This window comes from Phalacrocorax aristotelis, chromosome 1, assembly GCF_949628215.1.
Source record: "Phalacrocorax aristotelis chromosome 1, bGulAri2.1, whole genome shotgun sequence".
NCBI lineage: Eukaryota > Metazoa > Chordata > Aves > Suliformes > Phalacrocoracidae > Phalacrocorax > Phalacrocorax aristotelis.
In genome coordinates, this window is record NC_134276.1 from 19,226,158 (window position 1) to 19,347,947 (window position 121,790).

At 44.1% G+C, this 121,790-nt stretch overlaps 1 protein-coding gene and 1 long non-coding RNA gene across 3 annotated transcripts; both read left to right on the forward strand.

The window, feature by feature from the left end:
- Positions 1-334: 334 nt before the first annotated feature.
- Positions 335-66,785, forward strand: LOC142052471 (E3 ubiquitin-protein ligase rnf213-alpha-like). Of its 2 annotated transcripts, XM_075082628.1 has the most exons (68): positions 335-451; positions 1,222-1,315; positions 1,525-1,702; positions 5,512-5,594; positions 5,980-6,076; positions 6,609-6,654; positions 6,984-7,052; positions 7,164-7,340; positions 7,962-8,176; positions 8,858-9,147; positions 11,848-12,053; positions 12,925-13,098; positions 13,734-13,932; positions 14,763-14,827; positions 15,220-15,415; positions 15,792-15,911; positions 16,009-16,107; positions 16,317-16,445; positions 16,649-16,853; positions 17,598-17,777; positions 19,327-19,458; positions 20,321-20,898; positions 21,917-22,082; positions 22,253-22,470; positions 23,070-23,207; positions 24,819-24,998; positions 25,951-27,421; positions 28,236-28,429; positions 30,691-30,846; positions 31,848-35,414; positions 36,397-36,530; positions 36,671-36,766; positions 38,083-38,198; positions 39,756-39,884; positions 40,561-40,625; positions 41,083-41,227; positions 42,456-42,597; positions 42,819-42,992; positions 43,637-43,770; positions 43,980-44,137; positions 44,412-44,615; positions 46,553-46,743; positions 47,620-47,740; positions 48,159-48,259; positions 48,824-48,997; positions 49,551-49,726; positions 49,805-49,901; positions 49,987-50,101; positions 50,733-50,916; positions 52,094-52,305; positions 52,873-52,974; positions 53,179-53,394; positions 54,203-54,284; positions 54,691-54,725; positions 54,825-54,919; positions 55,293-55,443; positions 55,583-55,748; positions 55,915-56,006; positions 56,426-56,680; positions 56,889-57,024; positions 58,005-58,088; positions 58,344-58,512; positions 58,622-58,817; positions 61,536-61,613; positions 62,150-62,350; positions 62,551-62,640; positions 63,030-63,190; positions 64,531-66,785. In XM_075082628.1, exons 3-68 carry the CDS (start codon positions 1,597-1,599, stop codon positions 64,706-64,708), a joined length of 14,811 nt encoding a protein of 4,936 aa, XP_074938729.1. In that variant the 5' UTR covers positions 335-451; positions 1,222-1,315; positions 1,525-1,596; the 3' UTR covers positions 64,709-66,785. The 2 variants fall into 2 exon arrangements, with proteins under 2 accessions (XP_074938729.1, XP_074938739.1); XM_075082638.1 differs by lacking the exons at positions 5,512-5,594; positions 5,980-6,076 and having other exon boundaries at positions 342-451.
- A 32,306-nt stretch (positions 66,786-99,091) lies between these two features.
- On the forward strand, positions 99,092-104,810 carry LOC142052065 (uncharacterized). The gene is made up of 3 exons (XR_012658696.1): positions 99,092-99,179; positions 100,704-100,763; positions 104,619-104,810. It is a non-coding gene; the product is annotated as an uncharacterized LOC142052065 (long non-coding RNA).
- Positions 104,811-121,790: the final 16,980 nt, after the last annotated feature.

Genomic DNA, 121,790 nt, shown 5'->3' on the forward strand with positions numbered 1-121,790 from the left:
ATCCCTAGGGCCACGGGAGGATCTGTGGGGCAAAGACACCAGTGGGATCACTGGGGGACCCAAGGGACTGTGGAAGGGGGTGGGATCCATGGGGCCAATGCACCCCAGGATCCCTGGGTCTGGGGGAGACCTGTGGGGCTGAGGCACCCACACACGACACCTGTGCCAGGGAAGCCCAGGGCTGCCCCACAGCATGGCAGGGCAGCCACACACCCTGGGAAGGGGTGAGGGGGGCGTCTCACATCCCTGATGGCCCTGGGTTTTGCTCTTTCTGAAGAGTTTCCTGCTCCACCCTGTGACGGGAAACAAGCGGCACTCCACCACCTCTTGATCATTTCTTTCACTTTCTACTGATTTCTGAGAAACAGCAGCTGGGAGCTTGGGGCGCTTATAAGAGGCAGTGACAGTGAAGCCCAGTGAGGAGATCTACCTGAGGCATCCACAGCACAAGGTAGAGGCTAGGGCAGGGGCAGGGGCAGGGGCAGGGGCAGGGGCAGGGGCAGGGGCAGGGGCAGGGGCAGGGGCAGGGGCAGGGGCAGGGTCCTGCCCCAGGATTTCACTCAGGCCTTTGCAGACTTTAAAACCAAGGGAAGCGGGAGGCGTTGGGGTAATGTTTCTCTGTGTGTTTCCCCCTTCAGGGTCTCCAGAAAGCCCTGCATCTGTCCTGTGGCTTCACCTCCTCTCTCCCCTCCAGCTTAGCCCTGGGGCTTGCCATATAGAGCCTTGGCCAGCTGCGCTGCCACCTCCAGCCTCTGGTCTGCCAAGGGAACCTCCCCATCTGGGTCAGGGCAAGGGGAGACCATCTCTGCCTCCGTTTCCCTTCTCCCGGTTCATAACCAGGCCAGAACAGGGCACCCGGTCTCCCCATGCACCTGAAGCAGGAGGGTTTTACAGGGCTGTTCAAAATGGTTTGCTCTCGCCCCTTCCTACACTGCAGGAAAAATACTTGGTGGGAAAGGGGAAAAATTAATTGTCTTTTGAACAGCCTTCTAGTTTCACAGTTTTGGAGGAAAAATCATAACTGCAAACATGGGAAAAGGATTAATCAGGGTTTAAGCTTTTACAGACCAAGTTGCAAAGGGAGATATATGAGCAATGCACAAAATGGCTGAGTGAAGTATCAGGGAGGAGGAAGGGGAGGACACTAGAAAAAGGGTGAAACAATGCACAGACAAAGATTCCAGGAAACAAACTTCAGCTCTTTTCGCTTCGTTTTCACAGCACAGAGATGGACTGACCTAAACTGGGTTCATCTGAAAGTCCCAGTCATAGAAGTTCCTGAAGTGTGCCCATGAGGTTGCGTTTCCAGGAGAGGGTATAAAAACCACCTGATTTTTCCATGTTCCTGAGCATTCTCAGAGGTGTTGGCAAGCCTCTACATGCTTGAAGAGGGGTTTGAAACCAGTGGGGTTGTAACCACTAAATGAAGTTCTCCTCCTCATTGCATGGGGCGGGGGGGTAGATAAAATGACTAGACCTGGGTTTCTCAGGCTGGTCTTTGTGATCTTTTAACCTTTCCTTTAGACCTTTAGCTTTGAAGCTGCAAGTCTCGTTGCTGAAGTTTTCTCCCTGGCTGCCCAGATTTGATCTGCTTCAATGGAGAGTGCAGAGAGCGACAAAGAGGGTGAAAGCAGAGAGAAGCCTCATCCTGTGCCTCCCCTTGTACAGGAAGGCAGCAGCAACCTGCTATGTGAGAAAACAGGTAACCTTAACTGGGGGTGGAGGTAATGTAAACAGCCACCAACCCACTTTCAGTGTCTCTAACTTAGCAATTTCCTCCTTTATATAGTAAGGGAAAGCCCAGTAAAAATAACTACAAAAGGGTATCTACCTATTGAAGAGTTCCAGCTCCTGTAATGGAGGGTGAACTTTATCCTGTGTTTAAAATAACTGAATATTATTTATCAGGAAATGTATATAAATATATGTAAACTGATCCCCCATCAGTCCTACCAGAAAAAAAAAGGCTGATTCACTTGGTAAAATGTCATGGTTTTAATTGGGATAGAGTTAATTTTCTTCACTGTAGCTGGCATAGTGCTGTGCTTTGGATTTAGTATGAAAATAATGTTGATAACACACTGATGCTTTAGTTTTTTCTAAGTAGTGCTTACACTAGTCAAGGACTTTTCGAGCCTCCCATGCTCTGCCAGGGGCACAAGAAGCTGGGAAGGGAGGGGGGACAGCCAAGACAGCTGATCCAAACTGGTGAAAGGGATTTTCTCTATCATATGACATCATGCCCAGTATATTAATTGGGGGGAGTTGGCCGGGAGGAAGCAGCGGTAGTGGCTCGAGGACTGGCAGTGTCGGTCGACGGGTAGTGAGCAGTTGCATCACTTGTTTGTTCGGTTCCTTCCCCCACAGTTTCACATCTCCCTCTCTCACATATTTTCATTATATTATTATTAATAATACTAATACTGTTTTATTTTAATTATTAAACTGTTCTTATCTCAACCCACGAGTTTTCTTACTTTTACTGTTCAGATTCTCTATCCCATCCCATTTGGGTGGGAGAAATGAGCAAGCAGCTGTGTGGTGCTCAGTTGATAACTGGGGCTAAACCATAACAGTCCTTTTTGGTGCTCAATGTGCAGCTCAAAGGGTTTGAGATAATAACAATTGCTGGTCACAGCATTGATTCGTCTGGAGACAATTAGCAATTATACCTCCTCCTCTGAGAGGTTTTTTATGGAGGAAATACAGAATAGTACCTTTGCTGCCTTCTTCTATGTTGTCTTCTTCATTACAGTAACTTTTCAGTATCTTGAACATCCTTGAGTAGTTAAGATATATTTATTGGTATTTCTTGGGAATATTGTTTTGGTTTTGTCTAAGGTTAATACGCAATTTAAGAATGTCATCCAGAGTTCTTCCCCAAGACTCAAGCGTTATGGGTGGCAGTATGTGGGGTAGTATGGGCAAATGCCTAAGGTGGTAGACACCTCCAATGTTGTGGGAGTTCACCCCTGAACAAGTGCAGAATCCTGAAAAACTAGTAGAATATTTGGAGAAAGTATGTTGTTACACTGGAAACTCCAGGAGACACGGATAACTGCAACGTGCTGGGGCCTGGCCCATGCGTACTGAGCCCTGCTCAACAGTATTCAGTGCTCCCAAGGGGAAGAGAAGGCCTCTGGATCTAAAAGGACAAAGAGAAAGAAAGCCACAGGAACTGTGGCCATTCAAACCCCCACGAGGGGCACAGCAGCTGAACCAGAGAATCTACCCATGCTGGTATCAGTCGCCCATATACACAAAAACAAATCTTAGAAGCAAGAGTCAACTCATTTAGAAAGAGATGATGGAAGAGCAGGGTCATCATGAGGAGAGGAGGAGGAAAAAGAAGAACTGATAAATGAGATGGAAACCACCTGATCCCTATCCTTGAGTGAGCTGTGAGATATGAGAAAAGATTTCAGCCATCATCTAGGTGAGCACATTGACACCTGGCAGCTCCAATGCTGCAGTAACAGGGCCAGTAGCCTGGAGTTAGAGGGGAAGGAAGCCAAACAACTGAGATCCCTTTCTAGGAAGGGGGCATTGACAAAGTGATTGGAAAAGGGCCACGAGCCCTCAGCCTCTGGAGGTGACTCCTGCCTGGTATGAAAGAAAGGTATCCCTTCAAGGAAGACGTTATATATCGCCCAGGAAAATAGGCCTGTGCCCTATGCCATCACCCAGAACACTATCCTGGGTTTTGAAAAACAAGCCTTACAGTGACATGGCACCCCAAAGAGGATTGAGTCAGATAGTGGAACTCATTTCTGAAACAACCTCAAGGACACCTGCGCCAAAAATCACAGCATTGAGTGAGTGTATCACAATCTCTATCATGTACCAGCCTCCAGGGAAATCGAAAGATACAATGGACTATTAAAAACTACCCTGAGAGCAATGGGTGGTGGGACATTTAAACACTGGGGTACACATTTAGCTAAAGTCACCTGGCTAGTCAACACTAGGGCGTCTGCCAAGCAAGCTGGCCCTGCCCAATCAGAACTCTTATACACTGTGGAAGGGGATAAAGTCCCTGTATTGCATGTAAAAAACGCGCTGGGGAAATCAGTCTGGGTTATTCCTGTCTCGGACAAAGGCAGGTGATGCGGGAGGATGGAGGAAACCGATGTCTACTTCAAGGGGATTTAATTTTGGGTGAAAATAGCCAGTGAACTGAATAGTATGATGTTGATTGCTATATAATATTGTATGCCATCTCTTCTGTGGTTGTTATATGCCATATCAATGGTATCATAGTGGGAATCTTCCAAATCAATGGAGAATGAACTTTGACTAAACCAAGCAAAGTGCAGTGGTGATGGAACAAGGATTGACTTCTGCAAGCAACAATCTGACACCACACACACTACCTCTCCTGCCCTACAAGATTGTTAGGATAGATGGAGCCCAAAGTCATGGACTGAATGAACTCAATGGACATTTTGTGGACAATTGTGGATATTTTACAGACATTTTACAGAAGTGGCCCATAGACTAAGGAAATTATAAATGATATCTGTGTATTTTATCAAAGGATGGGAAAGTACTAGTACTTTCTAGTAATAGTAATAGTAATAGTAATAGTAACAATAAAAGGATAATAATGAGGAGGGGAGAGAGGGAGAGAGGAAACCTGGGGAGGGAGGAAAAACCCCAAACAAACAAGTGATGCAACCACTCACCAAAAAGGAAAGAAGAACGATAAAAGAAAAAAAAAGAAAAAAGATGGCAAACTCTGTCCAGTCTCCCTAGGCCCAAAGAAAAACTGTCTGCAAGAAGCAGCACGTCACTGTTGTGTGACTGCCAGTCTCTTACCTTCTGTGCCAGGGATTTAATCATAGGCTCTACAGAACTAGAAGCAGAAGATGCCATAACTTGAGCTAAAGGCCCTTGGACACACCCCCTGCATTTACATTTGTACGCCAGTCCCAGACAATGGGGAGGAGCAGTTCTGATGTGCATGTTTTTATAGTCCTGTCAGCAGGCTGGCTGGACGGCTGGATAGCCATCATGTTGCAGGCACAATCTGCTCTTACCACACGATTTTGACACAGGCGACTTTGTTCCTGGGTGGTTTTTCTTGGAAGGGGCAGAACATGGCAGGATTTCAGCAGCAGGAATTAGAGCTTCCTGACTTGGTGCAAGCCCTGCCCCAGATCAGTCCTTCTCATCTTCTTTTCCATGTGCTTGTCTTTTATCCTTTTCAACGACATTTTCTTTCCCTGCACTACTGTTAACTTGTCTCTACTAAATCTAGATAACTGGCTTGGATTATATATGCCAGCTTTTAGCTGGCTCAGATGAATCCACCCACTAGGATGGAAATCTGGGCCTTTGTGACTGCTGGCCCAGCTCAGACCTTTCAGCAGATTCTAGCTGGAAAAGGGGAGCATTTTAAAAGCAACTGATGTTCCTTCATTATTAGGACCAAAGTGACAGGGCTTAACATCATTGTAGCAGATATGGTGAAGATAGACACTGCTCAATACATGCATTTTCTTGCACCAGGAATGACATCTGCAGCGCCAAAAAGCAGCAAGCAGCAACTTCTCTGCGCAGACCATTCAACAAATATCGTGCTTGCACTCCAGGTATAAGCTCTAGGACCAAATATTCCTAGGGTTCCTAGGTGGGAACCCTGTTTCTCTAGGTCCAAGGTGGTCAAGTTACATGATTTCTGAGCATCACTTAGCCAGGATTTGGATCTGCAGGGGAATCCAGGGACACACCCTGTAAAACCTCAGCTTTGTCCTATTTGGTGTCCCATAGAGAAGCAATAAGTGGATGTTTCCAGGTGTAGAATATCTTAACCACAGCTGGCTGGAAAGGGGCTATTGACAGGGGAAAGTTATTGGGAATGATACAATCATATTCATTAGATCCCCAGAGCTGGAATTCATAGCCCTTCCCTGTGAAACCTGCTCCCCCATGATCTTCTCTGAAGAGTGTATCCTGATTTCTGAAATATTCCCAAAGGGAGGTTGCGATACCAATTCATCCCTGGGATGGGTCAGAAGCAACCCCTCAACTGCATGTGAAAGCAACTCCAGGGAGATACTGTCCACCAATACAGGTACAGTGCAACTGAGGGATATCTTGACGAAGCAGAAATGGTTAGGAAAACCCAGGCAAAAAGAAGGTCAGTATTCAATCTTGATGAGTAGAAGGGCATTTCCACTCTTTCCTATTACCTTGCTGTTGCTCCTCTCATTGCCTGTGTTGCAGCATCATTAATTTGATTCCTCGCTCCCAAGAAGTAAGCCTGTGAGACAAAAGATGGGGCCAGCCCTGTGATTTGTCCTTTTGAAGGAGCAGCCCTAAAAAGTGGCCTGGTTGAGACTCCTCCTGGACAATCTTTGTTCTATGCAGTTCTCTGACAAGTTAGTCTGCAGCTCCCTGCAAGCAGTGTCATGCGCCCCAAGGCTTCCTGTGTGCCTTGCTGCTGGCAAGCTGGTGCCTTTGGATCACAGAGGAGAGGGCAGGCACCAGTGATGTGATCAGGTGGAAACCTTGATCTCACTTTATGCTCAGCTCAAAATACTCTCTTCTAGTTTTTCTTGGTGTGGTGCACCTTCTGCTGATGTTAACCTAAGCATTCTCCTCAGTTGCAGATGACCATGAAAGCAAAGAAGACCTAGGACCCGATAACAGGTTTGTTGATGTGGAGGTCCATGCTGTGCAATTTCCCATCAGACCTCAAGGAGCTTAAGATCTGGGAGCTTGCTGGGAAAAGAGCTGTCTTTGGGAGGAGGTGTAGCTTTAGTACTGTAAGGCTACTCCATCCTTAAACTCCTCCTTTCACCAGCAGATGGAGATGGAGACAGGTAGAGGCCCTCCGCAACATGAGTTGGTCTCTTTGCAGTGCCCCTTGGCCTACAGCATGCTGTCTGATTCTAATTATTCACACAGAAGCTTGATACTTGCATGTAGGTGGCTGGGACAACTGTAAATGCTTTATGGTAATCAGAATATTTGTACAGGTCTGGAAGAAATGGTGCAGAAGACACTCCTCTTCCAGAAGCTGCAGCCAGAGACTGGGAGAAATGCATGTGAGTGCCTGAATGCTGCCCTGAAGTCCTGAGGTGGATCAGGTGAAGATGGCGACAGTGGTGGAAAGGGGCTTGATGTTGACTTTACAGTATTTCTTTCCCTTCCCATAGCTGGCTGGAGAACCCATATCTGTCCAATGAAAGACTTCTAACAGAAGAAACAATGACCCTAGAATTTGTTGCTGTAATGTCAAAAAAATCCACATTTTCTAAAGAGTCATCCAAGATCTGTGTTGCTTTTTACAAACAACCTGGACAATACCAGGAATTTGCTGTTCTGAAAAAAAGGTAAAAATCATACCTAAATGTATGTTGATGTCACAATTTTGGAAAGCATACAGCTCAGACCAACTTTAGGGTCCCAGCCAGGGCTTCAGCTCCAGACAAAGACACCTAAATTCAGGTTTCTGTAGAATTGAGTTACGGTGGTGAGTCTAACTTCTGTAGGTCCTGCGTCAGATCTGTCAGATCTTCATGGAGGACTAAAACATGACGGACCTTCTCAGATGTCACCAGACACCTTGCATGAGAGAAGATGGAGTGAATAGACTTACCTTGGTTCTGGTACAGTTGCAACAGTCAGTGGGAATATCTCTAGATGCATTTCGCATTCTTTTTACAAGGCAGCTGCAACTTTGACTAGGACCAGGGTTGTTCACATCAAGACTTCTTACCAGTTATTTTTATTTATCTCCTGTCTGATAAACCTTCAAGCTAAGGTCGGATTATCAAGGTTTTGTCTGCCATTATAAAGGCCAGAGGCATTTTGTTGGTCTTTGAATTTTGAATGTGAACATTGGTTGCTCCTTGCTGCATGAGCTGATCTGTATAGCTGAAGTCCATCTAGGGTTGAACCTGATGGAAGTTCTAATTAGTAGCAACTAATTAGTCTTTTTTATTCTATTCTAGAAAAAAACTGATCATGGGCAGTGCAATGATCCCCATTTCTGACCTACAGAGAGGACCAATTTTTTATAAATATGCTATCCTTAACAATGTGCTCTCACCTGATCGTGAAATGAGATCATATGATTTAGAGCATATTGATGAAAACTACTCCAAGAATATAGGGAGTCAATTACATCGAGTCATAAACATTCCCAAGGAAGAGATCAAAGTAGATGGTAAGTGTTGTATTTTCTTCAAAGGTAGGACTGGGATGAAGTATGACCAACAAATCCTTGCATGCAACAGTCAAACATAAACTCTCCCTTGCTTTGCTTCACAGTGGGGCAACGCCTGCTTCCTACAATAGAAGCACGGTTATTGTGGGGATTTTTGACACACAGGCTTATGGGCTATTTACTTAACACAAGCAAATTCTTTATATAACACAAACTATTCTAGAAGGAGTGTCTAAGTTATTTTGCTTTTTCCCAGAATAAACTCAGATTTTTCATTATTGGGCAAGGGAGAGTATGTAATGAAGCCTTGAATACACCTTTGTATCTACCATCAGGCCTTCAGTTGCCATTCCAGAAGGGTGCAGACAAGCTGGAGGTCCAGTGTCGGATCTGCCACCCTGTTTTGAATATGCCATGATGACTGAAAACATAGTAGACACCTATTGTTAGGGCAGTTGAATCAGCCATGGGCTATGCACACCAAGCCCATCTAAAGTGCAGGTGAGATAACTAGGGCTGAATTTAAATATGCATGGTGAGTTTTGTGCATTAGTGGCTCAGTAATGGCTCAGCTGGGCTTGGCATTCATATCAAGCAATTGGTATTTTTAGCTCCGGGCCAGTTTAAGATTCATCCTTTATAGGTTTGAAGGTTCATTCACAAACCCTGATGCCTCCCCAGGAACATGGACCATTTTTGAAAACCAGAAGTGCTATTTTCATGGAAAAGAAAAAAAATCCATCATATCACATTCCTTTAAATTCTGCTCTTCAGCAACAATGCCCCCAAAGTCAGTTAACCGTGGTATCATAGAACACCTTGCAGATGAATTTCTCCAGCTCATCAAACTCCAGACGGACTTTAAGAAAATAGAAAGGAAACTGAAGATCTACATGGAGAGCTTCAAAATTTATCTTGGGGATGCTGCAAAAGGCGAACTCTGTTCTCCAAATAATCTTTCTGAGCAAGTGGTAAGTATACACCAAGCTAAAGTATCAAGCAGCTCCCAAGTAGACAGACCCCTGAAGAGAAATTTCTGAGATACCTCTAATTCCATGTAGGGCTCTGAACCACAGACAGAGAACATCAAAAGGCTGGACCTTATTTTCATTGCTTTTTCCAATTTCTGAGTTGGACCCAAAGCCTCCTGAGGTCAAAGGAGATCTTCTATTGGAATCAGACTCAAATGGTGTAATTTGTAGAAATAGCTTTGAGGCTGGGTCATAGAAAGACTAGCCTGTGTTTGAGAATCCTGCATGTAAAAAAAGAATTTCACAGGCAGTTGTGTTCTGGCTTCAATTCTTCACTTAAAAGTCTAAAATTATATTCCCGTTTGACTTATTTCTCAGTGTTATGAACCAAAGGTAGGATACAGTTTAAGACTACAGACAGTAAAATAAAATTGGCATACTGGAAAATAATTGAGTGCATGCATGCTGAATGTCTTAGCTCCTGTAGTAGGTGCTGAGAAGTAGACAACAGAGCCACTGAATGACTGGAGAGAGAGTCAACCATTCAGTAGGCACTGATGTTTAGTCGGAGGAATGGCTTGCCAGTCCTTATAGACTGCAATGATGAATCCTCTGTAGGCTGAAATTGCTTCTTTCAGCTGTTTACTTTTCTGAGTTGAGTACTACTTTTAGTGTGAATAGGTTCACCTGAGCAACGCCCCCCGCCCCAGCTCCCTTTATTACCAGCAGAGATCCATCTGCAAGGGACAAAGGGGAGGATGTTTGTCTTATCCTAAGGTGGACAGGTGGAATTTTGCCCTGGATACATCCATTTCTTGCCATGGACTGAGCAAGAATCCTGGAAGAAATTTTAAAGTCAATATTGTCATTGTTCATGGAAGTGAATCCCTAACCTGAAAATGCAATAAAAAGGCAAAATCTCCATGGCTAAAGGAGACCACTGATGTCCTATCTTATGGCTTCTATCTGAGTTGGCACTAGGTCTGGCTGGGATGGAGTTAACTTTCTTCAAAGCATATGGTGCTGTGTCTTGCATTTGTGGCTGAGACAGTGTTGATAACAAATGAATGTTGAGAAGGACCTGGGAGTGCTGGTGGACAGCAAGCTGACCCTGAGCCAGCACTGTGCCCTGGTGGCCAAGCATCCTGGGGTGCATAAAAAGGAGTGTGGCCAGCAGGTCAAGGGAGGTTCTCCTCCCCCTCCACTCTGCCCTAGTGTACTCCACTCCATCTGGAGTACTGTGTCCAGTTTTGGGTACCCCAGTACAAGAAGGACAGGGAACAACTGATCGAGCAAGTCCAGCAGAGAGCTACCAAGATGATCAGGGGAATGGAGTATCTCTCTTAAAAGGAAAGGCTGAGAGACTTGGATCTGTTCAGCCCGGAGAAGAGAAGACTGAGGGGGGATCTTGTCAATACATATAAATATCTGGAGGGTGAGTGTGAAGAGGTTGGGACCGGAATCTTTTCAGTGGTGCCCAACGACAGGACAAGGGGCAGTGAGTGCAAGTTGGAACACAGGCAGTTCCACCTAAACATGAGAAAAACTTCTTTACTGTGAGGGTGCCAGAGCAGTGGAACAGGGTATTCCATACCATATGATGTTGTCCTCAGCAATAACAGCTCACAGAAATGAGGAGGAAGGAGGAATGTTCATAGTTATGGCATTTGTCTTCCCAAGCAACTGTTATGCATACTGATGTCCTGCTACCCAAGTAGGGGCTGAACAGCTGCCCTGCAACAAGAACTAGTGTCTGAATTCTTATTTTTGCTTTGTTTATGTGCACAGCTTTTGTTTTTCCACTAAACTGTCATTATCTCGGTTCAAGAGTCTTCTCACCTTCATTCTATTTTCATCCTGGCTCACAGAAGAGATTAAGAAGCCTGGTAGGTGTTTGGCTGTTGGCAAGGACCAACCCACCAGTGCTGTTTAATGGAAGCCCCATTTGAGCTGAGGTGCCACATCGACCTGGCATGGTCTGGTGCTTGCCTCAGAGGGCATCAGCAGGGTATATTCAGAAAAGGACTGGGTACCTAGGTTACAAACAGCTAGGTGGGGATGTTGTCTTACTTTGTGGATGTACCTAAGAGGTCACACATAGTAGAAAGCCTGAAATATACTTGGGCTACACAGGATGCAATGCCTTACAAGTCATCTGTAGAGAAAACCCAGTGAGACGAGTTGAGTGAAAGGTGCTGCATCTCTGTTTAGGTGAAAGTTGTCTATCTGCCTTTTGGGTTTCTCAGTCATGGAGTCATACTCCTATACTATACTCCTATACCTCTGAGAGAATTTCTACTGTCCCTTTTGACTTGTTTTGACTTCCCAGCTCAGCTGGGAGACTGAAGATATGTTCACATATACTTCATCTGTGGTAGGGTTTGAGCATCCTAGAATAGGTGGCTATTAGGCTCCTAGTGCCGGTGTAGATTCAGCACATGAGAACTGTTTGGTAAACTTGTGACAACCAGGAAAACGTTCTCCCTGGAGTAGTGCCATGGCAGTGAGATACAATGGAATCTAAGAAATTTGTTAGCTGTGGCAAAGACAGGAACCTGTCTTTAAGTAAGTGGTCTAACCACAAGTCTTTTTCCTCCAAATGATTCTTAGCATCCTCCTTCCTTAATCCTTCTCAGCTCCTCAAGTAAAATCATCTTGCCTATCTTGGTGAAACTCCCTTTCCTTATTCTTATTGTCCAGTTGCGTGATAACATGATAAAGTTCATGGACAAGATCATTGAACACCTGAAGACAGAGGCGCATAAAGGTGATGGGCTGGTTTTTGCATTATGCACCTCACACTGTTATAACATCCCACTAAGCAAAGAGACAATCGACAAGGCTGTAAAACTCTTCAAGGACATCGGCCCATTTCAAGGCAAATTCAAGCATCTGAGAGAAAGAAGGTAATTAAACTTGCCATTCCACTTTCTTGAGTTAGAGATCCTTCTGTAGTCATTCACTTCATTGGACCATTTTCTCTATGGAGCAATTACGTGAAGATAGATGTAGAATGTGGTCCCCAACACTCTTTCCCCTTCACTTCAATGCTTCCTAGCTGTATTCCTGCCACTGGCTGCCGTAACCTGTGCAGCCTGCCCCTTCTGCCAGGTCGCTGATGGAAGGAGAGCCACAGGTCCTATTTTTGGCAGGGGTTGGTTTGTGATTCAGGCCTTTAATTTATGCATATCTGTAGGTGTCTGGGCTTGTGTTACAATCTTTGGAGATCCAGGACTCAGCGGGGCATCAGTGTAATTTTAAATGCCATGTGCTATCTTACCAAGCCTCCTGCTGACAATTTAAAAGGATTATTATCTCCCAGAAGTTCTGGTTCATATCTGAAAACCCTGCAGGTCTGTCTTGGATGACCCAGACATCTCAAAGAGAATTAGACACTTTTCCATAGACAGCTTAATTGAGCCCTACAAAAATGGATATATTAGACCACAAAGTCAGATTACTGTATTCTGTCATGCTGGTTTCATATAACCTATAGCATATGATTTGTTTTTCTTTTGATTTTCCTTTGATGCATAAAACTTATGGAGGTAGACTGTTTTGGGAAAGCTGGGGTGAGATTCATTTGTTGTACATAAATATCTGCTCATAAGGTCTCTGGAACCAAGCTTTCACTCTCTCTTACACACCTTTGTCCTTCTACATGTTGGCATGATGAATGCCACTGGGTTGAGGAGAAAGTACACCCACCCCGTTAGGAGGTGGCTATGGGAGCTCTGACCACTGATGGAGATTTTTGGTGGTTCTCTTTCTTTTCAGCAATTACATTTCAGCTGTGAAGGAAATTTGCTTAAGTAATAGAGGCAACACATTATGGATTTGGCTGATTCCATTGTTGTATGCAATCACAGAGGGGATGGAGGACCCCTTTTTTCCACAAATCATTCGCTCAAAACACTTGAATCAGCTGAGAGATGATGAAGAGAAGCAGAGGTAGGTTTGAAAGGGAGAGAGCATCAAGGCTGGATCAGGGAAATAAGCTGTTGTACTGTTAGAATAATTTTTCATTGCTTTTGCTTCTGGGCTTCCAACCACCAGAAACTTTGTGTATCTTCCCTGGAATGCAAGGCATTGCCTTTCTCATACAACTTACTCCTGCCCCGGGTTCTAACTAGTAGAAGAGGGTGGTGTTTGAGGGCGAAATAGAGAAAGGGGAAGACTGAGCACTGTGCAGTCTCATTTAGACAGCCTGTTGGGAGTGGCCTTAGGGACAGAACTACCCCTAGATCCTCATTTGGGCATTGTTTCACAGGGACAAAGGTGGATTCACTCCAAAATATCCTGTCTGCAGGCAAACAGGATAGGAAGCAAAGGCACATATGTGCTCTCACACACAATGCTGTCCCCTGGACTGAAAGTCTCAAACACAGAATTTCTTAACAGCCTCAAAAAAAAAGTCTTATTGTGTAAATTCCCTGGATATAAAATCCCAGCTACCCCATTCATTGTCCAGCCACCTCTTCTTTAAGTCCAGTGCCAAGTTTGCCAGCCACAGGAGCACATAAGACAGCACAAAGTGCCTCCTGATGCTCCAAAGTGCATCTGCTGCTGACGGTCCATTTTCATAGGGAAGTTCTGGTGATGATAAAGATTCACGAGTCATTCATTGAAAGCTGCTCTCCACTGGCAAAGACAGTCTTGGAGATGTTGGCACTGAAGAATTTCACTAAGGACTCCCTGCTCCGAATCAAGCTTCCACCTCAGCTCCTCCTGCAAGCTGTGTACCAACGCATCGTTGAAGTCGTCAGTAAACCATCCCAAGTGCACGTAAGGCAATCAGACAATACACCACTGTAATAGATCAACTTCTTGTTAGTGTTTCTTTCCTAGGTTATGGGAAGTTGTGCAATTTGGTACAGGAGAGCCAGAACCTCTCCCTGGCTCCTAAATAAATTTTCAACAAATCCAAAGGGGCTGAATCAGAGCAACCTGGAAAGAGAGCTCTATAGCCGTGTTTTGAGATAAGTGGCAAAAGAGAAAGGGCAAGGTGATTTCATTGGTTTTTGGCCTGGTGGCAAAATGACTAGCAAATGCTGTACAAAGTGAATTTTAGCCAGAATCTTTAATCAATTTTTATATCCTGTTCCCAAAAGCAGTACCAAAAGAAACACAGTGAGGATCAAGCAATTGGAACTTTGTTTAAACCTGGAAAAGATAAAAAAAGGAAGTTAAAGTTCTAACTTGCATTTTTGGGGGGAGTGATTATTTTTAATCACTGTTGTAATATCCTCTGAGGCCCTGGAGAGGAATTCCACTTAAAATCTACTTCTTAGTGCTTATTATAGGGTTTTCCCCCAACACACTCTGATTTGTACTTGAAAAAAATCTGAGCTAAGCCCTCCCACACCATCCTCTGAACTCAAAGATCTTGGAGACACCTGGCTTCTGTGGGATTTGAAGTGATTGTTTGAATAGGAACCAGGGCTGCATTTCCACCTGGAACCACTGGGGTGGATTTTTTTTTTTAATCAGTCATTGGCAGAAAAAAGTTCTCTGAAAGTTTCACACTTATCAGTTTTCATAGGAGACCGCCTCAGCTCTAGGAATGGATGTGTTTTCACAGTTGTTTTCAGTGTATGTTTTTACTCTCTATTCAGGAAAAGGATTTGAATGGAGTTTTGAAAAACATCGTTGAAAGGATGGCAGTCTGGTTCAAGAACTTGTAAGTGATAACCTTTTGAGAGGAGAAATACTAGGACAGCTTTGTGGAGGAGGTGGGAAGGAATGGCTAGACTTGTGGTTGAGCAGAACAAGGGAGGTTGTAGCAATTTTTGTTGTTATCAGTATGACATAATCTTTTAAACCCCTCTGGGGCTGAGGAGTATCATGTTGGAAGAAAATCCACAGGGGAATCTGTCCTGTCAGACAACCTACCTCCATCTCATGTGGGATTCAGCTCCAAATTCATACACATAAGTGGCTCTGGTTAGTTGAGATTGCATAGCGTTGTCCAGCAAATGAAGGACACTTAAGCTCAAGGTTGTGTTGACTGTTTTTAAAGTGCTATTGTTAGAATTAGCACAAGAGGGGTACAGTTCTTTTCTGTGTCCACAGGTGCCTACCAGGGTGTATGGAGCAGCTGACGAAGCCCACAGATAAGGAGGATGCCTTGCCATGTCTGAATTTAACATATGCTTTGCTTTCATTTTCCTTACATCATTGGCATGCAGTGCCATTTAGCTTGATAATGTCACTGCTACAGATACTTGACATGTTTGCTGCAAAATCAGATGCGTTGCAAGCAAATCAGGTAAAAATAACACCCATAGCTTTCATGAAGACATACACCCATGTCTTTTTACCTGAGAAGGGCCAGGAGTTCCAGTTTGTTTCATTCAAACATGGCCAACTATAGGAGTGACAGCAGAGCATGTGGCTACCTTCCTCAGTTACTTATTCTAACCTTGTCAGAATTTGTGCTGGGGTGGATCAGGAGGGTCTTCTTTGGCAGAGAGGTGCAAACAAATCTGGTAGCATCTCAGACCGTTCCAGCCATTTCTCTTCTTGGAGGTCCTTGATAGTTTTGTGAGGGACTTCATTTTCACTCTGTACACAGAAGTTAAAGATCAAAAGCCAGAGCAAAACTCTGCCTCTCCTTGCAAATTCTCTTTTTTTTATTTCCCAAGGAATTTCAGCAGTTTATCTCAGAAAGGTTCGATAAGTTTGCAGGTGACATCAAGGATTGGCTGGAAAAATCCTTGCTCAGGCCACCCATGGAAAACAGACAGTTCCTGGAAAGCATCAATGTGAGTAGCAAGAATCCACACAAGAGATAACCATCCACCCTGGAAGGTCTGTCTATACCTTGAGGCCCAGCTGATCAGCTTTGCTTTTCTGCCACAGGTGTGGCATGAGCTGTTCTTCTTTAAGATCCTCTGTGTGGAATGGACCCAGAAATGGCAAAGCCTGATATACAACATGGTTAAAAAGTGGCTGGAGAAAGTAAGTTATCGTTACTTAACTCCAAGCAGGGGGTGATGCTCAGACTTCTCCTGACCCCAGGATGCTCTGTTTTGTCCCAGTCAGTGTTTGGATGATGGGAGCTGAAGCAGCCAGCCCCTTGCTGGTGTAGAGGGGCATGACTCCTCCCCCACTGTGAGAACCCAATGATATTTGCAAGCAACTGCAGCTTAGGCATTTCATTCCTGCAGGTAGATGGCAGAAAACTTCTGGACTTCTACTTGGAATTCATGAAGAAGGACAAGTGTTGGAATACAAATCTGGAGGGCTGCTTTACAGATTGTGTCATTGAAAGGATTAAATACTTCAAGAAAAGTGAGGTACAAAGTTTCTGTCTAAATGCCACCATCCCTTCTTGCACAGCTGGGGGTTCCTACCTCCTGCCACTCGGAGCTGACCCACTTTGCTAGCTGTGCTTATTTGGCCTGTGGTGGGTGAAAGGGTGGAAGAGGAATTTTCTGTAAAGATACAGGTTCTGCAAAGCCTATTCATAGCTAAGAGGATAAATTTCTTGTCCTTACAGGAGCCCATGTTAGGAGAAATGGTTTTCAGACTCCTCAAGACAGACAGGTCAACTGTTGGGAAAGTGCTTTCTGCTGTTGTTGAGAAAATATTCTCAGACAAGATGAGCATGTTGGAAAATGTAGACAGATTTGTTGACAACACGGGCCCAGTTCTCGAAGAGGTGCTCAGCTCTTCTGTGATCTATGACCTCCTCTCCAGTGTCAGTGAGTTTCCCACAGAGTGGTACTTTTTAAATTCTTGTTTTGGAAGTGAGCTTTGATAGGCTTTGAAAGCCAAGCAACATCTGATGCACATATCACTACAATTCCACACCAAAAAGAAGTTCAGTCATGGAGCTGGGTGAAGTTTGCCATCAAGTCCTTTATTTTGCTTGAAGGGAATATGGGGTTTCACCAGCTCTGTTTATAGATCTGCTAAGTTTGTTGCCAACAGAAAATGGAAGAGGCAAAATGTTCACATATTGTGGAAAAATGACGTTTCATTTCAGAGACTAAGAAGCATCTCAGTTTCTTTTTCCAGTTGAACTGGTGTTTTGTTGCACATTCATGGGAGGTGCTTAATTTTTTAAATGAAGGATATTAAAAAAAAAATTACTGTCTGAAAATGAAGAAAAAAAAAATACAGAAATGCTAGTTGTGAAGCACCCCAGAGGTTTGTCTCCTGTGTGAAGGAGGATTATAACCAAAGCTAGGCCAGGGTCCTCTAAAGATACATTTTGTTTTTCATGTACATGAAACAATTGAAAAATGCGATTTTATATTGACTGGGAACAAAGCAACTTTTTCCCCATATGCTGGTGTTGGTCACGTAATTGGAAAACAACCAAATCTGTGCAGTCCACAAAGGTGGCTGTAACAGATACCCTTGCTATTCATGGCTTGGAGGAAGGGTGGGGAAACTTTCTTTTGAAAGTACTGCTCTATCACTAGATTTCATCTATTTTGCAGAAGAATCTGAGCACAAGCTTCAAAATCACATCAATGAGAAAGCAAAAATCACGCTTACCCAGTTTTCCAATTTCTTCTGCCTTTTGAGGGATGGAGTTTTCTCAGGAGACATCCCCTGCAACATAATGGCCATCATCTTGCAGCGTCAAGTGCTATTTCAGGAAATAATGTGCATCTGTGGTAAGCTCACTGTTTCCAAATTTATTTCCCAAAACAGTAGTTCCATGTGGTGTGTTTTGCTATGCAATGGGGCAAACAGAAAATATATCTCTTGGAAAGGTATCTAAAATAGAAAGAAAACAAAAAAATTCCTGTAAAAGAACAAGCACAAAGGCAAAAAATATAAAAGTTGAATACAGTCAATATTTTTAAGCCCCGTTAACACTATGAAGGACAGAAAACAACACTCTTCTTCTGTACAATGGATAGCAACTAAAATATTGTAGTGTTCTTATGATTTATTTATAGAACTGTATTTGTGTTGTTAGAATCATAGAATGGTTTAGGTTGGAAGGGACCTTTAGAGGTCATCTAGTCCAACCCCACTGCAGTGAGCAGGGGCATCCCCAACTAGATCAGGTTGCCCAAAGCCCTGTCCAACCTGACCTTGAATGTTTCCAGGGATGGGGCATCTACCACCTCTCTGGGCAACCTGTCCCAGTGTTTCACCACCCTCATTGTAAAACATTTCTTCCTTATATCTAGTCTGAATCTACCCTCTTTTAGTTTAAAACCATTACCCCTTGTCCTATAACATCAAGCCTTGCAAAAGAGGTTGCCCCCATCTTTCCTATAGTCCCCCTTTAGGTATTGAAAGGCCACAATAAGGTCTCCCTGGAGCCTCCTCTTCTGCAGGCTGAACAACCCCAACTCTCTCAGCCTGTCCTCATAGGAGAGGTGCTCCATCCCTCTTATCATTTTTGTGGCCCTCCTCTGGACCTGTTCCAATATGACCATGTCCTTTCTGTGTTGGGGGCTCCAGAGCTGGGCGCAGTACTCCAAGTGGGGTCTCACCAGAGTGAAAAGAGGGACAGAACCACATCCCTCAGCCTGCTGGCCACACTTCTTTTGATGCAGTCCAGGATATGTTTGGCCTTCTGGGCTGCAAGTGCACGTTACTGGCTCGTGTCCAGCTTTGCATCCACCAGTACCTCCAAGTCCTCTCTGCAGTGCTGCTGTCAATCTCTTCATTCCTCAGCCAGTATTGATACTGGGGTTTGCCAGAACCCAGGTGCAGGACTCTGCACTTGGTCTTGTTGAACTTTATGAAATTCACTTGGGCCCACTTCTCAAGCTTGTCCAGGTCCCTCTGAATGACATCCCATCCCTCCAGTGCGTCAGACGTACCACTCAGCTTAGTTTAGTGTTTCTAGTTCTTGGTCTCCTATTGCTATTTATGCTGGTTACAGAATAACCTTCAAGGTCAGAGGCCAGTTTCAAAATCTGCCCAAATTTTACAAAAACCTGGAAGAAATTTCTTCCAAATTCTTCTGCAATAATAAACTTCATCCATGTGACTCAGTATTTTACACTTTGGCGATGAACACATCAGAATGGCTCTGGGTTCATTGCTGCTTTTAGATCAAGTGACACAGCCTTTGTGCAAATTCGAACATGAGGTTTTTAATGGCAGTAATGATGTTTCCAGTAGCTCTTCTCTCTCTCCAAGTGAATTTGTTTGAGGTTATATCTGAGGTCTGGGTGTGGGTTTATTTGTTTCTTTCCCCAGGTTCCTCTGACTCCAGCTATATAGCAGAAGTGCTGAAAGTCAGAAGGGAGGAATATGAGCAATGGGAAGAGCAGAAGAAGCAGATATGCTCATTTCTGCAACTATGCAGAAGCATAGAGGATGTGATAAGAGGTATCATCCCATTCTATTTGAGAGGATGGGATTGCCTATGTGATTCTTGAATGGGGAGCTGTCTCCTAAAATAAAGAGCTGATAGCAAATCCTCCAGGAAATGGTGCTGCATGACTGTCTAATGGCAAGCAGTAACTGGGAGGAGAGAGTAATCAGGGAGCTCTTTAAGAAAAAAAAAGGGAATGGGGAAAATCTGGTAGGGGTTTATATACGGAAGGAGTTCAGAATAGTGGGAAAATCTTTCTCATGGGGGAAGATTAAACAGTGCCAAGTATTTCATTTTTATTAGAGACATGTAAGGTTGGATTACCTAGTCTGACAAATGTTTGTAGAGGGAAAGCACATTTCAGACAGAACAAATGACTTCAGACAAGATCTGGGACTTGAAAAGAGAATAAAAGACCTAGCAAAAGGGAGCAGAAATGTATATTGGTTGGGAAGACTCACCCAGTTAGCTCTTCTGGCTGGAAAGTGGAACGCACATGTTCCAGCATTGAGGTTCTCAGACTGGGTGCAAGAATAAATAGAAGTGATACTCCTGCTGGGGTGGGGTGAATGGTGGGGTAAGTCTTTTCAACCTCTACTTCAGGGCCAAGTTACTTTCCAACAGTACAGACCCTACCACAGTTTCAAGGCCACGGTTTGAATGCTCCCTTCCTCATCATGGAGCAACTGATTTTGCCCACCATTTGTTTTGGTGCTGATCTTGGATTCAGTTTTTCCCCAAGAACTTTGCCACAAACAAATACACACACCCCCATCTTTTGTGTTGCAGTCAGGTTCAGAATATTTCCATACTTAGAGGGGAAGCGTTCTTCTAGCTGGAGAAATGCACTAATTTTTTTTGTTTCCACTTGTTTAGTGGATATAAGTGCTATGAAGAAAAGTATCAGAAAAAGAGGAAGATTTAAGGATCAGACATCTGTAAGCAAATTTTCTGTGAAAGGCAAGAAGAAAATTCCTGAATTGTACCCCCTTGCTAAATACAGTGACATGCTGAAAAAAATTCATAACTTAGAGGAAAGCAATTATTTTTGGAGACTGTGGAAGCAAAAAGCAGAGCAAATAAAACCCACAATCCCTCAAGAGAAAATTCTCTTGATAGAAGATGTGCAAGAAAACATTTATAAGCCAGCCATTGCTGATTTTCAGAGTACCTATCTGGCTCTCAAAGATTTTTCCATCACCTTTGGGACTGTGCAGAACCATTTTGAGGAGCAGTTAGCAAATGAGAGTCAACTCACAAAGGAGTTTAAAATTATGGAGATGAGCGAAGGGAGAGGGAATGGAAAAGCCGCCTGGGTAGATGCTGCAGTGAAGATGATTAAAAACTACCTGACCCTTTCTACAGTGGTGAACACTGCCAAGATGATTGATGAACTGCGGAAGATGCTTCAGCTTAATGGAAATTTTCAGATTCTCAGCGACCTAACAAAATATGTATGTAGGATACACGTGGATATCTGGCTTATACTGAGTGCTCTTGTGGCTTCTGTGTTGGCAGGTTTGAATGGAAAACTGCTTTTGTGTCTTAATTTTAACCAAAACATACTGGACACAGTGGATGGAATTTTTCTTCTGGAATATAAATTTCACTGTTTTAGCAGTCTCTCTTTTAGCCTGGCAACTTTATAGTGGAGTAAGTGGAGTCAGGAACATGATTCGGCTCTCCCTTAATCAGATTCCTGGTTGTCCACAAACGAGCTCCCAGTGCCATTAGAGATACCCAAGGGCATCTGAGGCAACTGTGTGGGGCCAATGGATGCAGGTATTTGTGTGTGTTAGCAACCAAATTCTACATCAAAAGATTTGGAATAGACAGGGAACTATTATCTTCCCCAACCTCCATGGAAAGCTTCTGGCAGAACCAGCAGTTAAAAACTTCAAGAGTTAAATAAAACAGATCCCAACCTAATATTCTCTACCAATTCCAGCAACTCTTCATTTGGCTTCCACATGTTCTTTTTTGCAGATCTCCAAGCCTCATTGCTCCAATCCTGTAAAAGCTAAAATGCTTTGTTGTCATGATCTTTCTATTATGGTAGCAATGATGGAGCACTGCATCAGTAGCTCCCAAGGAGCAGATGGATATTCTGTAACATTTTGTATTTTGGATGGTTTTCCATGTTTTGCACAGGTTTCCCCAGAAGTTTAAAATTGGACTGGACCTTGTAAATTTTGTGGAAAGGTCCTTTTAATGATCAGGACTCCAATGCAGATGTCAGACAAGTTTTATATCATGACTCTGTGCCTCTGCTGCAGGGACTTGTACTGAAATAACCAGACTGCATTTATGAAACAGATTGGATAAGAGGAATAGAAGTCCTTGGGAGCTGGCCCTTTGGAAAAGATGCTGAGTGGCTGATGAAACTTTGATGTGCGGGGCAGAGGTAGAGCTTACCTTCCCTCTTCTCTTACCAAGAGACACACATCAATATGTCTTGGGGTTTTTTTGCAGGAACAGCCAGAATTCAGGAATAAGACACTTGATTATATGACCCAGGACTTAATGAAAGTGAAAACTAGTTTGAGCGACCTTCCAGAAGAGGTACTGGTCTTTTTGAGTGAACTTCTAGAATGCACAAGGAAAGGCTTTGTCTCCTGGATCAAAACCATAATAAAAGGTGAGTTGTACTGGGATGTAATAGAGTCATCAGATAAGAGAGGTGATAGAAAGGGTTCAGTTAGTCCATACCTGTCAAAACTGCCAGAGGCATTGTATGAATGAACTATGTGAACTCCTCAGCTATGTGTTTCATTTTTCAATTTTGTATTTGTTTTTTCCTTTTTCCAGACAAAACAGAAATCCCTGTATTTGTGGAGCTGGCATCAATTTCTGCAGGTGAAAATGACATGGATATTGACAAGGTGCGGTTCTTCCGTGATGCCATGGCTGCTTCAGCACCCATTATATATGACCTGAGACCCACATCTGGATTTGAACAGTTCTCTGCAGCCCTCTCATTCATCAGCGAAGCCACTGCAAAAGACCCTAATCTGCCCAACAAGTTGGTAAGTCTTCAAATCCCATGTTCCAAAATTACCTGGACTTGTACTAGAAGAATGAAATGCCAAAGTCTAGTGCTATGTCCTAGGGGACTCAAGACATCCAAGTGGGTGTAGAAGATATAACGTAAGATCTATGAGAAATCCATGCTATTTTGGACTGAAGTCCAGCTGGGACACCTTAAAAAAAAAAACAAACTCACATGCCTGTGTGAGGGCAAATGGAGGAGACCCATTAGGTATCCTTGCAGAAAAAAAAAAAGATAATCCAATGCTCTGTGTTTTAGGAGAGTCTAGTCTAGCACTGTCTTGCATAATTCTCCCCATAGAAATTATAACATCCTACCCAGGATATCATTTAACTGACACCCTTCCTCCAAATTTCTAAAGACTGGTGGAGAACAGCAGCTTCACAAAATACTTATTCACTGGCTTTGGCTTTCAGGAAGCTGATAAGATAGATGCAGATTTGGGTACAAGAGCTGTGTTTTGTCTCTTCAGGTGCAGTAGGAATAAGAAACCCCAGTCTTGCCAAAATCATCCTTACAGAGCTGCCAGCTGGTTATTAGGTTTCATTATGTTGTGTTGTGTTTCTTATTTAACAGAAAGATTCTTGTGATAACAGAGAGTGGATCCGGATGGTTCATGACTCTCATGGCTCCATAGAGCGTTCCTCAATCTGTCAAGCCAGGGACATCAACAGCAGAGGGATTTTTACCATCTCAGCACCTCAAAAATTCAGGGTAAATATTCTCCACACTTTGAAGAGTGCTTTCAAGGGGTTTGTTTCTGCCCAAATAAATTAACATTCTTGAAATCCATTTCCAGGGAGTATGTAAGATAGCCAATAGAACTCTAGTCAGGTTTGAAAGAAGCACAAACTCATGTCATATTTTCCATTAAGCCTTGGTTGTTTTCAAGGCAAAACAGGCTTTTTGTTTTGTCCTCAGGGAGACAAAGAAGAAATATTTTAATACAAGAAAAAAAAAAAAAAAAAAACAACCAAAGAATTCACCTGATCACTGAGAAACTTAAAAAAGAAAAGGGAAAGATTTAAAATAAAAACATCTATTCTATTGTTCAAAGAGACTGGTGCTTCTTGCAGCATACCCTGAAAGAGTGAGCCCTGCACAACAGAAGAGGGAAGGAATGAACCACATCTTAAGACATGGGAAAACTTGATGTTTGGCTATGATATGCAGGGATGCACTACTGCTATTCCTGAAGGCCTGTTGCACAAGGATGGGAATTACACAGAGAAGAGGCAGAGTGGGGCTGATCACAGAATCACAGAATCACAGAATTGTAGGGGTTGGAAGGGACCTCTGCAGATCATCTTGTCCAACCCCCCTGCTTGAGCAGCGACACCTAGAGCAGGGGGCACAGGAATGCATCCAGGCAGGTTTTGAATGTCTCTCCAGGGAAGGAGACTCCACGACCACCCTGGGCAGCCTGTTCCACTGCCCTGGCACCCTCACAGGAAAGTTGTTTTTTCTCATATTGAGGTGGAACTTCCTGTGTTCCAGCTTGTGCCCGTTGCCCCTTGTCCTGTCATTGGGCACCACTGAAAAGAGCCTAGTCCCATCCTCCTGACACCCTCCCTTTAGACATTTATAGGTATTGGTGAAATCCCCTCCTCATTCTTCTCTTCTCCAGGCTAAACAAATGCAAGTCTCTCAGCCTTTCCTCATAAGGGAGGTGCTCCAGTCACCTGATCATCTTCGTAGCCCTCCGCTGGACTTGTGCAAGGAGTTCCACATCCTTCTTAAACTGGGGGGCCCAAAACTGGACACGGTTCTTCAGATGAGGTCTCACTAGGGCAGAGTAGAGGGGGAGGATAACCCCTCTCGATCTACTGGCCACAATCTTTTAATGCACCCCAGCATACCATTGGCCTTCTTGGCCACAAGGGCACAGTGATGGCTCAGGGTCACCTTGCTGTCCACCAGCACTCCCAGATCCTTCTCAGCAGAGCCACTTTCCAGAAGGTCAGCTCCCAGCCTGTACTGGTGCATGGGGTTGTTCCTCCCCAGGTGCAGGACCTTGCACTTGCTCTTGTTGAATTTCATTAGGTTCCCCTTGGCCCAGCTCTCCAGCCTGTCCAGGTCTCATTGGATAGCAGCACAGCCTTCTGGTGTATCAGCCACTCCTCCCAATTCGGTTTCGTCATCGAACTTGCTGAGGTTACACTCTATCCCTTCGTCCAGGTTGTTGATGAATATATTGAATAGAACTGGACTCAGTACAGGCCCCTGGGGAACACTGCTAGTTACAGGCCCCCAACCAGGCTCTGTCCCATTGATCATGATCCTCTGAGCTCTGCTGTTAAGCAGATCCTTTTACCTGCTTTCCAGGCTTCCCTTGAGGACTGTGTTTCAGTGCTACTGCAGGAGGACACCACAGAGGAAACACCTCAGACAGATCAGAATGCTAAAGAATATAACCTGGCTCAGCTCACAGAGCTCCAGAACAAGCTTATGTTGATCACCACAAAAGTTGAGCAAGGCAGAGAGGAGGCAAACCGCTTCCTAGAGGTAAGCCACAGTACAACACCAATATGTGCTTGGAAAACAGTGTCCATAAAGCTTGTGGTTTTTGCTAGAATTCTTTCATGGAGACTCATGCTTGACCTTCAGCTCTGACTCTTCAGGTGTAGAGGTAGCAGACTCCCAGACCTCACATGTAAGGCAAATTAGAAATACAGACATTCCCTTGGATGGTGATGGTGCAATGTGTAGAAGACCAACCCTCTGAGGTCTTTGCCTCACCTGCACGTTAATGATGTGGATACCTCCACCCAAGCAAGCCATCTAAGCTCCTGCTGCAGTGAATAAAGAGAAACAGGACACTCCAGGGGTGTGATGGAGGTCACCCTAATGTGAGCACCCACCACAAGCCAGGTGCTTCACATACCAAAAATGCCTTTTCCTTATTTGCTATACAAGTTGTTTATTCAGAAGCTGTTTGAAATAAGATGTTCTCTTACATACCTGAGGAATCATCTCAACTGCTTGCTGTCTACTTCAGTCAGCACAGCACTTCATCAGCAGATGAAGAAACCTCACAAGGGCCAAGTATCTCAAAGGTGGTGATTCTGAGGGTAGGTTACAGCTTATAATAATCTTTAGTGGTGGGATTTGCTTGCTACCTGAGCTGATGGAGCTGTTCTTCCTCTATGGACCCCCTTCTCCCAGTAAACATGTGCTAGTTACCATGGAACTGGCATTTTTGAAGAGTAGTAGAAGTCTTCCAGGAAAACATGCACTTCTAGAGCATGTCCTTGGCCAAGGAATATATCGTGAGAAGGAGATGTACATAAAAATCGAGCCAAATCCTTTTTTTTTTTTTTTGTTTCGTTTTTTTTTGGTTTGTTTGTTTAACAGGTTTTAACAGATCTTTGGAAGAAAACATAACATGAGAAGTATTCAGCAGTTGTTGAAAACATATTATAATTCATTTCCCTGTTCTGTCTGTGGCATGTTACAGATCCTGGGAAAAGTTCAAATGGTTGGAAAGTTGTACCTGCAGCTTCTCAGTGTTGGCAATATCCTCTTCATAGACTGGAAGGCTGACATTTACTGTAATCCCCAACACAGAGTAAAAGTTTACACAGAATTTGGAATTGCTGGCATCCTTGTTCAGAGCACTAGACCTATCCTGGAAGAGCTGGACGGCCTTTGCAAAGCAATGGAGCACTGCCTGGTAGAGTGGAAGAAATATCTGGAGACTCAAAGGGACACCTACTATCATCTCAACCTGTTCACTGCACACCAGCTCTTCTGTTTATGTAGCCAACTGGCTAAAGCCAACAATAGTGAAATAGAGCCACAGATTCTTAATATGCTTTCTGTCATAAAGCATGACATTAAAGCAGAGGATATTAGAAAAGCCCTGGATCAAGCCCTCATGATTCCACTTGACTCTGTCAACACATCAGCAGGAGACAAGGAGTCTGTTACCTGGCACAATTATGTCATTCGTTTTCCCCAGCTCATCAAAAGCCTGGCTGAATCTGGCTATGATACGTCAGTGGCAAAGGCAGCCCTGCAGAGCTGCCTTCCGGATTCTGACATTACAGAGCAGAAGCTCATGAATTTTGCCTTTGAACATGGCGATGACAAGGAAGAGGTTGAAAATCTGAGCAAATTATATGATGAGCAATGTGAAGCCTTTCTGCAGAAATCAAGGAAGTTTAAAAACAAGAACAGAGATGTTAACCAAGCAGCTTTTAGCACCCTTGCAAAAGATGAAATGGCCACCTCCTTTGAGAGTTTGCCATCCATCTGTGACAAGGTGAATCTGCTCTGGGACGCTTACTGCAAGAAATTCACTGGCCTAGTGTCAGACAAATACATTGGCTTGGATGTCTTTGGTGAAACACTGAAGCAATTAGCAGCTCTTGAAACCACATGTATCAAGAGAAGTTTACCAGTTGGCCTTGAAGCCAGGAAACCTTCTCTCATCATGTGTAAAGAAGAGGAAATGTTACTATACATGCTCTCCATTTATGGACACACCAAGACAGCACCTCTCCCAACGTATGATGAGGTCCTGGTGTGCACACCCAACACAGAGGAGGAAGAAGTAGAACTGATTGTTAGGAGAGCTCTTTCATCTGATTCTCAAAACCAGAAAATCTACTGCTTGCTGGGTGCTGAGAAATTAGCCTACAAAGTTTCCAAACAACTGGAGTCCCACTTCTTCCACCTGGTGCAATCTTCTACAGTCCCTGACTACAGGTTCATTATCTTTTGCAATGCCAAAGCTCACAATTCTTACATTATTACAGCCTTCGACACCTACAAAGTTACTATCCCATGCTACTCTAAGACAGAAATCCAGGCATACCTGAGCACACATCTCAAAGTGCCTTATGGGACAGCTCCTGTTGCTCAGGCCTTCGAAGAGCCCTATCAGCAGAACATGAAGTTCGTATTTTCAAATCAAGCAGGAATGGGTAGGTGTTAGTAGTCCTACTGTGGGTCATGTTTCAAACCAGGAGGCCTTGAGAGGAATGTGGCATGCAACAGAGAGCCCTCACATGTGTTTAGTTTTGGGTAGTGAATTTCAAGAGGGATTTTAGGCCGCCTGGAAAGAGTCCGAATGGGAATTACAATGCAGTCTAGAAAACATGAGCTTTGAGAAAGCCACAGTTGTCCCATCTAAAGAGAAAAAAATAATGGTGTGAGACTCTGGGGAAGAGCAAGAAACAAGACTCTCTCCATGGGATAAGCTGGATCATAAGGATGGGAGTCAGTTTCCTAAATAAGCCCAGATGACGTCTGAAAGTCCATATGGTAGCCCAACTGGCCTCCACCTGCCATTCCAGAATGGAACAAGTTTTCTGTAGGCGCTTTGTAAGCGTCAGCAGGATGCCTCCTGCTTCCAACCACTTCTGAAGCCTTTTAAGACATGTCTCTTTAGACAGTAAGGTTTTCTGACATATTGTAGGGTACATCTGAGGTAAGCTGGTCAGGATCCAGGCCTTCTGGCTATGTATGTATTGGTAACATCAACGGGGCTGGAGTGGGGGCATGAGTTCTGTCTTGAGATGGGCCATACTGCTAAAATTATGAGCATAGACCTGGAGGATATCCCTCATGTCCCTCATGTAACTGGGATCTGGTCCCACGTATTGTTCTAAAGAGGTTGTTGAGAGATTGCCACTCAGTTTGGAGGGAGTTCAGATGTCTGGAGAAAGACTGTCCCGTGCATGTGAAAGGGCAGACTGATTCTGAGGGTGAATCTCAGCCACCTCTTCTGTTCCTTAGGGAAGTCTCTCTTTGTGGACAACACCCTACAAAAGATCCGTGACCGGCTGGGTGATTTACCAGTGGTTCACAAAACCATTAGGCTGATGGAGTCAGAGATTGATTTCCACTTTCTTCTGGAGGAGCTACTCTCTGTTGAGGAATTCCCAACTGAAACTCAGCCCACCGTCTTCCATATTGATGTATCACCAGCGGTGAGAGTCTTTGTCTTGGTGGTTGAACAAGGAGAGTCCAAGACCTCATGAGTTTTTTAGAGGAAGATATTTGCACAGCCTCTTGTGACAGCTTATTCTCATCTACAGTAGTAGCAGGAGGTGCTTAAAAGTTAAAGTGAACAACAGTACAGTTTGGAAGCTCAGGTGCTTGCATTTGCCTTGTTTCATGCTCACAGGTGGGAAAGCTGTGTGAAATGGGTCCTATTTCATAAGAGCAATCTTTCCTCCTACAGTGGTATCAATCAGATTGTAAGGCACGGGAGGCTGGCTGAATTCAAACCAAGTGATCAGACATAGAAGCCCCCATATTAGGGAGGGCACCCCACTGGACCTGTTGTTTGTGAAAAGAGAAGGACTTGTGGGTGATGTGACAGTTGGAGGTTGTCTTTTGCACAGCAATCACAAAATGATAGAGTTTTCGATTCTTGGAGAAGTAAGGGGCAGGGTGGGGTGTGGGGGTGGGGTGGGATGGGGGCAGCAGAACTTCTGCCTTGGACTTCCAGAGGGCAGACTTTGTTCTGTTTAGAAGATTGGTTGACAGAGTCCCTTGGGAGGCAGTCCTGAAGGGCAAAGGAGTCCAGGAAGGCTAGACATTCTTCAAGAAGGAAATCTTAAAGATGAAGGAGCAGGCTGTCCCCATGTGCTGAAAGACAAAATGGCAGGGAAGAAGACCGGTCTGACTGAACAGAGTGCTTTGGCAGGAACTCAGGAGAAAAAGGAAGGTTTACGACCTTTGGAAGAAGGGGCAGGCAACTTAGGAGGACTACAAGGATGTAGTGAGGTTATGCAGTGAGAAAATTAGAAGGGCCAAAGCCCAGAAACACTTAATCTAGCTATTTGCTGTAAAAGACAATTAAAAAAAAGTTTCGATAAATACCTTTGCAACAAAAGCAGAGCAAAGGAGAATCTTCATCCCTTATTAGATGCAGGAGAAACATAGTGACAAAGGATGAGGAAACAGCTGAGGTACTTAATGCCTTCTTTGCCTCAGTCTTTAATAGTAAGACCAATTGTTCTCCGGGTATCCAGCCCCCTAAGCTGCAAGACAGGACTGAGAGCAGAATAAAGCTCTGCAGAGGGACCTGGACAGACTGTATTGATGGGCCAAGGCCAATTGTATGAGGTTCAACAAGGCCAAGTGCCGGGTCCTGCACTTTGGTCACAACAACCCCATGCAACGCTACAGGCTTGGAGAAGAGTGGCTGGAAAGGTGCCTGGCAGAAAAGGACCTGGGGATATTGGTTGACAGCCAGCTGAATATAAGCCAGCAGTGTGCCCAGGTGGCCAAGAAGGCCAACAGCATCCTGGCTTGTATCAGGAATAGTGTGGCCAGCAGGACTAAGAAAGTGATTGTGCCCCTGTTCTCAGCACTGTTGAGACAACACCTTGAATATTGTGTTCTGTTTTGGGCCCCTCACTACAAGAAGGACATTGAGTTGCTGGGGCGTGTCCAGAGAAGGGCAACAAAGCTGGTGAAGGGTGGAGAAAGCAAGTCTTACGCGGAGAGGTTGAGGGGACTGGGGTTGTTTAGTCTGGAGGAGAGAGGACTGAGGGGAGACCGTATCGCTCTCCACAACTACCTGAAAGGAGGTCGTAGCGAGGTGGGTGTTGGTCTCTTCTCCCAGGTAACAAGCGATATGACAAGAGGAAATGGCATCAAGTTGCACCAGGGGAGGTTTAGATTAGATATTGGGAAAAATTTCTTCACTGAAAGAGTGGTCAGGCTTTGCAACAGGCTTCCCAGAGAGGTGGTGAATTCACCATCCCTGGAGGTATTTCAAACATGTGTAGAGGTGGTGCTTATGGACATGGTTTAGTGGTGGAGTGGGCAGTGTTATGCTTACAGTTGGGCTTCATGATCTTACAGGTCTTTTCCAACCTAAACAATTCCATGATTCTATGATTCTGTTCACAGGGAGAAGAATGGGTGGGTTCTCCATCTCACATCTAGTCTAGTACCTCTCTGGACGGGGTTTTACTTAAAAAAAAAGGTAGTGGGCTTAGGGCAGATAGTGAATCTGGATGACCTAGTCCTACCTCAGAAGACTGCAGAGCACCAAGCATCCAATCATATTAATAGTTACAGCTGTCTCAGTGTGTGCTGGAATAGAAGTCCTGCACAGGAATGGGAGCAAAACTGTAGCTAGACTGCAGGTACTACTACCTGCCATAGGTAGTGGAGTATGTGTGGTTTTTCAGACATCTCTTTCACCAGTTTTCAAGTGTTTCTTCCCTGTCAGGTGTCAACAGGTCTCTACCGGCTGCTGATTGAGCTATGCATCCTAAGACACATCCATAGTCCAAATGGCTTAGTCTGGAAGTGTAAATCCTCTCATCTTTACTTGATTGAATACCTGGTGAAAGGGAAAGGTGTTAGCAGAACAAGGAAACAAGAGGTAATGCTTTGGGGATGGGCTGCTCAGGTTGGAAGAATAGTAAGGGAGGATGTTAATGTAACTAGGTATGCACCTGCAGTAAATCTGCTAAAACCCAAAGTCTTTTTTGGGTATTTGTATGTGTATATACATATATGACGTGTAATTTAAGGTGTCTGTCTCCAGTGAAGTGATGGCTCATCTACATAGAAATAAGCAGTCCCAGCATGTGCCTACTCTGGAAAGGAAATACAAGGTGCTGTGTGGGGTTTGGGATTTGGTTGGGTTTTTTTTCAGGTCATTCCTGGTGTAACATAGACATCCCACATATTAAAAAAAAAAAAAAGAAAAGAAAAAAAAGAAGTCTGCCATATGAGAAATTAGGGAGGACACTCTAAAAGAGGAAATCAGGGATGTGATGGAGAGTTAGAACATCCTGAGTGGCCTGGAGAGGGTGAATGGGGAGCAAGCATCCACCATCTCTTCCAATACAAGACCAGGAGCATCAAACAATATTAACAGGATCAGCTTAGAACAAATGAAAAGGGGGTGACTCTTCATGGTATGGGTCATAAACCTGTGAGGTTCCTTGCCAAAGGGGGGGTGTGTGCCCCCTTTGACAGGTTGACACAGGTACAAGGTGAGTCTGGCCAAGTATTTTGAAGGGAAAGCCATTGTGGCTTACTAACTAAAGAAAGCAGATGAAGATGGACAATACCCTGTGCTGAAACCTGTCTGTCTGGCAGATCATTTGGTGGGTGGAAATAATCATGCTTGCCCTATTCTAGCTTTTCATTGGACATCCACTCAGCACCAGGACCTTACAGGTTATGGGCACGTCAGTACATATCCACCTACGAGCATGCATGCAGCCTTGGACCAATTTGATCTATATATGATTTTTCCAGCTTTCTGAACTATTTGTGTGCAGGAAAAAAAAGCTCTTGAACTGTAGGTAAATGCCGAAGACTGGGCAACCGTCCTCTATGTAATATGTGCACTCTTTATTGACTTTCTTTTAGATGTCTAGTGAAACAGAAGAAATGTTCCTGGATCTTTTTCCTGCAGTGAAATGTGTATCACCACTGCGGGTACTTGACTTGCTGGAACACCCCAGCTCTGGTCGTCTTTCTGAAATGAAAGAGGAGCAGTTTGACCAAGACAAGTTAAAGAGTGAAGCTTTCCAGAGGTCTTACCAGTACCTCAGCAGATACAAGAGAGAGGAAGACCTTGACCATTTCATCTTCATCCCTGAGAGGACTGAAGGGACAGAGAAAGAGTGCCTGAAGCTCTTACTGGAGTTCTGCGGGAGACACAACCCTTCCTGGACTGAACTTAGCAATTTCACTCATTTCCTAAACTTCCAGCTAAGCAAGTGTGAGAAATCAGTTTTCTGTAGCCCCGCAGCTGGAAAGGATTTCCAGGGGTTTAAAACATTTGTGGTAAAGTTCATGATAATCATGTCCAAGGACTTTGCTGTGCCCTCTCTTGACATCTCTGATGAAAGTGTGCCAAGTGCAGAAAATGGTGATGAGGAAAACAGCATTATGAGACAGTACCAGCTAAGACGAAAATGGGAACAAGAGTCCCACCCCTATGTAGTCTTTCATGCAGACAATAACTCCATGGAGTTCTTGGGTTTCCACATCAGCAATAGCTTGGATGCTATTGATGCCTATTCTCAAGCTGTTTTGGAAAGGAATGTTATTAAAGGTAAATTATACCGCACTTTGAAAGCCCAGCATGTTCCTTTCAATAAGAAGTTTGAAGACTTGCCCAGAACAATGCAGCTGGAGGCCCTGTGCAGAGTCTTTGGTGTGAGGTACACCCAAGATCCAGATGAATCATATCACTTGACACTGGACAACACTATGAAGATGCTTGCCATTCACCTGCGGTTCCAGTGTGGGATCCCTGTAATCATCATGGGCGAAACAGGTTGTGGAAAGACAAAGCTTGTGCAGTTCATGTGCAGCCTGCAAAGGGCAGGTAGGGACATTCAGAACCTGGTGGTGGTACGTGTCCATGGTGGCACTACTACCAAGACCATCCACAAGAAAGTTAGGCAAGCAATTGAGCTGGCACGCAACAATGACAAAAGGCACAAAGTGGACACTGTTCTCTTTTTTGACGAAGCCAACACATCAGAAGCTATCTTTGCAATCAAAGAGGTGTTGTGTGATCGCAGTGTAAATGGAGAGAAGATTCCCACAGACCGTTTAAAAGTAGTAACTGCTTGCAACCCTTACAAAAGGCACACCAAGGAAACTGTAGAGAAACTTGAAAAAGCTGGCTTGGGGTACCGAATCCAAACTGAAGACACACTGGAGAAACTGGGCTACATTCCGTTGCGGCAGCTGGTGTATCAGGTCAAGCCCCTTCCACCTAGCTTATTGCCTCTTGTCTGGGATTTTGGAGAGCTGAATGAAAAGACACAGAGCCTGTACATCAGAGAGATTGTAAAGTCCACCATGAAGAACAAGATTGCCATGGAAAATTTGGACGTGTTTACCAGTGTCATTTCAGCCTCCCAGAAGTTCCTCAGGAAGAAGAAAGATGAATGCAGAGTTGCCAGTCTTCGGGATATAGAGCGCTGCATGAGCATTGTGCTCTGGTTTTATAAATTGAGAGACCTGCTATTTCCTCAGATTGATGAGAAGTACAAAAAGAAACAGGAGCCAATCTTAAATGATGCACAAAGGGCCTTGGTCCTTTCAGTGGGAGCTTGCTATTATGTATCTCTGGAGAGCCGCAAAGATTACCTGGAGGAGGTTGCAAAATGCTTTTCTGCCCCTGCATCCCTGCTGCAGCAAGAAATCAATCTTTGCCAAGAGGTATTTCTTGATAACCTCTCCGTTCCTAAGGCAATAGCCCGCAATGATGCTCTGAGGGAAAATATCTTCATGATAGTTGTATGCATGGACCTACGAGTTCCACTCTTTCTGATTGGGAAGCCAGGAAGCTCAAAATCCCTGTCAAAAACGATTGCTGTGGATGCCATGGAGGGTAGGCGGTCCAAAAGCCAGTTGTTCAAAAGATGCAAGGAGATCCAGCTGGTGTCTTTTCAGTGCAGTCCCCATTCAAAACCAGAAGGGATCATCTCCACTTTCCGACAATGTGCACAGTTCCAGAAGGGGAAGAATCTGGATGAGTTTGCATCTGTGGTCCTCCTAGATGAGATTGGCCTCGCAGAAGACTCACCAGAAATGCCACTGAAGACACTGCACCCTCTTCTTGAAGATGGATGTGTTGATGATGAAAACCCAGAATCTTACCAAAAAGTTGGCTTTGTGGGCATTTCAAACTGGGCCCTAGACCCTGCCAAAATGAACAGGGGTCTTCTTGTATTTAGAACTGACCCTAACAAAGAAGAGCTAGTTAAAACTGCAAAGGGCATCTGTGCTGCACAGCCTCACCTTGAAAGGATAGAGTGTCTGTTCCCTTTGCTGGCAGAATTCTACTGCAAGGTCCTAGAAACACAAAAAATAGAGTTCTTTGGGCTCCGTGATTTCTACAGTTTGATCAAAATAATACTGTCCTACACCCAAGACAATAAGTGCAGGTCTCAACAGGACATCATTATAAAGGCCATTCAGAGAAACTTTGGAGGCTCCAGTGACATCGATCCTGTCAAGATCTTCCAAAACTGCATCAGTGAGATGTATCTTCCCCCTGACTTGGAAACCAGCCACACAATTCATTTGCTGAAGGAAAATATGGGCAAACAGCAGGCAGGACTTACATCTCGATACCTCCTGCTGATGACAACAAACCATGCAGCTTTACACATCATTCAGATGACACAGTTGATAGATCCTGAGAACTGTGAAATTATATTTGGCTCTGGTTTTCCACAGGACCAAGATTATTCCCAGGTATGCCAGTCTGTCAGCAGAGTGAAGATCTGCATGGAGACAGGCAGACCTGTTGTTCTTTTAAATATACACAACCTTTATGAGAGCCTTTACGATGCACTCAACCAGAACTTCGTTAGCCTGGGAGGAAATTACTATGTGGACCTGGGTCTTGGCACTCACAGAGTGAAGAGCCGTGTGAAGCAAGAGTTCAGACTCATTGTGATAGAGGAGAAGGACATAGTCTACACCCAGTTCCCCACCCCACTGCTGAACAGGCTGGAGAAGCACTGCTTGGACATGAACACCGTTCTGAACTGGCAGCAGAAACAGCTGAAACAGGACCTGCAGACCTGGGCCAAGCTGTTTGTATCCACTGACAGCAGCAAGTTCTCCAACGTTTGGTCCACGAAGCTCAGCCTCAAGGAACAGGATGTCTTCATCGGTTTCAGCAATGACACATCTGCAGCTGTTGTTTTGGAGTGCACTCACAGAAGGTCCTGGGGAGACCTTGAGCCCTATGAAGAGATAGAGCTCTCCGTTGCCAAAAGCAAACTTGTTCAGTGTGCAACCCCTGACTCCATCCTGCGCCTTAAGTACTCCCTTGTGGATGATGCTGAGCAGATCCAAGACTTGTATTTCCACAAGCAGAAGCACAACAGCCTTCTTAGTGTTTTGGAAGAGATAGTTAACCAGCAGCCAAGGAAGGAGAGGACAGCTGGACTCTGCCTGCAGGTACGTATGCCTCACCATAAAGCAGTAGAGCAGTCTTTATATTCCAGATGAGGGAGGTTGCCACACAAAGTTCCACTGTTGAACAGTGATAGGCTTCTACTTGTCCTCTTTGGCTCTGGCCCTGTCAGTTGTATTACACATGTGCCTTTTTGCCTTTTGCCTTGTGGTCCTCTGCAATCAGGGTGGGCTCTGCTTCTCCTCTTGACCCGGATGTGGTGGATCTGCTAACAGATAGGCAGTGGGTGTCAGCTCCTAACTCTGAAGGCTCTGGAGGTTCAAGGCTAAGATACCCAGGGCTTCACTCATTGCCTGCAGACCAGTGATAAACACCACTGGTGATGCTGTAGGGATCTCACCAAACCTCCCACAGGACTTTAGGTGGATGGGGCAATTCTATAGGCCCTGGATCATGCCCACTGCCCGCTGACATCTGTTTTCAGGAGTTGTTGTCTATGCCAAAGAAAGCATCCTGAACAATTTCCAGTGACTGTCACTGGAGGAGGTCAGGAACTTGTTGCACAGAGACACCTGAAAGGGTAACAGCTGAATCCCCAAACAGGATCTACAGTACTGGGAGCCCACAGCCTTGGGAGAGAGCCAGCCCAGTAGAGTCACATGTGAGGACCATTGTACTAGGCCCATAATGTTGCATGGAGAGGCTCTTCTAGCCCTCAAGGTTCAAAGCACTCATGTACGCCTCCCAGCAGGATTCCTTTGCAGTCACTGCCTCACAACATCTGAGTCGTTCCAAAGGACACAGCTCAAGTCTTAGTCTCTTCTAGCATGAGGAATCAGGTTTTTTCTGGTTGTTAGCAATGCTCCCACCCTTCTTCCCTGTAAGAAGGGCACATTTCGGAGTCTTACCTTTAGGAAGTATTTGGAAAGGTCCATAAGGGGTTCACTTCAATTTTCCCACCCTTTAGGGATGGTAATACAAAAACTACACAATATTTATCTGGAATTTATTTCCTTTTCACTGCAGGTTTCTACACATGCAAGACTTCTAAATGAGAGAGATTTAGAAGAGCTAAGGAAGACACTTAACCTTCAAAATAAAATCCACTGCCTCTTCCTAAGTCAGTTTGACACTGAATACACTTTCCGCCATGAACTCAGGTGAGGAGAGATTTCCTTCTCACCTTTATCAATCTTATAGATTGAGGTTTTGGGGAAAGGGTGCAAGGGGAAGCAGGGATAGTGGAGAGCAGAGGTGGTTTTATGAACACAGCAATAACAGACCATTTCATTGTCTGCAGGAATTTTTTTGCACAATCATCAGAAGAGAAATTGCTTCTCATCCAGTTTCACTTCGATGAGCCACAGAGAAGCAAAAGGCTTCTAGCTTGTGCTAAGTAAACATCCTTCTTTCTTTCTTCTTTCATTCTGTATTTCTTTAGTCGGGTGCCAAGGTAAGGGAAGATGCAGTGGCTAAATACTGATGGAATATAGATAGCATTGTTTGTTGTTGTCTGTTCAGTGGTGTAACTGCAGATGTTCTCATATATCTTTATGTGCGTATCTGTGTGTGCGTGCTCATGCCTGTGTTCTATAGCTTAAATTTCCAAGCCTGTGTTTCTTAATATATTAAGATAAAACATCCTTAACATCTCAGCTGTCATTTGTCTAAAAAAGCACCTTCTTCATTTTGGGACCATGCTTTATACATCCTTCCCACATTGAAAACACTGTCCCCCATCATGGTTGACTCACACAGCACAAACTACTCCAAACAGGGCCTAACGCCAGATTACTTTTTTCCCTTTAGTCATCAAAACAAAGTACTTAAACAGATATCTGGTGCCTTTTGAGACATTCTAGGGATCCAAGAGACCTCTCAGGGCTGGCTGATAGTACACAGGGCCTTCAGAAAACTTAAGCCCTTCTGGGCAACAGTGAGGGCTTAGGTCATTGACAGTAGCATCATATGAGGTTGGTCTTAAGCCCTTGAAGTATATTAGTGACATCCTCCCCCAGCCAGACACATCCTCTCTCAATATGATCCTTCTTACTCCCTTTCTCACTCTCCTACATTTCCTGTTCATATCCTTTCTTCCCCATCTCAGCTAACGTGCATATTGTCTCCCAAAATGCTTTGTTCTGGGTGGATTTGTGCTTTGTTAGAGAAGGACTTGAACCTTTCTGACCCTACTTCTAGGAAAGTCATGCTGGGTTTTGGCCTGTTTCCCCGTAAGTCCTGGACTGGTCTGTGTTGTGGCTTTTGTTGTCTAATTTGTCTGTATGTTTGTGGCACTTGTTGCTAATGTTATTCCATGATTGCCAGAAAGAACGTATGATTGGGCAGAGACCCATACGTATAACAAAACAAATTCAGATTAAAATGAAGATTCAGCCTTTAGCAGGGAGGGAAATTTGTCGTGAAAGATCTTGCTGAGGCATGTGACTGAGCCATTGCTTGGAGTGGGTGTAGGGGAGATATACAAGCATGAGTCTTGAAGCAGCCAACACCATCTTGGCCTTGCCAGAGCAGGGCTGGGCTGAGCTGATCTTCTCTGTTCCCTTTCCACCACTGCAGTACAGCCACACCTTGAGCTGTTGGTCTTTCCAAAAGCTCTGCCTGAGCCCTGGAAAGGCAGGTGGTGGCTTTGGGAGTCTCTCTGGCCAACTGACAGGGAGAATGGACTTTTTCGCCTCTCTGTCCTGATTTTAGGTACTGTATCATAGATGAGAGAAGGAAGTCAACAGGCACAGGCCCATCACATGTTGTGCTGGCCACTCAAGTCCCGCGAGTTCTGGGAGGCTGCAGCTACCTGGCATTTGACAGTGGTAAGACTGAAATTGCTATTTTGGATCAGGGAGAGAGTGGGAGGGAAAGGACAGGTTGTGCAAGGGCAAGAAGAAGGATCCATGGAACTACAGACCAGATAGCTTCACAGTGATCCTTGGAAAGATGACACAGCAAATAATCCTGGAAACCTTTTCCAAACACATGAAAAGCAATAAGCCAACATGGATTTATGAATGGGAAATCAAATCTGACCAACCTGATGGTCTTCTATGATGAGATGACTGGCTTGGTGGATGAGGACAGAATGGTGGATGGTGTTTATCTTGACTTATTAAGGCTTTTGACACTGTCTCCCATAACATTCTCACTGACAAACTGATGAAGTATGAAATAGATAAATGGACAGTGAGTTGGACTGACAAGTAGCTGAACTGCTGCACTTAGGAAGTTTTGCTCAACAGCATGAAGTCCAGCTAGAAGCCAGTCATTAGTGGTGTTACGTCAAGGATCAATACTGGGGCCAGTACGGTTTAACGCCTTCATCAGTGACCTGGATGATGGGACAGAGTGTACCTTCAATAAGTTTACTTATAATACAAAACTAGGATGAGTGGCTGACACACCAGAAGGTCATGTTGCCATCCAAAGGGACCTGGACAGGCTGGACAAATGGTCTGACAGGAACCTCATGAAGTTCAACAAAGGGAAGTGCAAAGTCCTGCACCCACTGAGGAATAACCCCAGGCACCAGTACAGGCTGGGTCCTGACCAGCTGGAAAGCAGCTCCGCAGAGAAGGACCTGGTGGTCCTGGTGGACATCAAGTTTAACATGAGCTAGCAATGTGTCCTTGTGACAAAGAAGGCCAACAACGCCTTCATTAGGCAGAGCACTGCCAGCAGGCCAAGGAAGGTGACCTTCCCCTCTACTCAGCACTGGTGAGGCCACACCTGGACTAGTGTGCCCATTTCTGGACTTCCCAGTATAAAAGAGACATGGACATACTGGAATAAGCCCAGTGAATGGCCAGAAAAATAAGGGACTGGAGCATCTTTCATATGAGGAGAGGCTGGGACAGCTGAGATAGTTCAGCCTGAAGAGAAGGTTCATGGGGTCTCATCACTGTGTGTACATACATAATGGGAGGGCTTAAAGAAGATGGATTCAGATGCTTCAGTGGTGTCCCATGACAGGACAAGAGGCAGTGGACAGAAACTGAAATACAAGAAATTCCATTCAAACGTAAGAAAAAACTTCTTAATGTTGAAGATAGTCAAACACCTTTTGGGTTATTGGATCATTTTGTTCCCTTGCTAATGGATGAGAATGACAGGGAATTTGTGCCCATTAGCACTGGGAAGATGGAAAGGGGGAAACAGAATGATGTAAGAGAAGTGCATCCTCCCTCAGGGCAAAAAGAAACAAGTGATAAATCTTCCATCTCTCAATATCTTATTATCCAGGATGCTGGTAGGCTGGGGCAGCCAAAGTTCATTGACTTTTCTGGATGGGCATAGTGCACCAAGCAAAGCAGGTCAACTGTGCACAGCAGTTTTGCCCGGTACTACTATTTCTGTCACGCTTACTGCCTCCCCAGGTGAATGGATGTCGATCCACTTGGATGATCTGATGCCCCCAGACAACTTCACAGCCAATCTAGGCCAGCTTGCCAAAATGACTATTGCTGAGATTTTCATGACCACCTTCCAAGGGCATCTCCCAACAGGTAATAATCTGTTTGCTTTTCACCCACTACCTGCACAGCTCTGTCCCTTCCTCTGTGTGCCCATTTGCTCTGTCTACAACTGTAAGTACAGCTAGATCAAGTAGTCCTTGGAGGCACCGGCTTTGGGTCTTGGCAGGACTTACTGTACTTGCTGTTTCTGAAGCCCTCACAGCACTGCATTTTTTTTCCTCCTGGTCTGCAAGCTGTGACTCTAGGGTAGCAGGGTAACTAAGCTAGTTCTTCAGTTACAATAGCAAATCGGCTGTACTGGTGTGGCTTTCATTATACAGTAGACACACACTTACTCACTCTGATTCCCGGCAAGTATTTCATCACACTTTGCCCAAATAAAACCACTAAATATTCTTGATCTGGTGAGCTCAAAGCCAACTCAACCCATCCCTGCCATTGTTTTCAGAATGTGTAGATAAAGGGGGGAGGGACTCCATTTCCTATCCTGACACACCTGCATTTCCTATGAGATGCCAACCAAAACTGAGGTCTGGTTACTGGGCAATTGTCCTCACTGGGGACAAAGCCCAGGTTAAAATTTCTTAGATTGACAGCTTTGCTGATTGTTGATTGTTGATAAGTTCTATTCTTTGGGATAGAGGTACCTATTTTTCAGGTCTCTACATTTTTTACAAAGGAATTTTATGAGCAATTGTAATTTCAGGTTCTTCAGAGGAATATGCTGCTCTTGAAGATCCAGCCAAGTCCAGTCTTTCTCCAGAAGGAAATGTATGATTTATTTCTTTTTTCTTATTTCACCTGCCTGACATTACTCAGGAACTGTTTTAGGAAACAGTATATTTCATAGGCATTTAGGGATGAAGTTATGCTGGTTCCTGGTTTGGATAGTACATTTGCCATAGGAAAAAGTATTTGCAGGTCTTTGTGAGTCACACAGTGAGGGTGAAGTGGTACCCACCCTATGACAGACTAACACAAGGCCAGAGTAGGCACATTTAAGCCTTGTGTGAATTTTGACAAAGCATGAAATCTCTTCCCCCTTTTCTTCATCCCTTCCCAGGGCTTTTAGCACTTCTCTGCAATGTTGGGATTGATTTACTAGGGATGGGATGGTGAAGCAGATATATACCTCGGAGTCCTTTGTGTCAAGTTAAGTAGGAATTGACAGAGCAAATGCAATGGAGTGTTAGGCAATATACTGACCTCCAGTCTTTTCCATTCACAGCTCCTCAGCATGGACTTTATGATCAAACAGAGCATCCAGAAAGCTGTGATCCAGCTGGAAGACAAGACAGACAACAGTCGGCGTGCCACTGAGAGACTCATGATCATTCACAACTTGCTTTTCCACGATAATACTAGAACCACATGTAAGTACAAACCAAGACCCAGAGTGGGTTGGGATTTTTATTTATGCATGGCTGCATCTTGCACATTGCAAACCATGGAACAGGGGGAATGAAATGAGTGATTTAATGATCTGTCCTGGTGCCCATCTAGGCCAGCATGGGCAGAAATGCCAAAAGAGAGAAGACTAGGTTTGCTCAGGGCCTCTTCTGCTCCCCATGTGCCCCATGTTGTGAGTTCTCAGAGTCTGTACTGAAACATCCAGCTTTTCACATGACCTTTGATGGAGATCTTGGTAGAAAAATCTGAGGCACAGGTCACTTTATACCCGTATGGCTATTTTGGAGTCCAAATCTACCCAACTGATTTCTACATGGAATTGATACAAATTTTTTGTGCAGGTGATAGAAAACTGTGGCTTCAGCAAAATGAAAACATCTGGTTTCATGAGAAACCAAGCACCAAATAGTTACTGATGCATTTGGAAATTATTCTTTTCTGCATATGGAAAGACTTTGTCACTGTGGTGCATGACTTGCTCTTCTTTGAACAATAGGTTCCTGTCAGGTGCCTAGGATGTTTGTTAGTTTGTTTGTTAGTGATGGAAAAAGGAAAGAGACCATACTGCCACTTCAAAGATGTGGTGGGTCTGGGAAGTTCTTGTGGTCATAGAGCAAAACAAAATTTTGACTATAAGAAAATGTTCCTCAGGAAAAGGTGTTTTCTTGTGATTGCATAGTGACACCTTCATTCCTAGCACAATGCAGGATGACTTTTTCTTGTGGTTATATCAGTACTGAAATAGAAACAATCCCACAAATTTTATTTCACATTGATACCAGTGTCATACAGATAAGGACAGGATGTCAACCTTTCTGCAGCACTGACTATTCTTGTGATATACAATACCAAACATTTCTCCATGTCAATATGAGTATCAGAGTATTTATATACCACAGAACCTAATTCACACAATTATTTTTAAAAGACTGAGACAGAGATAAGTGGATTTTGTTTCCTCCATAAAAAATGGCATGTCTTTACTAAATGTTGCCCCCAATATTAGCTCACTAGAAAAAAGAGGAAGGGGAAGAGACTAGGGTAGAATATAAAGCCTCTGGATGTTATTGTGGAGGAAAACCAAGAACTTTCACAGAAGTCACTTTCTATGACTGGCTTTACTCTGACTGAAAACTTTGCATGGAAACTCCTTCTATTCAATTGTTTTAATAAACATTGTTTTACAATTAGATTCTATTCATTTTATGAGTGTGCTGAAAAGGAGAATTTGCCACCTCCTACAAGAACGTGAGAAAATAAGCCTTGAGCCAAGGGAGTGGGTTCTCCGCAGAGCAGTCTCCAGTGAGTTCATCCTTGAAGACACTTCATTCAGGTACTTTTATCTGTGCAGCCCTTTCCAAATTTCTAACAGGTCTGTTTCTGAGAGCATTAAAAGAGATGCAGTGTGTGAAGCACAATACTTAATGGGGCTCAAATATGACAACCAGAAGGTATATTGCTATGTGGTATACAGAAGCTGATGTGAGTTTCTGATGAATAGAGGGTCGGTCAGGTACAAGGAAGACGCTTGACAGGCCATGTTATCACTTCTAGGCATGCGCTCTGGATGCATCTAGAAGACATTGTGGCCAATCTGTTTGCTCAAATTCTTGCGGTGGTGGATGCAAACAACAACCTGGATCATCTCTCTCCACTGTCTCCACTCTCAGAACTGTGGCTTCAGATGTTCAAAGAAGAATCATTCTTGAGAATTAAATATACCAGCAAGTAAGAGACTTGGAAAAAATACAGTATGTACATCTAGGAGAACAAAACCTTACTTTCATAATGCAACTCCTTGCAAAAAGAAATGGTAGAACAAGTCTGAAGTTAAGATGAGCTCACACAGCTCATAACTTATCCATGATAAGTCCTTTGTGTCATGTCATTGGAATCAGAACCTTCCTGTTCTCTTAAACTTTCAGCCACTCAGGAACTCCAGTTCCTTGGACCACTGATTAACACAGGGTGAAGTCAGAACCCATCGGTCTAGAATTTAGAAACTTTGAGTTCCCTAAGGTCAGAGCAGATGAATCCCCTCCCCAGCACAAATACATTTAGTGTCCAACATTTTAATTGATCAGTCAGCTTACTCTGAACAGTAGCTATGGTCAGAGACAAGACAGATGTTCTCTGACTCAGTTGCCTTTCCCCAGCTGCGGTGGTTTTTAGCCTTCAGCTCTTAGTGACAGGAACTTTTTCTGCTCCTGCCCTGTTTTCAATGTTACTGAGTTTTTTGCAAAATATCTTTCTGTGCTTTTTAACCTTTTAAGCAGAACACATACCAGTGGCAGTCAGATATTTCTCTGTGATGCTTCAGTTCAGTACGCTTAGAATATATTACATGATTGCTTCATTCTGTGTTGTTTAAGGAAACAAGATGCTAAGATTTCCGTGTTGTCAATGACTGAAGACCCCAACACATCTGTGTTTTGCCAGTTCCCATTCAGTTGGGTTTTGAAGGCCTACCTGGAGGAACTATGGAAGACAGTCTATAATACAAAAGGTAACTTTGGACTTTTCAAGCAGGTATTGCTCTTTAATCCAGGGAAGCTGATCTCCAAAGTTTCCCACAATAGCCAAAGGTTGTTGTAGGAGCAACCATAGCAGTTATGCTCCCATGCAACCATAATGACCTAGAACATCTGTTGTGCACTTCTCTTTTTCTGTCAGCTTCTATTTTCTGATTACCTGAATCTCTGTCCTTTCCTCTAGGTCATCCAAAAGTGCCTATGAAGGAACCAGCCTTATTGTTCCAAGCACTGATCAAGAATGTGCAGATGCCAGATGGCAATAATCCAAAGATGATGCAGTGTTACACCAATGATTTTCTAAGGATGACTTTGCCTGGCCAAGATCTTTCTGTCTATGAGGTAAATAGGGTTTGGTGGAGTACAAGCTTTAAATGGCACCAGCTTGAGTCACAGGCCTACAGATATCTATGTTTCCAAGAAGTGGGGAAAAAAATTAGCTTCTCATGTTCTGCACACTTCCCAACAACTGTTGGTGCTTAGTCTTAATTCCACTTAAAGAAAAAGTTTTTTTGATGGAGAAGCTTGACCAGCCTGCTTCAGCAATGCAGACTTCCATCGTCATTCCCCTGATGTTTGTTTGGAGCAGAAATAACACCTTTTATTTTATCTGCAGATTCTGTCAAAAGCTCTCCTAATCAATGCGAAACAGCTTTGCTCCTCTGTGGGGCAGAAGGAGATAGGCTTTTCCCCCATCTGGCTTCATATGGAATATTTCTACCTACAAGAGGAGTATCAACTCTTTGTTGACCTGGTAAAAAGTGATGAGACTGTAACAAGCGAGCTGCAAAAAATGTATGAGAAAGACCTGCCAGAAATGGTGAGCAAAAGGGAACAGCTGGTGTTCACAGAGCAAAGTGGCACAGCCTGTTTCGAGCAATGGTCACTAGGAAATATTCAGTGAAAATGTAAGAAAAGAGTCAAGACTTCAGGGGATCTTTCCTTGGAAGTCTTTTCCAGCTACCAGTAAGTCTGAGTGAGGTTCAGAGCTAATGGTCATATCCAGCTTATCCCCCAGCAAAGGACCTTCATGGTCCTGCACCTGGGTCGCGGCAACCCACAGTATAAATACAGGCTGGGGGATGAAGGGATTGAGAGCAGCCCTGCAGAGAAGGACTTGGAGGTACTGGTGGATGCAAAGCTGGACACGAGCCAGTAACATGCACTTGCAGCCCAGAAGGCCAACCATATCCTGGACTGCATCAAAAGAAGTGTGGCCAGCAGGCTGAGGGACGTGGTTCTGTCCCTCTTTTCACTCTGGTGAGACCCCACTTGGAGTACTGCGCCCAGCTCTGGAGCCCCCAACACAGAAAGGACATGGTCATATTGGAACAGGTCCAGAGGAGGGCCACAAAAATGATAAGAGGGATGGAGCACCTCTCCTATGAGGACAGGCTGAGAGAGTTGGGGTTGTTCAGCCTGCAGAAGAGGAGGCTCCAGGGAGACCTTATTGTGGCCTTTTAATACCTAAAGGGGGACTATAGGAAAGATGGGGGCAACCTCTTTTGCAAGGCTTGATGTTATAGGACAAGGGGTAGTGGTTTTAAACTAAAAGAGGGTAGATTCAGACTAGATATAAGGAAGAAATGTTTTACAATGAGGGTGGTGAAACACTGGGACAGGTTGCCCAGAGAGGTGGTAGATGCCCCATCCCTGGAAACATTCAAGGTCAGGTTGGACAGGGCTTTGGGCAACCTGATTTAGTTGAAGATGCCCCTGCTCACTGCAGCGGGGTTGGACTAGATGACCTCTAAAGGTCCCTTCCAACCTAAACCATTCTATGATTCTATGATTCATCCTCCTTTAAACATTTTTTAATTGCATTTATACTTTTTGGTCTTCAAAACTTCTATAATTTAATCTACACTGTGTAGAAAAACATTACACATCCTTTTGCTTGGGTTATTCTGGGTGTGTAATTCATCTCTTCTTAGACACTCACACCTTATAGGTGATGGTCATAGTGTTTAACTTCTTGGGTGAGGTCCAAGTCTGGGTTCAGACACTGTAGCTTACATGTCTACAGGAATGTCTCTACATTGGCAATGGTCGTATGATCTCCTGTGACTGCTAGTGAAAACATGGTCTACAGAGGCAGTGGAGAGTGACTCACAACTGAAGGGATAGGTGCAGTTCAGTTGCCCACAAGTAGGCATCTACTGACATTTGAGGTGCTCTTTGGCCTCCAGCTCCTACTGCAGTTGGGCATGAGTCTCCTGTAGGTCTTGTGCCCTATCTGCCAGCTCTGTATAGATGTCTCAGACATCCAAAGGCATTTCAGCTGACAGCAGAGACCTATAATAGGTCATCTGGATCACACCCAAATATCTAAGTCTTTCCAAAGAACAAGTAATTCAAAGATCTTGAACATCTCTCTGTGAAATGGAAGAACTGTTCTTTGGAGATACCTATTTCTCCCTCCTGGAGGTGAAGGAGACTGAGGGCAACAAGCTTAGAAGCTTAGAGACGAAAGTTTCCATGTGGAGGGAAAACAGTGCTCTGGTTCAAGTATTCAAACAGTATTCAGTACACAGGTGCAACAGAGTTACACTACGGTACAATTATGGTTTCTGTACTGTACTCACTTCCTTGCCTAATAAACTCCTACTATGGTATTTGTTGTTGTGTGCACCAAGCTAAGGTTTACAGAGAATTCCCCATCACAGCCTCCAAAGCTTTTTTTTCACCAAGGTGTAATGGGGCTATGTCAGCTATAAAAGCCATTTTTTTCTTCTCTCTTTTTAAATGTAATTTCAGTTTGTCACCCTTGACACCGTGAACATTCTCCTGAAGAAAGTGCAGCCAACAGATAATCTTCTGTCATTTGAGGCCTGTACAGAATGGCTTAGAAGGGTCAAATCCATTAAGCCCTGGATGGAGTGGATCAGTATGGACAATTACCAGGTTCACCTTTACCAGAAGAAAAGGGAACTCCTGAGGAGTGTGTTGTAAGTCCAACCCTTCTCAACAGCCTGTCTTCATCTTTCAAGTAACATGTCCTCTTTCAGACCAGCCAAAATTTTTTGCTTCAAATTGTTGGCATGTGTTCGCAAAAAGATTCTGCCGGCTCTCACCAAAAGATTTGAAAATTAAAATGCTTGAAGCTTAGAAATATAGTCTATGGAGAAGGATTGCTCATAGATTACCTTTTTCCCTGGAGTTCCTAATCCAGTGTTTCAATGAATTGAAAGACTTCAGGCAAATATATGGGGCCTTATCTCACATCTTCTATGAGATAGGTGTCTACACTGTGAGTTTAATCCATCCTTTCCTTGGGAACCTGTAGTAATTAGTTTGAGAACCTTTATCCCTGAAGCTGATGGCTCCTTCCTAATCCTTTGGTCATTCTGTTGTCTGATTATCACAAAAACATTGGCAAAGCCACTTCAAAAAGCTATGTTAAGAACTGTGCATTTTGATCATGGTCACGCACCCATCATTCCTTGACTATAAGACCTGTTTTCCTGAACATCTGACGGCATGCTTGGTCATGCCTAGGATGCGTGCTATAGTAGAGTAGATGTCTCCATAGACAAAACCTCGTAACTATTCAACAACTCAGTTCAGTGTGGACAGGACCATGCCATATTTTTCTCTCCTTCCTTAGTCTAGTCCTCCCAAGCTACCCCAGGAGGTCTTATGACCTCAAATCATCTCACAGTACCTGAGATCTGTCATAGAAATCTTGGTTGGAAGAGACCTCAGAGGTCTGTAGGCCAGAATCCCACTTAAAATTGCACTGTTGCAACAGTAGAGTAGATCATCTGTGGCTTTCTCTGGCAAGTCTTGAAGCTTTGTTCAACATTTGTGTGTGTGTTTTCCAGACACCAGTGGACCTGCACCAACATTGTCTACATGTTCTTTGACCACCTGCTCCACAACGAGACACAAATAGATGAAAAGCTTCTGAGACTTCTTGTGAAGCAGTTCATCTTCACCTGGAATGTATGAGCTCGGTGTAGTGCTTGCCTAGACATTTTATAGACTTGGAGATCAACAGATTTTGGAAAGAACCTTATCTTCCAGGGATTCCTCTGATCCCAGCTTAAGGGAGGGCACAGAAATGGGAAGAAGGTGGGAAAAGGGTAGAAGCTCCATCCAGTGCAAAAAGCACTGAGATTTCAGAGTCATCATGAAAGCACGCCAGAATCAGAATTTTATTTAAAAGAAGGCTTCCTTGAAAGCTTAAGACATTTTTCAGGCCAATTATTCCTGGCATTACATGAGGAAAGATACTTGGTGGGTCTGTTTGATTTTGGTGGTTTATTATGTAACTTTGTGGTGCTGACATCCCATATTGTTCCTCTTTCATATGTCAAGAAGATATTACCATTGAGCCTTCACTATCCTTTCTTTTCTACAGCGGCTGATGGAAACACAAAATTTTGAGCCAGCAGAAGCTTTTGAGTTGGTGATAAAAGTGCTCAAGAGATGCAACCAAAGTGCTGACACTGTCTACCTTGTGTAAGTCCAAGCCAATTAAAGAAAAAAAAAAAAAAAACTGTTCTGGGGACATTTTACATCGAAACTGTTTTTTGTAAGGGGTGGGGTAAGATCACCACTCATCAATGGGGATGAATCTCCTAAGGCCAAAGGATTCCTCCTGGAGACTCCTAATGCCAGAGCATGTAATGCCCAATCTCACAAGGCCACAGAGCAAAGCCTTTCCCATGCAGTGTTGTGCCTGGCTGGTGACAGAGACAACCCTGGAACTGAATGTGGTGTCATTGATGTAGGTACTCACAGGCCTAGTGAGACTGGGAATAAGGCCCATCCCCTTCACCCAGCCACACCTAGCATGACAGGACACATCTCCTAGATGGGATGGTCCTTGGTGGAACCATCCACTTATTAAACTAGCAGATGTTGCCTTTATTCTCTGCTCACCAGTAAGGCTAGTCAAAAATGACCATCCAGTTTTGATACCCACAGCAAATGTTAGGCATAAGAATCCCATGCCCACCCTCAAGTCTGGCACCAGTCAGAAATCAGCCCTGAGTTGTGTCTTCCTTTGGTGGCATCTTTCAGGAAGGGTGTGAAGGACTGCAAGAGCTGTCTACTGGAGATCACTGACCCAGCAGAGCTGCCCTGTGGCCATATTTTCTGCTCACAGTGCATCCGTGAGTGGAGAAGCAAGCAGTGTAAGATCTGCAAGGTTAACTTCCCAGAGGATTACACACCCACAGCTACAGTGGCCACAAGGTATCCTGTAATTAGTAAAACAACTAGTTTTTTTGTTTCAGTCTCTATCACTTCATATAAAATACTGGAATAGTTACCAAAGCAGAGGTTACACAAATGTCATTAATATGTGAACTCCATGGAAATGTCAGTATTTACCATGTGTAGCAAACCCTTGGTGGTGAACGGATTCACATAAAGTGATCTAGGGTCAATTCCAGCACTTTTACCTCTGTGTCAACAGGCAGTCTATCCAGGCATACATACTACATGAGAATTCCTTTTTCTTTTTTCTCTAGCTATCTTGAGCAGAGGTAGGACAGAGGGAGAGTACAGGGGAAGAAGAAAATTTATCGTCAGGATCTGAGGATACTGAGTATCTGAGTATCCTCAGAAAAAATGTTGTAGTGGGTTTTCTGGGGGTTAATTCCCCTCTCTATTTAAAAAGTATATTTATTCCCAACAGTCTAGGTGTACCTGGTCTCCTGGTCACATTCAGAGAGGCAGAGAAGAGAAACTGTTTTTTGCTTTGTTGTGTTTTGATGGTAGATCTTGATTTTATTCCTTCTGACAGGGAAGCTGTTGCATGTCACAACAAATTCAGGAGTAAATGTAACTCCTTCTTTGTGGAGTTTGTCACCACCTCTATCTTGGGAGTCAGAGGCACACCATCCCCAGAAGTCATCACTCGACTAATCCAGTTTGTAGCCTGCAAGCCATCCAGCCCTGAGCACCAGACAATAAAAAGGGGTAAGAGCCTGACTTCACTGGGACCCTGACCTGATCTTGTGCTGGAGAAAAATAATGAATGTCATCCTTCATTTTTAGTGTGCAAGTCAAAAAGTGAGCTGTCACCCTTTGAAGAGTGCATGGACACCAGTCCAACAATCAAGTCCTCACTCTTGAAACTGCTCCTGCAACATGGGTTAGTGTGATACAGCCCCTAGCCTGATCACTGAGCCACACAGGCTACATGGATGCTCACATCCTATGTCTTTTTTTTGTCATAGGTTCAACAACATAAAGGTTCACCTGGAAAAATACCTTTCTGAGATGGAGGAAAAGGTAGCTTTCAACAAAACGAACTGGAACCATTTCTACTTCATGGTGATGCATTGTCTGGAGGTAAGTGCAAATATCCTTGAGATGTTCCTGGAATCCATACTCAAATTAACCATCATTTCCTGTCCTGCCCTTTGCAGATCACACACTTCCTCTCTCTTTCCCCACACTGGCTCCTGAGGCTGCCTGGAACAGGCATAACCCTCGGTTATGTGCCTAAGGGTACTCTGGAAGAACCCAGGCCTGAGTTAATAAGGTCCAATGTACAGTCTGAATTTTGGAGCTGGAGCTCCTTGAGTCCAGGGGTGCCCATGGCCTGATTTATAAGCCACAAGAGCTTGAGCACAGAGCTGATACTCTGAGCAGAACTGTCCCTGGCCTCTGCTCCACTCCGAACTGGTGCACTACAGATATACATAAGGAGATCTGTTCAATATGTGATTCTCCAAGTGAATCAAGAAGGGAGGCAGTCCTCCCCTGCCAGAGAAGAAGAGTTGGGGCTACATTCAAAGATGATGAAAAATAGTCCACCTGTAAAGCAGGTCATTTCTGGGGATTTGATTCACAGGACACAGCACCACAGCAGAAATGAGCTTTGTACCTGGTGAAAAAGCTTAGGAAAGAAGGAAATACCCAGAACCTATAGCAGCTTTGGACTCTTAACTTTCTCTCTCTTTCTTTCTCTGTTGAACAGGATTTTATGCATCCTTCCTCCCAAGACAATGTCAACCAGCTTGCTGAAAGCTGCCTGTCTACTGCAAACCTTTCTGCTTTCTGCTCACACAAGACCTCAAAAATTGACACCCTTCAGTTCATAGCTCGTCTCCGGTTCTCCATCAGCCATGTGGCCACTGTGCTTGGCAGACAGGTGCTTTCTGGTGAGTCCTTCTGCTAGCAGCAGAGAGCATAAGATTTATGTTTTCTCATAAACAGGTTTAGAACAAGCCAAACATTTGCTAGCATAGGAGGTTTCTGGGGGGTGGGGGGAGGAAAAGGAAGAGAAAAAAAGTCAAAGCTTTATCTAAATTTAAGGGGTTTAACAGATTAATTTTCAAAAGGTGATTCAGGATCAGAAGGGCTAATTTATTTCTTTTAAATCTATATAATTTTTTAATGCTCTTGTTCTGATACTATAAAACTATGTTTTTGGTAATATTGAAACTGCATGGTGTTAAATTTGCTAAATGTTGTATATAAACAGATTGTATCCAAAGATGTGTATATTGCACCCAAAATTTATATATTACCTAGAACTTGCCCTGAAACCATCTTCATTTTTCTGGATTATTTTCTCAATATTGAAACATCTAATTTTTGTTCAGAGTTAAACTTATCTGAATATTGGCATTTCCCCTGAACAAATAGTTCACCAGACTTAAGGGGTAGTGTGCAGCAGTGTAGCACAATAAGCATTTAGGTGTCTACAGGTAGGTGCATGTGTTTGGATTGTTCTCCCATTAGTCTGTGGAGAATGCAGGCAGAGTCAGTGAAGTTCACACTGAGCACATGTGAGTCACTTGGTTTAGAAGAGCATGTATTGCACCCTAAACTCTGTTGATTCACTTCTTTATATCTTCGTCAGCTTTAAGGAGTGTCCAAGTCTGAGTAAAGACACTGACACAGTCTTAACTCAACCCATGTAATCAACGGAGATACAGTAGACCCTTTATAAGGCCAAGATGTAAAAAAGGCCAGTGGATTCCCAGTTCTTATCTTACATACCTAGAACAGAGCCATGAGATTGCTCTCTACCTTCTGGACAGGCTTTGAGAGCTTTCCTTTCTGACCTAAGATAGATGCTAGAGAAGATTACCCAACTAAGATCCTATAAGGGCCAAAAATGGGACAACAGTAGGCTATTCAGTCCCCATATTCACTGTCTAGTATTCTACTTCCCTGCATGGTGCAAATATTAAGAAGCACAGGATACTATGGTTTCAGGCCATATTTCTACTCTTGGGGAAAAAGGGTTGTTGCAACCTAAGCAGGTGGTGCGCTTGCAAAAATTATCTATGACTGCATGGGAGTGAGCCTAATGAGAAATTTCACTGGTAGTTGCAGATCCAAACATATCATCTCCTAGTGGGAACAAGCAAGAAGAGCAAGACCTGGTGAATGCAATGAAGAAGCTGGTGGCAAATGCAAAGACACCATGGCCTCAAATATTCCTCATTAGAAATCTCTGTAACAGCTATGGGTTCAATCAAATGCAGAAGATCCTTCAAGCAGAAAAATGGATTTTACCCAGAGGGGTTGAAATTTCACAGGTGAGTGTCTTCCAAAAGCTCATCTACAGGTCACTGAAGTTGTGCCACCCAAGCACAGATGCATACAGGCTTTTCTTGGCAGGTAGCTCTGAGGGTGTACAGCTGGCTAACTTGAGCCCTGCCTGGTGAAATACATCTTGTAGCCTCAGAGCTGTTGGGATAGGAATCACACAACTTAAGTAATGAAAAACTTCTTAGGGCTTTCTTGTAGTCTAAGGAGAGATATAAGCTCCTCTAGAGAATGATTCATCCCTCCTTCATCCAGGGACTGTTCCCCTGGAGGCACTCATTCGCGTATTTGGAAGATTGCAGAAATGAAACAACTGCACAGTAAAATTCAAGCAGAACAGGTTTCAGATCTCATATCTCTACAGCACCACAAGCTTTCCCCCATGATACAAATACAATTTTTAAAAGATGCAAAAGAGAGTTTGTAATATTCACAACACAAAAATAGCATGGTAATTTGTGAGGGGTCCATATGAATGCTTCAGTGGTCTTGAGATAGCCTGCTATATGCTGATGGTATCTTCAGTACAAAAACGTAACTTACTCTGTATTTCACAGCATATGGGTGTCTGGTCAAATATAACACTGATGTCTTCAGTGTTGGACAGAGCAGAAAATCAAATAAAAACCAAAGATCCCCAGGAAATGCAGAGACTGATGGTGAGTATCCATTGTGTCTCCTACAGAAGATTTCTATGGGGTGTTTGTAGAAAGCTATAGGAATTTCCTCCTGAGTTGGAGACAAAAGGATCATCACATTATTATACAAAACACCATTTTCGAAGCCTACCAGCAGGCACCTCATCAGGATGTGCCTTATGGGTCTCCTTACATTCCATATGGTTTGTCCAATTTCTTTTCTAGCCTGTCATAAAACAAATGGCAAATATCCTCCAAACACCATTGCTCCCAGAAGAGCCTCTGGAAAACAAGATGAAGAAGATCGTGGATGCTCTGTGCAGACATAAAAACAAGTTCTTGATGGAAGTGGTGTTTCACACCGCTTTTACTCTGGCCCTATCCCAAAGTCCCCTCACTCATCTTTTCAGAAATATCTGCTTTAAGCCTCATGTGGTGAAGGTAAGTCAAGATGTAGGGATATAGCTACTTCCCTTCATGATAACTCTCTCAGGGGTGGGATCTGCTTTTACACAACCAGCTCTGTCAGCTTACAACCAGATTTGGCTTGGGTCAGTTTGCAGCTTTCTGGGTGTTGCAAACACTATATGGAGCCTTCTAGTTTTTCCACTCCCTTCCAAACAGTCCATGAGAGCAAACTGAGACTGTCCATCACTATCTGTATTGAAAGTGGGGGACACAGCCTGCTGGAGATGCCCATCTCTCTCCAGTGAATCTAAGGGAACCTGGGGGCTACCAAATACTAGTTGTTGGCTGAGCTTATAGTACTCAAATCCTAGCTCAAACTTCTTCATTCTGACCACACATATGTCAGCTGTCAGGCAAAGATAAACTTTTCACTAGACTAGGCCTTCCATTGCATCTAATGATGCTTAAATTTTTCCTGTTATTTGAGGAGTGCAGGAAGCAATTGAGATATGCATTGCCTGTCTCTTGGCTGTGAAGACAATGGCAGTGTTGAGATCCTGCTCCTTCCCTCTGAATCCTCAGTTTGGTAGGCAGATACCAAAGTGATGAAGATGCTAACTTGGGCATTGCTGTTCTTGTAAGCCCAGCCATCCCCAATGTATCCCCAGCTGATATAACGCTATGTCCCTTGGTCTATGTCTTAGTCAAGATTTTTCATTTATCCATTTGAACATAATGTGTTTATCTCCAGAACTGTTATTTCTCCAGTAGCTGAGAAGCAAACTAGGAAAATGGTTACAATTCCTCAAATCCTTCTGTACACCTGTGTTTCCTTTCTAAGGGGTCCTACCTTCCCACCATGCCTGGAGACCTCCTTTTTGATCAGAAGAACTGGAAAATTGGTCAACATGATACAGCTTGGAGTAAGTGCTGAGGAAATTTTACTTCAGTCCAGGGCAGCTGCTCCTATATGGATGGCAGACACAGGGAACTTGCTAGAACTGTGCCCTGAGACAGCCTGGCCAGGGGATGGAGGGAAAGAAGGAACAGGTGGATGGAAGGAATGATGGCTTTCTTTAAAGATACCTCTGTGCTTCTGTTGAGTACTTTACCAATCTCTTTTTGGCTGCAGCAACCCCCAGTCCATTTATGGGAAACTCTGTGAGAACCATGTTGTAAGACCCGATCCCAGTAGGTGGGAAGAAAGTCTTACTTGGGAAGGACCTGGGCTCTTGCCCTCCCAGTGAATTTCTGGCTGTGCTTACATCATGGGGGATTTTGTAATTGGGAGACAATTGACTGATTAATCTAATATCCTTTCATACACAGCTTGTCAGTGTGGTTCATACTGGATTGTCACCAATGTAAGTGTTTTTTGGCTTTTTGTGATGCTGAGGGTCTTCTGACTGCTGTTAGGCTTTCTGCCCTATGTCTTTATGCTGCTGTCATTTCTTTGCCTACAGTGTGGGCGTCCCGGAGAAGTCAAACAATGCCTATGTGGTGCCAAAGTTGGAGGATTTAATCACAAACCTGTGAGTGGTTTCATGAGGAAGGAAATGTAAGTTGATGCTCCCTGCCCTACAGCCCAAGAAAGATGAACAGCGCTGTGGCCTCTTGACCTTCTTTCCATTCTCTGGAAACAGGGGAAATACTGTAGTTGGGCAAAGCAAGATATTTGTGACCCAGGGTCGAACTGCAGGATGAAATCTTGGAAATTGATCCTACTGAGGGGAACAGAGAAGAGAGAAAGCATGAGTGGCATAAAACAGCTAGAAAGGGAATTTCTTCAGCAGCAGTTCTTCCCTTCCAAAAGTCTCATCTCATCCCACTTGTTCTGACCCAGTGATGGCCAAACCTCTGTCAATGTTAACTTACATGAGATAAGCTTAGTCATTGAGAGTGTAAAACTGTATTACATTTCCTTATCACAGCACAGAGGATAGAACAGGAAAAGGATACATCCTTGGGAGCCCTTTGATACAGAAAATTGAATTGGAGAGGGACCTGTCACCTGCCTCTGTCTGTCTTGCAAGAGCTCTGCTGCATTCGTCCATGCTGCTGGGGTTCTATACAGATAAACAGGTGAGACAGTCCCTGCTTCTTTTTGCTCCCTTACCTCCTGTCTGTCTGTCCACCCCACTTATTCTGCAGCTTCCATGTGAGGAATTGTTTCTGCCCTACTCTGGGAAGAAGCTAGAAGCTTTCTTGACCTGTCTTCCAGGCGATTCTGAGTCTAATGACAGAGAAGCCAAAGGATGTGGCAAAATTCTTCTGGGACCACCTTGAAAAAGACATTGAATGCCTGGCAGAGGCACTTAGCAGAAACACAGAGGATGCCACAATGACTGTCCATCTGTTTCTCCAGCACTTGAGCAACAGTACAACAGGTAAAGGTGTATTCCACGCATTGGGAGGGTACCAGCAGGCTTACATCAGGTTGGTTTTCACATGGTCACTGGAACTGGTGGCTCTTAGCCCATTACTGCAGCTATCCTGCACAGGCTTCAGCATCTACTGGGAGAGGACCCTTATTCTCCTTTGCGTTTCCTACAGGACAAAACATGACCTTGAACATTTTGCTTCGGCAAGAAGAAAGAAGGCAGTGGGAAACCTGCTTTAAAACCCTGACTCAGCCATTCTTCCAGGTATGTGAGGACTGGTAGCTGTGTTTCCAGGTATCCATATACAAACTACCACTTTTCTAGAGATCAAGTGCAGAGCCCATATGGGTTCTGGTGAATACCCAGACACATCCAATGAGCTCTGACATTCCCACATGCAATAAACAGGATCTTAAAATCTTTTTTAAGATGCTTTTTACATGCTGATTGAAATTCACTTCAGAAAAAAATTGGCTCTATGCCTTGGAGGGCAAGAAAATTCCCTGTTGGTTTCTTCTTGGGCAATTTTGTCCTTGTCTCAGCTTCATTCTTCAACAGGAAGTTTTACTGTCTCTTCCCTTTCTTCAGAGCCACCATTGTCTTCCATCATGAGAAGACTTGTGAGTTCTCCCAAACCCTTTTGTAACAAAAGGCAGCTCCTAATAACCCTTTAAATTCTGCAGGCCTTGGAGCAGAGCCTGACTTCTGTCAAGCAGCAGAGGTTGAGAGATCCTCAGGGCTCCAACCTGCTTCTACAAATAGCTTATGGCCATGTGACTCCTTTCAAAGACCAGCCAAACCTTGGACTTATTGGCCTGTCCTACATGTGGAGATTTGAACAGAAGATGTCCATCCAGACACTGATGCATCTCCTCCAGCAAGAACATGGAGAAGGTCAAGGAAATCGCTACCCTGTTCTTCTGGAGCTCATGTCTAAGGTTTGCTGTGAAATATTCCTCCTCCTTCAAAGCAGAGACAGGCAACATGTGGATTCACCATTTGGTGTCAGTGGGGCACTAAGTTGATCATTTCCCTGTGTTTCCCAGTACAGTGCCCTTCTCCTGAATACCACACAATGCCAGACACAATCCTGGTTCCTCAGGTAAGTGTGTGGATAGCAAAGTCATGCTAAATTTTCCCTTCCAGCTCCAAAATATCCAGCATGTCCAGCACCTGCCTGACATTTTCAGTCTGCAGAAAGCCCTGATCCACTTCTTCCAGAACAGCTATGGGCGGGAAACATACTCAGTACAACAATTCTTAGACCAACATGAACTTTCAGGTATGACATGGAATTATTCTGATCCCAGTAAACTGGCATCTACTACTTCTCAACATCTGCATGCTCTGCTCTGATATTATAGCAGGACCTATGGTTTCTGTTGCAAGCAGCAAACACAAGACTGCTCCATGAGGGAAGATGAGCCAGGAGCTAAGGGTGACCACAGCACAGACCAGGCAGCAACCAGGGTACACTCCCACAGTATCAGGTCAAGGCCAGGGTGGTGATAGAGCAAGGTTCTGTCAAGAGCTCAGTGATCATAACACAAGGCGAGGTAATAAGTCCAGAAGGAGTCTAGGAAGTCCAGCCAATAAGTTACAAGAGCAGGAGACAGGGCTGCTTACAACTCAGGCACTGGCCTGAGCTGACATGTGTCTCCTGCACCCAGGGGGAAGGGGTAAGTTGAAGTCCCCAGGTCAGGCTGCTCAGGACTATTAAGGCCTATTAGTGCCCTCAGGGCCCTGACACAAGCTCACAGTGGTGATTCTCTGTCATCTCCTTCTTCATGGCCATCTTTGGGGTCTGGGGGAGAGGGTAGAGATCTCTGAGACATTGGAATGATCTCTGAAACATTGGAATGGGTCTTGGGCAGATTGCCTCCCACCCTCAGAGTAGGTATAGACAGCAGGAGGTGAGAAACTTGTAGAGACTTTTCCTGCTGTTTCACCCATGAATGGGCAACATACACGAGACAGGTTTTTAAGGCTGTAAGTAGGTGTATTAGCATGGTGCATGCAAGCTGGGATTCGGCACCCCTTAATGCCAGTTATAGTATAATATGGGCTAGAAAAATATGAGCTCTGGTTAAGCTTGAAGCCACAGCTGTGAAAGGCAACCAAGGCCCAGCCTATCAGAGTTTACTGAGCAGTTGCACAGCATAAGCTTTATCTTTCAAGGAGACAAAAATAAATCTTTTTCAATTGCTTTCTCTTGGGAGCATGCATTGACACTGCTGTTTTTCTCCCATCCTGTGCCTGAAGATGACCAGCGTTCAGCTTTCTGCCGAGCTATAGGGACCATCCAGAAAGTCTGGACCAATATCAGAATGAGACCACTGTGCTCAGGTATTTTGACTTCCCACGTATTGTTACTTCCCTTTCCCAAGCCATCGATGAAGGCTAGAACCTGTGCCAGTTGCTAGGCTTGCTTTGGTTTGACTCTTCAGTTGAAAACAAATCAAAACCCTTCCAAAAATACAAAACCTAATATGAAAAAAAAAACTATTAAAAGATTTTAACAAAAGCTAGCCTGAGTTTCCCCCTTGCAAGAATTCTTCTGAACACCACGAGGCAGAAGAGAAACCCTCCATTTTGTTACAGATGTCAGAGTCCCCCCGGACCTGTTGCCAAAGGACATCAATGTCAATACCACTGTCCTGAAACTCCTCCCCACTCCACTTTCTATCAGTTACATTGTGACAAGTGTCCTGATACAGCTCCAGAACAGTTGTGTGGACGCAGCTACACAGGTCACAAAGGAAAAGCAACGGTATGTTTCAAGCAAATCAGGGCTTGTCTAGAGATGCATGTGTAGAGTGGGATGAGGTAAGAAATAAGCTGCTATCCTTAACAGCAAAGGGTAATTTCTTCTCTCCCAGGATCATCTCTGCAGAAGAAGTGAAACCATCTTCAGTGCTGAAGATAACTGAGAATGATCTGATCACTGTGACACTGGCCAACTCCCAGTATGTGATAGAGGAAGATGGCACTGAGACAACCCATTTTGACTTCCAGACACTGCAACAGCAAGTGATCCAACGCTTTATCAGTGGGAAACCGATCATCAAAGCTCAGGTGAGCTTAGCACAATGCACTTTCAGCACAAGACAAGTTGCAGTGCTTTAGGCCAGCAGAGGGTATAGGATATTATTTCCAGCACCTGGTACTCACCTCTCCAGAGCTGGAACAAACACATATGAAGGTGCTTGTACATTTGGCCATTCACCACTCTGCATCTATCTGCATTCCTTGGATTGTAACAGTTGTATGGTCAAAAACCACAGTGCTCAGCAAACCTTGGTGTTGTGAAAGGCAATGTCAGCCCTTCTGTTCAAAGCCTGAAGTGGAGGTTGGCCCGGATTTTCTTATAACCAAGAAAAGAGTCAGACACCACCTAAAAAGACTGAAGAGACTTGAGTTTGTGGGCATAGTATAGGGCTGGAGTCCAATGTGGGTCTCTGAACTATGTTGGAGAAGTCCATCTTCCGCTGTGGTATTCATCTTCACTTACTTACATTAGCCTTTGGCTTTCCTCCAGAAGCTCTCAGGGTACCAGATTTGTAAATAGTTGTTCCCATCTGAAAAGGCAGGCCAGAGGTAGACACCTCAAAATTTAAGTCTTGCAGGACAGCAGTGAATTTAGGTACCTAAGCCCTTTCAGCCCCTTTAAAACTTCACATAACCCTCAGGTGGTTACTTAAGCTTCATCTGGGGCACTCCTGTGACTGCTGGTTGCCCCAGCTATTTCCTGTGTCAGAGGAAGGGCCTGCTGGGTGTTTGGATTTGTTAAATGTGAAAATCCAGCCACAAGGGAGGGGGAAAAAGGGGTTCCAGGGCATTATAACATGGCTGTCACACAGTTATTCAGGTCCACATGCTTGTCCAGTAGTAGAGTAGGATAAGCAGGGAAACTGACACACAGTCACAGAGAAACTGAAAGAGTTTGGCTGGTGGGACCGTTTTCTCCAAGTACAGTTAAGTTCAAAGCAGGAGCAGATTTCTCAGGGTGTTACAAAGCTGAATTTTGGAAATCTCCAAATATAAAAATTCACCACCTCTCTGCCCCTCTGTTTCAATGTTTTAGCACTCTCACTGTGAAAATAATTTCTGCATGCTTAAGTAGGAGATCCCTTTTTGCCCCTTGTCCTTATTGCCTTCACTGCCATCCCCCTTTTAGTAGTGGAAAATCAATTAGAATCTCCCCATAAAGTTCTCTTTTACAGGGTGAACAATGCCCTTCATTCTGTTCTGCAGCCCCTCAATCTTGTTGGTCTCTACTGGACTCACTTCAGTTTGTCAGTGCCTCTTGTACTGAGGAACCCCAAATTGGACACAGTACTCAAATGTAATCTCATAATTGCTGAACACGTGGAAAAAATTACTTCCCTTGTCCTTCTGGCTACAATTCTGCTAATATAGCCTGATGTGCACATGGCCTCTTTCACCATAAGAGCACACTGCTGACTCCTGTTCAACCTATCCACCAGGATACATGGGTCTTTTTTGCAAAGCTGCTCTAGATCTAGTCTGCTCTCAGCCTATGTTTTGTATATGATTGTTCCAACCCATATGCAGGATTTTGCATTTGCATTTGTTGAACTTCATGAGGTTCCTGTTGGCCCATTCCTCCAATGTGTTCTGAATGGCAGTCATGCCCTCCAGTGTATCAGCTCCTTTCCCCAGTTTGGTATCATCCACAAATTTGCTGAGATGTCCTGACAGTTGTTGCTAAAGTATCTTAACGACCTCAGCCAGCTCCCTCAGCACCATTGGATGCATTCCATCTGGTCCCATGGACCTGTTTCTATCCAGCTCTACCACGTCTGGCTGAGAGGGAATTAATTTTCATCATAGCAGCTCATATGGTGCTGTGTTTTAGATTTGTCACCAAACCAGAGCTGATAACACATTAATGTTTCAGCTATTGCTGAACAGTATTTGCACAGCATCAAAGGCCCTCTCCATTTCTCATTCTGCTCCACACCAGTGAATATACTGGAGATGTGCAAGAGCTTGGGAGGGGACACAGCCAGGCAGATGACCCAAACTAACCAAAGAGGTATTCCACGCCTTATAATGTCATACTCAGCAATAAAATGGGGAAGAGGGGATTTTTATGGAGGTTAGCCATCTTTTGCTCAGGAAGTGTCTGGGCATCAGTCTACCCATGGGAGGTGGTGATTGACCGCCTTTGCATCACTTGTTTTGTTTTCTCACTTTTATTTTTCCTTTCCTCTTTTGCCATCCTGCTGAGGGTAAGGAGTGGAGGGAAGTGAGTGAGCAGCTCTGTAGTGCTTAGCTGCTACAACAGCAACTTATCTCACTAGTCCCTAATTTGGTCCTCTTTTTTTGTGACGTGCTTTTAAACTTTGCCAGTAAACACAGAGGACTGAAAACAGACCTTTACAGTAAAAAGTGAGACAAAGAAAGCACTGAATATCTCAAAAAGTACCTTTGCCATGTCCTTTGTCAGTAGGACCCCTTCTCTGTTGAGCTGTGGGCCCAGTTTTTATCTGGTCTTCCTTTTGCTACTGATGTAGAAGCCCTTCTTGTTGGCCTTCACATCTTTCAGCAGTTTCAACTTTGTCTTTCCTAATTTCATCCCTGCATGCCCAAGCGATGTCTCTATATTCCACTTCGGTAGCCCCTCCCTGCTTCCACCTCCCCTATACCTCCTACACTAGGCTATCGTTGCCAGTGGCCCTGCAGCCAAGACATGGGTAGCTGTGTCCTACTGCATGGCCTGTGCCATGTGATACTTTGTGTCTTCAGAGCCATTCATTTGCTTTCCAGACGGCTCCATCCTTTGCACTGAACAGCATGAAGACCCCGCAGCACACAAAAGCAAAAGTGAGAGAACAGCTGCAACAGGTATGAAAAGAGTTTACCGTCCTTTTTTTCAATGCAAACTTTCTTCTGCCTTGTAATGCTTATTAATAAGCCACCCTATGGGACAAAGAGCTCAACAGAGAGTAAAGCACCTGCAGGATGTGTAAAAATGTCCAAGTCCAAATCAGGCAGATGGCAGGAGCTTCACAAGGAGCCAATCTTTTTTACTGTCTCTAAAGGGAATCTAGACAACTCACTCAACTCATCTATACAAATTTCTAAACCAAGGGGATATGGCGACCACAGCACATCATGCACTGGCATGGTGGATCAGCACAAGTGGAAACTGTAGGGTTATTTTTCCTGTTTGTAATTAGGCTGGGGAACCCATGTCCTTGCAGAGACTTTGCCTTTCCCATGTAAACCCTGGATGTCACCCAGGTATCTCTAACTCTCCCTCTGATAAGAGGGCAGAACTGGTGCCAAAGGTTATACAGTCACTTTGTTGCGCAGACAAACTTGCAGGACCCAGACCTCGTGTCAGAGTCACAGTCTGGCTATATTTCTCCTATTGATAGGAGTCACTAAGTTTGAACCAGCTGAAACGGATCATGGAAGAAGCCCGATCAGTGAATGCTATTTCCCAAACGCTTGCCACCTTGAAAGTGGCTGCTGAGTTCCTGGCTGTGACCGGTGGGGACCCAGAGCGCCAGTTGTCTGAATATGTAAAAAATGAGCTGAAGATGGATGCAAGTGTAGCACAGTTCAGAGACATGCCGGTAAGCAAGGCGCTTTGCTTGTACTGAATGGGAAATTGGCTGAACATTTCCATCCCTCATGCCCCCCTAAGGATTAAGACATCACCTTTTAAGTCACGCAATTTTTTGTGAGCTAACCCAGAACATGGCAACTCAGCCATGGCCTTTCTGAAGAGCAGGAACTGGCTGACTGATGGCCGATCTGTTTTCTCCTCCTCCAGGTGGTACCAAACACTCAGCTGAAGCACATCCTGTCTCTGTGGCAGACGTTGTCAGCAAAAAGATCTGTGCTGCTGCTGCAGATGAATCAGGTGAGGGAGACAGCCCAGATCACAAAACTGTCTACAAGATGTAGGGGAAGAGGGAAACTTCTTGACAAAGTTGATTTTCTGTGGAAAACTTTGGAAATTTTTAGGGAAAAAAAAAAGGAAAATTTTGTGATTTTAATATCCTACCCTTCAGCAAGGACCAAGCAATATTCATCTACTTAAGTCACGTAAGACCCTTGGATTTTTGGCTAGAAGCAGTGGTGCTTTCTGGCATGGGCCATATCAGGAACTGGTGTTGTGGCCTCTGGTGGCCCTGGCATAAGAGCTAGGAACAAAGAGGGTCCCAGTTCTACCTCTTCCATCAGATGTAGCCTCCAGATGGTCTTTGCAGGGAGTCCCAGGCCATCCTCTTGCTGATGTTGTCATTGCAGAATCCCTTTTGCCTGGTTTCTGAGCAGTACCACAAGGAGCTGAGTGCAGAGGAGGAGAAGGCTCTGACTACTGCACTCTCCAGAGTTAACCTGGACTTGTTTCTCATTGAGCTCCATGAGATGATCACTGTGCCTCTGGATAGCTTCGATCCACAGTGGGGGTAAGAGCAGATTTTTCCTGGTTTGTTCCAGGGGTAGATACCAACTCTTTAGACCCAGATGGAAGGGGTTTTGAAGTCCCTTTTAAGGTGGGCTCTTGAAGCTTGCTAGAGAGAAGGACCATGCCTTCCAAAAGCTGCAGTTACTGCAGCTGTGCTGCATCATCGAGCCTTTTTGTAATGCCCAGGTAAAGAGAAATGGAAGTAAAATACAGCACAAACCCCAGCACCTTCAATTCCTCTGGCATGTCATGGAGAAGCAAGGGAACCACTAAAAATCATGCCATCATGGGCACTCTAGTCCACCCCTTTGGTTCAAACAGGTCGGACTTCAAAGCTACAGCAGACGGTTCAAGGTCTTGCCCAGTTATGTTCTGTCTCTGAGGAGAGTGCCACCACCACTCTGCATTGACCCAGGACTGCACCACCTGTGTAGAGAATATTTTTTTCTTTATGTTTAGTCAGGATTTCCACTGTTGCATCTTGTGCTTGTTAATTCTTGTCTTTTCACTGGGCACTCCAAGAAGAGTCTGGCTTCATCTTCTTGACACCCTCCTACTATGTAAAGACAGATTTAGAGTTCCCCTTTACTTTCTCTGCTGAAGGCTGAGTAACCCAATTCTCTACCTTCTCTTCCTATGTCCTGTGCTCCAGATCTCTAATCATACTGGTTGTGCTCTACTGAACTCACTCCAAAAGGTCAATGTTTTTCTTGTACTGGGAGCACAAACACAATCCTCCAGATGTGATTTCACAAGTGCAGAAAAATCACTTTCCTTAACCAGGTGGCTACATCCTTGTTAATAGAGTTCAGTATGTGTCTGGCCTTTAAGGGGGGGGGGCAGGGCGGGGGGAGGTATCATGTAAGGGAACAAAAAACATACCCCTATACAGGACCAATGAGAAACTCCAATGTGAGAAAATGGCCACACCACCTCCCCTTCCCTGTTTCTTGCATGAGAGCGGTCTCCTAATGCATCAGTGACAGCATAACAGACCCCATGAAGGAGGGAGCTGGGAATATATTGAGTACACATAGGTTCAGCATGCTATGTTACACCTGAGATGGGAGAGGCAGTCAGTGAAGCTGACAGCTCAGCTTTGAGGAGGCCATGACATCTCCTTGGGTGCTGTTGATGACATTGGCCCACAGTTGCCCACATTGTTGTCTCATACCACCAGAGATACGCCAGAGAATACTGTCTGAGTTCCAGCTGCAAAGCCATCTCAGGGGTACCAGCATGGAGTGTCATTGACTGCCAGCATTGCCTGCCAAAGGTCAGCGCATATGAAAACCCAGCAGTCCTCCAGACACTTAAAATTACGATCTGTCTCACCCACAGGTTAAAGGAAACTTTCAGATCCTTCCTGGAAGACAGGCAAGATGATGCCTCCATAGCAAACCTGACAGGCACTTTGAGTCCAGACCTGCTACTGAAGGAGGTTGTTTCCATCTGGAAGACAGCTGTGAGGACCAGCAAACTTCATAGCCCTACTCACTACCAACCTAACTCTTGCTAAGTCCCCCAGGAATTAACTCACCTGCAGCTTCTCCAACCCAGTTGTCAGCACCCTGAGTGTCTTAATTGTCCTGACTGAACTCACCCAGGTTTTCCACCCATGCACCCACCGTCTACTGGTCCAGGAGCTCCACTTAGGCTCATGCCTGGGCCTTCTGCCATTGCCTGAGCTATGTTGTAGGTGCATCGGTGTCCAGACCTGTGTCCTGAAAATCCTGATTTGCTCATTAGTCTTCCTGCATTGACCTTGAACCTGTCTCATCACCTCACCTTGTTTGGTGATCACTGGGCAGTCAATAGAATCTGGCTCTGCCCAGGTTCTGTGGGACTGCCTGGTCGGTGGGGATGCTATCCTGCCTCTGCTGGGTCACCCTCTGCTCCCAACTCATTTTCCTGTGTGGAACAGCCCCATGCCTGCTACTCTGTGACAGAAATCTCCTCACCAACCATTCAGCTTGTTGTTAATTTATTGCATCTAAGTTTCAGAGCAGGTTATGAAAAAACAATCACCTGGAAAGGGGGAGGGAAAGGGAACCTCATTTTTATGGAAACATAGAGTGGTTTAGGTTGCAAGGGACCTTTAGAGGTCATCTAGTCCAACCCCCCCTGCAGTGAGCAGGGACATTTTCAACTAGATGAGGTTGTTCAGAGCCCTGTCCAAAATTACCTTGAATGTTTGTAGGGATAGGGCCTCCACAACCTCTCTGGGCAACCTGTTCCAGTGTTTCACCACCCTCATTGTAAAAAATTTATATACGCATATACTTGCACATATATATACAGACATGCACACAAAAACTATTGTAATGGTAGATCACAGAGTTGTAGAGCAGTAAAGCTCAGACAAGTTTAGGTGCTATAAGCCCATGGAGAAAGGAAGGAAGAGACAGGTCTTCCTAGCCCTGGTACAAAGTGAAACTTGGGCTTCCCTCTCTCCCCACCGTAACTTTGCAGTTGAGCAGCACGAAGTAGAACAACTGGCTCATCTCCTTCCACCAAGCCACTGGAGGATGACACAGGGAGGTGAGCCAGGCCTCTGTGGGAATAAACAAGCTGGGCTCACCCTCAGTGATGTCTTCTTGGAGCAGCTCTGTGGAGACCTGGATGTGGGGTCTGCCACGGGGCTGGGGGTTGAGAGCCAGGGGCCCTACTGGGACACCAAGTTCCAAAATTGGCCAAGGCCTCTGATGGGAACATGGAGTGTGCTGAAAACAGTTCCAGTGCAGAGATGGGATGTAAGAACAAAATGCACAAATGCTGTTGCTGTGGTATGCAAGCTTTGTGCCTGAGATGAGAAACTGCTTTTGCTTAATTAAACTTGGGTAGGTAAGTGAGGCTAAAGTAAGGTAAATTTACCCCAAAAAGCATAAAATGCAAATCAGATGCTACCAGTGTGGACCATGTGGAGTCTTGCAATATAACACATCCTTCATCTAAAGAATTGTATCAGTAATACCATAATAGGGCTAAAATGCCCAAGTAACAGTGTCAGAGATGCTGAATTTGGGTATGAATGTAATAGAGTTGAGACTAATGAGTAATTAAGGATTTTTTTACTTGGGAGGAGTCTGAAAGGCAAAAAAGAGGTGCAAGAGAGGCAAAAATGTGGATTCAGGAGCAGGAAAAAAATCGGCAATGATTTATGAGCTCAGGCGGAGAACAAAGAAGGGTGAGAAGCTTCTGATGGAAGGAGTGCAGATGCCAAAGCTGAGCTGTGGACCCAACATGCTTGGAGAACACGCTTGTCTCTCCATCAAGTTGGTACACAAGACTTGTTGTGGGAGGGTGCAGTAAAGATGCACAAACTTATGAATAGGCTTCATCCCTTAATACTAAGTGCAGGAAGAAGGAAATAGAACTGCAGCTTAATAAGTGCTTGATTTATAAGATTTCTTTGTAGTAATATAGTTATGCATCAGTACTAATACTAGTAATAAGCAATAGAATTGTCACTCTGTATTACTTGTAGTGATATAATTGTGAATTATGCTACTAAAAAGTGGTGTGTTTGTAAGGTAGTTAAGGTGTTATGAGCTTTTTAGAGGTGTGTTTTGCTTAATTAATAAACAATATCACCATCTCAGTCTGCTTCCTCTCAAGCCTCCAATTGAAAGAAGAGTTGCACCTAGGGAGTAGCTGCTTTCCACCCTTGGGAAGAACAGGAGACAAGGAGAGGCAGTTTAGACACGCAGTGGACCTTCCCTCAGGGAAAAGGGTTTATAATAGGTTTAGGAAGGTGTAAACCCTTCACATGGGGCTTCTAAAGGCCTGTGGCTACACATACCCAATGGCATAGCAGAGTGAGCAGGGATGATAGGAGCTGCTCAGCACAGTTAAAGGAACATGATGGGAGGAGATGATGTCTTCATTTCTGAAAGAGGGAACAGTGCCGTTATAGGGCCATACTTGCCCCTCTGCCTTTTCCTCCAACACAGAAATAAAACTCTGTGTCCAGATTTGGAGTGGAGACCACACTCACCACATGGGGTGATGAGTAAGCCAGCATGTTTGGACTGCAGCGCTCCCCAGACAGTGGCCTTGGTATTTGAGCAGCCATTTTCCCCTCCACTCAAATGGGAAACTCCTTTTCCATTCCCTTCCAGCACAAGGTCTCCCACATTGGTTGGACTCTCCTTGGATGAACCTTGGTGAAGACCCAGAGAGCTAGCTGATGGCACCTCCATCCTTGGAGTCATTGAACCCTCAGCTGGCCATGGCCAATGCCAGCTACACTCAGCTATTGGAGGTCATCAGGGCAACCTGGGAGGAGGCTGAGTTCTTCAGATTCATCCATCCATCTATGGCTTCATGCAGAGCTGCCACAGAGCCCTAAAGTGCCATAGGTATTGTAGGGTCAAGGTGTGACAGGACAGGCTGACAGCGAGATGTGGGCTGAGGAGGAATAGGAAGAAGAGGGAAGGATGGAAAGTCATATAATCTGTCAGAATTCACCCAAGAGGAAACAAAATTATTCCAATCTCACCCTAGGCAGACAAGTTTGGTTTTACTACTACATCAAGACTTCCACTTTTTACTTTGTGTTACATTCCCAGCAAAACATAAAGCCATAAATCACAGAGCAGTGGGATGATTGATTTAACTTAATAAAGGAAGACGGTAGGAGGAGCAAGTAAATCATACAGATGGGCTTGATTTGTGGCTACAAAAGTGATGTGCCAGCCTGCGTACACAGACAAAACATACAACTTATAGTTCTCTCTGTACCACTGCAACTCAGCCCTGTTATTTACTGCACTCCTATAATCACTGCTGCTCAAACATCCTGCTGCTACATCCCAGTTACTGCTAGTTCTTTTGCTCTGACAAAGCTTTTTTGTTTTGTGCAAGAGTGAAAAATCTTAATGACTTTCCTAGTGTTTACCAGTGTAGGTCTCTGCTCGGTATGTTACAGCTTCACAGTGGACAACAGCACCCATCCTAAAACTGATGTTGCTGGAATCAGGAACGAGACTTTGCAGTCCTGGAAACCTGGTACCCGCAGCATCCATTTGTTCACATGAGCTGAGCAGGGGATCACAACAGTTCCACGGCCTGCAGCTGCTGCACTATCTCCAGCAGTGGTTGGGGACGTAAACCTCTGTCTGGAATCCCAGTTGTCACCTCCTTATACCCTCAGGGCCAATGGCCTGCACCCAAGGTCCCAAAGCCCAGCTCTGATACAATTCTCATGGCTGAGTGGCCATGGCTTAGGCTGCTGCAGGTGTTGCACACTCATCAGGAGGAGCCATGAGACATTGTCACAGAAAAGACAGAGAGTGAGAGCACACTTCATTCGAAAGAGAGAGAAGCAGAAGTATATATGTTATTAATATAACACAATGAATTAACAAAATTTGTTAGTACATGGAAGTGGTTCAACAAGATTTGATGGCAAGGTTCACTTAGAATCATAGAATCATAGAATCATTAAGGTTGGAAAAGACGTCTAGGATCATCAAGTCCAACCATCAGCACTACACTACCATGCCTCCTAAACCATGCCATGGAGTGCCACGTCTACACGTTTTTGAACACCTCCAGCGATGGTATATTCACCACCTCTCTGGGAAGCCTGTTGCAAAGCCTGACCACTCTTTCAGTGAAGAAATTTTCCCAATATCCAATCTAAACCTCCCCTGGCACAACCTGAGGCCATTTCCTCTTGTCATATCACTTGTTACCTGGGAGAAGAGACCAACACCCACCTCACTACAACCTCCTTTCAGGTAGTTGTGGAGAGCGATAAGGTCTCCCCTCAGTCCCCTCTCCTCCAGACTAAACAACCCCAGTCCCCTCAACCTCTCTGCGTAAGACTTGCTTTCTCCACCCTTCACCAGCTTTGTTGCCCTTCTCTGGACACGCTCCAGCAACTCAATGTCCTTCTTGTAGTGAGGGGCCCAAAACAGAACACAATATTCAAGGTGTTGTCTCAACAGTGCTGAGAACAGGGGCACAATCACTTTCTTAGTCCTGCTGGCCACACTATTCCTGATACAAGCCAGGATGCTGTTGGCCTTCTTGGCCACATGGGCACACTGCTGGCTCACATTCAGCTGGCTGTCAACCAACATCCCCAGGGCCTTCTCCACCAGGCAGCTCTCCAGCCACTCCTCCCCAAGCCTGTAGCGTTGCATGGGATTGTTGTGACCAAAGTGCAGGACCCGGCACTTGGTCTTGTTGAACCTCATACAATTGGCCTTGGTCCATCGATACAGTCTGTCCAGGTCCCTCTGAAGTGCCTGCCTATCCTCAAGCAGATCAACACTCCCACCCAGCTTGGTGTCATCTGCAAACTTAATGACAGTGCACTCGATCCCCTCATCCAGTTCATTAACAAAGATATTAAACAAGACTTGCCCCAACACTGAGCCCTGGGGAACCCCACTCATAACCGTCTGCCAACTGAATTTAGCTCTGTTCACCACAACTCTCTTGGCTTGGCCATCCAGACAGTTTTTTACGCAGCGAAGAGTACACTCATCCAAGCCATGAGCCGCCACCTTCTCTAGGAGGATACTGTGAGAGACAGTATCAAAGGCTTAACAAAAGTCCGGGTAGACAACATCCACACCCTTTCTCTTATCCACTAGGTGGGTCACCCTGTCATAGAAGGAGATCAGGTTGGTCAGGCAGGACCTACCTTTCATGAAGCCATGCTGACTGTGCCCAATCCCCAGGTTATCCTGCACATGCTTGGTGAGCTCACTCAAGATTAACTGCTCCATAACCTTCCCCAGTACCAAGGTCAAGCTGACAGGCCTGTAGTTCTCCAGATCCTCCTTCTTGCAGATGGGCATCACATCAGCAAGCATCCAGTCATCTGGGACCTCCCCTGTTAACCAGAACTGCTGGTAAATGATGGAGAGTAGCTTGGCAAACTCCTCTGCCAGCTCCCTCAGTGCTCTCACGTGGATCCCATCCGGCCCCATAGACTTGTGAGTGTCCAGGTGGAGCATCAGGTAGTAAACTGCTTCCTCCTGGATTATGGGGGGTTTATTCTGTGATCCGTCCCTGCTTTCCTGCTTCAGGGGGCTGAATATGCTGGGGATAACTGGTGTGACTCTTAAAGACTGAGGCAAGGATGTATTTAGTACCTCAGCCTTTTCCTCATCCTCAGTTGCAATGTTCCCCTCCACATCCAGTAGAGGATGGAGATTCTCTTTGATCCTCTTTTTGTTTTTAATATATTTGTAAAAACATTTTTTGTTATCCCTTACAACAGTGGCCAGGTTGAGTTCTAGCTGGGCTTTTGCTTCCCTAATTTTCTCCCTGCAAGACCTAACGAGGTCTCTGTAATCTTCTTGAGTTACCTCGCCCTTCTTCCAAAAGCAGTAGACTCTCCTTTTTTCCCTGAGTGTCAGCAGAAGCTCCCTGCTCAGCCAGGCCAGTCGTCTTACCCACCAGTTCGTCTTGTGGCACTTGGGGACAGCCTGCTCCTGTGCCTGCAAGACTTCCTTCTTGAAGAAAGCCCAGCCTTCCTGGACTCCTTTGCCCTTCAAGACTGCCTCCCATGGGACTCTCCCAGCCAGTGCCCTAAACAGGCCAAAGTCTGCCCTCCAGAAGTCCATGGTAGTGGTTCTGCTGGCCCTTCTTCTTACTTCGCCCAGAATCGAGAACTCAATCATATCATGGTCACTAATCCCAAGACAGCCTCTGACCACCACATGTCCCACCAGTCCTTCTCTGTTTGTGGACAGGAGGTCAAGTGAGGCACCTCCCCTGGCAGGTTCACTTACCAGCTGTGTGAGTGTTACCTGGAGTGTTACTTCCACACACTCCAGGAACTTCCTAGACTGTTTCTCCTCTTCTGTGTTGTATTTCCAGCAGACGTCTGGTGAATTTAAATCTGCCATTAGAACAAGGGCCACCGATTGTGATACTTCCTCCAGCTGCTTGTAGAACACTTCATCTACCTCTTCATCCTGCTTGGGTGGTCTATAACAGATCCCCAGCAGGATATCTGCCTTGTTGACCTTCCTCCTCATCCTTACCCATAAACACTTGACCTTATCATCAGAGTCACTAAGCTCTACGCAACTGAAGCACTCCCTAACATACAGAGCCACCCCACCACCTCTCCTTCCTTGTCTGTCCCTTCTGAAAAGCTTATAGCCATTCTTTGCAGCACTCCAGTCATAAGAGTCATCCCACCATGTCTCTGTGATGGCAACTAAGTCATAGCTATCCTGCTGCACAGTGGCTTCCAGCTCCTCCTGTTTGTTGCCCATGCTGCATGCATTGGTGTAGATGCACTTGAGCTGGGCTGTTGGTTTCACCAACAACCCTGGCATGCCACTCCTAGGTTCCTCTCTGGTGGGCCTGGCTACATCCCTTTCCCCCCTTTGAACCTAGTTTGAAGCCCTCTGAATGATCCCCACCAACTCATTTGCAAGAAAACTTTTCCCCCTTTGAGACAGGGGAACTACATCTGCCACCAGCAGGTCTGCTGCCATGTAAACCTCCCCATGATCAATAAAAAACAAAATTCCACCAATGGCACCAGCCTCTGAGCCACATGTTAATGAGATGAGTCTTGCTGTTCCTTTCAGTATTGTTCTTCCCTACCACTGACCAGATTGAGGAAAATACCTGCGCTCCTGATCCTTCAACCAGTCACCCCAGGGCAGTAAACTTGATCATTTACTGCACAAAGGACAGGGTCAGACAAACTGTCAGGAAGACCTTCTCATTGAGTCGTGAGGTTCAGAAAGGACCCCCTTGCTTTCTAAACTCCTTCTCAGAGAGGAGTCTAGGGGTGGCTGGATCCAATCCTAGTCCCAGACTTGTTCAACAGTTTATTTCTAAAGGATTTTGTGTACATGACTAAGTCTTTATATCACTTCACTAAGATTTCAAAGTCCAGCATGCTATTAGCCACTTACTGAGCATTTGTTGTGGCAAGGAATCTCTCAACCTCAAGGAGTAACCTTGAGGAGCATCCTTACTCAAGGGGAGATCCTGCTGTGCAGCCCACTGCCATGCAGGAGAGTTCAAAAGGCTCTTGGGCAGCTCGCTATTTATGGGGCTAAGATGATAGGCTCATAGTCTTACCTACTTACCAGCTGCAGGTGTTAGTTTCTGCCAAGTGTGGCCTGAGTTGGATAATTAGCACTCTGGTTAGGTGGACAAGGACACACATCCATAAATTAGCTCTCAGCTATTGTGAGGTTATCTGTTTCCTGGGACTCCACTTTGAGATGGATGCAGCCATCATGACCAGGCACATCTTATCATGACTGTCACTGGTACCTATTACTTGAGCAGAGCCAGGGCAAAAGATCAGGTCGGGGGAGCACACTGCCACAGACATCTGTAGAACAGAGCCAGGCAAGGCCACAAGGTGATACCACAGGCAGAGGTAGGGCAGTTGAGGTGGCATCACTACCAGCCCAAGGATCCATCAGAAATAAAAACATTGTGGGAAGATATAAAACCCTCAAGATGCAAACAGGGAGGTGAAATAGGGCAACTCAGCTCCATTGAGGATGTGACCAATTCTTCTCCCCCTGAGGTGGCACCTGTGCAGCCAGCAAAGGCGCTGGGGTGCTGTATTGGGGTGGTGAGCTGCCTGTGCTCATCTGGGTAGCTTGTTTACCACAGCTATCCTCTGTGTGTTATCCAAAACAATAGTAGGAGACTCCACAGGCCTCCCACACTGTGACAGAACATCAAACCTTATCCACGGTCATACCTAAAATTCAGAAGATAATGTGGTTGACTCCAGACAGAAATCCAAGCAGACCTAGTAATGCAGTGGGTACCAACAAACTACTTTGCAACACATCAAGTAAAAATTATCTGACAAGAATGCAAATTCTTCATCTATATGCATTCAGTAGAATGCAACTTGTCCTCTCTCAAATGCATTTGGCCACTGCCATCTGTGATTTTCTCTACCAGAAGCTGGCTTGCAGTAGCAGCCTCTCCTGACACCTTGTTGCTCTCCAGAGATGAGTGCAGACTTGTGTCTGCCCCATCACCAGTCACCAAGTGCACCTCGGCACCAGGTGGGCAGGGGTAGCAATGCTCACGAATCTCCCGGGAGTTGGTAGACTTCTGTCTGGAATTTTCCATAACTGTGCTGACATATTAAATCCTAAAAGGCTTGCAAACCTTTCTCTTTTTTTTTATCCTTCAAGAGCTGTGTGTGTGCTGCTTGCAGCACCTTCTTACATGTGCTGAAGGGTGCCCAAACAGAGGGACCCCAGGGGGAGGCTCAGATCTCACTGGGGCTCCTGTACTAAGCACCAAATACCAGGTACAACCAAGACTGCTTGCAGGGGGAAAGACAGACTCTCCCATCCACAGCAAGGTTTAGAATCTGGGTCATGCAGTATGAGCCCAGCCATGGCAGCTGGTGAACTGCATGGGTGAAAAGTGCTCCAGGGAAGGCAGGGAAAGCATTTACAGTCTGCCAGGAGAGCACTGAAGTCAAGACTTATTAAGTTTGCTGGCAATGGGCTTTGTGCAAAGTTGCAGCTATGTTGACTAATCTACTAAAAGTGGCAAACAGAGGGCTTGGAGAGAAAATTGGAGGTCTAGAAAAGGGAAAGATGGATTTAAAATAAGAGGCTGAATTGCTGAAGGAACTGAGGCAGAAATGCATGTGTCTCTGCAGCAGAGAGCCTGCCATCCACACCAGTGGCAGAGCGAGCCCAGCCACAATGAGATGGATGGCTTACAAGAGCTAATACAGCAGAAACTTGAGATCAGGATCCAGATCGGCAAAGGCCATCTGTGAGGACAATGGCAAAAGAGACTCAGCATCATGGATCTGATGCTTTGGTTTGCCAGAAGATAAGCCTTTGGAAGGCCTGTGCATCAGCAGGCTGTGGCTGCAGCCTTCCAAGAGGGGTTCCTGGGAGGAGATATTGACCCCTGGGCTGGGGAGAGGCGACTGGTCTGATCCCGGGCTCTCTCATGCGGAGTCAGCAGATTATTCAGTCACCTGCCCCTCTCCTCTGACCACTCCCTAGAAAAGCACTGGACCCCCAACCGTCCTCATGTCCCAGTCACCACTGGTGCACAGCTCCTGATGAAGGGATGCAGGGGTGGGTTTGAGCCAGATCTGAGACAGAGCCTGGAAAAAGCCAGAGCTGTATCACGGCTGCTAAAACCCTGTGTGAATATCACTGTACAGGGGTGGTGGGACTAACAGGGGCCCCAGGAATAGCCACGAGTGATCATAACCCCACTGCAGTGCCATCCAACCTCATCCCAGTGTCAGCAGTACCAGGGGAAGAAGCTGGGGGACAACACCAGGGCCTGCTGTAGAGGACTATGGAGGCATGCTGCTCTCTCTAACTGTGGTGCAGTTGCTTGGTTTGGAAGAAGAGAAAGCTGAGGAAGGACCAGAAGTTTTCTTTTAATCAAGAAAGCAGGTACTGAATACAAGATCAGATTTCATGCAGGACAGACCAAGACAGCAACCTAACGCTGAAGTTCCAAATTAAGCCTGCAGTGATGGATGGATTGGTACCAGCTGCTAGGGCAATTACTGAACCCGTAAACGAACATTATTTGACTCATCTCTAGCTTAAGAGGAAAGTCATTCAGGCAGAACAATTTTACCAGGCACAGATGGATAGAGAATGTAAAGAGAAAGAGGAGGGTCCATGAAACAGCCCAAGCAGTAACATTTGCCACTAACTGTGTGCTGTATAGAAAACAAGGTTAACAGAGAAAAGAGAGCATTTCAAAGTTGAGGCAAAGGCCAGTGATTTTGCTGAAGTACCAGAGACAGAGACAGAAGAGGGGATTTCAACAGGCCACAGAGCTGAGGACTGAAGGAGAAAACATAAATGCTGGGAGAAGGGCACCCTTTGTTGCCTTTTAAGAACAACAAACTCAAGTAACTAAATCACAAGAGCTGGAAAATGAATGAGTAGTAAAGCCTGACCCAGACAGACCTGATTCTGCACAGTGGGGATGTCCATCTCCCCAAAACCTGAAGCTGCTTCTGCCCAGACCTGTCCATACTTTACAGTGACAACCAGCAACTGGAGTGCTGATCGCCATGAAGTGAATTCACATAGTCCCAAAATGCTAACAGGTGCAGGATCCTCAGTCACCTCAATACCAGAGCCCCTTGGGGACCCCAAAGAGCCACCAAGCAAAGCAGCAATGACCTATACAGCACATGAAGTAGAAACACAGATTTTAGGATTGTTTCATACTCAGATGCAGCATCCAGTGCTTTAGGGATCCTAATGCTCTGGCAACCTGTCCTCTGTGTGTTATGGAATTGTGGAGAAGTTCTTGGAAAACGGCCAAGCTTCAGTTACACCTTCTGTAGATAGTACTTTGATCCAGGTATCCTCTTGTGTGGCATGAGAGCAAATAAAGAGATAGTGCTGCAGGTAACAGTGAAAACTAGGTTTCAGTTTAGGTGACCAAAGACCCAACTGGTACTTGGGAACCTAAAAGAGCTGAGCATAATTTTAGCTCAAGAGAACAGGTTGATCCCTCATGACACGCCTAGTTATATTGGGATTATGGGCCTTGCAAAGAATATTTAACTTCCTGGAAGTTTTATTCCAGTGTTAGCAGGCAAAAGCCAGATGCTGCCCATGTCCCTCAAGGAGAAGAGGTGGTGGTCATGGGGCCTGGACCAGGCAGGGGCACCAAGGCAGCTGAAACAAGATTTTGCTCAGGCTCCTGCACTGGCGTGACCCAGCATAGGAGACCCATTGTATATTCAGTGACCCATCACTGACAACGTAGGGGTAGTCTTGACACAAAAGGAAAAACTATGTGCAGGGCAAGAGCTCTGACAGCCCTGCAGCCAGCTCTCACATCACACAGAGGAGCATGCACAAGCCAGAGGACATGAGGAAGTCACACCTGGCACAGGCCTCGCAAATGCACAGCACTGGGAAAACTCAACTGGTGGGTAGCAAATCACAGCTAGTGCTGCAGACACTTTAACGTGTCAGGGGAAAACCCTGGGTAGAGGAAAGGTTTTTGCACCTTTACCACATATGAGGATCTGAACATGGAACTATCAGGAAGCACATTTCGTTGTTAAACCCAGGCTCAGACTTAAAAAAAAAAAAATATAAAAATGGCTACTACTTTTTACTGATGGATCCAGTTACTGTAAATATGGAGAACCTGAAAGAGGACTTGCAGCTATTTGGATAAGTACAAAAACATATACAAAAATGAAAGTATTCCTCCATTCAGCTCAAGCAGCTGAAACTTAGGCTGCTAAAGAAATACTTTGAAATGAGGACTGAGAGAAACCACTCACTATTTTCATAGATTTGCCAAGCTATTGCTGTCTGGCTGCCAACATGGGAAAACAAAGGGACATGTTCAGGACATAGCAAGCTATTACATGTTGCCCAAACACTGGGAACAAGTGGCCCAAACCCTAAGGAAAAGAAATGGTGATAAACAAGTAATGCATGTGAAAGTCCACCAAAATCAGATGAAAAGAGGAGACTGAGGTACCAAAGTGGATGCACTATCAAAGGCTGCAGCCCTAAAGGCCGTGAAGTACACAGAGACACAGAGATAGAGCAGCTGCTCCAAAATGGAATGACATTTTAGGAGTCAAGCAATGTTTTCACATACAAGTACATTCCCAAAGCTCCGACTCAGTGTGCAGAGCAAACTGGACATTAAAGGAAGCCTTGGGAAGAGGGCCAGCAGCACAGGAAAAGACTGGGATGAAAAACTTCCAGTAATTCTAATGGTTTATGTTCTGTCCCTGTCGTAAATGGATCCTCTTCTTACATGGCAATGACTGGCCAAGAAATAAGACACCTCAGTCATACTGCATTGATAATGAAGTACCAGATGAATAACAGCTAAAAGTATTAATTATTCAGTAGCTACGTTTTCAAATAAAGCAAATTGTAAAAAGGAAAAAAAATCAAGAGAGCTGTCCAGATAGGCTGCAACTTAAGAAAAAAAATTAAAAAGAGTGAGAGAGAGAGAGAAATAAAAACAAGCAGGGGACTTGGAAAACCCCAAAACTGCAAAGAGTACAATGCAGCAGGGCAGGCTGTGTGCCAGCACTTCAGTGAAACACAGAATCACAGAATCACAGAATTGTAGGGGTTGGAAGGGACCTCTGCAGATCATCTTGTCCAACCCCCCTGCTTGAGCAGCGACACCTAGAGCAGGGGGCACAGGGCCGCATCCAGGTGGGGTTTGAATGTCTCCAGGGAAGGAGACTCCACAGCCTCCCTGGGCAGCCTGTTCCACTGCTCTGGCACCCTCACAGGAAAGTTGTTTTTCCTCATATTGAGGTGGAACTTCCTGTGTTCCAGCTTGCACCCATTGCCCCGTGTCCTGTCATTGGGCACCACTGAAAAGAGCCTAGTCCCATCCTCCTGACACCCACCTTTCAGATATTTATAGGTATTGGTGAAATCCCCCCCTCAGTCTTCTCTTCTCCAGGCTAAACAAATGCAAGTCTCTCAGCCTTTCCTCATATGGGAGATGCTCCGGTCACCTGATCATCTTCGTAGCCCTCCGCTGAACTTGTGCAAGGAGTTCCACATCCTTCTTAAACTGGGGGGCCCAAAACTGGACACGGTTCTTCAGATGTGGTCTCACTAGGGCAGAGTAGAGGGGGAGGATAACCTCTCTCGATCTACTGGTCACAATCTTTTAATGCACCCCAGCATACCATTGGCCTTCTTGGCCACAAGGGCACAGTGCTGGCTCAGGGTCAGCTTGTTGTCCACCAGCACTCCCAGGTCCTCCTCAACAGGACTACTAGAAAACACACAAATTTGAACATTGCTGTCACTGAAGAGCAAGTATTAAACACCAGCGAAACCCACTTTTATATGCCTGAAGTTATGTGGTATAATGCTTTGCGATATGCATGCTTTGATTTGTATATGTTCAAGCTGAAGAGAAAGATTCATAGCTGATGTCTTCACATTGCTAGACTAAGGTTGCACTGTCAGGTAAAGAAACACTGTCAGGTTTTGTAAACATCCTCCAAACAGCTAACATGACTTTCAGCACCATCATCCGCCATGTCACTGTTCCTCAAACATTGCAGCAGCCGCTCATACTGCTGGCTGGCTGTAGAGAGCACAACATAACAGCGCAGCTCCAGGCCTGGGAGCAGAGCAGCATCAAGACCCACACCGACAAGGGAGTGAGCCTGAGGACCTGCCAAGACCCTTATCCTGGCTGGTGGCTGCAGCCCATTATGCAGAAGTGCAAGCTGCCGGTCAGGCTGCTGTGGCTGTTGCACAGTCATCAGGAGAAGCTGTGAGACATTCACAGAGCGGAACCTGGCAAGGACATGAAGTTGACACCACAGGCAGAGGTAGCGTGGTTGAGACAGCATCACTACCAGCTCAAAGGTTAGGGGGAAAACCCCAACATGAAAGATACTGAGCTGCATATGTCCTGCTCACAGCCATGCTTCGCATGTGCCAAATGCTGCCCGAACAGGGTGAGCCAGAAGGATAGTACCAGCAGCCAGCAGAAGTGGCAGCTGGGCTGAGGTCACTCTCGTTGAAGCCCAGGTCCCCTGTCCTTCACGGCACAGTAGATCTGGTCTTGGGAGTGTGTTGCTGGGGGAAACACACCTCAATTCAGCCTTGACTTTCAGTGGCCTTTGAACTCGCAGACAAAAGGAGAGGTTACAGATTTTGTTTGAATTGGGAGGTAATTCTGGAATTTTTTTCTGAGAACACAGACATTTCAAAAAAATTGACATTTCTGCCTCTGCACACTGTGATCACTTTGCCTCTGTCCAACATAACCTCTTTCGAACATATACATGGGTATACATCTTGGGCATATACAAAGGTGTGTTATATGTATTCCGCTGCAGCACGAAAAAAAGACACTATCCAGTTATCCATGGTGTTCATTTACACAATAGTGACCAGTAGCCAATATTTTAGCAGGTTATAACAGCACTTTCCTCTGTCTGGGAACTATCTACAGAAATAATTTTAATCTGTCTCTTAATGGGAACAGTTCAAAGCCTCAGGACTATCCCTGGCCATCTCTGTACTGTTGGTGAGCTGTTCATGATCACTGTCACCCTGCCAAAGGCTATCCTGTCTTAAGCCTGGTCTTGTACTTCCCTCTTCAATATGGTGTATGAGCTGCTTCTTGTGTCTAAGTGGGGTAAAAAGCCGCTGTGCCAGGTGCTTTGATCTTTCCTGACCTCCACAATTTCAGACCTACTAGCCATGGTGGATTCAAACCCTTGAGATTGTGCCTGAGACATCGCAGCCCAGGAGGAGCCAATATGGACCTGGCAGGGCACGCTCCCATGCCCTCTGCTCCCTGCTGAGAACGACACATGGCTAGAAGTAAATCAAAGCATTTTGAAAATGGCCATTTCAGGAACCTTGGTAGGTTTTTCACTCTGCACAAATTGATTTCTGCAGTGGTAGCTCCAGAGGTCTCAGAGTTGCTCTGTGAGCCCCAGAAGTGCACAGGTACAGACAGTCCCTGTCTGCAACAGTCTATGGTATAAGTAGACAAGGCAAATTACAGATGACAAGAAGGAAATATGATTATTCAAATTTTGCACAAGGAGAATTGAAGCTATTTAGATACGTATAGGGCAAAATTTTTCAAAGGCACAAGGTAGGATCTAGCACCCAAATTCTAACTGATGGACAAGTGCCTGATGCAGTACATGCTCTAAAATACTTCCCCTAAATGACTGTTCAAGGTCACAAAGAAACTTTGCAACAGCACTAAGTACCTATCCCTGAGGTCCTGAGTCATGGCATTTTAATCACAATGCCACCCTCCCTTCGTAAGAATGGCCTCTCTGCACCACACTTGCATTCATCTGAGCACAAATTATTTCTATGCACAGTCTCAGGACACCATTAAAAAGGAGAGTGAACACCAAAGGAAAAGCACAATTTTTGTTTGAGCTAACACTGATGAATACTTCTTTGCAGAATTTGCCAAGCTCTCCTATTGATTAAAAATAATTAAATTATAACATTCATTTCACATTTACTTTGCTATGGTTGCTGGAGTGTTTCTAAGTGGGCAAACATCCCTGTGATCTCGTCATTTGGTTCTCATAGCGCTGCAGGCTGAACAAGGGCATAAATATGCAAAAGCTGCTCCATTTCACTGTTGCATGGATACGAAGCAGATGGATAGATGAACAAAACTCCTTCTTAGAAAGCAAGTGCCCTTGTCAATACAGACTGCACCCATCTGGCTCAGCACTGCACCCGGCTTGATGAAAAAGATGATGAATATCATATTTAAACCCTACCCCATTTTTCTGAACACAGTGATAGTATTAAGAGCTTGGTGCACTATTTCTGTTTCTGCAGTAGCACACACCACATCCTACTGGACAACCCCCTCTGGAGCACAGAAGGACACTCTCCCACAACTTGTTTCCACCCCCCTTTCTAAGAAAAATGGGTGCAGCCAACCCATGTGCCACACCACCACCATGTACCACATCTGCAGTGGGGTGGCTGGGCCAAGACTGCACCATCCAGCTACCTTGTAAGAGTCCAGCGGTCTCTCCCACAAGGTGCTGAAGGCATTGCTGGCCCAGGCAGTGACCTTCCCTGCTCAAGTAGCAGGACCAGACTTTCCTCTAAAACCCTGCTACCTGAAGCACCCATCCACGAACTACAGCAGAGACTAGGACTCAGTGCTCAGACCAGTGCCTGGCTGGCAAATGACTGGAGGTGGTCTGGGTTGTCTCCCCACTGCTGAACTGACTCAATGCCTGTGTGAGCAACAGAACCAGTGTGTCCCAGTATCCAGCATTTCCTTCTCAATCCCAGCCACTGGGCTATGTTCTCTCATGTCTGATACGGCACAACCTCCTTGTTTTTTCCCTCCATAAGAAACCAAGCTTCTCCAGCTATTTTCACTCAACACAAGCTAATATTTCATATTATTTGATACATCTACCCTCCTGTCCAGCTTGGTTCAAACTGGATCCAAAAGTTACTAGGGGGAGAAGAACAGAGGGAGAGAACAATAGCATGATCCCATAAATCTCACTTCCTGAGGAAATTAAGTCAAGAAACAGTGATTCATAATCTCAGTGTAGATCTGCTGGCCTTGTCTCCTACACCAATCCTCCCATCATACTATGTGAAAATTAAACAAAAGCAAACCCTGTAAAACAACCCCAAAAGAAAATCCAAATGCATCTGTGAAGACAGAAATTCTGACAGGATGGATGGAGAAGAATTTGCCTGATTACAGACCCTACTCTAATGCAGGTCACAGCTCTGAAGGAGTGATCAGGATGAGCACCTTGTGGGAGCTGTGCTGGCAGGAACTAGAGCAGGGGGTGCTCCCACGGCCAGCTCAGATTCAGCAGGATTCAGGTGCTGCCTCTCTGGGAATCAGTGGTAACTCAGGGTAGGTATCCAGCTCAGTTTCAGGTCTACATACACACTCCACAGTCTGGGTGTCTTCATCGGCATCCCTCATCCCACAGATCTGACCAAGAATGACTTAATGATACGTGTGCACAAAACTGTGAAGCCCAAGCAAAGGAGTGAGCATAAAGTTATTTTTCTATCAAGGCCAACTGCCACTTTTGGGGGGAAAAAATGACTTTTCTGTGCAGTTCTTACTTCCAATGAAAAATAAATAATAAAAAAGCTTCAGCTTCGAATGCTTATTTACTATTTTTATATGGATTAATTTGGTTTCTTGACTGCATGCAAATATGTAAAGTCCTTGTTCTTAGCTTGCAGAGCACTTGCTGATGCCTTACAGACCAGCAGAGCTCCAGGACCCCCAGCTATGAAATGCTATGTTTGACTACACAGATACTTCCCCTCTTACAAGAAAACGGAGATCTGTACCTGGGGGCTGGCTTGCCTGAAACCCACCAGCAACATCCAAGGCAGGTAATTAATTGTGGCTCGTTCCCAAAGGCAGGGCATCATTACCATAATCTAGAGCCCCTGAGTTACAGTTGCCCTTTAATCACCTTTTCTGCAGAAGATGTGGAAAACTTGTATGGAATAAGCACTTTCTTTCTATAACTATTGGCTTCAGTTTAAAGCAATGAATGCTCAAATCACTGGTATTGAACAGACAGAAAGGCACAAGAGACATTACAGTAATAAATATTCAGCAGATGACTGGAGTATCATATATACAGAGTATAAATACTCAAAATTGCTCCACTTCATGGTTATATCAGAAGGCACAGGAGAGTGCAAATCCTTTTATTTATATTGCTTCTGAGGGGATGTCTTTTTTTAATTGAGTAGTTTTGTTTTTTCTCAATCTTTCAGTTCAGCAGCACACTGAGGATGCAAGATCATGGCCTGTGTGGCAGTGGGTCCAGCACTACTGCTGGTGCTGGGAACCAGGTACTGGCTGCCATCTTGCACCAGCCCCTTCCTCAGCCACCTTCTTAGGGGGGGCTGCTCTGCCCTGGAGGGCACACAGGGGAAGTTGGGGGGGGCATGTCACCCCAAGGAAAAGCTGGCTGCTGAAGACAGGACAGAGCCAGTGGGTCTGAGGTGTCCAGTGTGGTCCTGCTTTGATAATTAGTGTAGTCTCACGTCTGGGCATCTGCTGTGCCCCAAATCACATGAATCTCTGCAAAGCTCATCCTTTTCTTTCTAAGCATTTATAATGCGGAAACTACTGAAGGGCAAATGTGCTTTTAGTGAGCAGGGAGTGCCACAGCTGCATAATGCTGCAGACAGCTACAGACGTGGTCTTCCTCTAGGGATTTCTTTTCCCTCTCCCCACCCCATGTATCTTGGTTATGCAGAATAAGCACAGCGGTGCCTTTTTTCTGGTAGTCTGTAAACCTAAGCATATGCAGCTGTTCCAAATCATGCCTGTGAAATGGGGGGGAAGCAGTAAACCCCATACCCACTTCAGGCATGGGGGAAGACAGCGGGACTGAGCAGGGCAACATGGCCCAGCTCTATTGCCATTCGAACTCATTGGCTTGTACTGATAGCTGTTCTGTCACTGCACATTCAGAAAACCATGTGTAACCCTGAATCCCTGCCAGCAGACAAAATCACTGGCAGGATCACTTCTCCAGCAGGGGGGAGACAAATAATGTCACCCCCAATTTGTGCTCTCAAGTCCAACTGATTTCAAAAGTTAACAGGCTTTCCCCTACATGCCCCTTGTGCTAACAGAAGGCACTCACTGACCTTCAGTTTTTCTTTGGAAATTCAACTATTACTCACTTTAAGTGTTCCTGGAACGTGCACTTGCTGTCCTTCTGCAAATCTGTAGATCTTCCTGCTTGTATGGAATAGTGCTGCTGCAACGAACTCTGCAGAGCCAGGAAATATCCATTGTGTCCTTCTCCCTCAAATCTAAAAGGTTTCATTTCTGACCTGCGTGGCATCAGTTTTGTGATCAGCAAATAGGCTTCTCTACTTCCTAAAATATAGTTTCAAGAATGCAGTTAATGTACAAAGACCTAATTTGACAGCTGGACCCTGCAGTGTCAAAACTGTCAGAAACCATCCTGTAATTCCAAGGAAGGGCGATGACCCCAGTAACATTTGAAATGTGCCCATACTGGAGACAGATGTGTCAGTACTTTCGACAAGTAACCAGTCAGTTTTATGAGGCTAATGCCAGTAATATGATTCGCAAAAGATCATACATCACCAAAGAAGAATTTTGTTGTTTTAAAATGCAGACATAGAGCAAAATTGTGGAATCACAGAATAATTTAGACTGCAACGGACCTCTGCTGGTCCTCTGAGTACTCCAGTGACCACTCAAAGCAGAGACACCTTCAAAATAACATTAGGTGTCTCAGGGCTTTCAGAGTTTGCTTTTTTCAGTGAGTAATTCTTTTCTTTTCTGTCCTCTGACCCTGAAATTATTATTCCACATCTCACCTGACACCTCTGCAGGCACAGGTGCCTGTGCCTCAGGCCTCTGGACATTAGCGCTCTCCTACCTCTCCATCTGCAGGATCTGCATTGACACATCTGAACAATTTCAGCTTCCCCTCTCTGTCTCCCTCTCCTTTTCCTTCTCCCTCTCCTCTTCGTGCTTTCTGGGGAGCAGGGAGAGCTTAAAAACCTGAGAAAAATGCTTCTAAGCTGGGGTGAGTAGGGAGTACAACCAGGACAAAAAAAACCCCAAAACCCAAAAACAATTACTAGGGGGGAGAATTATTAATATTGCCCTGTGCCAGTTTGAATGATGAATTAAAATCTCCATCCTTTCCCTGAGGACATGGGATACAAGAAGCAGTGAGCCCTGCAGCAGGCTGGGGAACAGTGCTTGCGCTGAGGCGATTAAGCTGGGTTTGAGGCCACGAAGCCCCCGGGGCCGGACCCCAGCACCCCCGGGCCGGACCCCAGCACCCCCGGGCCGGACCCCAGCACCCCCGGGCCGGGGCGGGCGATGCTGCAGCGCTGCCTGTGCTCCACCGCCGGCTGTGAGAAAGGATGCGCTGGGACGGGAGCTCCTCCGGCAGTCAGCCATACTCACACAGCCCGCTAGACGGTGCCGTCCTAAAAGCTGAAAAAACCCTGTTAGACCTCAAATCTGCTTTTTCGGCGAGATGCGCTGCGTGTGCACGGCAGACCGACAGCTGAGCAGCGGGAACAACGCCCGGGGCGGCAGGAGGACCCGCCTTGACGCCCCTTTGGCCAGAGGTCCCCGAGATGCCACCCAAGCACGCACCTGTGAGATCTGACTAGCTGCAGAAATGCCCCTGCTCCTACCCAGCAGGGCCAGGGATCCCAGGGGGCCCCAGCAGCAAAGCTGGTCCCATGCAACAGCATGAGGGTGCAGCTGGGTTCATGCTTTCTTAGAGAGTGCCAAATACAAGCAAAAAGGAATAACCCAATGAGTAAACTGCAAAATTTCCAAGCAGTGCTGCTCTATTTTCTTGCCCAGCTGTGCCTGCATATTGTGGTTGCAAGCACGTTCCGTGCCAAAGCTAGCAGAGCATAAACGCCTTGGAGGGTACAGAGCTCAGCCCCACGTGCAGCCCAGCACTTGACACAGGGCAAGTCAGCCAGCACCAGCAGTGTGAGGAGATATCCAACCTGTCTGTCTGCTGCGCACCTCCTGGCATCTTATCCCATCTCTCCTTCAACCTGCGAAATGAAGGGCTCCCCCTCCTAACACAGGGTCTGGCTCCAGGGCAGGGAAAGGTTCTCACCTCCTCCTGGCAGCACCTCAAAACAGCAAGCACATGAAACATGGTTATCAAGCTCTCCACACTAGGTATTTCTCACTTTGCACCAAGCAGACGTGCCAAGATGTAACACAACCTTGCCCCAGATGAAGGCCCTCTGCTCCCTTCTCCCTGAGCCAGGCTGTTCGGAGGGGCTGTGTTTCCCGGGATCTATCACAGCTCTTTCTTGGTGGCAAGCAGCTGTGCCACTGCCACAAGGCATCCCAGGAGATGTGCTGCCCTGGGAAGGTGTCACTTAGCCTGGAGCACCACCTTGAGAAGGAAAATGGAAGGTTAGCTGCTCCCACAAGGCACAGGTAATGTGCCTCAGGCAACATTTTGGAACAAAAATATTGAGGGTGGGGAAGGAGGGACCAGATAAAAAAAAAAGAAATGGTTGTTCAACTGTATTTCTAGACCCTCTGAAAATGCGCTGTCATCACTGCCAGTGAAACCCACTGGAGCAGGAATTAGGGAGCTAGCACACACAGCATTTCCACGGAAATGCTGCAGTTTACTCATCAGCTTATTTCTTTTTGCTTGTATTCGGCACTCTAAGAAAAAATATACCAATCACACGAACTTGATCAAGTTATATTAAATTTATATGCTTTTACATGGTGTAAATATCCTTTCTTGCATTTTAGAAGCATGCCATTCACAGAAATAACTGCTGTGCTCTGTAGCACACACCTATCCCAGTTACAGTGACTTACCCTGTTGTCCAAAACTCCTACGTCTTTGTTTGTTTTTTAACACGGCACAAGCAAACAGTGGTGGAAACACACTTACCCAGTGAGTTAGAACATGAGGTTTTCTCTCCATACCAGATCTTCATATTTCAAGAGAAAACCCCTTTTTATGGCTCTTCCAGTCCACACTACAGCATCACCCCACATCTAAGGAGGAGCCAGCATAGCCTGCAACTTTTGCTCAGACAAGACATGGCCACCTAACTAACACGGTCTTCAGAAGAAGCACTGACAAATCTGTGTTTCCTGACTTCAGCCAATATATTCCTCTTGCTTTCCCACTCTTTCCCTCTAATTTTCCTTGGTCTTGGAGCAGCGACAACCAGGATACTCCAAGCTGCTGCATGAACCAGCCCTACAAGAAATGGCATTACTGCAGTGAGCACAGGGCACATGGCTCTTGAGACAGAGGAGGAACTATCAGTTCACCTCCCCTTAAACAGAGGATTCAAAGCAAACTTGGATCTTACCCACCCTGAGTCATGCCATAGCCAGTGAGCTCAGAGACTGTAAATAGGAGACCACCTCATTGTCATCCCCCAGAACTGCTTTTCAGCGAAAGCATTTGGCAGATTGGGTCATACTCTCTGATAGTCTGCTGATGACCAATACCATGCTCTTGCAAATGAAGTGTTCACCAAAAGCAGTTCAGCCAGTGCTACTGACAGGTCCGAATGGAAGATCAGGGCCCTAGGCTTTGTCTAAAATCAAAACTTTCTGTAATTTAATGGAATTCAATTAACAAACCAAATTAATTAAAGCAGTACAAATCCCTGAGCAGGCCACCTTAATCTGCTGTGCCTTAGGGCTTGTTTACAGACAGTTTTATGCTGCATTGACAATTCCTGTATAGCTTCTTTATATCAGTGTAACTCATCTGAGGAGAGACCTCATTATATCACACCAGGGGATGCCCTGATTTAGCTAGAGTGATTTCCAAACAGAATTAATGAGAACAACACAAGCATTGTGTGTGTGAATTCAAACAACTACCCATTTGATTTAAGCTAAACTAGGTTTAGACAAAGTTAAGCTGTTCCTACAATGTTGCGCTAGCCTTAAATCACTGCATATGCTCTCACCTTCTCCAACCAAGAAACAAATGGTCTCATTAGTAAGTGAGACTGTAGGACAAGATGTGCGTTAGCTCTAAGCTGGCATGGGTAGGCTCTGAACACAGCTAATATGTTAGCTTAAGCTGAGTGTCATCAGCACAGCATGATTACAGCACAAACATACTGAGAACAAGGCCAATTCTGCATGTCTCCTTATTTGAAATCATCCACATATTCACCTGAAACCACTTGCAGTTCATTGCTGAAAGGCATTATCGTCAAACAGCAGCACCTCTTATCTTTCCTCCCCTGGGGGCATTGCTCCACTATCACATGCTACAGCCGTAAGCCACTCCATCCAGCACAACCAAGGATGCTGAAACATGTCTGCTTTAATGGATTCAGCCTCTCCCAGCACAGGCACAAGTTAAATGTGCCTCAGTGATCTTAGCACCAAAGTTTTGAGATGATCTTAACTGTTGCATGACTGCATGCCCTGATGATAGACACCACCCCAGAGAGAGGCCTGCCTACAGTGAAGGGCTGCATAGCTATGTTGGTTCTGGAGAAATTGGAAACTACATAAAATTAGTGTCTATAGAACAGTTTGTTGACTTCTGTTGACTTAATTTGAATACCAGAGATCAGGCCTGTCTCTGCCGCCAGCTCTCCGTATGGCCTTAATCCCCTCCTGTGTCTTGGCTACTTTTCTGCCTTTTTGCCTCTTCTGTATGTGGAGGTCACAGGTGTTTTGGGGCAGGAACCAACTCTTAATCCTGGAGGTTTTCAAGCTGCAACTGGATGAAGCCCTGAGCAGCCTGGTCTGACCTCAGAGCTGACTGTGCTGTGAGCAGGAGGTTGGACCAGAGGCCTCCTGAGCTTCCTTTAAGTCGGAGCTATCCTGTGGTTATGTGATTCACAGCAAATAGCACATGGACCCAGTGTGGGGCTGGGAGAAAAGGGGTGGAGAAAGGCTTCAAAGAGAAATATTTTTGGTTGTAAGATCATCCATACTATAAAAAATGCTTTCTATATTCTTAAATATATAGAATTCACAAAATTAAATGGGAAAATCTACCAAGGACATTCAATAACGTATTTCTCTCACAGAGTGCTTTGGGGAGCCACAGTAAATCAACAACAAATTCTGTGTCCTGGAAGTTCAGTCCAAAACTTTCAACTTTGCCTGTTGGAGTTTAAACTTGTCTGTACCAAGACAGAAAAATGAATATACAGCTACTTCAGCTAAGTGCAGAATAGGCCATGAAATTTTAAGTTAGAACCATATAGATTAAACCATCATGAAGGTCAGAGGTTATCTCCTATATACAGTCTCCTCCTTAACACAATCAGTTTCCTTTGAAGACTCAGAAGAATAGTATCAGTAACCATAGCAACACTGAAATATAAGTATCATTTTTAATTTCATGATGTAGAACGCACAAAATAAGAGAACATATTTTGAAAGTTTTCATCACAACCTACTTTAATTTTTCATAGGTTTATTTTAATAACAAAACATGCATCTGGGGTTTTTTTATTATTCTTAAAATTTCCATTGAGAGGTGATTGGTTTGCATTCATTGTAGCTCACAGTAAGGAAGTCAGTGGAGGCTGAGCTCCTCTGCCTCCCACTGCAGACTCCTCAGCACCAAGGAGATAACTTTGGTCCCCTGCCCTCACCTTTTCTGGACCCAAAGCTGAGTTTGAAGTCCCTGTTTCAACCTGTGGGAAGAGACCAAATGGTATTTCTGAGCACTGCACCACCAGCCAGCCCAATCGGTCCCAAATACCCAAATCAGTAGCATCCTGCCACTCCTCCCGCAGCTGGAGGAGAGCCTGTGTCCATACATGAACACTTGTGTGGGCCCTGAGGCATTAGGACATTGCCAGTCAGACCTCAGTACCGGGGGCCTCTGCACCATGTCCCCAAAGTGCCTGGGGCATGAGTGGTCCTGCCCAGCACAGCATCAACCTGAGAGGAGCCCCTGCAGCAGAATGCCCATCACAGCAAGCTCTAAAGCCCATGTACAACAACATATTGGACTCTGTCTCTGGGAGATTAATGTGGGCCTTGGGAGACATCGGGGTCCACGGACACTTCATGTAAAGGGGGGAGGCCACCAGAGAAGGCTGCAGCACAGACCTCTGTCTTAGGCAGAGCTGCAGAGGTGATGGTGTTCTACAGCTCCAGGGGTCCCCCTGCAAGGTGCTTTCCTGTCCTGAGATACGGGACATATCAATGCATGCTTGCTGTTTCAATCCCCAGCCAGGTCAAATTTTAGAATTATCATATCTACCTTCAGGAGCCTAAGAAGAAGCAAAATAATTTATCAGCAGTCATGGCTAACTGGCAAGGTCCCAGTTGGCTGGAGGTTAGCAAATGTGATACCCATCTACAAGAAGGGCCAGAAGGAGGATCTGGAGAACTACAGGCCTCTCTGTCTGACCTCACTTGCAGGGAAGGTTATGGAGCAGCTCCTCTTGAGTGCCATTACATGGCACATACAGGACAACCAGGTGATCAGGCCCAGTCAGCATGGCTTCATGTAAGGTAAGTCCTGCCTGATCAACCTGATCTCTTTCTATGACAGGCTGTGGATGTTGTCTACCCGGACTTTTGTTAAGCCTTTGATACTGTCTCTCACAGTATCCTCCTAGAGAAGGTGGCGGCTCATGGCTTGGATGAGTGTACTCTTCGTTGTGTAAAAAACTGTCTGGATGGCCAAGCCAAGAGAGTTGTGGTAAACGGAGCTAAATCCACTTGGCAGACGGTTATGAGTGGGGTTCCCCAGGGCTCAGTGTTGGGGCAAGTCTTGTTTAATATCTTTATTAATGAACTGGATGAGGGGATCGAGTGCACTGTCATTAAGTTTGCAGATGACACCAAGCTGGGTGGGAGTGTTGATCTGCTTGAGGATAGGCAGGCTCTACAGAGGGATCTGGACAGGCTGGATCAATGGGCTGAGGCCAATTGTATGAGGTTCAACAAGACCAAGTGCCGGGTCCTGCACTTTGGTCACAACAAACCCATGCAGCGCTACAGGCTTGGGGAGGAGTGGCTGGAGAGCTGCCTGGCAGAAAATGACCTGGGGATGTTGGTTGACAGCCAGCTGAACGTGAGCCAGCAGTGTGCCCATGTGGCCAAGAAGGCCAACAGCATCCTGGCTTGTATCAGGAATAGTGTGGCCAGCAGGACTAAGAAAGTGATTGTGCCCCTGTTCTCAGCACTGTTGAGACAACACCTTGAATATTGTGTTCTGTTTTGGGCCCCTCACTACAAGAAGGACATTGAGTTGCTGGAGCGTGTCCAGAGAAGGGCAACAAAGCTGGTGAAGGGTGGAGAAAGCAAGTCTTACGCAGAGAGGTTGAGGGGACTGGGGTTGTTTAGTCTGGAGGAGAGGGGACTGAGGGGAGACCTTATCGCTCTCCACAACTACCTGAAAGGAGGTTGTAGTGAGGTGGGTGTTGGTCTCTTCTCCCAGGTAACAAGTGATATGACAAGAGGAAATGGCCTCAGGTTGTGCCAGGGGAGGTTTAGATTGGATATTGGGAAAATTTCTTCACTGAAAGAGTTGTAAAGCATTTTCAAGTAGTTGAGTCACCACTTCTGGAGGTCTTTAAAAGACATGTAGACATGCCACTTAGGGATATAGTTTAGTGGTGGAGTGGAGAGTGTTAGGTTTATGGTTGGACTTGATGATTTTAAGGGTCTTTTCCAACCTACATGATTGTATGATTCTATGAAAAAGAGTCTCTTTTTTTCAAAATAGAAGCCTCTTTAATCATTTAATTAGCCAAGTATACTGGAGAAAAAAAAGGCATGAAGTTTTTAGATGGCTGAGAAGAAACATTGGTCTTCACCATACAGCATCACTTTCACTGAAAGACTTGACTGGACTGAAAAGAAGGAAACTAGACCAGAAAAGAAGAAACTGAATTAAATCCTATGAGGTCCTGATGTGCTACTGCCTTTATGCAACTAAGAGACATTTGTTTCATTTGTCACATGTCACTCAAGAAGGAAATGCTATTAAATGAAAGTACACCTATGATCTTCCCCAAAATACTTATTTGTTACTTCCCCACCTCCAGCAAGAGATTTAACAACTCCCACAGAGGATTCAGAAGCCTTTGGAATCCCTCCGTATCCATGTCTCCATTTTTCCCCACCTTTTAAAGAGTTATAAATCCATGAGTAAATCTGGTCCTCGATCCTCAGCAACTTACTGTCTTTGAGTCTTTAGTGATGGATCTTCCTGAAAGCCTTCTGGAAATCCAAGTACATGAACCAGATTGCCTTAGCTCCTGTGCTTACTGGCTCTTAGCTACAAACTCTACAGAAGAACCTCTGGTCCTGCCCAAGTCCATGTTTGTTCATGTATCTGCTGATCCTCCTCGTTACTGTAGTTTTCTTCAGTTTGCTGAGGGTTGCCCGTGGATCTCTGACTCCATCTGGAAAATCCAGGTGGAAAATTAGAGCCACATTTGTCACTTTCTGATTCTCTGTCACTAAGGCAGCTTTAATCAACAGGGTATTCATAGCAACTTACTATTTAGCAACTTCAAAATGCCCTTAAAATTCTTTCACAAATGCTAAGATGCTTCCACTGATTTAAGCACCATGTTGTAAAACTTTCTCTACTAATCTAGGAGTAGATGAAGACCTGAGCACCCTGGTCTGACCTTAGGCCTGACTCTGCCATAAGCAGGAGGTTGGATCAGAGACCCACTGAGGTCCTTCCCAGCCTGAGCCATATTGTGAGCCTGTTTAAGATTTAAGATACGGTTTAAGAGTGATCCTCCAAGATTCATGCCCTTAAAGAAACACCCAGCTCCTCCACTAAAACAAACAATGCAAATAATTCATGCTGTCTTCTGTTATAGACCCATACTCTTTCAGAACTTCTTCAGCAGTTTGAGTGTTTATAGACTCTCTGGTACATTGCTTGCTTCATGTGTGTTTAAGAAAGTAAATCTTCATTTTTATGCCTTAAACTCTGTGTTTCTTTTCAGCCTGCCTTACCATAATTTTATATTTTTCTTCCCAGAGTTAACGTCCATTTCTACTTTTCTATTTTATTAAGTTCAATTTTTTAAGGATGTCCTTACTTACCCTGCTCTTGAACCACAATAGTTTGATGCTGCCTTTTTTTGTTGGTCTTCCTACAGATACTATTGAGAGGGATCATGCATTTGCTCAAGCCTTTGATATTTTCAGAAAATTCTTATGTCACCTACAAACACTTCACTTTTCTGTCTTTTTCTTTACAAATATAATCATACTTATGTATTTGGGTTTGGGGTTTTTTTGTTTTGTTTTTTAAATTGAACATTGTGGTTTTGACAATAATGTTTTAACACCAGGCCTGTGCACAGATCCAGATTCAGTGGAGAGCTGATGCTCTACCTGTCTTTTCCCTGAGTAGCTCCTCTATGATGCAGTCTACAAATGTATTCCCAGCATCATGTTGCAATCACACTGCAGGTACTTAATTTATATAAAGAAACTCATGTATCTCTTTTTTACTAGATTTGCTGTGTCTCTAACTTCTATTAGTAGGTTACAGTCATTCTCTCCATCCATCCTGGTCTGAAGTATGGTCTTAACACTGTGGTTTTGCTATTTAGGTCTGGAGTTTTTATCCATGGTGACTTTGTGTTTTGAATCACACACTGAACTTATTCATCTGATTCGACCGCATGTTTTCTTTAACATATAGCACCACTGTTAGACCTGGGTAGCCACTCTTTTTTTTGTTTTGTAATTATTTTTTCCTAGGTGTTACAATGCCCCAAAGATTATCTCAATTTCCTTTCCAGTTCTGAGATATCCCCTATGTCAACTTCCAAATTTAAAAGCAAATATATCTGTTCCCTGATTTTAGCTTTTACACTTCTAGCATTTCAAGGGAAGCACAGACCCCTTGATAGCATAACTTTTGTGTGTGTGTGTGCATGTGTATGTGTCCACGCACCGTGTTTAAATAGGACATTTTTTCTTCAGGCTGATCTTTAGTTTCTGTCCTGGGTTATCAGTCTCTATACTACCATTCAGCTGAAGATGCGAGACCTCTCAAGAGTTTCCACTGAGTGTGAACTCTACATCATTTCTTTTTCCCATTTCCTAAATCACAACCTGAGACTGATTTTTGGTCTTTCTGTACTGTCACATGGCATCGGGAGCATTTCAGCTAGAATGGCCATGGGGTCCTGGTGCTTATCCTCCCACCTACCAGCTTCCATTTCACCTCCAATGCTTCTACTCCTCCTTCATAACTGAGCTCATGATGTTTGCTGGTGCAGTGGTGGCAGATCCCCCAGGCCTCTAGTCTCTTGAGGTGTATTGGGAAAAGGCAGACCATCATACAGGTACTGCCTACAAGTCTTTGTAGAGGTCTATGAGATCTCCCAGTATTGTGCCCAGCAGGCATCACAAACCCAGTTATCTACATGCTTGACAGCCAAAGTATCTTCCATTTTAGCTTGCTTCTTCCCATCCATGGGATGAAATTCCCTATGGCACTCCCAAAGGGAGTATCTCCAGTGCATGTGGCTACAGAGTGCACACTGGATAGAAGGGATCTACCTACAGGATAATTACCCCTTCTGACAGCTTGCTGTGTTTCTGCCACTAAACTGTTTTCTCCTGCAGCAGCCTGGGTCTGCTGGCCTAGAAGAGATTTTTTTTTTTATTATTATTTGCCTCAAAGTCTTGATGACAAACATTTTTTTATTCCCAGTTTTAGTTTTTCTTTAAATTAGTTTTGTTTATTTTTCCCCCTTAGCCTCACTAGAAAGCACTTTGTACTGAACTGAGCCCTTTTTCCCAAAATGGAAGACTTCTCACCTCTGATAAACTAGGATCCTCCATGGGGATTTAAATCTGCAGTACAATGAAAGTCAAGCTATATCAATTACGTGTTATCTTACAAAAGACTGTTCATGTACCTGAACAAAGAGAATATGACAAAGCCCTAGAAGTGTTTATCAGGTTTGAGAGACTGTATAACAGCGAGAGGTGATGAACAGTGGGTAGCATTTATATGTGTCCTGTGAACCGTCAGCCTCTTCAGACTAGGGTTTAGCACTGGAAAGTTATCCCAAAATAGCATCTGTTTTTCTTCAGAAGTAGGAAAGGGGCTTTCTTCAAAAGGACAGCTACATACCCTGTTATTTCACCAAATAAATGACAGGGAGAGAAGGGAAGAGGCACAATTATTATAAGTGTGGTGGGTTGACCCTGGCTGGATGGCAGGTGCCCACCAAGGCCGCTCTATCACTCCCCCTCTTCAGCTGGACAGGGGAGAGAAAATATAATTAAAAGCTCATGGGTCAAGATAAGGACAGGGAGAGATCACTCACCAATTACCATCAAGGGCAAAACAGACACAACTTGCAGAAATTAATTTATTACCAATCAAATCAGAGTAGGGTAATATGAAAAAAAAACCCTAAATCTTAAAACACCTTTCCCCCATCCCTCCCTTCTTCCCGGGCTTATCTTCAATTCCAATTTCTCTACCTCCTCCCCTCAGCAGCACAGGGGGACGGGGAATGGGGGTTGTGATCAGTTCATCACACGTTGTCTCTGCTGCTCCTTCCTCCTCAGGAGGAGGATTCCTCACACTCTTCCCCTGCTCCAGTGTAGAGTCCCTCCCACGGGAGACAATCCTCCATGAATCTTTCCAACATGAGTCCTTCCCACAGGTTACAGCTCTTCACAAACTGCTCCAGCGTGGATCCCCCATAGGGTCACAAGTCCTGCCAGCAAGCCTGCTCCAGTGTGGGCTCTTCTCTCTATGGGTCCACAGGTCCTGCCAGGAGCCTGCTCCACTGGGGGCTTCCCACAGGGTCAGAACCTCCTTCAGGCATCCACCTGCTCCAGCGTGGGGTCCTCCACAGGCTGCAGGTGGGTATCTGCTCCACTGTAAACCTCCATGGGCTGCAGGGGGACAGCCTGCCTCACCATGGTCTTCACTACGGGCTGCAGGGGAATCTCTGCTCCAGTGCCTGGAGCATCTCATCCTGCTCCTTCTTAACTGACCCTGCTGTCTGCAGGGTTGTTCATCTCACATACTCTCACTCTCTCCGGCTGCAATTGTGCAGGTATTTTTTGCCTCCCCCTTCTTAAATCTGTTATCCCAGGGGTGCTACCACCATCACTGATGGGTTCGGCCTTGGCCAGCAGCAAGTCTGTCTTGCAGCCATCTGGCACTGGCTCTACTGGACACAGGGGAATCTTCCAGCAGCTTGTCACAGAAGCCACCCCTGTAGCCCCCACACTACCAAAATCTTGCCATGCAAACCCAATAAAGTAAGGCATTGTGAAAATGAGTAGAAAAAACATATCTTGGACCTAACAGGCAGATAGACCCATTATCTTGTCAAGATGCTGCCAGGATGTGTCTCCATGATCAAAGGCTGTGACAACAAAAAAGATACAGGAGTGTCTCTGGTGGGTGCCTGCTGGCTGGGCATTTAGCTCCCAGGCAATGCCAGGGCTCATGCTCACACGCCAGTGCAGGACATCAGGCTCAGTGGGAGGCTTTGCATCAACTGCAGCAGCTAGAGCCCGTCTTCTTGTCAGCCTGTATAAAAAGTGTTCCTATAAACAACTGCCTTGGCTCCTTTGTGATTTTTAAAAAAAGGAAAAGGTTCCATTACTACAAATAGAAAAATGCTGAAAATTATGTGGGAACAGCAACTACACCCTCCCTCACTGTGGTCCAAAGCAGGGAGGAAATTTTTTTTCATATTTTTCCAGAATTCCTGCCTGCCATTTTGGGGCAATGTTGAAGCACTGGACCGGTTTCATCAAAGGCTTCCTACATTGTCAAACTTGCTAATAATTCATGAAGAGTAAGGGACTGAAACCTGTCACAAAGTATGCTGTAATGGTACTTTTTTTAAAGATGTTGACTATATTCTTTCTGTCAGCACTTGAGAATAGGCATCTTTCTTTTAATTGCTTAGCAGCTGTCAGTTTAATGCTTAAAACACAATTTAATTCAGTGAGTCCTGCACATGGGCTTCCAAGGGATGTGCTCATTGCAATGTCTAGCAAACCATTTGTTACTTCTTCATTCACATAATTATGAAAATTCCACAACTAAGCTGAAACTATATGTCGACTTTAGTGATGCTCTCTGAGTAACAGCACACAAATCCACTAAGTCATCTCTTAATCTCTTAATATTCATGTCTCTTCCACTGAATCTCAGTTGTGCATACTCCAATCTCAGTGTGAAGCATTTGGGATTAGTGTCCACATTTTAAAGAGCAGTCACTAATTCTGGTGACCTCAGTATCTGAGGGCCACCTTGAGAAACTGGATCTGAAACTGGATACACAACCTGATCTGCAGATGGCACAAAGCTTCCTGATCCAAAATCAGAAAAAAAATATTATTGATTTTCCTGATTATTTGATTTCCTTAAGATTGACTTCCTGATTCCTGAGGCTAATCCAAGAGTAGGTATTTCTGACTGACTGTTCCTGCACAGTTACTTTTATTCCAGGATGCATTACAGGGCAGTGGGAAAAGGCAGAAAAGCTCAAGAAGAGAGAGAGAGTGGCATGCTTTTGCCTACCATAAAGTCTCTCACAGTCTCCCAAATCTCAACCCTTTCAAGCTCTGTTCACTCAGGAGACAGCAGAGTCCCTTCACACCTGAGGGCAAGAACATTGCCACATCTGCACTCCCCACCAAGCTGTTCTGCACCAAAAATGCCCATCAGCCATCATCTCAGGTATGCAAGGGAATGGCATGTGATGGGAATGCTGCTGCTTTCAGTCTTAGAGGGAATAGTGGCCAGCTACAGGCTTTGAAGCAGGCAGCAAGCTGGCCAAGTCCTGAGCTGTCTGAGGTTCACCTGTAATCAAAGGAGAAAAAAGTCCTCCCACCAAAAACTGAGCTTGGCATCAGAAGATGAGGATCCCATCAGCTACTAGCAGCAACAGGGAAAAAGAAAAGAAGCAGTGTCTGATGGAGCTCTCAGACTTACACATCAAAAAAAGAAGAAAGCTAAATAATAGGCCATATGTCTTTCCAATTACAGGTCTTTCTGATAAGAGATACTCTTTGGAGTCATGGGTGGTGGATTTCTTCTTCCTCTCATTGAAGAAAAACTTAAGCCCTGGATATGAGATTGAATCATAAACAGCCTTAATCAACTTAATATCACAACTATAGTCTCTGAACTGGATAAAGCAGCTTGTGAAGATGAGCCACCTGTTTCTTCAGCTTTGAGATAATCAGATTCTTGATATGGCATTTGGAAAACTGGAAATACTATTGATGTTTATCAGAAGTGCAAAATTATGTCACTGCAACAGGGATGTGAAGGGGAAATGGGCAGAAGATATTGGAAACACACCTATCAAAAGGGAAATCATTCCCTGCCATAGGTAGAATTTTAGATACTCATTGGAAAGGAGTAAGAAATAATTCTGCAATAAAAGACTTCTTGGCACCAGATAAAAGGGACAAATACAAAACCAAACCTTGAAAGCCCAAATATGCATATTTAAATTCTTACTGGTGTTACTTGCCAGAGCCAAATTTAATATTCAAGATCAAAAGAAAACTTGTACAGAAAATCTCTATCTAAGCCAAGATTGCTCATTAACCAGATTGATAGAACAAATAGTATGGGAAGGAAGAAGCACACCTTTTTCCTCCTAAACATAAGATCAGTATATTTAGCGGTCAATGTTTCTCGAGTTTTAATTCAACTCAATGCAAGAAATTGATTTTTAGATGTTGGGAATTTGCACACTTGTCAAATCTAGCAATTTTGTTCAAGGTGTCACAGACACCTTATTTCTTATTAAGAAATAAGATGTCCCGAATGATTTGTCATCTTTGAAAGATACTGGCCAAGATTTGCATTTTAGTATTTGATCATTCCAAAGACTCTAAAAATGCTTTGTAACCATAATGAAATGTAGGGCACACTTGGTAACAACTGTCCATTTTTTAGTACTTCTGTTATGTTTTCTTATTTAAACCAATGACTCTGGATTTGTAAAGGGAACCCGAAAGTGGAAAATTAAGATTCTTGGTGCCATTGAAAAGAAGCTGGAGGCTTGTATGACTAAAAAATGGCCTTTTAGGAGATTCAAACCTAACTCTAAAATCTCTAAAATCAGAGGTGATGATCAAAATACAGTCCATCACATATGATCCATTAGAATAGAAAATAGATGTTAAAATAACACTTAGAAAAAGTTAATATCAGATAGAAGAAAAAAATTGTAAGCTTTCTCCATTTGGCTGTCTGTTTTCACCATTAAACAGTCTCCAGAAATGCCAAAGTCCAAACTAGCCTCTCCACTAATACTTTTAAAACTAAGATAATTTTATTTAAAACCTGGAATACAAGAGGTTGATACAAGTAATGAAGTACCATTACGGCAACTGCAGAAAGAGTGGCAGTGATTGATAATGATATGTGCAGTGGTACTTGTCAGTCTTGATTTCTGCTCCAGATGAAATGAGTAAGATAATAGGCTGAGTACTCTGCTAAACCACGCAGAAATTAGTAACCAGACCAGCATTAGTTATGCAGTGCACAGCTAGAAAGGCTTGTAATTTTAAATGGTCTCTCCAGGTCTTTCAATTCATTAACACAATTTTAAATGTCAGGCTTATTACTGAAGCCTCAATTTAACTGACAATAGGCCTTCACTTAAAATCACAGCAGATGCAGCAATTTTCTGAACACTGAGCAAAAGGCTCCAGAGCTGTTGCAAATGTTCCTACAGATTTAAGACTTTGGAGGTATTCATGTCACAACTTCGGCTGTCTAAAAGTTAGGTATCCAGCCTCAGTTAATGATTAAGTTCCCTCTCTAGCCAATGGGGGAAGTGAATCACCCTTTGAAATGCTTTCCTCTGCCTCTCTGGCCGTTGAAAGAGGCTATTACATAAGCTTAGCCTTGACCTTACTCCTAGATGACTGAAGTGAGGTGAAGTCTGCCTGCCATGACTTCGATGCTCTACACACACAGATCCCACAGAGGGGGTCCTGAGGTATGGAGAAAATGTCTTGGGTGGCATTGTTCCCTGGTGACATTGATTTCTCCAGCATGATTGCAGTGTATGAGGGGAGTCTACCACTAATCAGTCAGCAGTTTTGGGTACCTTATCTCCTATACTTGGCACTTCACATAATACCATGTTGCCAACACTGACTTTTCAGCTGTAACAAGCATATGTGCAAAAAACAGATGGAATTAACTGCATAATGGAAATACTGGATTTAGAAATAACTCTTTGCTAGAAGAAGCAAAGTTTCAGAGTTAATAACATAGAAGGAAATCAACCTAGTGAGATAGATGAGATATACAATCAGTGAAGTCATGTTGATCAAAACAGTGCTTTAATAACTTCTACTTTTTAAACACTGTCACAAACAAATCAATGAATGTCAGTCAATTTATCATTCTCTGTGGTTAGAGATTAGTTCCTGGGAAATGACTGCAATATCTTAAAATGATTACACAGTATTAAGTAATTATTCAATATGAAGTAATGCTCTTCACCAGCACTGCCAACAACCCTGAATGTTGTTTTGCCTAAGTAAAGAATAGAAGTTCTGGTCTATAATTCTATTATTTTTGCCTCCTTTGTTCAAACGTAAGGATGGACTCTGCAGTCACGACAAGGTTCGTTTAGTGAAAGTGCCTTCTGGGTTTACCAGCTGATGCCCTTGTCTCAAGGTATGGTTAGCTAAGCAGATAAGGGTAGTTAACCCAGAGTAGCAGTTAGTAGCAGAGTATCCATTTAGGCCTGTACTTAGAGATGTCTACGTGTGAGTTAGGCACCTAAGGCCCACTGTGGTCAGTGGAGATATAGGACTCCATTCAGACAAGTGTTGAGTGCCATCTGACATGTCTGGTCCCCAGCTGCTGATAAAAAGGGCATTAATCTCCTGTAGGTCCTGTGCCATATGCGCCAGCCCACATGGATGTCTTGGATACACAAGGACATCTCAGTCAGGACTAGGCATCTATGTGCAGACAACTAGATTGAATCCTGAAGAAGAACAGCCAGCAGACCCCAGAGAATAATTGAGTTCACCCTGGTGTATTTACCTACTGCTTGATTCAGTTTTATATATATGAGGGTTCAGTGCTGTTTGGGATGCCATGGGACACTCAAGACTTCCACACAGGGCTGGCAGACAGCCCCATGACCTACAGGGGACCATGGCCTGCTGGAAGCCAAGCAGCTTAAACGACACCATGTGCAGGCACCCAACGAGGCATGCAGGTCTTTAGTGCCTGGCTGCAGAGCAGCTTCCTCCACCCCAGGGATGTCTCAGCTGGGATGCCATTGCTCATGATGGAATCCTTGGCACTAGAGCTCTCAGACCCCTACATTCAGGTTTTGTGATCTTGAACTAAGTCCTGCCCTGAATGCTGGGCAATTATGTCTTTTCTATCTTGCTGAAGAAGCTGGAGTGGCCTCTGTGGAGTTCTATTTCTCAAGGGCTTAGCAACACCCAGGGGTCCAAAAGGCCTGGAGAAACTCTATTTTCCACTATTTTCACAGGTGCAGGGAACACCACGAGAAGTTGATAGCGAGCGCAGCCCTCACACAGGGAACTCTGAGGTAAACTTTCCCTGGTGCCACCTCTCCTCCCTTGACCTGCCCTCCTTTCCCACAGCACATTAATTAGACCAGCCCTCACCACCCCACTCCAGACTCACTTGAAAGGCAGCTGCCTCTTACTCCATGTGTTGCAAAATCAGGATGCAGAGGAGGAACAGTGAAATATAAGGAGTGAAGGGACAGCACGTAGAGTACAAATGAAGAGAGCTATATGCGAGGTTGATGACTCTGTTAAATTCATTCCTGCTACAATCCCACTACAAGTAATAAACTGCAGAGACAAACTCACCCCAATGCCCAGGGACTCTCATAAATTGTCTCCTATGGGCCCAATCCAAAGGGTATGGAAATCAATGCATCTCCTTCTCATTACTTCAATGATCTTGTAGTGACCTTGGCATCATTTCTTCTGCTTCCCATATTTTTGTCTCCATTTTCCCTCTGCTGCAGATTTTTACTGCCTTAAATATACTGTGAATTATGGCAACCAGCTACAGAAATCTTATTCTTTCAGGAGTCTCTATTACGTTCTGCCAGATAATCCATCTGTGCAAATCATCCTGAAAACAGGAATTTAGCCCCGATGAAATTAAGCTGGGAGAAAACAGAAAGAAACTACCATTTGAAATGTAGATCTGCTACTGAGTTTTAAAAAGATGTGGCCATGATCTCACAGTTAATCTGTTCCACCTGTGACACTTTCCTATAAATAATACCATTTTCTCTGGGTTTGATTGTCTTCATACATCTACTGCAAGTGGACAGTGTTGAATTTTAGCTACAAATGCTAAAATTCTTTATTCATCTATTGAACCAGCTGCAAGTACCACTTTCTCTTCTTATTTCAGACTTAGGGTGGCTAGGCCAGGCTTATACCTGAGTAAAAAGCTAAGTCACTTCCCATGTCCCTCCTACCATGGAGGACATGCCAGTGATGTATCCAGCCACATAGCATTCAGCTAATTTGTATTATCCAGACAACCAAGAGGCATGATAACAGCTCTGAATTAGTATAGCTGGGGACTTTGCTATGAATTAACCAAACCAAGATGAAAAGTGCTGTCCTTCTTTCCGAAACTCCTGTGTTGAAATACTTTTCAACAAAAACCACAAAAACAGAAACAGAAAAAAAAAAACCCAACAAAATCAGAAGAAAATATTTCTGGTTTTCCTTAGCATAATGGATATACTTCCATACTTCTGTAATTCCTAGTTAGAGACACACATACACAGAAAGAAAGATGAAGCACTGCTCAGGAAAGGGTATAGTTAGAGAGAAGCGCAGGATGGAGAGAAGCCAAACTCTTGCAAAATGACACAAATCATCCTGTGAGTGAATAAACTGGAGGTGAGTGGGCAGAAAAGCTGTGGAAGATACCCACAACCTGCTCAGAGCACATGAGACCTCAGGTGACCCCTGCCCATCCTCATCATCCTTAAGAACAAAATGGAGAAACATGTCTCAGGGATGGCATAGATGGAGTTCATTTTTCCTTGGGTAAAATAACAACTGTAGGTGACCTGTAAGGAGCCACCCAGCACTGTTTTTTCCAGCTATAATTCTCAGCTATGTAGGAAATGGCACAAGAAAAGGGGCCAGCATGTCCAATATCACACCGGGGTTCCCATCTAGGAATTAGGAGTACAGCATGCCCCGTGACATCCACAGCTTTGACACTGCTAGGAAAAACATATGTTTAAAAGGATACTGATTCTGTTTCCATTTGAAACAAATAGCCATTGACTTCCTATGCTATTTCATATAACCTAACAAGTAATTGTTTAAGTGGCTTCCTCAATAAAGGTGTCAAAGTTTTTCTTTGGCTGAAAGCCGTTAAACATTACAGTCAGTTTTCAATGAGTAAAGCCGTGAGTAGAAAGCAAGCTCTGTTGTACTGATTTCTAAGTACATAGCAAGGAGCATCTCCTATGACCAGGCTGAGAGTTTGCACACTTGGGAACTATGGTACCTGCAGAAATAACCTGCTGGATTTCCTATTCTGCTATACTCGGGTAAATATTTAGTGATTTCACTGACTTCAACAGAGGTTGAAGTTAACCCAACTAACCCATGTTAGAGATTTATCTGTCTTAGACAGAAGTCCACTGGAGTAATTTCCTCATTTTCAAAGGACCATGGGATCAGGCATTTGTACTCTTCCTGAGTCAGAATCTGGCCAGGAGAGTTAAACTCAGATTTTACACTCAGGATATTGCACATAGTACATGTACTGCAACTGGACATCTGGGACACTAATCTCATTCTCTTAAAGTGAACAACTGACCTTTTACTGCCTCCTGTAAAAATATCAAATCATTTATTAAATTAATATTATTAGGGCTGTCAGACAGATAACAGTAAATGACTGAGAACCTTTTTTTTCACCTTTGCCTCCTATTTCATTGACGCCATGTGACACGTGCCCTTGCATACCATCTAATGAGGAAATGTTGCATGGTGTAGCAGCAATGAATTGTTGCTTTGTTTAAGGAACGCTGCTCAGTGGGGGGACCAGGATTTTCATAGAATCATAGAATGTCCTGAGTTGGAAGGGACCTGCAAGGATCATTTAGTCATGACCTTCCTTTACTTTGAATCATCAGCTTTACCTGAGTGGCTTGGGGAGACAGCAAACAGGGCAATGAGGGTTCCTCTGCTTTATCTCAACAAAAACGTAAGTGGGTTCGCTGGAAGGCTTAGCTGAATGGGTTGAAGGCTTTTTATCCTCCAAGATGCCTATTTATCTCAGTCCTCTCAAGATGCAGTAATTTTAGAAATTACTAGGTTTCTGATCTCAGTTCCACTATTAATGGGAATTTATCTGCACCCCAAAAGCTGTCAGCTTCAGTCAGCAGTCTGGGACGAAGGGCAAACAGGCAGCACAAGACAAGCATCATGGCTTGCCTGCTACCAGTACCTGAGATGGCTGGCTAAAGCTAGCCCACAAGTTTGCCCTGTATGGCCATCACTCCCAACATTGTTTGATAGACATTTTCAGACAGACCAAAACCATCACAGCCCCTCCAGAAGGACCCTGTGAAATAAAAACTAAGCCACATAGATAATTTTGTGTACTACAAATTTATATTATTTAGGCTTTGTGAGTAAACAGAGAACATCAACCACTAAACTGTCATTCTGCATCAACTCCTGAGTAGTCAGTGTTTTACAGATTGCCACTCAGTAGGTGATACAATATTGCTCATTATGTTCAGTGGGAAATGACGCTACATTTTTCACAGTGCTCGAATGTGACTTGTCCACAGCACAAGTACATGGTGAACACTGCAATTGCCATTTCTCACTAATTATGTGGAAAAATCCACCAAGGGAAAAAGAAACTCTTGCAATAGCTTCTTACTTAACAAGAAAAGGAAAAGGACATGAAAGCTAAGTGTACATCTCTAGGAATAAATAGAATATTTTCGCCATCCATAAAAAAGCAGACCTACTACCAGCAAATTGCTTTTTGCCCCCGAGGGCTTTGAAGAAAGAAAAGGGAAGGTTGGATTCATGACGAGGTGCAGGGTACTGAGTCAGTGCACAGAGCATGACAAATTGTGACCAAGGCATTGCTGCTGAGGCAAAGCTACTGGTATTTGGTTGATTGAACAGAACAAATAAGGATGTGTTCAGGTGCTCTGGTTCCTACAATGAGGCATGTGGGCGAAGTCTTCTGTGGGGTTGCATTCAGGAAATTACACCAGAGATGTCAATAGTTCTGGTTCAGAAAGGGGGTTGAAAATAACATTAATTAAGGTTTTAGCTATGTTATTAACTTTGTGCCCATAATTTTAGGGACAAAATGTTCAGACTGAATTTATCCTCTCTTGCCTACTGTTTCTACAAATTAGATCTGGGTATCACTGCAAGTAACAACCACAGGAGCATTCAGAGGTGTTAAATGCAAGTATATTTCATCCATGCCACTGGAACCGACCCACCAGAAGAGGAGTTCAGCTAATGGAAAAGCTGCGTTTCATAATGGAGAAAAAGATTTTTATTCAACTTTTAGGGCTCATCCGTTTTCCATTTCTTTCTCACAATCCTCTTAGCCAAAAAACCTAAAGACATAATAAATGGTAGTCCAAATTTTTAAAAGTTGTTATATACAAATTTTTGACATCTTTAAGGGGCGTATGCGTTGTGTAGAATATGAGTGATGAGCTCTGGTTTTATTCACTAATAGAGTTAGTGGAAAAGAAACATCCTGACAGCATTGGCCCTGGTCACCAGTGTCCCCTTAAAGGCATAGCACTCTCCTAGATTCATTTGGAGTTTATCTGAATGGTCTTTCAGGTCTAGCTACTAGGATGCAGTAAAAAGTGGACTCAGAGCCCATGCAGGACATCAACTAACAGCAGGTCTAAGCTTGACACAGACAAGACAAAATGTCTGCAACAGGCCAACAGCAGTTATCAGCAGAGACATAAGAAAAATATTTTTCTGGGCATCTTAAATACTCTCAGGAACAAAAAAAAAAATCCCAGTCCTGGACCAATTTTGAAAGTAAGGTGAGTACTTGCCACAGGCAATCCCACTACAGAGTCAGGAAGGAGGAGTTACCACAAATACCTTGAGACTCCTTAACACCTCCTCAGATTTTCACAGAGCTACAGAACTGATCGTTGAGTCCCTCATCCTCAGCCCTGGTCCTCTGACCCTGCTAAACTAGATTTTGCTGACTGTTTTTGCCTTTTCCCTCCACCCTCTGAACTTGCCTAAATGTCTGGGAGTGGGGTCTCCACCCTCGGTTGCGGCTGAAGTCGCTGGTGTCGGTTACCATGCTGTTACCCTGGCTCCTGCCCATTCCTGGCTCAAAGCCCGGGGCCAGCGGTCGGACGAGGAGCTTGCCCTTTAGTGCAAATTAAACCCCTTTCTAACTCTTGCTGTGGGGGAATAAAGTATAGAGACGTGGCCAGGGCGTGGGGAGGGAGAGCCAGAAAAGAAAACAAACTGGTATTTTAAAGAAAACAGCACCAATTTGGGGTGGGGAAATCTGAGCTGCAACTTTTCAACAACTGAGTCTGGCGATTTTGTGAACATCTTTCCCATCTGGATGCCCACTCTGCCTCTCTTGAGCTGCTGCCTTTCAAAATAATCACTTAAAAAAGGACTAGTAGCAGCTAGTCCCTGCTGAGTGTGATGGATGGGCAGTCTGCTGTGCAGAGACCAAGGAAGGCCCACAGGCAGAGCTCATGTGATGTGCAGAGAGCTGGAGGTCAGGGCCATTGACATCTTGCAGGACAGGAGAGAGAAGGGCTTCAGATCCCTGTTCCTCTGGCCCGCACTTCACCATGAGCCAAGATGCTTCAGATATCTGATTAGCAGCATCTTGCTCTGGCTCCTGCAATTCTCTGCTGGCATATTTGACCTTTAATTTGGAAAGGAAACAGTCAGCCGTGCCTTCTACCTTGGAAAGGATGCTGGCACCTGCCACATATTTTCACTTGGAAGAGAAAGTAATTCCTGGTCTCTTTAATACAGTAGATAGCTGGGGTGACCCATGGGACAAGCTAGATGGATATTTTGGGAACAGTGATTCTTATCTGAAAGCTCAGCTTGGAAGGGCTTTCCATGTTTGAGTCTGCAGTTAGTTTGGTATTTATTTAGCTGCTAGTGTGTGAGAGTTCCTCTGACACTAAACAAGCTTCAGTACATTCAGGGCTTTAAATATTCCTCTCTCAGACCACCATACTGCCTTTGACCTTGAGGGAGCTGGAGTACGCCTGGCTGTGGCAATGGCCCTTAAGGTCCTAACAAGTCTGGGGTGTCCTCCAGCAGAGGACATCTTCCATCACACACCACACCAGGACCAGCGGGGGCCTGGGAAGCTCAGGCCAGGGTCGCAAAGGGCTTTGAGGGGACATTTTCTGCAAATCAGGCACTGTGCTGGGAGGGGAGACAATACAGAGCAGAGCACAGTCATGAAGAAAACACATTGTCATTTGGCACAATCAAGCGTTGTTGGTTTTGGGTGATTGAGACCTAATAAGTTATAATAATGAAGCTGTAAGAGCTCTGGCGTCTGGCACATCACAGTTAGGTCTGTGTCTACATGATCACGGCGGCCTTTGGGCCAACAGGGATGAAGCAGCACATTGTATTCTTGCAGTCAGGCTAGTTGTTAAAAGTACTGCAGGAGAGACCAAAAGGACTCCTTGGATACAGTAAGAGCTGCTTTTTGGATGGTAACTCACTGCCTGTTTTTTTAAGAGGGCCTTATAAATGCTTTTCCTTATGTCAAACAGGGAAACAAAGAAGAACTACAGGCAGGAACAACAGGAGGCTCACTCACTCTCAACAGCAATTAAAATATTCACATGCTTTGCAATATAGTAATACATGCCCGTGATGGCACAGTTATTTTTCTCCTGTCATCTACTGTGGGGAAGCTGGTTTATATGCACTTACTTCTCTATGCTTTTTGCGTGCCACCTATGCTGAGCATGCAAGAACATTGAAGTAAGAAAAGAAATGGCACAGATTCATTAAATATATTGCTCCAGTTTGATCAATAGTGCCTAAGTAGTCCTGGCAGCCACATTTTCTGAGCATCTCACGGCCTTTTCCAAATGTATTTATTCTCCTAGCACTTCTGTAGTACTTCCTACACCCATATGACAGAGGAATAATTAAAATACAGGTAGTGAGGCCCATTAGACTATCCATTACACCATATCTGTGTAAGTAAATAAAACAAGCCATGGAGTCTTAGCTTACCAACTAGCATAGTATGGCTCGCATCCATGTAGATACCCCCTCATCCACTAAAACAGAATGGCCTCATCTGAACTGCCTGCAGGCAATAGTCTCAGGCCTGTGCTAAACCAGGCTTTGTCCAAAAGAGCATCAGCTAGCCCAGGCCAAAACAATGAAGGAAGAGTGCTACAAACTTGGCACAAACAGAGGTAATGGTGGGACAGTCACTCTGAGCACCCTGAGCTGTCGTTTGGGAGCACCCACTTCCCGGCTAGGGCTGTGCACAGAGCCAGGCACCTGCAGCTCTGCACCGCAGCTGCTCGGAGTGGCCAGCTGCAGACAGCAATGCCACCAAAAGTGACAGCAGTTGAGGATACTTTATCTAAAACCAACACACATAGGAGCTCCTGTGATCAACACCATCTGACAGGTTATAGCAAGTTTTCTGCAATGAGTGTGGGTGCAGAATTAACAGAAACATGACCCTGGCTGGCTTGCAAATCACTGCAATGAGCTTGAGATAACTTTGTTCTAGTTTAATGCAAAACCCCTTAGAAGTTGCATTTGAAGTGAACAGGGCTCTTCCCATAAGCACTAGTGTGTAACTTCTGTGATAAGTTGTTTTTGGCTTAAATGTTGATACAATCATTTAAGACTTTCTCTGGACAGAAAAACAGATCAGCATTTCATAAAGCCTGGCACAAAATCACAGAGCAGAGGAGAAAAAGAATCCCCTACCAAAATCTTTCCTGGTGAAACTGCACTCATCAAATAGGGGGAAAAATCTGGCAAGATAAAACAGTTCTTCAAAATATCTGTTAAGTACTGCACTTCTTGAGAATCTAAAGCAATAAATAGCACAAGCAACAGGTGCAGAACATCACACGGTATGGGTAATTAATGTCACCCTCCCTGATACTACATGGATGTCACGGTCCAGTGGAAAAAAAAATGACATTTAAAAACATACCTGATTTGACTGTTACTCACTGAATAAAACAAGTTCACAGATTAATATGCAGAAAGTATTTGATTTTATATTTTAGTATATAACTATATATACAAAACTTCCCCCAAGCATTAGCTGGAGCTCTTAAAAATACATGAGTACACACAAGATATCTTTACTCCAGCACCAGCTGGAGTTATTGTGATTTACAATAATGGAATTAAAAAAAAAAAAAACCCAGAAGGCTCAGTGTCCTACGCATCCCTCAAAACAGATCCGTGAATTACGAGTGCCATCAGGTCAGAAATTAATAGTGAGAAGCTGCACCATGAAGCCGCTTTCTCAGCTGAACCAGGCACATCCAAAGCGAAGATTTTGTGACTGCATCTGCTCAATGTAAAATGCTATTTCACATGCAATGATCACTGGAATTGCCAACAGCACAGAACTAACTGTTTGAGGATTTATCAGCTATCTAGCAAACATCATGGTATCCCAGATTAAGAAAGCCAGATCTGTGGGACCACAGGGAAAGAGAGGAGTCATTTAACACCAATATGCTATTACTCCCAGATTCATTTTGATATCTACATTACTATTATCTATAAAGCACCAGTAATCACTTATAATTTTGCCCCTTTTATAAACATAAACATTCTGTCTTGGAAGTGATACACAAATAATATGTTCATATAAAATATCATTTTCAGTGACTACTTTATGAAGGTACCAAGTTGTGAACTGTATTCCAAAAGACCACAGAAAGCTTTATGGAGGTTCTTTTGAGGGCTTCCTTGAAATCTTCCTTGAAAGGTTCTGGAGAAAAATGGTGACATAAGTTTGAACCCAAATCGCAATCCATTTCAAGACAAGCAAATTTGAAGTGAGGCTCATCAAAGAACTGCATTCCATGAGCAACCTGAAAGCTTTGTAGCTGAATGAAAAAGAACGAACTTCACATACATCTGTGTGTTTGACCTTAAACAAAGCAATGGCTTCCTCACATCTGCTTTAGTGCAATATAGTATTTTTCATTTTTATTTTTAAAAATGCAGTTCCCATAGTACTAATACCCATACTGCTAGTGAGTGATTTTAGGGTAGCTGGAAAAGGAGACACACCAGGATTAGTTGTGATCCTGAAGAAGACCAATTGCCTCTCAGACTCCTGGAGCCCTAATAGGTAGTCTAGGTATCCAGGAGTGGGCTGAGAAACATGCGTCAGCAGTCAGATTGACGCCGAGTGTCGGTGGCAAGCAACAGAGCAGTGGGAAACTCTCTGAATCACTAGAGCTTCCTCAAAATCATGCCATCAGGTTTCACAGCTCACATGGGGTACCACACTGGCACACTGAAAATAAAAAGAGGGTTAATCCCAGGGTATGACATAATTTCAACCAAATTTAATTAATCCTCAAAATAAGGACTGATATGGGGGGAGCTGTTGTGACATCTAAGGCAAGGACCTGGCATTTTCCTAATATAGAAGATTGTCGTCTGTGTAAAAATAGCAGATTAATCATACTGATTAAGTGTGATGCAAATATACACGCAGTAATCCTAGCAGATGATCCTTAAAATATACTAACAGAAAATGAGGCAAGAACAGCAGGTTTCATTCAGGCTTGCTGCAACTTCTGTTGAGATAACAGGATACAAACTTAACCTTCTGCAAACTGTTACTGGAGTATCATCTTCCTACAACTGTAGCCTTCAGCAACACATTTGGAGAAGAGCACAAAAAGCCTTGGTTCATGCAGCGATACGCCTAGAGCCAGTCCTGGTACATATTATGCTAATATTTTGGCAAGATGTTTATAAACTGTTATCAAGACAGCTAGGCCAAGCCTAAACTGAAAGGTTCTAATCTTCAGTTAGCAATGCCTCTTGCAGAAAGTGGTAAGACTACATTCATGGCCTGACTGATAATGAAGCAACTTTCTCTTATGTTAAAGTCTCACTGCTACCTACTAAAAAACAGCAAATATGAGAACAAGTGATTCTCTTTTGAGTAAGATTTAGAGAAGGCAAAGACAGCAGCCTTGTGATTTTTTGGGGAACTCTTTTGGTCATGATGTAAGATTGTCCCAGGAACACCCCACTCTGTCCCTGAAAGGTTATAGCTCGAAGCAGCCCCCTGGGATTTTGGCTTTTCTGTGGTAGGGAACCATTCCTCTGCTCAACAAACCAGCAGAGTTTGGTTCATTTCCAACCAAAATCCTAGTGGAGAGAAACTACCCAAGGATAAAAAGTGAACATAAACCTCATGCAGAGCACCTGGGTGCCAGAACCCTGAACATTACCCAGTGTGCAGGACTGTTAGCAGGGCCAAAACCCACAAATGGACACGAGCTAAAATCAAAGCTGTTTAATGTTGCCATGAAACATCCCCAACAATAAGGATCCTACAACATCGCGTGGATATGGGGCACCAAGGAGCTCACTATTTCTCCCATCTACCCCAGGAAGAAAGTGGCTCTGCACTCATGCCCTCAGCAAACACCAGGACAGATTTGCCTCCAGTGAGACAAATCCATTGAGGATTTTGCAATAGAGGCCTGTCCCAAATCGGCAGGGATTTCATTAAAAGCAGAAACACATGTGCTCTGTTACTAAGTGCTCTAGCCCAGACTCTTCCCACCTCCCTACCTCCTGCTGAGTTAGTAATTGTACTAATGTTGTTTCATTATCAACCTGTATCTCTCCCTAGGACACAGTAGAGATGTTTCTGGTATAGGGTGGAACCTCCACCACTAGCTGCTGAGCTCTTTCATGTATGATCAATAAACAATTCACTGAACACCACAACCCTTTGAAGCTTAGGATACACTTGTTAGCCAGACCGCGTTGTGGCATACATTTAAGGCGTATTGCTCTTGGGGCTGTTGGCACAGTGAGCAGCGTGGACTCTTAGCACTTCTCAGAATAGTACTCTTAACAAGTATTCATTTTCATTTGAACAGTTGCCGCAAGCAGTGAGGCAGACAAGCATCCCCCATGCTGGGAGTGTTTATGTATAAATGTAAATCTTTCTTACCTTTCATCTGTGAAAGCTGAAACATCACCAAGTGTCCTTGTTTATTGAAAACCCACATGCTGCTGCTGACGGAGAAGCAGCTTTCCATCCAGCATTACGTATGTTCCTCCAGACCTGCACTAAATTAATTTTGGATTGTACTAAAAAAATTGCAGTATTATTTTTACTTGAACCAGGGTGGCAATCACAATATATTGTAGCTAATGTGTTGTATAGTCAATGAAACATAGAAAAACTTCTGGGGACTTCAAGACATTTAAAAGATTCATCATCTCTTTTTAGGGTAGGTCTAGCATGGGGCAAATATATTTGGGTTAGGAAAGCATTTCCAAGTTGTCTTTTCTCCTCTGTCTAAGATGCTACCCCTTCACAACATGTTTTGCATAAGTAATTTTGGCAAATTGCATACACAGCAATCAAGCCAGTGAATTTCACAATAGGACATATTAAAACATCAAATTGGAAATCATTATGCCCTTTTAACATGTTAACCTTTTCACACTGTCACTTTTAAATAGATGGTGAGATTTCACCCCACAACATTGTTTCTAAAAATAACAAATCTTCTGCTAACATAGAATCGGCCCTACTTAGTGTCATTCTGCCTTAGGTTCAATAGTCTACAATGCTTGAGCAAATTCGGACCAATTACAGATAGAATAAACACCAAATAAAAGCCATAGTGGTAACTAAAATTATCCTGACAATTGACAGGAAGAAAAAGAGAACCAGTGTCAGGGCCTTTTCTACATTCTACCCCTCAAATGCTAAGCAGTGAGCCATGGTTTCAGTTTGTCCATAACATTGCTTCTCACAGCGCTTCTAGAGAGAAGCTATCCTTTAACACAGGTCACCTACAACATGGTTAACTCTAAATTTTGAAAAGCACTAGTGGCATGCTCAGCAATTGCTATTAAGAATTACTTGGAAGGAGTCAAAATCAGGGAAATTGGCTAGAAAATTGCTTGATGTTCATTAAAAGTGAGGTGTACAGTTTATTGTACGCATGCTTGTGATAGTGCAGGCTATACCACAAGACCCAAAGAGCCTTTTCTGATCCCACTGTCCTCTGGGGAAGAGGCAGATGGGAAATAACTTTCCCACCTGGGGAAAATATTCAATAATTGAAAAAAATTCTCCACCTCAAATCAGTATATGAAATGTTCATGTCAATTAAAAAAAAAAAAAGATTAAATAACTTGGGTTTAAAAAGATATTTCAATTTAGATTTGATGACTTTTGGTTTTTTACCATACAGTTTCAGTAGAAAAGCCTCTTTCAAATGAGAAAAATGGAATTGTCTACAAATAAATCTTGAAATATCTCATTTCATATCTCCAAAAACAGGGGTTGTTCAGATCGCATGCCTCTGACTGTGGCATCCACCTATCTTCTCTTGTTCTAAGTTATGTGCTGTGGAGGAGACAGACATCCTCTTTTCATTCTGTGTTTGTACACTTAGAACAAGTCCTTGATCTACTACTAACAACTCTTTAGGTGTAACAATAATACAAGCAATAAATAATAATTGAAGAACTGAAAGAAGCAAGTTGTCCCTTATATTGCAAGTCCTGAACAATGCAAAGCTTTATAAAGACAAACCTCATACCCGAAAGGCCACGGGGAAACTTAGAAGCAGTTAGTACATGACAATAAACTTATTCTGATTTGCCAATAACCTAATGTTAAAACTATATGAAGTAGCAGTAATAATAGGAAGAGAATACTACAGGAGAGATTTATTAATGAAAATCGTATTAATTCAAAGCACTTTGCAATACATGGTGTGAGTGGAAAATCTTACATATTAGTTGGTCTTCAATTTCAGAATCACCAACACAAGTAATTTGCACAAGGTTTCTAACATAAAAGCCTTCAGTCCGTGGGTCAGGTCACATGCTGTAACTGGGACTCATCCAGGATCTGGGCTCTGCGTCAAAACATCTGATCAAAAAGCCCACTCCATGTGTCCAGTGGGCTCTGCCCTGAGGGTCTAGAGGTGCAAGGACAGTTCAGACTTGAAAATCTAATTCAGGTCTGTCTCCAATGTTCTGTCTTTCCTCTCCAATGATTTTGAACCCAGAACATCAAAGCAGCAGGAGCTACATATGATGTTTCTAGATGAGCAAACAGTGGCAACAGCATACGAAGTAAATTTTCTATCTTCTCTCTTGGTTTCTATCTTTCAAACTGTGATGATTTCTCTAAACCAGTGATACTCATGTGAAATCCAGGATCCCAAGTTACATGTGCATAATGATCATTATTAGTATCATAATGTTATTAAAATCAAGGTGTGACCAAGGTGGTATGGATCTTCCACAAATGCTCTTTGCATTCTCCCACAGCCCTAATATCAGTGTGGTCATTTGTATTTTCTTTGCATTTCCTTTGACCTCAGACAACTATCTCCATTTGAAGTTTGTTCTGTTATTCTTACGAAACTATTCTCAGTTTCTTATAGGCTGATTGACACATGAACAATTAGAAGATTCAAATACAATTATCCTCCATCATAAGATGTACTATAGTAATAAGGAATTTTTTTAAGGAACTATTACCAGTCATTTAAGATGTTTATAAAAATAGAACTAAAAAGAATACTATTTCTGAACACTGAGCTAGTGAAGCATATTTTTAGACCAACTTGCTTTTTAGATATATGCAAAAAATCTTCTTAGCATTCCTCCCCCACACGTGAACTTGAAAATTTACTCTACAACTTCAAGAATGAAGGCAATACCTTCTTAAACTGATAATAAAGATAATAAAGTTTCTTAAGTGCACTTCTGGCATCTTATTTTTGCAAACACCTTTTTTAAAGCATTGTAGACATAAATCATCGAGAAACAGCCAGGACACTTTTACTGACACAATGCTTGCTGATTTTGATACTCTCCTACCAGGCTTTGTGGCCCACTGGTATCCAGCCCTCAGCTTTACAGTAAGTACAGCCTGAAGCGAGCACTACACAGCTGCACAAAATGCTTTTGCTTCGGTGGTGATGTAATGGAAGAGAGTAATGGAAAACAACTTTTCCTCTGATTAAGTTCCCCACCCACTATCCTAAAAGATAAGCTGGGTTTCACAGAGTGAACATTTAATGCCATGCACTCTCTCTTCCACCATGTGTTCAGTTTCAAGTTCCCTATTATAAGAACTACATGAACCAGCTGGAAGGAGTCCAAAGAGGAACAAAAAGGATTATTTGAGAATAAACAGTGTTTAAAGAAAGGGTGGACTTTTTTAGCCTATAGAAGATGAGAGGCAACATGACAAATAAAGGTAAAGGGTACAACAAAGAGGAAAGGAATAAATTGAACTCCATACCTGTCCTATGGATAAGACAGAGCAAAATGGCTTTCATTATAGGTATCTGTAGACAACTGAATCAAGACCCAGATCTCCACTTCTTCCAGCTTAGAAACCTGCAGTATTTGTAGATATATACCTGTAGACATCTACACTTAGATAATTGATCCCATGATGACTATTTGAAAGACATTTCCAGGGGAAATTACTCAATCAGTACAGATCAGTCAGTTCTGGAGCATTTTGCCCACAGTATATGGTGTCTCCATCACCAAGCATTCTCAAGAAGAAGTAGGACAAACACCTTCAGGACTAATTTAAGTGGAGATGATCCTGCTGTGGAGTATAAAGACAGCCAAATGATGTCTCTTCTCACACTATCTTCTATGATTTCTATTACTCTGCTTATAAGGACATACAAGGGTGGCCAGGAATGGGGGAAATAGGCCCCAAGAGGCTCAAAGACTGGAGCAGATAAAAAAAGTGATTGTATGAAATCATTATTGCCTCCTGACTAAAATATAGGCACTGGAAACTGTTCTGTTGGTTCAAAAATTCGAAAAGAAATCAAAGTGAACCAAAACCTGAGAACATGGATGCTCAGTCCCAACTATCACAGTATTGCTATCTCAAACACAATGAATACTGAGACAATTTAATGCTCGTTTGCTTTCAGGGCTTTGTTCAAAAAAAAAGAGGACAAAAAATTATATAAATGGAAGGAATAAAGAAAGTAGAGATTCTCATCTCCCAGGAGATGAGGTATAAAGAACATCAACCATTAGGAGAGAAGATATTACTGCTATCTCATTAACAATATGCAAAATCACTATGAAAATGGTAACATGTAGTTAGCAGCTTTTGGCCAAATTGCACAGTTCCCAAAAAATTAATTCTCACTGCAACCGAAAGTAATTTTATTCATTTGTGGTAACTGTTGTGTTGACTTCTGAGCCATCATAGAGCAGAACTATATACGAAATATGCCCCCCACCCAGGAAAAAAAGCACAAGCATTGATTCTTTTTTTACATCAGTAAGATCAGACTTCACCAAAATGAAGGGAACAAAATGGTATCACTTCACCTTACAAAAGCACCGACTACCCACAGCACTGAGCTATAAAACTTAAAATAAAAAATACTGTCAAGTGAAACGGCAGAATATGACTAAGAGCCATACTGGCTGCAGAAGGACAGAAAAGAGCATGTTCCTCTGTAGTGTTCTGCTGATTGCTGGCAGCTGTGAAGAAAATAAAAGATCTAAGGTCAGCATTTGATTATCTGAAAATTATCACCCAAGTGCTCATTCATTTTAATTTTTGGCATTTAAAATATTTTAAGCTAAACTAAAGGAAATGTCAGAGTTAAAATTTCTTCCTAATCAAGGAATCAAAAACCCCAACCAAGGATGAAAATGTAAATTATTTTACTTAATGAAAAGTCTGTAAAATTTATGCATCCAAAGTGCTCAATGTTTTAAGGTTTTTGAGTCAAAATCTGAAACGCTGTAGCAACTACTATTGCCTGAATTTTCATTGCTTCAAAATACAAACACCCTAGAGTAAATAAATAGGATGAAGGCACATTACACTCTCATAACCTTCTCTCCCTTATTCATTAAACAGCAGCATGACAGTAGCAATAGATGATTATATGGCAAAATAAGGACCTTCCTAAAAATTATTTTTCTTACATCAACATTGGGTTTCTCCACCCCCTTCTCCCAGCACTCTCTCCAGTCTAAAGGGGATTAGAGGTATGAAGAATACCTCAGCACTAATCTTCTACTTCTGGCTATATAGTGTCCCACAGTTCTCCAATAAACTGATGATCAAGGTGACTTCTGTTCTTCCTGGTCTCCAGAAGCCACCACGTACACATCCTGCTAAGTGAAAGCCTGTTTAATATTCCTGTCAGTCAGACTTTTTCAAACATCAAACTCTTGCTTTCCTGTGTTCTGCTGGGAAGAAGATTCCTATGCTAGTTTTCAATTATACCTCTGGATGTGTTGACAATGGGTAATTCTCCTTCTTGCTGATGCTCTGGAAATTTTGAGAACAGCGAGCATGACCCCTGCCCTGACCCACTTCAGGGATCTCCCAAGTGATGTATCCCAGCTGCAGAAAGTAGGTTTGCATCCGCTTGATTCACTCTCCAGCAAGCACAACAAGGGAATTTCTTCACTGCTTTCCCCACCCCCAGCATTATTGACCCATTCTGTGGCCTCAGAGTGCCTTAGGATTTTGCTTGGCTTTTCATGACGGAGAAGGTGATAATGGAGTCAGGCATCTGTCCACGCTTGTCTGTGTCCATGGATGTAGGAGGTAAATTTTCCTTTAATTTAAAAAAAAAAAAAACACAAAACCTCTGACTTATCAAAGGCAGATTTCTGCCTCCTGCTCATTCTTTTGATCACTTCCCATGCTAAGTGTCTCCCGCAGTGCTGCAAGGTTGCAGAAGCACACCCTTGGACAACTCAAAGGGTTTCAGAGCTTTCTCAGTGAGCAGACTAACAAACAACAAAGTAAGAATGCTCACACTGGGACACACATCTCGGTCCAGCCCAGGACCTCTCTGTGACAGCAGCCAGCTGAAGAGGTCCTCTGCCAAACACAGGAACTAAACAAATGTATAAAGGCTCCAGTAGGGCTGGAACCTGGGGCTTGGGGCTGTCTTAGGGACCTGCTGAAAAAGAGATCTCTGCACCCTTGTTTTGAATGTCTCTAGATGGATTTTTATTCTTTCTGAATACATTTCTGAACACTTGCTTTCTGAAAACATTGGTAGTTTCAGGGGATTTCTCATTTGTATCTCTGAAATCTGACAATTTTATCTGATGCTACCTAACTCCTATATTAAGACAGACAGTATGTTCATGGGATTTGTGCCATCCAAGGTTTACAGAGCCCACTCACACCCTCCCTTGGCTGTGTCCTTTTCAGGCTGAAGAGTCTGCTTATTCAGCCACACCTCGTGGAGAAGCTGTCCCATATCCCCAGTCATCCATATCACTCTCTTCTAGTTCTACTGCACCTTTTTTGAGATGCAAAGGCAAGAGCTGCTTGCAGCATTCAAAAAACTGGAGCACCATAAACTTGTACAGTGGCATAATGATCCTTTCTGTTTTCTGTCTTTCATTAATGTGCATTTTCATTTCAGCTCCAGCATTCTTTGCCTGACATGAGGGCAATAGTTCTTAGTTGTTGGACTTTAGTTTTTATGACACTGAGAAATGCAATATTATCACAACTTTGCCATTTTATTCCCCACCTCTTCTTCCATATCACCTATGAATACGTCAGTCAGCCCAGGTGAAAGAGAAATACATGTTTTGTGTAAAAAAGCACACTATTAATCTTTAACAAGAAACCAGTACAGGAAGAAAATCCTTATTCTCAGAAAGGATGACTATACAATTTGCCAAAGTTGTCCTTAAAGGGAGAAAAGATAGGTTTAAACTCCTGAGGGACGTAGTCTTTAAAAGCTCTGCAAGTAATATATTCAGCATTGGCAATTATTGAAATAGCTTTTTTAGTCTAGAGTGCTTAAAATGTGCAAGGGTCTCCCCTCACAGACATGCTGAGGGTCTGCTCTCACAGACATGTTGATTTAAGGCTATAACAGCAAAGGTTTGTAGAAAGAAGTAATACTTAATTAGACTAGGTTGGAAAAATAGAAAAACTATCAGGCGTGCTGTCTGCTGATTAGATCTGCCAAGTAAACAAATGCCAGTTGTTCTTGGTATAAGCTATTTATGTATAAGTGAATGTTAAACTACATTTTTTTTTAAATATACAAGGCTTTGCAAAAGCAAATCATACCTAGAAAATAATTAACAGTACAGTTCACATTAAAAAGTTCTTTGGGTTCCCAGCAGTGAAGATTGGAGAATTTACTACTGTGTGCATGAAGTAGGCCTGGGATAAAATAATATTTTATGAATTGAGTAATTTTGTCTAGTATATGTCTAAAGAATTTCAGATTTATGTTAACATTATGTAGGGTTTATGTGGAACATGTTTGAATAGACCGACAACAGTCATCTAAATATGTGAGTATGTTTGACTCACATGAAATTACCATAGTTATCTCAGCAGCTCACTGCAGTACAACTCACCAGTCTGTGTCTGTTGCGGGCTGCCAGGAAAATGAGAACGGCTTTGGTCTTTGACTACACTCGGAGAAAAATGGGAAAAAACATTTTTTGTCCTCCAAAGAACACAGGAACGACTGGGGATCCTACTTGAAAAGAAAACAGAATGTACAATGGGACTGGATAAAGGAATGGTGATTAATGAGAAGCCGCAGATTATATGTAATCACAGAAAAATAGGTCTGGAATGGACCTTGATTAGTCACCTAGTCCATCCTTCAATTCCAATGCCAGATCAATAGTACTTACTATTTGTCCAGTAATGGAGACACTATTACACCCTCTGTAATATAAAGCTGTGTCTCACTAATGTTACCATTAAAAAAGCTTTTCCTCCTTGATGCAATTTAAGTCCATTACATCTTACCCTACCTACCAAGAATAGATTATTCCCCTTCTCTTTGCAATGGCCTTTTAAGTATATAAAGACTCTTAGCATGTCTTTCCTCTGCCTTCTGTTCTTTAGCCTGAACAACTCCAGCTTCTCTAGTCTTCCCCATATTCTGCTCATTCTCTTTGCCACTGTCTTCTGTTGGTTCACATACTTCTTGAGCTACGGTGCACAAAATAGCCCTTCCACTGGTGTCCTATCAATACTGCATAGAGCCCACGGGCTGCTTCCCATGCGTACATCTTCCTGGGATGTTTACTGGTTTTGCCATGAAAACACATTGCCGACTTACAGTGACTTACAGTAGACTCCAGACTCCTTCCTGGAAGATTACTTTTTCACCAGTTATTCCTTTCCCCAAATTTGTGCAGTTTTTTGTACCTGCCTATGTTTAGCAGCTTGCTTTTGTCCCCACCGAGCTGTGCCTTATGTTTTCTAGATCAGTTTTGTATTTGTCAACATCCTAAGACCCTCCTCCAACACACCTGCAATTCCTCCCAGAACTGGATTTAAATTCTAGAGGATCCTACTTGGTAGAGTAATTTTGATGCCAGCCGTTGATACCTACTATGTAGGCACGGGTACCTACCTAGTTAAGCCCCAGACCCATAGCAGGCCCCTAGCTTTTTACCAGAATACCAAGGTACAGTATCAAACAATGTAGCACTACATTTTTGCATGACTTAGTTGCTGTGCTACCATAAATTAACAAAACGTACATTGTTGTAGCAGCTTTGTCATATAAAGTATGTAGGCTTTTCTACGCTAATAATAGCAGAAGCAGCACAAGATTCTGAGATTAAAAAGTTACTGGACAAAATGTGGTTGTTGAAAAAGGAAAACAATGCTAGGTGGAGGCTAAAGAAAGAGCTGACAAATTATCTAGACATTTCAAGGTTGCCAGTTTGGAATCAGGGATCATAACTGTGGTTAAGTGAAGAAAGGAAAGGATGAGGGTCTACCTGCAAAAGGTACTCAAAAGACTGAAGCAGAAAGCCAGCAAGAAGTAGACTTAACGTTTAGAATCTTCAAGTAAAGCAGCAGTTATTTAAGAAGACAAAAGCAACAGACACTAACAGTGACGACATTCTGCTGAAACCAGTTATCTGCTTTGGCACATTTGATAATCTCAAGAATGAGCTGGGTCAAGAGAGTTTTGGGCAGGGATAACCTAAGAAGTGGGCTATTGTGAAGCGAGGCACAAAATGCAGGTTTCCTAGGCCAAGAGGGTGAGAAGTAGGTTCAGTTACCCCGGCTGGCCAGCTCGTTGGACAACTGCAGGAATAAAAGAGGCATTCTCTGTGTCACAGGCAGAAAAATCAAGTCATGGAAAACAGTTGTAGCTCGTGAGGGGAGAGCAGAAATGGCAGATTAAATGCACAACACAATTGAGAAGGTAAAGAAATTTTGAAAATATGAACGTGATTTTTAATTAAAAGAAGAGGTAACTGTGATGCAAAGATGCTAAAGCAAGTCTGACTTGACAGAGATCCATAAAGAAGACAGAAGGGAAATCCCAGTTAACATGTACCAGTAACATGGCCAGTTTTATAGAAAAAGTATTGTTTATAAACTTCTGCTATTCTCTATTGTTACGTTGTAGTTATGCAAATACACATTCTGGAAATGAAGGAGGTTCTGGTTTCAGAATGGGGCAGCCTGTCCTGTTTTCCCTCTTCTGATTTTTAAGTACTGATTAATCCCACAAGTGCATTCTCATTTATTAACAACTTTTTCCTCCATTTACTGACCAGGAAGGTGTTGTGCAATGTGTGAAAGTCCCAGAGAAGCTACGGAAATCCTGAGTTTCAGCAAAACCTGAGGAACAGTGATTTGGGAAAGACTGTAGACGTACAATGAGGAACCAAATCTAGGGGAAGAGGGAGATGTGGGAAGTGCTGGAGGCATATGAATCCCTGACCGCTGACTGTCCTATCCAGAGAAAGTCTTTTAACCCTTACAACCCTCCCTTCCAAGGTACCACTGCTGTATTTGGGGTTTGTGGTCATGGGACAGAAAAACTCTGGATTCTGACTCCCCCATGTCTGTTTTAATTGGGAAGCAACTTGCTTCCTAAGGCAATAGAGAGCAAATGAGGTTTTGCTGATGAGCAATGCAGTGACATCAAGCAGCTCACTTCATTTTGAGTAAACCTCACATCAGAGCAGACTTAACTCGCTACAAAGCTGGCACACTTTAGTCCATTACAAAGGTACTGTAGGTTCGCAGAATTCCAATCTCTTCTAAACATGAGATGAGGTCAAAAAGATCCTTTAGACAAACTCACCAGGACTATAGTATACTATGGGAAAAAAAAGTTAATGTGAAATTCTCTTGTGACTTTAAGTAGTTTCAAAATCAACTCCATTCCGTATCATTCTGTTCTCTGTTATTCTGATAATTGAGAATAATTTTCTCCAGAACTGCAATGCTTTTAACTGACTCATATGCTCCTCAGTCACTGGCAAAGGCTTCCATAATA

Bases quoted from the DNA above. Each gene is read 5' to 3' on its own strand.
- LOC142052471 (XM_075082628.1), top strand. From the start codon at position 1,597: ATGGAGAGTGCAGAGAGCGACAAAGAGGGTGAAAGCAGAGAGAAGCCT. The intron at 13,933-14,762 runs GTAAGGCAATCA...CTCTCTATTCAG, and splicing joins GTAAACCATCCCAAGTGCAC to GAAAAGGATTTGAATGGAGT. The intron at 44,616-46,552 runs GTGAGCAAAAGG...ATGTAATTTCAG, and splicing joins AGAAAGACCTGCCAGAAATG to TTTGTCACCCTTGACACCGT.